This window comes from Mustela nivalis, assembly GCF_964662115.1.
Source record: "Mustela nivalis genome assembly, chromosome: 11".
Taxonomy (NCBI): Eukaryota; Metazoa; Chordata; class Mammalia; order Carnivora; family Mustelidae; genus Mustela; species Mustela nivalis.
In genome coordinates, this window is record NC_139030.1 from 113,403,116 (window position 1) to 113,520,444 (window position 117,329).

The 117,329-nt window shown below is 40.2% G+C and overlaps 1 protein-coding gene and 1 long non-coding RNA gene across 9 annotated transcripts; one reads left to right on the top strand and one right to left on the bottom strand.

The window, feature by feature from the left end:
• Positions 1 to 6,544: 6,544 nt before the first annotated feature.
• On the top strand, positions 6,545 to 106,308 carry TFPI (tissue factor pathway inhibitor). Of its 8 annotated transcripts, XM_082691076.1 has the most exons (12): positions 6,545 to 6,633; positions 16,747 to 16,835; positions 19,480 to 19,524; positions 28,996 to 29,126; positions 63,136 to 63,231; positions 67,282 to 67,401; positions 73,781 to 73,978; positions 80,735 to 80,773; positions 84,695 to 84,871; positions 85,997 to 86,182; positions 102,796 to 102,975; positions 103,891 to 106,308. In XM_082691076.1, the coding sequence occupies exons 6-12, from the start codon at positions 67,284 to 67,286 to the stop codon at positions 103,995 to 103,997; spliced, it is 1,005 nt and encodes a 334-aa protein (XP_082547202.1). In that variant the 5' UTR covers positions 6,545 to 6,633; positions 16,747 to 16,835; positions 19,480 to 19,524; positions 28,996 to 29,126; positions 63,136 to 63,231; positions 67,282 to 67,283; the 3' UTR covers positions 103,998 to 106,308. The 8 variants fall into 8 exon arrangements, 7 of the variants coding, with proteins under 7 accessions (XP_082547202.1, XP_082547201.1, XP_082547205.1 ...); XR_014300643.1 differs by lacking the exons at positions 6,545 to 6,633; positions 16,747 to 16,835; positions 19,480 to 19,524; positions 28,996 to 29,126 and adding exons at positions 41,318 to 41,588; positions 99,425 to 99,449; XM_082691075.1 differs by lacking the exons at positions 6,545 to 6,633; positions 16,747 to 16,835; positions 19,480 to 19,524; positions 28,996 to 29,126 and adding an exon at positions 41,318 to 41,588.
• Positions 104,916 to 109,762, bottom strand: LOC309844367. The gene is made up of 3 exons (XR_014300644.1): positions 109,268 to 109,762; positions 107,355 to 107,442; positions 104,916 to 106,380 (listed from the first exon to the last, which is right to left on the bottom strand). It is a non-coding gene; the product is annotated as an uncharacterized lncRNA (long non-coding RNA).
• Positions 109,763 to 117,329: the final 7,567 nt, after the last annotated feature.

Sequence of the window (117,329 nt, forward strand, 5' to 3'; positions counted from 1 at the left end):
ATTATTATTAAAACTGTGTTTACATGAACACCTATTTTGATCCAGGCACAAACCATAATGCCTTCTAACCCTGAAGATAATGATAATTATGAAAAATAATAATATCAAAACTTTCCAAGGAAGCAGGCAGAAGAGGATATAGATTTTCTGGAGCCTGAAAATTTTAATATGAGAGGTTAAAGATAATAAAAATGTTGAATATATATAATTAGGTACAGGATCTGGGAAGGATTTGGTTAGTCTGCCTCTGGAGGGAGGTCCTATTGTCATCGTGACTTTACAGACACAGAGTGTGAGCCATAGAGCTCGACATGGCACGGTGACGTCACACAGCCAGTGAGTGTCAGCAACGACATCAAAGCTGGTGCTTTCATTTCACAGACCAGAAATCTCAATCTCAGTGAGTTTACGTAGTGTGCCACAGGTCCCGGAATTAGTGGGTGGGAGAGGCAAGATTAAAACCCAGATCTGTCAAATTCTGAAGTTCATACTCTCTACACTAAGCTTTTGATGCCAGCTCATGAAGAATTCTAGCACAGGATATTGAATTTTTTTTCATATTTTCATTGCTTTTGATCAAAGAGTCGAAAGAATAAGAGTTAGCCCAGACCCTGAAGGAAATAAGGCTGAGTTCAAAGATGGACGGTGACCTCCGGAAGGCACGCAAGCAGAGGTTGCTTTGATATGTTCTACCTTAGGTATCGCGACATTTCTAATTTGCAACAGTTTCACATATGCCAGTCATCTAAGATGTCACACAGTATTTGAAATTTCTAAACAAAAAATTCTGTATTTTTATCCTAAGGTTTTCCAAGTTTTATAAATAAAAAACCCACCATAACATAAATATTCTGTTTTGGGGGGATATAGAAAGCTTTGTTCTAACTTTGGAATTTAAGAAATCGTTTCATTACTGTAACTCTCCATAGAACCGCCTTTCCGTGGCATGTACCGCATATGTAAATTAAGTAAATTGACGGTCTTCCCTTAAGGACATAAATGAAAAAGTGAATTCATGCCCGATGTATCTTGATATAATGTTGAGACCAGAATAAAGTTGGTGGGAAATATGGATATTTCCATCAAACTTATTTCTTATGGTGTGTATAGGCATTTAAAATTTTATGTAACTTGACAGGCTAGAGAAGGCATGGTAGTAGTCTGGAGTTCCTTATATTCTTATACATCAAGTAAACAGGAGGTTTTAGAATTTGTCAATTATCCAGCAATTGGATTGATAGGAAACAGTAGCCATAACACTTGAAGTTCTTTAATAGGTCTTAGTAACCCTTTAAACAATTATTTTTCTCTCACATCACTTACTACAAGTGTATGGTGCATTATCGGTATAATGGTAATCGGTAACATTCTTGCACTGTTAGTTCCCAAGAAGGCAGTTTTATGATAAACAAAGGGTAGCAATGAGCTCCTGCCCACGGAATTCACGGTTCTACCTGATTCCATGCTGGAGTTGTGATGGCATGTTAGGACGATATAACGGTCTTAAATAATGTTACGGGTCAGTTGTTCTAATATTTGTCAGGTAGTGGTCTGTGATTTTAAAAATATTCACAGAAAAATAAGAAAAGTAATGATGCTACAGGAAGTTTTTCATTATTTCTTTCAAATAATCACTTTTTATTCTGATATTATGTTTTTCCTTCTTTTTAGATGTTAAAATGTTCTTTCTTTCATGTGGCTAAAGTAAACAGAAGGGTTACTTTTCAGTTGCCTTAAAAAAATTAAAAATTAGTATTCTCTGTAAAGCACCTATTTTCTGAATAAAATGTTGCTTGACTACAAAAATCTAAAAATACAAGAACCAGTATTACAAAGTAATTAGTATGACATGTATTTTTGCTTAAAGGAATATGTATGTATCTTTTTTTAAATAATATGTATGTATCCTAAAACCTCTCTCAATTAAAATAACTAATGCCAGATATCTCCTGTTTTCTCTTTCTCTCTCTCTCTCTCTTTTTTTTTCTTTTTAATCTTCCTATTGATTCTCACCCACATGGATATGGACTTGCCTTCTCGGACTGTAGCCCCCCTGCAAGCACCACCCATTGGTAGATTTATAGAATCCCTTGTTTATGGTTATGTTATGCTGCACAAAGTCTTCATAGGCCAGGGGCATAATTTTTGACAAAGGAGATGTAGCCGTGAGCTCATGCCCATGAAATTGACTGGGCCGTGTGTCACATATCCTGGGGACAACATGCTTAATAGGGAATGGTGAGCTCAAGACTCAATTACAATGATTCCTGAGTGATTAAACCCTGTGCCACCAGGATCTATCTTACCTATTGCCAAATATGCCATAAACAAGGGGCCAACATATTGGGCCAAATTCTCCACTGGCAGTATGCACAGGTCTGTGATTCCAAGGCAAAGACCTTCTCTTTGAGACACTACTAAAATTCACGTGTCTTCCATCTCTGCTTCCGTAGATTGAGCCGTACCATTTCCCAATGAAAGAATATTTCACTGCACTTGGTCATGTTTCCAAAGAACTAGGAATTGAGACTATCCCTGGCCATTTCGATGTCCTATGCCACTGACCCCATAAGAAGAGAAGAGGTCACAATATTGTACAAGGTGCTTCATGCTAATGACTAGGGGGAAATTGGGTTGCTCCTCCCCTGTGAGGTCAGTGAGGACTATGTTCATGAGATACCCTTGACTTGGGAGCCTGTTAGTGTTTCCCTGCGCAGTAGTGTTCCTTCTTAGGAAACTCTAAGAACACAGTGTTCGTAAGACCAGTTAGGACTCAGTTCAAGCAGAAGTAAAGGTTTGGCTTATCCACTGGTAAATAGTCTCATTTGGTAGAGGCAAGGGTAAGAGAATCATTGGATAATGGCAGAAAGTAGTTACAGTTGTCAACTTTGGCCTCATTGATGATGACAGAGAAAAGGACTCTAGTAGCTGTATTTTATATTACTTAATAGGTTGTTTTCTACAACACCCTTCCCCCCCAACCACTTTATATGAAGAACACAAGAGTATTTAAATTTGTAGATTTTAAGTTAATGGTACCTCATTAATGGTACCCTTTTATGATAAGGTAGCTGATCAGACTTCATGCTTTCTTATGCAGAGACGAACCTTAGTAGAAACACGAGTGGACACCGAAAGGCAAGAAGAGCAGACTGTCCTGGGACTCTGCGCTCCTTCAGATTCGATTCCCCCTTTCCCCACCGGTCCCATCGCTTCAGGAGGCTGATCCCTGTGGACTGTATCAATAAGATCACCATTCATACTGGTGTGGGGTTAAATTCAGTCTCTTGGGAGTCCTGGCAGGAAGTGAGAGAGACAGACAGAGACAGAAATTCAGAGAGAGACTAGGAGACATGGAGAGAGAGGAGAGGAGGAAGTAGGAGGGTAGGTATCCCTGTGGCTCTCTCTGGGAAATTCCCTTGAGCTGTCAATGTCCTTCCTGGGACATCAAGGTGGCTCCCCTAGAGGGGTCCGCGCTATCACGACTTTCTTTTTTCTTCTGGATTCTAGTTTCCTCCCTCCTTTTGCCACGTTAGGACCCGGGGTGCTGATAGCAAGCTGTGTTAGGCCTCGATCCCACGTTATTCTTGTGTTCCCCCCCAGATTTGTGATTAGTACTTCTGGGAATAAACTCTTTTTGAATTATGTAAATGTCTGTGAGCCATCCGTTTCCTGAGGAACTCTGACCATCTATTTTCATTTCACCCTAAGAGTCGAAGACACTCAAGAGAGAGCAGATTCGGGTCACAAAGCAATCAGCAAGCACAGTGTGCACGAAGAAACAGGGAAACCGGGCAGAGAGACAAACCCACTAAGGGTGTTACTTTCCCTGTAGAAACACAACTTGTCATACGTGTATGTGGTAGAACATAGAATTTGCACCAGACACTTCATACAATGTATTGGAACAATAGACGAACAAACATTTTTTTTTTAATAGACAGATAGCACATAGACTTATAGGAAGAACTTTCTGCTGAAAGTAACTGTTCTTGTAAGAGAGACAACGCAGCTCGGATCAGCGTGTGTCGAGAACAGCACCTGACGAGAAGGGAAGCAGCCGCATCTGATAACGTCGAAGCAAAGGGCATCCCAGCAGGACAGGACAAGACTACGCGTGTTTACGCCTGTCTGCGGGGACTTCGGTCTCTTAACGTGCACAAAACTGTAAATACATGATATTATATTCTTGTGTACGACATGAAATTTCTATTAAACATTAGCTACTGTATTGTGATTTACACCTGACTTCAGTGTAAATCACAGTATACACAATACACTGTGTTGTGATTAACAAACCTGTTTAAGTGTGTGTTCACAAGGTTCTAAATTTAAAAAAAAAAACAAACTTAGAAAAAGCCCAGATATTGTGACAGGTAGAGTGAGTAGATGCAAATAGTATAACTAGTACACTATTAACAGGTTGACAGGTTTCCCTACTGAATAGTGTGTTCCTGACCGTACTGTATTTTAAGATACTGTGTTCTAGAGTTAAGTTGCAGAGGAAACCATACCACCATTATGAAGAATATATTTTCTTAAAAACTTTTACAAATATATAGGTATGCTGCAAGTTATTCATAAATAAAAAATATTTATGGAAAAAAAAAGCTAATTTTCCATTAAATGACAAGAATTTTCCTCTAATATTGAAAATGCATATTTCTCCAAGGGTTCCTGATCATATTAATTTCCCATTGCACGTCAGTTTTTATCTTTCTGTATATATGAATCAAGATTAAACAAGTTATATAATTTTACTAATTAGTGTGAGGTTTTGTAGTTTTTAGACAAAGCATATTTTCTTTCCCTTTAATATACCCCCATGAAACTAGTGATTGTGAATTTTTTATCTTGAACCAAATGTCTTCTATCAGACCTCTGAAACGGTCACAGACTTACTTCTCTTAAAGCAAGAAGTTTTGAAGTCAGTTATATTATGTGACAGATTTCTTTTTAAAATATTGAACAAACTCTAAAAAAATGGGTAAGCTGTACAATATCTCCATCTATTATGCTGTGTTCTGGATAGACCTAATTTATAATCATAATTATGGCATTAAAAACACAGAGTATGCTGTGAACTGAAGTTATTAGTGAAACTGGTGATAGAAAAATATATATGAATTTGGACGTAGATACGAATTTTATGGAGATGGAGATATAGAAAGAAAATTTTAATTTCAGTCACTACTTGATGTAAAATAAAAGTACAACTTTATGTTACGCTCGTATTCTAAATTTCTAAAAACAAATAATTCTGGCTTCTTCAAAAGTCAAACTAAAATAGACAATATCAATTTTATCCACAAGTTAATAAAAAAAAATTAACCACAAGTTAACCTCACCTTCTAATCAATAATCTTTTTAAAGATTTATTCACTTATTTGAGAGAGAGCAGGGGCGGGTGGAGGAATGGCACGGGGGAGGGAGAGAGGAGCTCTAGGCACACGCGGGCTGAGCACAGCGCCGCACCGGGGCCTGACCCCGCGACCCGGAGAGCACGACCTGAGCGAAAAGCAAGAGTCAGAGCCTTCACCGGCTGTGCTGCCCAGATGCCCCCAGTCAATAATTTTTACAGACGCATTGATAAATTATTGTTACTAAGTAAAATGCACAATTCAGGTTTCCAAGTCGAAATTATAATTTAATATTTGAATTGAAGTTACTTTGAGAGGCTACTCGAGGGAGCAGACAGCGAGTTAGAGGCTCCGTGCTTCAGACGGCTCTCTCAGAAGAGTCTGAGGGGAGTCCTGGGGGGGTTTCATTACTAGGAAACAGTGAGGTAGCCTCTACTAAGATTATTTTCTAAAATCTCATCTTCCCAATATTTTAAAATCTAAGTAGCTTATGCATACCTGCTGTGATTTATTGCCGCATTTTAGGAACCTGGGACATTACCGATGTTGCCCAGTCAAGGCAGTAGAGGTTACATTATCAGCTTCACATTAGTTAATCGTCTACTTATGAAGAACGGAAATTCTGTTATCTGATAACTTCTCTCCTCTCTTAGAAAACTGGTGGTTTGCACTGAAGTTTTCTCCCATTGCAAACAGTTCCTTGTGACAGTTACTATAATTAGAACCTATGTTTAACTTGCAAACCATTAGTTAAATGTGTAGCCTTGACAAGTGACTTAACTCGTCCATGTGGGACTTCTGCATCAGCACACAGTCCAGCCCATCGGATGTCCTGTCTGTCTAGGCAGGAAACTAAAAAGTTACGTTTCCCAGATTCCCCGCAACTATGGCTCTGGGTGTGATTTAGATTTTTCCAAAGAGATGCATTTGTTTGAGACTTAGAGTCAAGAAGAAAATCACTAGAGAAGAGAGGCTAAGCGTAAGGCTTCTCTTTTCCTTAAACGGATCAAGGAGGGCCAACCACTGGACAGCAATTTTCTGTTTCCTAGTCTCTAGCCAAGGCCGTGGGTTCCTAGAGTCGTTACTTCTGCTGGTTGTTACCTTGCTCCAAGACTGACAAAGGCCGTGTGATTCTGATTCTAGAATCAGTGGCCAGATTCCTCAGATGGTCTGTCATAGATGAACCTCGGTGGGCTTGTTCTGTGGCGTTCTGCTGGAACTGATTCTTAGGAGTCCGGCTTATTGACGGGTCCCCAGCCTCTTCCATGATAGTGTAAGTACCGTCCCTTCAATTAGAACTTCGGTTAGACTGGAGCACCACCACTAACCCCGTGGGAAACCGGGCCAATCTTCCATGCTGGGGCTATCCAGGGGATAACATGTGGGTGATGAATAGAAAGCAATTCAGAGTTCAGTGCTCGGCCATCAGTAAATGTTAGAAAAATTAGTGGAGACGTCTCTTAGCAAACATATTTGATGTGTATCTCTTCTATTACTGAAGGAAAATCAAAGATTCTCTCTATGTTTTGTCAGAATTTTGAATTAATTTTCCAGTGTCAATAACTTATTTTTACTTTTGACTTGTGTGATTTTGCTTCTCTTTATTATGCTCTTTGCTTCCACAAAAGCCTAATGCAAACGTGGTTGAGCCAACTGAAATCTGAAGAATCGGTCTGGATGTCGTTGCTGGAGGTGTCAGTAACTGATTTAGTACTGATTTCATCAGTAACTGATTTAGTACTGATTTCATCAGTAACTGATTTAGTACTGATTTAGCACTAATTTCGTCAGTAACTGATCTAGATTGCCAAAGATACACGGAAAAGGGTTTGCAAGTGATCTTGTAACTGATCAATGTTGCCACACTCTACTTCATTGTCTCACCGCGTTATATATATACTATATTTATCTTTAAAATCTGGAATTGTTTCAAACAGATATTTAAAGTAATTTTGTTCGGCTCTTCCTTGCATCCAACAAAGAATTATAGACTATGAAAATACTTCCACTAATTGAAGGAAAATAAACAAATCCATGGTTGGTTATGTAGTCTCATTTCTTAGACATAAAGGCTCAAGAAAACAAAAATAAAAGCCACTTGCTAAGTTATGTAGGAAGTAAATGAATGAATAACAAATTACTTTAGATAGTGTAACAGGGCACAGTATAAACACGCGCACACACACATATACGTATACACACTATGTGACACGCGTGATCACGTAAGGGGCAGAGCTGAGTCAATTGTATCCCCATCCAATGCAATGATATTATCAGCTACATAAGGACTCTTCTTCAATTTTTAAGAAAGATTTTATTGATTTATGTAGAGCGAGCGGGGGAGGAGGAGGAGAGGGAGAAAGAGGATCTCAAGCCGACTTTGCCCAACGCCAGGCTCAGTCTCACGACCCCAAGGTCATGGCCTGAACTGAAATCAAGAGTTGGACGCTTCGCTGACGGAGCCCCCCAGGAGCCTCTTCCGCACACTTCCTGCTTTTCTCTTCGCCATTGCTTTTTGCCCCCTCGCCTCTTCCCGTTGCTGTCCACTCTACCGTACTTGCCAGAGGGCTTTCATATGTCCACACCCTTACTTTTTCTAATGATGCTATTTGATGAATGTGTTTTTAATTTGGACTAATGGTCTTATCTACCATATGATTTCTCCAGTCTTTTCATTTAATAGTATAGTTGAAGATCTTTGCCTCATGTTCATCTAGTTCCAAGTCCTCAAGTCTACACAGCGTTCCCCTCGAATCATTTTTAATGTTTCTGTTCATGGATACATAAGAGTTCCCAATTTCCTGCTACCACAGTCATGCAGTAATGGGTAACGCCAGTGGCCCTGGGCAAACCCTCAGTCGTGGGACTTCAGTGTCGCAGGAAACACACAGTCACAATTCCAATGAGACTTGGCAGTCAGGTTTCCAAACAGTTCTTCCCGTTTACACACTCATCAGCACGATGAACCTGCTCTCAAATTTCTGTATTCATTTCAAAACTTAGTATTAACTGACTTGTTACTTATCTCATTCCCAATGCTTGTAACCTGATAGCTAGTAAGAAAATACATAATTGTATCTCTCCAAACCAAGGCATTTTTAATAGTTAACTGTGAAGATAAAAATGATGTTACTATTATAGTTACTATGTAACTATTATAAAAATAGTTAAGGTAATGGCCAAGTTAACTGCAAAGATATAAATCATAAAGAGGTTATGCTAAGCAAGCCAGGACACTCGCCCTATAACACTGATGTTTTAAATATTTGTTTAATTATTTGATTATTTGTATTTAATTATTCAATTATTTGAATAATTTGAATATTTAAAGTTGAACATCTTCCCATAAACACATTAGCCAGCAGATTAGTTCTCTGATAAGTACTTGTCTCCTCTGTCTTTCTCCTAGTGTCCTGTCTCCCTTATTAGTGTGGAGAGTTGACTCCGTATTTGAGGCTCTCGTCCCGTGGTACTCGCTGTCCCTCCCAGTCTGTAAGGCACCTTCTTGCGTTCTCTATCATTTCCTTCACTGAAGAGAAATACGAGTAAATATATTTCCATTTTGGGGGACTTTAACAATACTTCATCATGTCACAGTCATAAAAGTCTCTATTATTTTCGGTATGAGCCTACGTCTTGCCTTTCACATTGAGGTTTTTGATCTGCCTGGCACACACCTTCATATTGCTTTGATTCCCACAGATATAATAAGCCAGTTTCTCAGTCCCCCTCCTCTGCAATCTGTCCTGGCCCCACGGAGCTCCCTTGTCCTCGAGGAACACTGGCTTCTGGACTGCTTAGTCACGTTGTTCCAGTGTTTCGTTCGTTTGTTTTTTGTCACAGACACACATGTGAGGTTTTCCTTGTCACAGCTTTCCATGGTCCTTAATATCCATAAGAGAAATATCCTTTGTTTTTAGAACTCTCTTTGCTCTCGGTGGGCAATAACTCTTTTATGAAAAATTTTAAGTCAAACTAATCAAATTCGACAAACATTTTTCTGGAAGGTTCATTTTAATATTGAATTTATACATTAGTTTGAATGCCAGAAGCTTCATAAGGGTGTGTATAAGAACACCATCACCATGGTGCTCAGAAGATAAGCTAATATTGGGGCACCTGGGTGGCTCAGTGGGTTAAAGCCTCTGCCTTTAACTCAGGTCATGGTCTCAGGGTCCTGGGATCGAGTCCCGCATCGGGCTCTCTGCTCAGCGGGGAGTCTGCTTCCCTCTCTCTCTCTGCCTGCCTCTCTGCCTGCTTGTGATCTCTGTCTGTCAAATAAATAAATAAACATCTTTAAAAAATTGAGTTTCCAGATCTTAAAATAATGGGATACAGTGCTTGTAAAGATAAGCTGCTCTAATTACTTCTGTCGACGTCTGCACACTCCTTTCCTGTGGTTTTACACGGTCTCATTGCCAGGGGATGTTTGTTTCCCACTCCTCTGAGTCAGTGCTCGCCTTTCTAGCTTCCAGCAGGATCTTAGAAACCTCAGGTACTTACTTCGAGAAGCTGGGGCAGGACTCCTGCAGGATGAGAGAGAGGACAGCACGGCCTGTGGTCAGCCCCACTCGCAGGCATGGGAGTCGGGGCATCTTAGGCCGTTCAGCTCCAGCTGAGTTCTTAGATGACCAAAACCGTGGTCCTGGTGAGAACAGAAGGAGACCATCTAGCAAAACCCATCCGAACTTCTGATCCACGGAATTAGAGTAAATAAAGTGGTTGTTAAGCCAGGCTTGGAAAACCATGACTGGCAGGCCAAACCCACCTTTCGAGTTAATTTGTGTATGGGACTTCCACCCAAGAACCATTTTGATACACTCTATTACGATATTATTTATTTATTTGACAGAGAGACAGATCAGAGAGGCAGGTAGAGAGAGAAAGAGGAGGAAGCAGGCTCCCCGCTGAGCCGAGAGCCCGATGCGGGACTCGATCCCAGGACCCTGAGACCATGACCTGAGCCGAAGGCAGAGGCTTTAACCCACTGAGCTGCCCACGCACCCCTCATTTTGATATTTTTAAGAGATGATAATAACATGCAAAAGCGACTAATGGCATGTGTCAAATAGTTACTATCCTGCCTTTTACACCTGTTATAAGACTATGTTTAGGTTGTTTGTATGCAGAAATATACAATATCCATGTCAAGGCTTGAAACCTGCTTGTCAAAGGAAGCAAAGTGATCCTTTGGTAAAACTAAATTTAAAAGAAAACCTGCACACATCGAAGGGAATTTTATTCCTTCTCACTCAAATTTTATCTATAAATATCATATATATCACTTATAATGAAACTATCAAGATCATATGTAGATACAAAAACATTGGATAAATTATAAGATACTATAAAATATAAGGTGTGATGATTGATTGTGAGACTACAGAAGACAGACGATGACTAGCTTTTGGACAATAAAGGTAGTTTTCAAAGTAACTTAGCATTAACCTTATCCAAACATGGGAAAACTCGGGCTCCTGCACGGCCCAGTCGGTGATGTCTGCCTTCAGCTCGGGTCATGACCCCAGGCTCTTGGGATCGAGCCTGGGCTGTCTGCTCAGCGGGGACCTCCCTCTCCCTCTCCCTCTGCCTGGCTCTCCCCACATGTATATGCTCTCTTTTTCTTTGTCAATTAAATAAATAATCTAAAAAAAAACCCCAAAACCCCAAAACAAAACGTGAGAAAATAAATCTGCCGAGAGAAACGTAATCTTCATTTCAAGACATATTTTAATGCTTTACTATTTTTCCACCGATTTCTTCCTTTTTAATGGGTGGTCAAGAAGTAATTAAAGCAGTAATTGCTTATATCAGTTACGCAGACATACATGCTGAATCATATTAATTTTGCTTAGTTTAGTCTAGCTAATGTTGGGTGAGTATGCAACTTTTCTTTAACAGCATTTTAGTCATGTACTTTTTTAAAAGATAGATGATGATGGATAGATAGATAAATTTGGTTGCTTTTTGGTTACTGCCATTTTCATAAAACTAATATACTCCTTAAGTTGTTATTAACTAGTTATTATTAACTGCTTGGATTACCAGGAATAAGCTTTCTAATTATGTTGTCCCGAGTTGTGACCCAAAGATCTTAATCATCATTTATCTGAAGAAATGCATATTATATAAGTATTTCCAATATTAACAAATGCACATTTTTACTATGCACTCTTTGCTCTACAAATTCTGCTTTGGACATTAATATGTGCTAGTGTCTTTGTTCCATAAAACTTAGGAGAGCAGCTGTGAGGTCATGTCAGGGCAGGAGGTTCCTCCCAACCTCCGTGGTGCTTAGCTGATGCCCTTATCTCGTGCCATCAGGTGGTTCCCCGTCACTGGCATTCTCAAAAGTAGCTTCAAGGGAGGTTAGAAAAAAATGACCTTTATTTGAGAGGCTGTAAGTTTACTTTTAAAATGTTATTGTTGTAAGAGAAGGAGAGAACAGATCTGCAGTAGGCTGAACGCAGTTCGCTGTGTAAGTTCAGGTAAAAACGCCCCCGTTCCTGAATCCCTTCAGATCTAAGGCCCTTCACTGTCGGAACACTTCCGTGTTGGGAAATAATTTCTACAGTCACCCTAATATTGGAGGAAAAGTAGCAATCTCCCGCTACAGACAGTCTTATATTTAAAAATGCTCTCCTTAGTACCAATATCAATACACCTTCGACTGACTTCTACTTGCCCCGGTGAGCAGGTGCAATTGTCAATTGTCTTTCTTCTTCACTTGTATTTCTACATCCCTTGTTTCTCACACGTAAAGTCAGCCCCCTCTCTTGGTCCACTGTTAGAATTCAGATTTGACGCTGTTTGTTCCACATGACGATCAGTTAATTTATACTGATGGGAATATTCTTCCAGTTGATAATGAACGAATTATGGATAGCTGCAGGACAAACACTCTCATTACCGTGGCTCTCATCAACCACTGAAACGTGTCCATCCCCATGTTACTACGGCAAATGAGGTTCTGGGACGTGGTGCTTTAGAAATCGGCAGAGTATGTGGTGGATGGTTGCCTTCGTCACTCCGTATGCATATTAACCACAACCTACCCTTTAAAAAGCCACAGATTTTATGAGTGTGTAAAAAAGATTTTTATGTGGAGGTTTTTATTTTTTTAAAGATTTTATTTATTTATTTGACAGAGATCACAAGTAGGCAGAGAAGCAGGCAGAGAGAGAGGAAGAAGGCTCCCTGCTGAGCAGAGAGCCCGATGCGGGGCTCGATCCCAGGACACTGGGATCATGACCTGAGCCGAAGGCAGAGGCTTTAAACCCACTGAGCCACCCAGGTGCCCCTTTTATTACAAGAAGAAATCTTCTGTTTTTGAATACATATTGCTTAAGTGACCAACATTGTAATTCACATGATTTTTATTTTCTTTTTTCTTTCTTCCAAAATATTTATTCTTTGAAGTGAAGCCCAACTTTTCATACACCTCTGTCACTTGAAGTTGATCATGTACTGTGAGATTCAAGTGTTTGCCAGCAAACAGCTGTCTCACCAGAACATCCTGGGTCATAAGATTTCTGATTCGCTGTGCATAAATACACTGCTTCATGTAAGCTTTTCTACTACCTATGATGTAAGAATATCATTTTTGCCAGTCTGTATTTTTGAAGCCTTTTATTCAAAAATCATCTTCCAAGGACCAACAATGAATGCTGCTGGTGGATCTTACTGTACAGATAGGACGATGTCTCTTCAGTCCGCGTAACCTCTACAGAACAATCAACAAACCAGGCTAATAGCTAGATAATCGCTTGTTATATGAAGTATCTTTTAAATGATAAAGGATAATACATAATATACCCCATTTGTGGTATATTAAAAGAGTGTATTGACTCTTGGTGGTTTTGTCTGTCTACTTTTTCTGATTCTGTGTTCTTTTCATTATGTTATGTTTGGGTGTTCAGAAACCCTATATCCTAATTCTGAGCTGGAAATCTCAGAATATTTTGTCTTGTTGCATTTCCATTCAATGCAGAGTTCTAAAGTTGTATTCCAGTTCCAAAACGAATATGCAAATACCTAAAACAATTGTGTTTCCCTTGGAAAGTTCCACGCAACCCCAGAATTAATTGTATTCTGAGAGTCTTGTAGCCTGGCACAGACTTACTGCGTCACCTCAATAACCATAAGATCCACCACCCTGGGGTCTGTTTCTTCTGTTATGCCTACAAGTGTATGAAGCTGAAAAAAACTAGCATGGAGAAAATGGGGGGGTGTCATTGTTATATAAATCTAATCAGGTACCTAGCAAAATAACTTGCATAAACAATCAACAAGACTCAGAAATACTATGTTACGTGACTGATATAACACACTGGAAGTGCCATCCATTTCAGACTTAGGGGTAGAGATTTAAAAGAATAATTAGTTATGTCCTTCAGTCCAGGGATTAAGTAAGTAAAATATTTATCAATTATAATTTATTTTTAAATTTAAAGCTCTATCCCTATCTCTCAAATAAATTTTTGATAATATTCCTTATGGTTTGAACCTTTAGTAGTAAACAGTTTACAGTGTTAGTCTTTGACTAACCAAAGTTTCATATTTAAACACATTTTTATGAATAATTTTATATGTGCTATTGGACATTAGCAATCAATAAGGTAGATACTATGCTGCTTTCAGAAAGTTTATAGCTCTATAGGGCAGATCTAAAATAATGTAAAATAAGAAGTTCTAACTGAGTGTTGGAGTCCTTGAAAAAATGCTTAAGGTAGAATAGTTCAGCCTGACGATGGGGTCGTGTGTGGGCCAGGTTCCAAGCACGGAAGGACAGGTGTAGAGACTATTTCAGCATAAGGCACATTTTGCAAAAGAAACTAATCTGTATAGGCAGTTTTAACTGGTGGCTATTGCATCTGGTGCAGGTTGTGATAAAACTACTTTCTTTCAAACATTTTTTTCCAAAGGGAAAAAAATTGAAAAGTAACATTTTTGGCATATATCAGATTGCAATGGAAAAGTGTCTGTAGGATGAATTTAGCTCATAGAGATTAGCATAGAGATTTTTAGTATTTGAGCATACATAAATATATAGTTATATGCATGATTTAAAATGTTTTATAAATAAATAAGATACTTCCAGATTTTTAAATGTGCTACTTATTAGCCATGTTCCATACATAGACTAAATCCTCTATCTTGGGAAAAAACTATTGTTCAAAAAACTTTTTTAGTTCTGTGTAGTCTTCCTAATGAATTATTTGTACTATTTGAAACATGTCTGTAAGTTTAGCAAGAAACTTATTATATCTTATAAACAAATGTTTTCCTAATTCTTGATAGCCTATGTAGCTTGGATCTAAACCTAACTGACAATTCCTTAACAATGTGGATTTTCTTCTTTCAATGAAGTGCTTATTTAGAAAATGTTCTAAATCATTGTCTTTATGAACAAAATGGTCACATTTGGTAAAGCAACAGTGACATCCAGTGACAACTAAGGTTTATCCAGGCATAGTGTTTAAGTTTGGCATACAAACAAAAGAAAAAATGTTTTAAATATTAAACTGAACACTTTTTAAAATTTGTTTTAAATGTTCCAATATGTATCCGTATGCAGGACTTATTAATAAATAATCGATCAATCAATCATTGGGTGAGAATAAAAACCAGTTGGCCATTTAGAGAGTGAAAAAAAATAAGCCATGAACTGGGAGAAAATATTTGCAAAGCACGGCTGATCAAGAATTTGCACCCAAGATAATCAAAGAACTCTTAAAATGCAGTATCCTGTGTCACAAGGAAATTGCAAATTAAAACAACACTCTATCACTGCACACCCATTAGAATGGCTAAAATACCAGACGGATTATACCAAGGGCCATAGAACAATGGGGATTCTCACTCATTGCTGCTGGGAATACGCAATGTTACAGCCACCTGCCTGCAGAGCACTTTCTCACAAAGCTAGAAACAGTCTCATCATTCTATCCTGCAACTGTGCTCCTTGGTATTCACTGATGTACACAGAAAACTTAGTATTCACTGATGTACACCAAAAACTTAGTATTTACTGATGTACACCGAAAACTTAGGTCCACACACAAACCTGCACGCAAATACTTACAGCAGCTCTGGTCCTAATCACTCCGAACTGGAAGCAACCAAAATATCTTTCTGTAGATGAGCAGAGAAGCAATTGTGGTCCCCTGACACACCAGAGCGGTACCTGGCCACGAAAGTAAAGCAGCTGTCCAGCCACGAAAAGGCCTGGAGGGAAGTTAAATGTCTGTTTCCAAGAAAAGGAAGCAAGTCTAAGACGACTACGTACCATACAACTCTCTTTATGTGGCATTCTGGGAAAGACAGTAGTGTAGAGAGATTAAACTATTTAGTGGTCATCAAAGAGCAGGATGAATACACGAAGCAGAGACAATTTTTAGGGCAGTGACACTCTTCCGTATGACACTGTAAAGGTGCAATACGTGACGTTATGCCTTGGTAAAACCCATGGAACGTTATGGACACTGGGGAGGGCATGTGCTGTGGTGAGTGCTGTGGACTGTGTAAATCTGGTGATTCACAGACCTGTACCCCTGGGGCTAATAATACATTATATGTTAATAAAAAAATCAAAAAAATTTAAAAAATCCATAGAGCCGTACAATACAATTCTCAGCCTCAATGTAAACTTTAGTTAATAACAATGTATCAATTTCGGTTCATCCATTGTAACAAACGTACCACAGTAAGGCATGAAGTTAATAATGATGGAAGCTGTTTGTGTGGGGTAATATGGAACTCTGTACTATCTTCCATTTTTAATGTAAATCTAAACTCTCCTAAAAAGTAGTCTGTTAATTAAAAAAATAGTCAAACAACAATCATTTATAATATTCATCTCTTTCACAAATTGAATTAATGTCTTTCAATGAGTGGGGTCATTCATCACCAAGCTATTTCATGGCATTATTCATAATTCTGATTGTATATTACAAAAATTAAATTGGGTATTGCATAGGCTTGGGATGTGGAGGACTTCACAAGCTTGCTACTTTGTTCAGTCCGTGTCCTTGAGGAATTCAATATTTTTATCATAATTTACCATTTCTAAAAGCATTGTGGGAAAAGTTAATACAAGGGATTAAAAAATCATAATTTAATGCAATCATGATGGATAAAAAAAATAGAATGACCTACTATGAAACTAACAGGGGTACATACAAAATGCCATATCAATTACAAAAATATATTATAAGGGAGATACAATCTGATAATGGTTCACACTGAAAAGTCAATGTTAAGAGATTCTTAGCAGACCACAGGTCTAATATAGCTTATTCATAATGAGGGTTTTTTATTTAATCTGCCTTACTTGTTTGATTTCTATTTTTCTTCTCTTTTTATTATTTATTTTTTCGAAACAAAGGAGAAAATAAGCCAACTGTGGAGCACTGTGTTCAGTTCCTATTGCCGCGTTTTAAGAGCCACTGACGAGTGAACGCATCTTAAGAAGAGGTATGGAGTTGGAATTTATGAGAGCTGAAGAAATGAATGTTTAAGCCAAGAAAGAAAAGCATGAGTAATCAGCAGTAGTTACCTTTGAATACATGAAGTCTACCTGTGAAATAGCTTTTTTTTTTTTTTTTTTTTTTTGCCTTATAGGGAAACTATGAGCAGTGGGTGAAAATTACAGGGAAAATACATTTTATTTCAATGATTGTCACTTATGATCACATAAGTTGTTCACACAGAATTTGAGTATATTAACATAACACTAAGAGACTTATTGGTGTATTTTATTTTCAACATAATTGGACCCTATCTGTTTTTATGAACATATGTAAAATAGAATGATAGAAATCTTGAGAGAAGAATACACAGTATTTGCTGCTAATTATCTATTATGAAATTATAAATCATGTCAATGGCTCTCCACATAAAAGGCTAGAAGTGCATAAAATTCTCTTGTAATATTTAAGAATAACTTTTTTTAAAATTTTTTATTTTTTATAAACATATATTTTTATCCCCAGGGGTACAGGTCTGTGAATCACCAGGTTTACACACTTCACAGCACTCACCAAAGCACATACCCTCCCCAATGTCCATAATCCCACCCCCTTCTCCCAACCCCTGCCCCCCCCCCCAGCAACCCTCAGTTTGTTTTGTGAGATTAAGAGTCACTTATGGTTTGTCTCCCTCCCAATCCCATCTTGTTTCATTGATATGAGGAAGTGGTGATGCAACATGGGGGCTTAAGTGGGTAGAAGAAGAATGACTTCTTTTATCATGAAATCAGTATTGCATATTGTGTCAAGTGAAAAATGCAAAAATGTAAAGAAAACTTTAATCATCTCAACTCATACATACCCTTTCCTACAATGCTGACTTAATTTTAAAAGTCTTTTGTATATTCTTCTATCCTTTCTCTATATCCACATGAACATATTAAATATATTTTACATGTTCCTTTACTAAAATATGGATTACAAACAGTAAACTTTAACTTTGGCCAAATTCCCTTAACATGTTGCCCATTCCTCGGATCACAAGCATTATTCAACCTTTCTTCTGTCTCTGGATGACTCATTGTTCCAGTTTTTTAGATTTATATTGAAATCATGCTACCTGCACCAAACCACTTTGTATGTGCATTTAATTACATTGCTTTTAATTTTACATTATATTCTGCAGAAACATTCATTGAGATGGAAATGCTGGGTTAAAGACTATATTTTGTTTAACAGATATTACAAATTATTTTGTACTTGTAGACAATCATGCTGGAAAATGAAAGGGAGTCTCATTTTCCCTATTGTGTCATCATACTAGATATTATCAAGTTTGGTAAAGCTGAAGACAAAAGAATTATTTAATTATTGCTTTAACTTGCAATCTTATGAGGTTGAAGATACTCCTAGAGGTTTTGTCATTGTTTTATTTGTTTGATGACTTGCCTACTGTATTAGGGTGATCTAGGCTATGCTTGGTAACCCATTAACGCAGAAGCTTTGCTGACTTACCACAAGAGAATTCTATTTCTCAATCATGGTGCATGAGTGGATGAGCAGCAACCCTAGACCCACAGTCGCTCAGGGAGCGGGACTGAAAAAGGCTCTTCAGTCTGTATGTGAACCACCAACAGCTCCTTGTTCCAAGAAAGTTTCCAAAAACTCAAAGAATTGTGGAGGAAACATATCAGCTCTTCCAGCCTCAGCTTTCACATAGTATCTATGACTTTTTACGCTAACTCGTTTTGTGGTGTCAATCTATTTATTAGTAAGTCTGGGAAATACAATTGAGCTATATTTGGTAAATATTTGATAATGTTAACCATGCCTGCAATGGGTGCTGTGTTTCTAGCTTGATGTATGCCTTTTCTTCAATCAATTTATCAGAAATATTTGTAGGGGATATATTGTATAATTTATATTATAAAGATATATTTGTTTACTCTTTCTTCTTATTTTTCATCAGCTTTTTTGTGGTACGTTTTGCCATGCAATGAAAATGTCTACCTAAATATATCCCTTTTATACCTTTATCCTTTTCATATTTCCTGAATACCTCCTTTGCTCAGTAAGACATGTAGCGCTTCATTTTTCTATTATTTTTGTAGAATATTTATTCATTTTCTTTACATTTAAATATTTACTTCATTGACATTGATTTTTAAACAATGAAGTAAGAATCTGGCTTTTCTTCTACCAGATGATTAATTAATGCCTGGCAATATGTTAAATAAGCAATTTCTCACTGAATTAAAATAGTTCCTTTATAATACTCTATGGGATTCCTTTACAGGCTTTTTATATATTCTTCTAGCTAAAATCAAATTATTATGAGATTGCTTGAAATTATTCATTAATTTTGCAATCCCTTCTATTTAGCTACATGTTTCTCCCTTTTGAAAGGGTCTTATTTAACGTCCATCAATAATACACTGAAAACAAATTATACAGATTTTCCATTTTTGCCATTAAATTTCTTTATTGGTATTCTGTCATTTGCTATTCATGTGTTTATTATTTACTACCATAATAGGGTATTTTTACTTTCATCTCCCAACGGTAATTGTTGATAGAGATAAAATGCTGCACCAGATTTTTTGTGTATTAACCCAAACAATCAGCAAATCTCCTCTTTGGTGTGCTTGCAGGCTCTTCAGTTTGCCGGTATGCAGTCCAGTCGCCTACATCTACGAGTAAGTTTCTCTCTCTGTTTTATCGCATATACAATTTTTTTTTTTTACTGTCTTGTTACATTATCTAGAAGAACAGCACTCTCCAACAGCACATTCTGTGCTAATGAAAATGTTTTACATCTTCACTAACCAAAGGGTCGGTAGTAGGCGCTCATGGCTAGTGCAACTGTGGAATTGACTTTTAAATTTCATTTAAGTGTAAATGATTTAAGTTAAATTTTCACATATCAACAATGACTACTGTGTTGGACAGTGCAGATCTAAAGTACCAAAAATAATAGTGAAATATATCATGATAGGGGACATCCTTGTCTTTTTATTAATTTTAATCATCTTAGCATTTCACTGTTTTGTGTGTTTGCTGGTTATCTGTGTATGTGTGTGTGAATATTAATCATTGTTTTTAAACAGTTTCTGTACATTCCTCTTTCCTTACTAATGTCTAGAAATTTAATTCAGATTGGATTTAGAACTTAGGCAAGTATATTTTGGCATATGGTTTGTCTTTTTTAATGTGTATGTGTAATTGCTTAAGATTGGTGTCCTAGTTCTGAACAAAACTTATATTTCTGTCCAAATCCTTTCTCTTTCTGGTGTTATTCTTTTCACACTATGAGAAATTATATTTCTAATCATGTATTTAGAAAAATAATAGTGCTAGTGAATTATCCTAGAGCTTCCTAATGTGTTATAATATTAAGGTTGTGATAAATGTGTAAAATGACGTGTGAAACATTCCAGTTTTCTCTGATCTAGAATATTTCTTATTACATAAAGCTTTGAGGTTTTTTTCATAAAGCTTTAATGTTGAAACAGAGCTCAGTCCGTAAACAACCAGATGTTTTTGCATGTGTAATTAAAAATTAAAACACCGAAATAGAGTATGAACTGGGAAGAATATTTTTTAGCGAGCAATAATTTTATTCCATGCATGAAAGTTTTTACTAAATTTAAGTCATGGGGCAACTGGGTGCTGACTTGGTTTTGGCTCCAGGTGTGATCTCGGGGACCCGGCGTCCAGCCTGTGTCGGGCTCCACACTCAGCCCGGCGTCTGCTCGAGACTCTCTGTCGCCCTTCCTCTGCTCATGCTCTCTCTCTCTTTCTCTAAAACAAACAAATATTAAAAAAATAAATGTGAATACTATCCTTAAAACCAAAATATATTCCTATTTTTGACTTTTAATTGATTATTTGGAAATTAAAGAACAGATCAAGAAAATAAAAAAACACTACATCAGCAGTACAGTGTGGTAGTTACTTAAATTCTTTTGCCACGCTCGCTCCCAGTTGTGTTAAAACTCACTTGTTATCGGACGTTTGTTTCCCTAGAACTTGAGAAGACCGTAACAGTGTCACAAAGGATGACAGAACAAACCCCAGTGAATATAAAAGCTATTGTAAAAAATACTGTTATTTTCTTCGACAAAATCTAGAGAAGCCTGTAATCATTTGCAATATTTTTTGTGACCAGCAACTGGTTCATAATTACTCTGAATTTCAGAAAGAAAATTGAATGTGACACCTGTACCAATAGGAAATGATTAAAATGGGTTTTTACTTGAAATGTTTCATTTCTAACCACTGTGTTACCTAAGAGAAGCCGAAAAGCTCTTATTGTAGGTAAAATAAACATTTGAAAGTCAGTGAGTGAGCTGAAATTTCCTTTTTTTTTTGTTCTCCATAGATTAAGTCGTAGGAGTCAAAGTCCTCCTTTTCCAGTCCTCTCATCCCTGGGCAAGGTTGAGTCCACTCTAAATAAAAATAGATTTATATATATTGTATACAATTAATTCCGTCACTTCCCCACCAGACTTCTCTAAGCAATCCAATAGAGCTCAACAAGGAGACATTTAAGGCAAACACATAAAGCTCACACTGGGAAGCAATTGTGACGTCTGAATCTGTTTCTTATGGATAATTCAGCTTCATGGTCACCTAAAAAATAATTTTGTCATATTTTTCCTATGAACCTAAACTGCTCTAGAAAAATGATTAGCAAAAACATTTATCATACAGAGAGGCAGATGTTAAAAAATAATCTACTCCAGGTGTCACAGACCAGGTAGACCCCCGGAATGCTTGTTTTCGATTATGACGTGTGAGATTATGAGATCTTGCACTACACTTAGAGCATAGTGTGTCGTCGACATTTGTAAAGTCACTGCACCAACTATCTATGGAAGGAGTGACACGGTCAGAGCTTCGTTTGTAAAGGATCACGTTGACACCAATCTGGAAACTAAATTCCTGGAAGCTGACCCTGTCATCAGGAAGACCACTCTGGCCACTGTGGAGTAAGAAAGGGAGAACCAAGGTGGTAGGTCCGGGGATGCAAGAGACGGAGAAGACCAGGATGCTGTCCAGGAGGTGCCGCCCAGGAGGTGCCGTCCGCAGGATGTAAGGGAGAAGGAGGAGTTAAGAATCTTCTAGGGTATCAAGAAGGCTAGATTTAGAAAATCAGCGAAGCAGTCCAGTTTATACATGGTCCTCTTTCTCTGGGCATCCACTGATTGCTGAGTCTTCCCTAGTTTCTACACATTTCTTTCTTCTAATCTAGAGGCTGCACGTCAGGCACCCCCCATCCTCGCTGCCGGATACACCACACACATATGAATCCCAAGGATTCTTCTGTTTCTAATACTTCTCTTCTGAACACAAATGTCATCTATCCAATCATCTACTGGATATACCTGCTTGGATACTGCAGGGATGTTTCTCTAACAACTTGCCAGCAATACTAGTAAATCATGTTGTCCCACTAAAGCCAATGCATTATGACAATTTATGAAATAAAATGCCTTTATAAAATAAAAAGTGACGGAAAGTTTGTCATCTGGAATACCAGGCAAATGCAAATGTACACACTCTGAAAAGATATGTAACCCAAGACAGAATTCGCACAAATAATATCGCTGTGAGGTGGAAACATTTCAAAATTATTAGCATCATAAGGAACCCCTAGTGGATGTAGCCAACAGGATGATTAGAGTCCCCTAAACTTCAAAAAATAGGGGAAAAATGCAAAAGAAATAAAAAGGCCAGAAAATAGTATGCATAAAATCATTAAATAAAAAAGAAACTAAAAGCATAGAACAAAAAACAACAAATCATGAGAAAAGGCAGAGTTAAAAGAAAATCAAATCGAACCTCTGAGATTAAAATGTAAGCACCGCCATTAAAAATTGATTGGATTAGCCAAACAGTGTATCAGGCACAGGAGGAATCAATGATTTGAACACGTGACCTGGAGATATACCCAGAAACGCAGCACAGGCAGAGAAACGAATGTAGCTTCCTGCTTCACCGAGAAAATAAAAGCTGATAGAAGAGAACTTCCCAATACACCACCACCCTGTCTGCCCATATTTTGCCCCTGTACCAGCCGTATAATTTGGGGCCCTAGTGCCAAAGGAAAATGTGACCCACTTGATCAGAACATAGGCACATTGAACTGAGCACAGGCCCTTCTTCGCGCGATGCCCTGCATGGTTGCGTCCCGGAAGCCAGACTCGGACTCTGCCAGTCCTTCTACTTTTATGGATAAGCTGCAGGTCCCTGAGCTAAGGTCAGGACCTCAACAGGTCACCAGATCCCAACTCCTCTTGGTTATTCAAGCTTATTCTCCCCCAATTAACTGATTGATTCAACGCCCAACCAGTCACTATTCGTTGTCTCTGAAGAAGTTGGTGTACCAGTATGAAACCTCACACTGAAGATGTGAAGCATAAAAATAGAGTCAAAGGACTTTGAAATGTTCGAGATAGAAGGTGTAAATGACCTCAAAGCTAAAGATTTTAAAGTAAATTTTTAGAAGAAAATGTAGAATAATATATCTATCATGTTGTGGTAGGTAGAATTTTTTTAATTAAGATTTTAAAAGCATAAACCATTAAAGAAAAAAATTGATCTATTTACCTGCCTCTATCTTAATCCTTATATGACAGAAAGAAAAAACAAAAATAAAAAACAAGCCACTCTAAACAAACTCAAAAGACAAAGATATCTATTTGAAGAAGTTTCTCTGACTCATATAACCAATAGGAAATTTTCCCAAAATACATATGAAACATCTATTTATGTTTATATATTTGTACTTATATAATATACTTATATAATATTTTCATTTATTGTATTAATATAAATAATATTTATATATTAATTAATACAAATAACATAATATTTATTTGCATTATAAATATATATATATGTTTTATTTAAATAAGAACAAGGTAGGACAGAAAACCAAATATTCTGAAGTGTCAAAGGACATGAACAGCCATTTTTCAGACAAGTAAACCAATAAACACCAACATTTCCTTACAAGAAAGTCTAAGAAAGGTAAAATCAACAACAAGATAACATTTCTTAAATATCAGTCTATCAGAAACCTAAAATTCTGACAACACTTTTGGCACATGTGTGGAGAAATAAGCAGTCTTGTGTAGTGCTGTGATGAGATGATTTTGTGGATCAATTAGCAAGACCTTGGATAACGGGAAAACTGCTCATCCAGCAAGGTAGCGAGTCCACTTACGTATCTGCCCGGGGCGTGCACTCACGTTCGTACAAGTGTCACGTGTGAGAATGTCCACTGACGCACACGCAAGTGCAAGCAGACCCAGCAACAAACCGCCCCTAAGTGCAAGGGCGGAGGAGTGAGCTGTGCTTTGTAAGTCCGCAGGACACACACGGCTGCCCCGGCCGAGAACTACAGCAGCGTGTGAGCACGTGTGCGTTCAGAAGCGTCGTGGCGTGCCAGAAAGGAAAGCTGTGCACGGGTGAGCAGAGGACAAACTGTTCACAGGTCACAGCGACAACCACCACGGCGGGCCCCGGAGAGCTCTTGGCCGGCCCAGTCCGAAGGGCCTGAGGCTCTTGATCTTGGGGTTGTGAGCTGGAACCTCGTGTGGGATGTACATATTCCTCAAAACATACAATGTTAAAAAAAAATAAAATGAAAAGCAACTGGATAAATTATTTGTGTAAAAATCATACACAGCACGGCACGACACCATGAATGAAGGGGGGCCTGGGTGGCTCAGTGGGTTAAGCCTCTGCCTTCCCCTCAGTCCACGATCCCAGGGTCCTGGGATCGAGCCCCGCGTCAGGCTCCCTGCTTGGTGGGGAGGATGCATCCTTCTCTCTCTGTCCCTCCCCCTGCTTGTGCTCGCTCTCTCTATCTCTCAAATAAATAAATAAAATCTTAAATAAGTAAACAAATAAATAGGAGAAGTTCGCCCCAGCTTTGGGCCGTTGACTACTAAATGGGAAGAGAGACAGTGGACTGGACTGGAGTTCGGGTCATGTCAGGCCGCAGAATGGATTCGGGCCCTCCTTGCGAGCGTGAGATAAACGTTCTCCACAAGCATGAATAAAACAAGGGTCCGAGGATGTGTTTCAAGATGGAAAACAGCCCCTCACGCATGCGGCCTAAAGAAATGTTCAACTCACCGAAGGTTATTTCCATACTTAGGGACACGTAGGTAATGAAGCCGGAATGTCACACGAAGTAAATGCGGGCCAGTGTCATCTGTGTTCGTGAACGGAAGGTTTGCTCCCTGATTTAAGATAAACATGAAAAATCCACCTCACTCTTGTGATTTATCATTTCATTACTTACATTTGTGCGAGAGAGAGAGAACCAAGTGTCGTCACGCTTTCATGGTTTGGTCTGACTGCGGTTTGAATGGATGTCGCCTGGGTTCCGAGTGACTTCCACTCAAAGGGAGAAAAATGACTGTGGTCCAAACAGTGGAAATCCTCTTCCCAGTGCAGGTGAGTCTTGGGCAGGCGCCGCACTTCCCAAGCTCTCTAATGAGTCGCTGCTGCATGGATCCGACACGATCCTAATAGAACGCAGGAACCAAATGCCTTGAAAATACCATCTTCTGAACTGGCTTCGCTGTGAGGGGAGCGGAATTCGCACGCACAGCACTCTCAGTCAGCCCCGCTTCTCTGTGTGTGCAAACCCCTGTTGATCACCGCGTTTCCACGGGGATGTGCAGGAGGCGGTTCTGTGACTGCTCTTTACATATTGAGGTACGAACTGATCTACCTTATTCTGCTTACTTTCCAGAATGTCTGTCTGTCCTGTAACAAAACTCTGTTTAAATTTGTATTTTCCTTGGTTCTTCTTTTAATTCTACTCAGTAATATTGGCATACTGTTGGCTGCGTTGACATTTTCCTATCATTCTTCTGCTTCCTTTTGCCCCTAAAATCTCCCCCAAGGCCAGACCCTTTCTTCAAGTCTTCTGATACATCTCTCTGCAAGTACGACCTTGTCCTACCAAACCACATGTTAATTCAGCCCAAATCTGTCATGTCATTGAAGAAAATTGAGAGAGTCTGTGCGTGCTATCACATGACCGAAAGCCGTGTCATATGCCTGAATACGTCCCCTGAACCCTTTGATGAAAAATACACTAAAACGGGAAGTTCTAAGAAAGCAGGGATGGTTGTCTGGTTTGCTTACTGCTACAGTTCCAGTAGCGGCATGCAGTAGGTGGTCAATAAATGCTTGGTAAATGGGTTATTCAGGAAATACCTCTGTCTGTATTATGGTGAAGGGGGAAGCAGCAAAGCATAATGATGACCATTTGTTAAATATTGAAAGTTGTTAATCAAGTTAGCGCATTATTGCATAAAATATTTTCTGTCTTAGACAAATACAATTCATAAAGATGAAGTTGTATTATATGTTGTGAAGCTACAATTTTTGTATGGCAGAAAGACACATAAGACCTCTCAAGTGGATTTTATTCTGCGTATCTAGTTGTTTAGTTAATTGGCCAGTGATGCTTTGGAGGAACAACAAACTGAATACATGCGTAGCTCGTAAGTGTTTATATGTCCGGCCCACACCGTTGATCTGTCTCGCCTACATTTCAGCACCATTAATAATTATGGCATCATCAAGATATTGGCATAATTTTGTTCTACTTCAAGTGCATACAATTTGAAACATTTTGTCAAATGAAAATTAAATTAAATCTGAACATTTAAAAATTTCACGTTTTCAAAAAGCTTTTGTCCAAGAGGCACTTAAAAGTATTTTTTAAAATATATGTGCAAACTGAAAAATTTTACCAAATAACAAAATTTAAAATAACGATTTACAGGACTAAAATTTTAATATGATTTTTAAAAATATGACAATCTTACTAAATGTTTTAAGAAAAAGTGTCAGCCTTTCTGGATCGTCTAGTTGCCAATGAAAATATCATTATTATGCTTCACATGTCACCTTTGGACCTACTTACTGACAAATTTCAGACTTATCCTAATTATTTAACTCACCAGACCCCTCCTCACCGTCCCTCTGCACCTGTGCAAAGACCCCCGGACCTGTGTGTCCCTCCAGAAATGGGAGCTGGAGTCAAACGAGAGGCCAGGAGACCAACACTCCCATCCGGAGATCTATCCTGTTCCCTCCTTGTGAGATGAAGGACTCGACGAAGTAATTATTTTGATTTTATATCTCAGCTGAGCACTTCTGCCACGCAAACCCCCTCTCTGCACAGAAGCAGACACAGGGGGTGGCTTAGGACGGAGAGGTCGGCCAGCGACCCCTCCAGTAAGTGACGGAAGTGATTGTTCGTCATCAGTAACGAGACAGACCAGAGTCACATGCCTCCTGACGGAAGGAAATCCGGACAGGACAGCCTCAATCCTGTCACCATCCGAGAAGAAATGCGCGACCTGAATTAATCATGAGGCAGTGTCCGCAAACCTGACCAAGGACATTCTACACTCGCCTACAGTTCTCCAAGTCCGTGGTGCTAAAAAGAGCTTATATCTTCATGTGACAATATGAAAGTAGCTCCAAGATCGGAGCTTTACATTTTTAAAAAAGTTGGAAAACAGTACTTCGATTTTGGAAAAATATAAATAACTTCCAGAACGACAGACACCTCTGCGAGTGGAATCAGGCGGACAGGAGAGAAAGATGTTTAGTTTCCTCTTCCCACTTTTCTGTACTATATGACTTGTTCTTCACCTGAACAGACATTTTACTTTTAAAATATTTGTAATAACTTAAAAAAATTTCTTTGACGATGGTGAATTTTGTTTTGGAGTCTCAGAAAATGAAAATATTGTCAGGGAAAAATATTGTTTTAAATTTAGTCAACGCATGACTGATCTCAATACTGATCGTGATATCGAGGGGTCATTCTGTCCTGAATCATTAACTAGGTCTGGCGATGAGGCAAGGCACTTCAATTCTTTTAGATTTAATTACACGTCTTTGGAGATGAGATTTATAGGTGAAATTTCTTGTATTTCTAATAACCTTAAACACTCTGAAGACCAGATGAAGACATTTAACATGTTGTCAGCAGAGGGCACTAATTGACCACAAACAGCCCCACATGAGTCTCCCGGAGCCAGAGATCATCATTTTCATAGAATTTGAAGGATGATAGTATTCCGAGTAACACAGTTTTCTCACTATTTTTGAAAAATTTTGATTCTACTCCAATTTTCTCCCATTCGAATAAACACCCCAACCGAACACTCCTTTTTCCTCAACAACATCGGTCTTTGCATAAGGAGACGAGGCAGAAAAGATGGGAGGAAGTGAAGTGAGTTTTGTGATGACCAGACACAGCCCTGTTGGCGGGATCATGGCCTCTGCCTTGGCAATACCACTTCCCAGGGAAGGGCCACGGTGAGGCGTCACTGCAGATCTGGTCTGCGACTGTGCTTGGCTACTTGTTGCCTTAAGCGCTAAACTCTCGTCAGTTGACGTCAGCTCTCCGAGGTTCACATTTCTTCAAATTCAAAGTAGTAACAAAGGCTACTTTAGAGGATTGCTTAAGGATTAAGATAATTTTGTAAAAGGTATAGCAGAATACTAGGTATGTATATATTGGGAGCTCAACAATTTTTATTAATATATATATTTATATACATTTATGTAAATGTACATGTTTAAGGATAAGGTAATTATTAGACTAAGTTGTACTAAAACAAAGAGATCTATATGATGATATGAGAATATGATATGAGAATAACAGTAATAATAATGATGATGGTTTAATGAAAATAAGCATCAGTTTACCTTTTACCTCAGTTTTAAGTTTTTTAAAAGGGAAAATCTGGGATACTAAGTTTGAACTCTCATAAATCAACAACAAATATGCGCACCAAAAATGTAAAATGAACAAGGAATATAAATAACACTTCACAAAAGAAAAGGTGAAAATGTTTAATAAGAAAATGAACATTCAATGTCAGTGTTAGTCAATGAATTGCAAATTAAAATTTTTATATGTTTTGCCTATAAAACTGAGAAAAAAAACCTTGGAAGTATGTTTGAGGGAGCTGGGATACCGGTACTATCGTAAGCGGTGACGTTCAGCTGGTTAAAGACTGAATTAAATCTTTTAACCATAAAATTCCATTCTAAAAGTTTTAAGAAATTAATCAAGATGTGAAATGAATAAAATTTTGTTTTTTACATTTCAGATGTTGAAATTAGTGAAAACCTCTACAAGATAAACTAACACAGTTTTATATAAATTAAAGAAATAGAATTTTACATGAAGCTCTTGAAATAACTTTTTTCTAAGCAGCTTTAAAAGGAGATATTTTATAAGGTAAGACATTCTTTTGTTTGCTGTAATCATCATTACGTCATTAGTGACATTCAGTTTATTGTTAGAACAAAGATTTCAAGAAGACAAGGGTTTTACTGTCTCATTCTTTAGTGTTTCCTTAGATCCTAGAACAGAGCGTATCATACGGTTAATACTCAGGAAATATGTCCATGTTGTTTATTTACATGTTGTTTTATTTTACACTTAGAAATTTTTCCTAGGAAATTTGTAAGTGAATATATTTTAATAAAAATAATAAATTTATGAAAAGAACTATTTAACTTTCTAAAATAAGGTTTATCTGTTAGCAATATTTTTAAGATTCTTTCAGAAAATCTCATCAAATTCTGCCTGCCAACCATTCTTGCTTTTGTGGCTGTGTCTTACACCAGTAGACAAAGGGAGATCATCACAAATCCCCATCAGAGCCATTTTTCTTCAGAATTCCAAGTGACACCAAGCAGTATGGTTTTTTTGGTTTCTTTTAGAAAAGATTAGTGAAAGCACAAATATACACTTAACAACAAAGAGGTAAAAAAATTTTTTTTGTTTTAAATAAGATACATATTTTGAATGAAGAATTATTACCCATACAGTTATTTCCTATAAGATACTTGGTAATTTAAGTGATCAGAGTAAAATTCAAAAAACTAAGTATCCTTAATTTATTTTTAACCCATTACCTGGTACCACTTGAAACTTTTTTGAGATATGTTGTCATAAACATAATTTTAGGCATTCTAATGCACCTATGTACACACTACATATAGCAGTTAGACGGACTGTTACTTAGATGAACCTGAACTCCGGTCTAAGTCTCCTTTTTAAACAGACTTACCGAACGTGTGTACATTTTCTCCTCTACCTAAAGCTCAACAACCTTATGCTGCCTTTGCAACTTTTTCTGATACTGTAAGATACGGCCATTTGCCTAAGAAAACACAGAGATCATTGGATCTACGGCAGCAACCTGGCTGACTTCATGGAGAAAACAGGTCTAATTCCTTTGACATAAAATACATAATTGATATCAATACGGTGTCAGGGACTACAGGCTCTCTGGGATCTATTTCCTGTGGAATTTAGATCTTTTACATTAGTTTAAAGGTTGAAGCTTTCTGACAACAGGACATTCATTAACTAAATAATGAAACATCTGTAATTAAATAGCATTAAACCATGAAAATAATGTATTAGAAGAGTATATACTGTGAAAAAAAAAGTTAAATGATTAGAAATAGAGTAGCTATGGGTAGACATGATGTAATCTCAGTTCAAAAGCAGAAACGCATAATGTACACGCACCTGTATAGGAACATCTATGAGAATATGCAGAATGATTTTTGTGATGCGTGTAGTTGGGCAATGTATATGAGAAATGTTTTACTCGAGTTTGGGCTTTTCTAGACTTTTCCTACTTTTTATAATTAACAGATACTTTTATTTGATCAGTTATTTTATTTTACTGATATTTCATTTTGTTTGGAATGAAAATCAATGGAAAGAGAGCTCACTTTCTACAACTGGATGAACTCGGCAAAGAAGCCATCTAACCAAAGGCCCAAAGCTTGCGGAGGAGAATTTCGGAGGAAGAATGTAGGGCATGGCGTCAGTCAGTGTAGGACCCGGCCGCTGGGCAGAACACCCAAATGCCGTCAGGTCTGGCAGAACTGAGCTCACGGCAGCACCGTGGTTCTAGCTCGAAGCAGATTTTGCCATCTAGGGGATGAGGTTAGATACGTCTGGAGAGGCGCCTGGGTGCCTCAGTGGGTTTAACATCCAGTTCTTGATTTCAGCTCAGGTCATGAGATCAAGCCCTGCTTTGGGCTTCAGACTCTCTGTCTCCCTCTCCCCGCCCTGCCCCCTCTCACGGTCTCAGAAAAAAATGTCCGAAAACATCTTTAGTTGTCACTGTTGAGTGGGAACTGGCTACTGGCGTCTGACAGACAAAAGCCAGTGATGTTGCTGCAGCGCACAGGAGAGCCGACTGCGACAACTGTCCCCAAATGTCAACCGTAGAAGGACTTAGAAATCCGGGATAAATACACAGTTTAACTGCCAAGCAGGACAATAAACTGGAAAACGTAGTCATCAGCTAAGTCAGCTGCGCTCTTGCCTGCTTTGCGGAAACCCAGCCCTTCTCAAAGTGAACTTCTGTTCCTCGATGAAGGAACGAGCGAAAGTCCAAGGACCTGGGTCCCCTCGGGGGGTCTTGGGGGAGAGCGGCGGCTGGGTACAACACAGGGAGGACGGCAGGCTGTCCTCGGGGGCTCTGGGGTCAGGGCAGGTCACAGAACCTCATCAGCCAGGCTCTCCGGGGCAGGGCCGATGCAGAGATTATGTGCTGCTCCTTGTGTGGCATCATATTTGTCCCAAGAGTCATACGTGACATTGCAAGACTGAAAGGGGCATCAGGACTTCGGATCAAGAACGACTTTCGAGCCTTCAGCTCATAGTCCGCAGTTCACATCCTACTAAGTAGACGCTCCTGTCTATAGAGCAGCCATACCCCAAGGAACTTTACTTATTCATTTTCCTCATAATAAAGGCAAAACGGAGGCAGAAAAGAAATCCCCTTTGAGGACAAAATTCCGAAGGCACCTGCTGTGCCACGCGCGTGGGGCAGGCCGGAGACTTGTGCCCCGGGTCACTCGTCCTGCCAAGGCTGGTCACTACCTCGGCCAGAAAGGCCACTGAAGAGAAAAAGCAGCACGTTCAGAAGAGGGTGATGGTGTTCGTCCCGCGTAGTTACTCCGTGAGCCCCGCCGGCCGTCGGATCTGTGCCGCTGTAGTGCAGTCAGCCTGGAAACGCTCCTGCCCGTCGTGCACTGGACTGGAAGTCACATCAGAGAACAGCCTCACGTTATGACAGTAAAAACTCCCGACTCCCACAGTCACGTTGGGATAAAAATGGCCAAACAGAATAATGTTTCAAGAAGTTATTCTTCTTTTAACATTGCCTTGATGCCATACTTTTTGCTTTTATTTAGGAAGATTTTAGAATTTCAAAAATTAAACATTTCGGAGACAATGAACAGTGGAAACCTTCTCTCTCCAGTGCTGTGCGGGTACATGCTCCGCTTGATTTTTCACTTAAATATTCATCATCAAGGAAAAGTACAAGAAATAAAACATCAAAAATCCAAGTAATGATCATTTACAGTTAATAAATGTTAACATTTTTATATTTTCTATGTATTTACATGAACTTAGTTACATTTTACTGCATAGTGTTTTATATGAAATACAGAATTATGCAGTATTCTTATATAAAAGTATAAAATATTACAAATACAACTGAAAGCTCCACTATTTTAGCCTTTCCCGGTCGCGCTCCTCTCTCCTTCCCGTTTCCTTTCCTCCGGGACAACCGGCTGCGGCAGGTGCGTCTTTCAGTGCACACACCTCTGTCCTTAATATGCACTGTTACGTTCGTGGGCTTCCAAAGTGATGTGATTTTTAAAAAAAATACTTTATGTATTTATTTGTCATAAGCAGGGGAGCGGCAGGTGGAGACAGAGCAGGCTCCCTGCTGAGCAAGGAGCCTGATGTGGGACTCGACCCCAGAGCCCTGGGATCATGACCTGAGCCAAAGGCAGATGCTTAACCCACTGAGCCACCCAGGATTCCAATAAATGATGATCTTGATTTTTGAGTTTTTTTTTTTTTTTAAGATTTTTAAAGTAATCTTTACACCCAGTATGGAACTCAAACTTAGAACATCTAAACCAGGACTTACATGCTCTACTGACTGAGCCACCGGGCACCCATGTTTTTCACTTACTGATTGATTTTTGAGTTCCGGCATGTTCACAGATATTCATGACACCTACTTCTCCAATAAGATTCTACCAAATGATCACCACAATGTGTTTACCTATTCCATGTTGATTGATTTTTTGCTTTTAATGTTATATTTTTATAAAAATAGTGCACTTGATATCACTGTAAATATCTACTGATGCACAAAGCAGTGTGTAATTTTTTTGTGTAATAGAGATAGAATTTCTCTATTTCTGACTATATTTTATTTAGAAATTACTAGACGTGGGTTTATGAAACTTTTTTTCTAGTTTATGAAGGACATTAAGTAGTTATTATGGAAACATATAAGAAAGGTGACATAAGGCCTAAAACAGGGAGGAAGTGTGACCTAATACTTAAGTTGTATGCTCCGAATTCAAACTATTTGGATTCATACCCCACTGTCATTCATTAGCTCTTCCAGTTTGCGCAAGTGAATGGACCATTTATCTTAATCTCCAAATAGAAAAATAGAATGACCCATTTCACAATGGTTCCTTAAGTAGAACACATGGAGAGTAACGTCTGGCAACAAATAAGCCTTAAGCAAGCACTGATTATTGTTGTTGTGTTATTTATTTATTTTTATATGCGTAGCTGTATTACCATTTCCACTAATCAAGGAGTAAAGCGCGCAAGGGTTTTGAATACTGGAGGCAGCTCTCCGGGTCTGTTGGTCCAGTTCCCTCACCCAGTGCCAGGACGTCTTTAGAACAATGTCCGCATATCCCGGGGCCTCCTCCACCCCTGCAAGGAGCAGACACACTCCTCACCACTGCGCGGCTCATCCTCTCTCCTTAAACTACAGTAGTCACGGGCCCCCAGTAACTTCTTCCATCTAATTACTCTCTGTGGAGTGATACAGAACAGAGGTACTGTTGTTTCTACACAATCACCTCCTAAATACTTCAAGAGAATATAGACTATAACTCTCCACAGCTTGAGTTCTCCTCTTAAAATTAAATATCCCAGGTTGCATCAATATTTTTAGACATATGTATTTATAAGATATATAAATGTGTTTGCCTTAAGAAAACTAGGTCTTATCTTGCTACTGTGAGCACACTCTGCTTTGACAATTGTTCTCTACAATTTTGTCCAGATAGGAGAGCAAAATACCCCAAAGTGAAGTGGGCATGTTACTTTCTTTTCGCTCGATGATACAGATCAATTACTGTGACCTAAGATTGCATGGTGCTTTTTTAACAGGCGTGTCACTTCCTTGGGACTTACTTCGCAGAGGTAGAAGCATAACAAATCCCATCTCATCAGGGAAAAGCAAAAGCATTTACCTCTTTATTAATGTCTTAGAGATACAGAGAAACATTCCAGATTCTCACAGAGGAGTTAGACAAACTAAGTAAGATTTGGGGGAAAAAGCACATTAATGAAAGCAAAGGTTCTAAGTAATCTCACCGTGCTAGCTAATAGAATATCTGATTCTAGATACCTAGAAAGAAGAAGTTAGGAATTCAACTTGTTTTATTTTTCCTCTGAGACATTACATTTTAAAAAATCAATAAGTAGCTCTAATTATGAAATACAATGCCTAAGCACAGATGATACAAAAATGTAGCTTTTCCTGTTTTCTTAGTTAATATGTTTTGTCCGATAAGGAAAATCATTTGCTCAAGATGTCTGCCTGTTAGTAACGTGAGTTACGACCGCAGGTCTGAGAAGGCCACACCACCCTCATCCATGACTAGACCTTCAAGGTCCCAGTGTTACCACTACTTCCCAACAATCATTCGTACAACAAAGAAAGAATTGTCTTATTAATAAAAATATGAACTACAGAAAACAAAAGTAACATAATGATTCTAGTGTAAGTTTGTATGTAGGCTCTCATTTTGATTTCCATGCGAAAATTCAACCAAATTAGAGAAGCACTAGTTTTCTATAACTAGTTCTCTACAACTTTGTCCAGATAGGAGAGTCAGTTTGTGACCATAAATTCCTAAATACCCTTTTGTTATTATGATTTGCTACACAAGAATTTACTTCAGGCTGCAACATATTTCAGATCGATCGGTGTTTGATTCTGTTTGTGCTGCAGCTCAACATCAGTAAGTCTCCAGAGCGCATTCCCCTCAGATTACTTCATATCCGGCAATGAAGTGCGCAGGGGAAAAGAAAGAAAGAAAGAAAAAACAAAAAAGGAAAATGGCTCCAGAGAGACAGAAGGAATTCAGTTCAAGGGTCCAGTTTAGCTCAGTCCCCGGGGTTATACAATCTAGTAATATGGGTGCGGTGAGGATAATAGATCTTCGAGGGGAGAACATCTGTAAGCGGAGAGTGTAGTATTCATTTCTGCCTAAGTTATGCTGGAGAGAGAAGCTCCCCCCAACACCGCAGGGCTTTTACCAAGAGAGGGTTTATTTTCAGTGACCTCGGTGGGTCATCTGTGCTGGTGCCCCATTTCTTCTTTAAGTGAAACCACAGTAAAGTGTTCAAAAGAATAACCCTCATGTGGGGGACATGAGAGTCATCTGTCAGAGAAAATGAAGAAAATAAGTATACAACTACAAAATTCATAAACTTCCCATAAAGCTCATAAAGATCTGTTTAGCTGTTGCTGATGTGTTTTTTATCAGCTCATTCTATTAGCCGAAGCTAGCAATAGAGCAAAACTTGATGCCGATGTGGAGGGAATATATGCTCTTGTCCCTGGTTATCAAAGAGGGACCCCAAGGGAGGAGCAGAGAATGTATAAACAAATAACATCATCTGCCACAGAGAACAATTTAAAAAGAAGCTAAGTATTCCCTTTCTTCCCAGAATATATCTAATTCCCTTCTTCCCTATGAGAAGAGTTGCTTTTGGAATTGCTTTTTTGGAAGTCTCTTTTTGGAAATTAAGAAAATTGAGATACTTAATGGTTAAAACAGAACAAATTTTTCACATTAGTAAAAATAGGGACTTTAGGGGCACCTGGGTGGCTCAGTCATTAAGCTTCTGCCTTTGGCTCAGGTCAGGATCCCGGGGTCCTGGGATCGAGCCCCACATCGGGCTCTCTGCTCAGTGGGGACCTGCTTCTCCCTCTCTCTGCCTGTCTCTCTGCCTGCTTGTGATCTCTGTCTGTCAAATAAATAAATATAGACAAAAATCTTTAAAAAAGAAGAAGATGTTTATAAAATCTTCTGTAGACGTTGGTTTGGAACATCCTGTCGAATTTGGTGGTTCTCTATGTTGCAACATTGTGTGCTCTTCTCACAATTCCTTTAAGGAACTAAGTTCCTTCCAGATTCGTCTCACTCCTACAGACTTACCTGAACTTGTTGAAACATTCGATTTATTTTAATGGACAAGATTCTTAATGAATAAAATTAGGAAATGTTTCCTGATACATTGGACTAATAAAGAAAAAAAAAAAAAGACTGTTTTATAGCTTGGATAAGATACGGACCAGCTCATAGTGAAGAGCCTGGAGTGTATTTGAGTCCTGTGAGCGCTGGAAGTAGAGCGTTCAGAGAGTGGTAAGGAATGAAAAGGAAAAGTCCCCAGGATTAGATGGGGTTTGAAACAACCAGATCCCGAGAGATAAAAAGAGCTTTAAGATCAATGGCAAATAGTCGAATTGTTGGTGAGAACATTTTTTTTTAATCCAACTAATTTCGACTCAGACTTGTGCAGAGCGGACTGCAAACTGGGGGTAAACCCGCAAGAACGGGCACAGGCAGAGCTCAGGGAAGGGAGAAGCTGAGTCCACAGAGCAGGTAGCGACAGTGACCGTCTCATCTCAACAGTCTCTTTCCATCGTGTCCCCAGGCTCGCTCTGGGACAAGAATATGCCAGTTTGGGTCAGCTACACGGACACTAAACGGTGAAAGGTCTTCATCGAAGCTGAGTGCTACGTAAATGTGCAATGGGCAGTCTCTGCGGGATTCATTTCGGCTCCACAGTTGCTCGCTCTTCCAAATAGAGTTCTTCACCTCACAGAAAGCAGATTTCTTCAACGACTTTAGGGTGTTAAAGAACAAAAATCCAACCAACTAGACATGAAGGTCAAATGGGCTTTATTAAGCAAGTCATGACTTTGATCATCCCATCTAGAAAATAGAGGAGAGCTCCAAGGAATTGTACAAATGAAGGTTTTCCGAAGCAGGGTGTGGAACGAGGAGGTCGTTAGCAAATGAAAAGACAAGACTGTCCCAGGTCAGGTCATCTTGCGTAGGGCTAAGGGCCAGAGGTCTTACTAGCTGAGAACCTTGGGGAACGTGGAGGCCCTGGGCCGCAGACCACCCGCTTGTGCTGATCAGGAAGTTCCTGAATAATCAGTTAGGGTTGACCTTTTGGGGGAAGGTCGAAATTGCAATAGTTAAGCCCCAGTTTAGTGACTTGGCCTACCCGGTGCCATGTGGGGCCTGTGTTTTTCTTGTTAACGAGGGAAAAGGGAGTGGTAGAAGGATGTGTGTCTCCGAGGGCTAGAAGACCTTGAAGGGCGCCTGGAGAGGCCGTGGCTGGGGAGCTGCGCGGCCTCCTGTCCTGTCCCGCTCCCAGCCCTGCTCCTGCTTTCCCTCTTTCCTTGTCTCCCGGGGCTGCGCATTCTCTCCCCTTGATTCTTTGTTTGTTTTGTTTTTATTATTTGAAGAGAGAGACACAGCGAGCGAGGGAGCACAAGCAGGGGGAGCGGGAGCGGGAGAGCAGCCGTCCCGGGGAGCAGGGGCCCGTGCAGGGCTGGAACCCAGACCCTGCGATCACGACCCGAGCTGAAGGCAGAGGCTCACGACAGAGCCGCCCAGGCGCCCGCGTTTATTCGGACCCCCACTGCCTCCCCCCGGCTCTCTCGAGTGGCCGGAGAGGAGGAGGTAGGGATGATTATGCAGCAACGTTTCCTTGTTGAAAGTGAAGTTTTAACACAGCCAAGCTTTGTTCCGGTGTGAGTTACCGAATGTGCGTGAGCAAGGAGCACAGTGTTAACACGGCCAAGCTTTGTTCCGGTGTGAGTTACCGAATGTGTGTGAGCAAGGAGCACAGTGTTAACACGGCCAAGCTTTGTTCCGGTGTGAGTTACCGAATGTGCGTGAGCAAGGAGCACAGTGTTAACACGGCCAAGCTTTGTTCCGGTGTGAGTTACCGAATGTGTGTGAGCAAGGAGCACAGTGTTAACACGGCCAAGCTTTGTTCCGGTGTGAGTTACCGAATGTGTGTGAGCAAGGAGCACAGTGTTAACACGGCCAAGCTTTGTTCCGGTGTGAGTTACCGAATGTGTGTGAGCAAGGAGCACAGTGTTAACACGGCCAAGCTTTGTTCCGGTGTGAGTTACCGAATGTGTGTGAGCAAGGAGCACAGTGTTAACACGGCCAGGCTTTGTTCCGGTGTGAGTTACCGAATGTGCGTGAGCAAGGAGCACAGAAGAACGTTTCAACACCCGCACGTTGAAGTCGGACCACAGATTTGAATCCGCAGATCATAATCCTCCTTCCTTAACCTGTGACGTGTGGCCCCTGACAGGGAGTGGAGGGGCGCCTGGGGACTCGGTGGCTAAGGTCCGTGTGTGGCTCAGGTCCTGATCCCAGCGTCCTGAGATCAAGCCCCCCCCCCCCCATGGGGCTCCTAGCTCAGCAGGGAGCCTGGTTCTCCCTCTGCCTCTGCCCCCCCCCCCCGCTTGCGTTCCTCCTCTCACTGTCTCTCTGTCAAATAAATAAATGAAATATTAAAAAAAAAAAAAGAAAGGGAGTGGAGTTTATCACCCCAAAATATTCTTCTTTGGTATAAGGGTAATTGTAGGCTGCTTTTGGTTTGTTTATTTTTCCAAGTTAGAAAAATAGAACATACTTACTATTTCGTTGACTTGATTTATAACTTTTATTTATTTATTTGAATTTCTTTAATTGATGTATCGCTTATGATGTTACCTTAGTTTCAGGTACACAAGACGGTGCTTGGTCATCACGCTCACCACAGTGTAGCCACTTCCCATGCGTCACCATCCAACACCATGAACTGTCTTCCCTGTGTTGCACCTTTTATCTCTGCGACTTACTCATTCCATAACTGGAAGTCTGTAGCTGCTACTTAGGGTGAATACTTCTTGAAAAACGCCAGATACAGGAAAAGCTTTGAAAATGGAGAAGTTACCTTTTTTTAAGGGACAAGTACATTTATAAGAGAAGTCTCCATCTATACAGGGTCTCCCTCCCCTTCCTCTAGCTGGGATTTATCAGTGGAGAAGGCAAAGACTTAAATTCGCAGAGCAACTGCATCCTCGGTTACTGTCTTTTCCCAGTAGCTTCCATAACTGCTCACCCACACCCCAACATTGTCTTCTGTCTTTAGAGATGTTTAAGGTGGTGGCTTGGGCCACTTCAAGGAGTTACTCAGTTTTCCTAGGTATCGCCCTTGTATACAGTAGGCATACATGTGATTACACTTGTGTTTGTTTTTTCCTGTTGATCTTTTTATTACAGAGTGGTCAGCCAAGAACCTAGCACGGTAGAGGGAAATCATTTCTTCTCTCCTACACTACTGCAGGGAAGGAAACATTTTATTGGTCTTTCAAGGTCCTTCTAGCTGGAATAAGAACTAAATTGACAGGCGATGGATTAATAGGAGAAAATAATACTAATTTTTTACGTATGCGTAATCCACAGGTGTAGAAATTCCAAAGATAGGCAAAATGAGGTCTATGTGTCATTTGAACTAAGGAGAAGGGCGTAGGGGTCTAGGACATCAAAAGGAAAGAAAGCAATTCACTGGAAGATAAAAAAGAACAAATGTGTCTACCATGCCTAGTTCAAGTTGTATTGTAGTTATCTCTGGCAACAGCTCTATTCCTGGAGCAAGTATTCTATCTAAATTCTTTTAGGCTAGGGGTGCCTGGATGGCTCAGTGGGTTAAAGCCTCTGCCTCTGGCTTAAGTTATGATCCCAGGACCCTGGGATCGAGCCCTGCATGGGGAGGGGGGTGTCCTGGTCAGCGGGGAGCCTGCTTCCCCCTTTCTCTCTGCCTGCCTCTCTGCCTGCTTGTGATCTCTCTCTGTCAAATAAATAAATGAAATCTTTAAAAATAAATACATAAATTATTTTAGGCTATTGGGGGGGAAGTAAATAGACTTTTCCGAATCTGCTGTGTTTTGATTGCTTTTTTTTAAAGATTTTATTTATTTATTTGACACAGAGAGATCACAAATAGGCAGAGAGGCAGGCAGAGAGAGAGAGGGGAAGCAGGTTCCCCATGGAGAGCCTAATGTGGGGCTTAATCCCAGGACCCTGAGAGCATGACCTGAGCTGAAGCCAGAGGCCCAATCCACTGAGCCACCCATGTGCCCTGTTCTCATTGCTTTTAATGAAAAAGTAAACTTCATGCCAAAGTGGGTCATCTTGGGGTGGCCTGCCCTGGGCACCTACATCATAAAGAGAAGATCCTCTTCATAAGCTAGTTGTGAGAATTAAATGTGGTGGTTTATGAGCTAGACACCTAATAGTTATTCAATAAATATGAAAAACACAGAAGAAAAGTTACCCCTTACCCAGAGATCAAAGGAATGAATCAAAAAAAAGTTGAAGGCATAAAGACAATCTGAAACGGAGAAGACAAGAAACTGGTGGATTTTCTCATCAAATGACCTAAGGTTTCAGGGCATAGTGGATTCTGATGTCTTAGGGAAGCTCTCGTGATCTTAGTCTGATATGACCGTAATTCCATTGGGAAAATCCTAAAGGTTAACCTCAATGACAGCAGCCTACAGCAGAGCAAAGGGACAGAGTTAAGTACTTACAAATCATGTAAAATGTTAATATCATCATCATCAAATGATAAACAGTAACAAACACAATAGTTAACATTTATCGAAGGTTTGCTCTGTGTGGGAGCCTATCTCAAGTACTTTATATATGCTAGATGTGCATATACATTTATATGTTTCAATACATTTACTCTTATATCAAACCTGGGAAATTTTATTATCATTATTTTAGGGAAAAAGAAACAGAGGCACAAGAGAATTTACATAATTGACCAAAGTTGCAACAGCAGCAACTAGCTGAGCTGCAGGGCTGTGAGCCCTGACGTGCTGCAACAGAGAAGGCAGCGTATTCCCTCTAATCATAGGAAACTGGAGTAGCCGCCAGATTTTTGCACAAGTATACTGATATTATGGACAAAATAATTTGAAGCAAAAGCAAACTGGAAAAATGTTCATTTTATTAAGTAACAATGTAATACTACATATAGACTGCTTTAAAAATATGTAACTCTGGGCGGGGGGGAAGTGCTCTGTTTTTTCAACTGATGCAAAAGGAATCCTAGAAAGTAGAAGAAAGGGTTATTTAAGACCAGTAATCGTGAATTCTTAGTGTAAGCTGTTTCCTTTGTTTCGTCCACAAAAGAAAAGCCTTTCAAAGAGTTTTGGCAAAATTAGCCTAAATACTGTTGCAGTGACCTAAACAGGAAGCCTGGGTCGTCCCAACCAGGCTCCATCTCTGCTCCAGCAGGCAGGAGCTTTGGGCCGTGGGATCCTCAACTCCCTCCTCGCCCTCTGCGGCGCAGGATCAGATTACATCCCGCGCAATTCTCCACTCCGCAGTTTCTTGATCTGTTTAAAAGACGACGCAGAAGAGATAAGTCGCCTCTTCACTGCCTGGAAGGAAGGACAAAGTGCCCTCGACTCCGCGCGGAGAAAAATCTTTCAAAGAACTTTCGTCAGAGATTTTACTCGTGAGTATTTGGCAAGATACTTTCTAGCCCTTGAGAAATAGTTTTTCTTTTTGGGGGGAAAAAGAGCAGGATCCTACTGAGAGGCAAAGCCGGGTAGGGGAGGACCGTTGTCGTTCAACCGGCCAGGGGTATTGACCCTTCTCTAAACAAAGTAAACTCCCCAAATTCAGCTCTCTGCACTTTGCCTTCTTAAGGGAATGTATGTGCAGCATATCTTTATGCTTTTTCTTTCAGACGTTGGTGAGATGTAGCCTTTCTTATAATTTTCCACTTGTAGTGGCAATTCTTACTAATTGTGTGTTTAACTAGAATTTTCTGAATATTTGGTTTACTTTTAAATATTATTTATTAACACAAAGAAATATGATAATGAGACTCTCTGGCATGTTTAAAGAAATTTTTTTTTCATTCCTTTTAATTGTTGACAGTTAAAATGAAGTATACACATTAGAATTCTTGTAATCTAAAATATTTTATGCCTACAGTAACTAAGCCTCTCTGAGGAAATGCTTTACAAGTCTTTAAAGACCAAAGCTCGTATTCTAAGATACTTAAATAAGAATATTTAAGTATAAGTATAAGGATGAGAATTGCACTACAGATAATGTAATTATGTTAATTAGAGCAATAGATCTCCTTAGATCTCCATGATGTACTATCATGTCGTGATGGTTATGAAAAGACATTAGTAAATAAAAGCACATACTATAGAAGCACACCACCACAGAACTACAATGAGACCAAGTTATTTAATGATGGAGAAAGCTCTTTTATGTAAGTATTACCAAAAAATGAAGGCCAAGAGCAGAGCCATGTAGGAGAAAAAGAAAAGATAAGCAACAGCCACCCTGAGTCACAGTGCTCTGGAAATTAGTCACAAATGACTCTGTAAACTGTGTGATAAACACAAAGAGCAGAACCCAGGCAGGAAGCATACAGCCCAGAGAGCCGTATTTTATGTGTAAAGGCCTAATATTTAGGTCAGAAGGGAAACATGTCAATTTTGAGATACTGAAAAGTTTTTAAACCTAACACAACCCTTTCCTAAAACATGTTTAGATTTTTGTGATTCATCATTCTAGTGATGATTATTTCAAGACGTACTATCTGTATCTCATCTGATCTTTAAGCTAAAAAGTGAGTAATGTCTTTGAAAATGTGTTGGAGTATGAAATTTGATTCAGAGACTGCGGGTTAATAAAATGATATTAGATACTCAGAGATCATCGGAGATTACATTAAAAATAATGTAAATACAGATAATTAACATTATAGATTTAAAACCAAAACTTTAAAATACTTTAACAATTTGAATCGTTACACTGGGAAACCAAATGTGTCTTGAGGTGCCCGACCTTAGAATCCTCCTGGAGAACTTCAGTGACATCCCGTTACCATTTGGTTCCTCTTTCTATTAGATGTGCTGAATGGCACAAATTTTGTTTTGTTTTTGTTTTTTTAAAGGTCTAGTCTGATACCTTTAAGAATTTGTTTCACCTCCAATGACTGGATCAAAATCCTCCTGGGAAACGCGGCTCCTGTCCACATGAATTACGCTCTCGGTGCTTACTGGTCTGATTGCTTGTCTGTCACCCAAGGCTTCACTTACGTGTTGGTCACACAACTATTTTGACTAGAAGCTTCTATAATAAACATTTTTGCTAAATTGAGAGATAATCTATGAAGTGGAAAACTATTTTGTGTTAAATTGTAGTTTTCATAACATTAATTTACTCTTTTCTTCACAATGAATTCCCTGATCTTGGTTATCTGTATTACTCAAATTCAAAAGATAACTGGACAGGATGACTAACTACTGGAAGAAAAGGCCAAGTTCAAAAGGCTTTACTTATTCCCAGAATACATAACAGCTGACCAAATAGCAGATGTGCTATATATTCTTTAGAAATGGTTGGCTTGAATTCAGTGTCTGGAATTTTTAAGACAGATTATACCTCATATCACCACGTAATTAGCAGGAAAAAAAAGCAAAGTAAAAAAGTAAAAGGCAGGAAAGACAATCTGGAAAGGGAAGGAAGTTCTTAGAATGGGGTTTTCAAACTATTTGTTAGTATACATTAGCTAAGTTGAATAATAATAGTATTGGTTAAAATAGGTTAATTGTATTGCCAATTCATTTTTGGTCTGTAGACACCATCAGGGAACTGTCCTGTAATCTAATTCCACTGTTTCAGTAAAGACGGTCTCCGACCACTCGCTTTTCTGTTTTCCATCTAAAATATTTAACTTGGGAAATTAATTTATAGAGCTGCCTTTTTTAAAACAAATATTCTTAAATGCATTAGTTTTTATAGAAATATATCATTACTATAATTCCTTCTGATTGTTTTGTGGTTTGGAGAAATCTGAATTCAAGAAATTGAGTAACTTGGGTGCCTGGGTGGCTCAGTTGGTTAAGCAACTGCCTTTGGCTCAGGTCATGATCTTGGAGTCATAGGATTGAGACCCACATCCTGCTCCCTGCTTGGCAGGGGGTCTGCTTCTCCCTCTGACCCTCCCCTATCATGCTCTCTCTCTCCAATAAATAATTAACATCTTAACAAAAAATAAAAAGAAGTTGAGCTACTAATGAAGTCCTCGTTTCTGAATATTAAATCTAACCCAAACGAAGAAAGGGTACAATTTATTCCAGAAAATTCTTTCATGCTAGACCATCTCTCTTGGGTCTCTGAGATCCTCAGTAACTGGTTTCTTGGCAGGATACACCGTTTCCAGGAGCCCAGTCTTCCCCTTACTCTTCTTTCCTTGTTTCCACTTCTTCTCCAAGTGGTAGGTGTAGAACAAGAGCTTAGACTCAACTACTGAGGGGCGCCTGGGTGGCTCAGTCTGTTGGGTGTCTGCGTTCAGCTCAGGTCATGGTGTCAGGGTCCTGTGACTGAGCCCCTCATTCCACACTCTGCTCAGTCAACAGTGGGTCTGCTGCTCCCTCTTTCTCTGTTCTCTTTCTCTCAAATAAATAGATAAAATCTTTGGGGAACAAAAAGATTCAACTAACAAAAGGTTGAGGGTGACCTAGTCTTTTCCACATTTCTTTTTTCCAGAAGCAATAGCCAAAAGTGCTGGGCCCATGTCAAACCTCCTCTATTCATCTCTCTTCAGGCCTTCCCTTGGGGGTTTATGTTCTCTCTCGGTTGGAATAAACACGCTTTAATTTTATTTTAAAAACAAAAGAGTAAAAGGACACCATGGCCCGCAGTGGAAGTTCCAATGATGCAATATTTCTATCCCAGTTTTTCCATCTGGTGGGCGAGTTTCCCGAGGTGACATGGACTTATTGGAAGGAATCCCCAAATCAAAATGTACTGGTAGCATTCTCTCCACACTGAGTAGGTATTATGTTGTTGATTAGGCCATTTCAACATCAGAAGTGTGAAGGCATCAATCCCTATGGCCCTAATAAAATGTAGGGTTTTGATCACCAAACGTAATGTGCCACGGATCCCTTCAGCTGTATCACACCCTCAGCACCAGCACCACTCTGCCGTCAGTCTGTCTGTCTCCGTGTCTGACTGTCCATAATGACCCATCTGGAGACATCCCCTCATTTTTCATTCCACAAGGCTTAGAAATGGAGTAAATCTTAGTAATGGGTTGAGTCTTCAGAAAAATAGTGTTTGTTGCAAATTCTGATAATATTTTTAGGGTTCACTTAGGAAACTATAGTATCTAAGGAAATGAATCAAAACAATTATATCAAAATTTCATATGCCTACTCTTGCTTATTTTTGGGCCAACTATTTTCAAATATACATGAAAACAAATGAATGAATTTCTGACTCATGCTACATGAATGAACCCTGAAAACGTTCTGCCAAGTGAAATAAGCCAGACACAGAAGAACATAATTCCATGTGTCTATCCAGAGTAGACAAGTTCACACAGCCCGAGAGTGTACTGGAGTCTGCCAGCATCAGGGAAAGGGCTGAATGGTGAGTTATTGCTTACTGCATACAGAGATCTGGTTGGGGTGACAAGGATCTCAGAAGTAGATAGTGGCGATGATTGTACAGCATTGTGAGAGGAATTAACGCTACTGCCCTGTACACTTAAAATGGTTACAATGGCATATTTTATGGTGTATCTACTACAATAGAGAATACTAAAAGAAAACTGTTAACAACAATTCAGTTTGAAGAATTCTAGACTCCTAATAACATTCCCTTTTCATTTTCTCAAATAATAGAATAAAAGTACAAATATTATGGTGTTGGATACCTGAATTTTTAAAAATCAAAGCAAATTCTTCCTATTTTGTTTCCTGATGAAAACAGGAACATATTTTTACCTAATATTGCTGTACTGGAGGCTGTTTTTTTTTTTTTTGTCATATTTTTTTTTTGGTTTTGGTACCAGAGTAATTTGGGACTCACAGATTGGGTTGGCAAGTATTCCCTCCCTTCTGTTAAATTTTCTGGAGTAGTTGATGTAAAATTCATATTATTTCTACTTTAAATGTTTGGTGCAATTCGCCAGTGAAACCATCTGGGACTGAAGTTTTCTTTGTAGAAAGGTTTATAATTACAAAATTTGATTTTTTAAAAAAAATAATTATAAGGATATACAAGTTATCTATTTCTTCTTCAGTGAGCTTTGTTAGTTTGTGTCTTTTGAGAAATTGGTGCTTTTATCTAAGATGTCAAATTTATAGGCATAAATTTGTTTATAATATTAACATACTAGAATCGATAATGATGTGAAACCTCTATTTTTTGACATGAGTGATTTGTACCTTCTCTATTTTATCAGTCTATATCAAGGTCTTTGAACTTGTAACTTCTGTGTTCGTATATAAAATGGGCTTTTAGGCAACATATCGTTTGGTCTTGATGTTTTATTCAATCAGTCAAAATTTGCCTTTATTTAATTTTTGAAGATTTTATTTATTTGAGAAAGTGTGTGTGTCTATATGTGCGCATGCTTTAGCCGGGGAAGGAACAGAGGGAGAGAGAAAGAGAGAGAAGCCAACTTCCCTGAGCAAAGAGCCCAAGACAGGTCTTGATTCCATGACCCTGAGGTCACGATCTCAGCCAAAATCAAGAGTGGGACGCTTAACTGATGACCCACCCAGGTGCCCCAGACAATATCTGCCTTTAAATTAGAACATTTACATTTGATGTGATAATTGATATGTTTGGATTTTAGTCTTTCATTAAGCTATTGTTCTATTGGTCCTATTTTTGTTTTCTTTTTTACTTACTTGGGGTCTTCTTTTGAATTTAGTATTATGTATGATAATATTTAATTCCTCTGTTGGTTTATTTGCTCTCAATATTTTTATTTTAACAGTTGTTTGGGGCTTTGATATATCTCAGTCTACTTTCAAGAGATTTTAAGCCACTTCTCTCACAGCATAAGAAACTTCAAACAGTAAACTTCTACTTTTCCTTCCTTGGCCTTTGTGCTACTGTAGTCATACATCTTGGTTCCATATATGTTATTAGTAACACACTACAATGTCATTATTCTGGTTTCAGTGACTTATCTTTTAAAAAATTTTTTAATTAAATATATTTAGATTTACAGAAAATTTATGAAGCTAGAAAGACTAGCCATTGGTTCCAAATGCCTTTTATTAACATAGTACTATGATACATTTGTCAAAATTGGGGGCTAATTATCTTTTGAACAGATTTACACGTTAAGAAAGTCGTTTATGTTGCCCACGTCGGAGGCCGTTGTCCTTCTCAGGACGCTCCTCTCTCTCCGCGAGTCCGGTGACGTGGGTATCTATGAGGATGCTTAACAGTACCTCAGAGTGCAATCATCTCTGCCAGGCGAAGCAAGCATGATCCCAAATAATAAATACTGTCGACAAAATTTATATTCAACATTAGAATTTGACTTCATAGCCATGGATGAGAGCATGTGCATTATTCGAGTCTCTGCACATCCTGTTTGAGTTCCGTGGTTTTAATCTCATTTAGCGTAGTCCTTCAGTCTACGAGGCAAGGAAGCAGTTACACAACGAGAAATCATTATACATCCACATCCTGATGTTAATGTGGTTTATCAAAAAATTGTGAAATAAGCAGTTTTTCCTAGAAATGCCTAGGCCCTTCTTTCGGTGCCAATAATTTTATTACATCCGGTTCCAGACCTCCCAGGATTAACCTCTCTTGGTATGTTTTCTCTTAAGGAAATCCTGAGGAAAGACGTTTAATCAGGAGAATTTAGATTAGCTTCAATTCACATGGCAGGAGAGATTTTTTTCTATAGTGGTCATCTCCTTTAAAGCCGTTCTAGGATTGCATTCATTAATTAAAGCCCTGAAAAAGGTTAGAGGTTCCTGAAATGACTATTTGCCACTTCACTGTTCTACCAACATTAGTCTTCCCACTATCACTTGCTGCACACCATACCGTCATCTCCATGTTGAGGAGCCAGAGAGATACAAGGGGCCATCCGTCCTTGTCATAGGTACTGGACGCCTCACTTAAAAAGACAGGAATGAGTGGGCATCCACGCGTGGTCTTCAGAAATGTGTGTGAAAAAGTGTCTGTGCGTATGCGTATCTGCATTTTAGAGAGGAGTGTGTCGTTTGCCGCAGGAGCTTACATGTCGCCATGAAGGCTTTATCTGGGCGTGATTAAACAGCTAAAGAAAACAATGTATAGACTTAGGGTTAAAAAGAGAAACAGGTAGTAATATGTCCTGCAGATGGCAAAGTAAAGAAGTTATCTTTATAAAGTTTTTTTTTTTTTTTAAGATTTTTGTTTTTAAGCAATCTCTCTGCCCAGCATGGGGCTCAAACTCAGCCCTGACATCAAGAGTGGCATGCACTGCCAACTGAGACAGCCAGGTGCCCCTCTTTGTAAGGTTTTTGGTGTGAGATAAGCCATAAAGTTATCCCATGAAAAAGAAATCTTTGAGAAAAGATCTTTTTGAGAACCAAAGAGGAGATTAAATCATTTCAAGACCACTTTCAGTTCTGTCGTTACCCTTGAATAAGCAGATTCAATTTTTAGTATCTTCAAAGTTAAGCATTAACTATATGCTTTTTATTTATTTATTTATTTATTTAAAGAGTTTATTTGTTTATTTGTCAGAGAAAGAGATAAAGCACCTGCACAAGCAGGGGGAGCAGCAGGCAGAAGGAGAAGCAGGCTCCCTGCTGACCAAGACGCCTGATGCAGGCTCCTTCCCAGAACCCTGGGATCATGATCTGAGCCAAGGGCAGATGCGTAACCCACTGAGCCACCCAGACTTTCCCAGTATATACTTTTTATATATTATATTCTTTGCATGATACAAAAAGTATGCAATGTCATACATTTTAATAATATATATATTAATTTAGTCATTAAGATTTAAAGTAGCTTACCAAAAAAATCAACACTCTGTTCCCAATTCTCAGAAAATCACAATCAAAGGAATTAAGTAGGGCATTTAGAAGAAGATGTTACCCAATTCCTGATTAAATGAGTATGTATTAGGTTGAATTTGGACAAGAAAGAAAGAAATGATTACTTGGATAAACTAACTCATCTTTATAAAACTGTAAAATAATGAGCATTAGTTGTAAGGAACCAGAGGAAAAGAGAACTATTTGTAGGATGCTCTGAGTCAGAAAGGAAGTGGCATCATTGTCTTTCATTCTCTGGGCCCATAGCTCTCATTCTTCCACGGGTCTGACATTTTGCATCTGGAACGGAAGTAGCCAAAGGTGAGCACACTCACGGTTCCTACAAGTGCTTGACTCAGCTCCCCGGGGCTGCCTATTCCTTTATAACGATGACTCCGGGAAGCTGAACTCAGGATGGGTACGTCACCGACAGTCGCAATCTATTGTGCTTAAGGATGAAAACTTTAGATAATATTTGGAAGTAATAACCCTTTTCCAGCCAGAACAAAGTTACCTGCTTCGTGGCCTCTTCAGAAGCCCTTCTGGCTGGACGTAGACTAAACTGACGCGAGGCAGATTGACAGGAGAAATCAAATTCGTTATCATACATATGGGAATCCACACAGGCAGACAAATTCCAGAGACAGCCCGGCAGGACGAGGTAGTTTTGTCATCCTGAGCTAAGAAGAAGTGGGTGGAGGTCTCGCACTCGGAGGAAAGGGTGGGGTTCACAGAGATGTCCGGTGAACAGACGTTGGGTGATTAGATATTCGTACCGTCCTACAGCTAGGTCACTCAAGCTAAAATTTATCTCCGCTAATAACCTGTATTCTGGGAAAGATCCCCCGGTTTAGGTTCTTCTGTGTAATTAGGGGAGGGGCAAGAGTTTTCTTGAGCTTTTCTCAAATAAATTGAGATAATCAGAAGCAGAACATTGAGAAGACTCTAATATATTTGTCTAAACAGACACAAAATTTGGGACTGCAACAGACTTTGAGGGGAAATAAGAAATTTGACCTGACTTCAGTTATTGATTCTTGAACTAGGAAAAGGTAGTGTCAGCTTGAACTCCACTAGCTATCACTCACAGTTCTGATTTGAACGGTCTCAACTGTCTTCCTACGTCTTTCCAAAGTTCGTATACCTCCTGCCCATAGATGTCACAGTCAGTGTGAGTTAATAGAGTCATTAGAATTAATAAATTATTGGGGCGCCTGGCTGGCTCCATTGGTTAAGGGTCTGATTCTTGATTTGAGGCTCAGGTCATGCTCTCAGGGTGGTGAGGTGGAGCCCCATGCCAGGCTCCGAGCTCAGCACAGAGTCTGTTTGAAATTCTCTCTCTCTTTCCCTCCGCCCCTCCCCACTCATGTTCTCTCTGTCTCTCTCTAAAAATCAAAATCTTTTTTTTTTTATGCATGTTTAATTTTTTATTTTTTTAAATTAATTATTTATTTTTTATAAACATATATTTTTATCCCCAGGGGTACAGGTCAGTGAATCACCAGGTTTACACACTTCACAGCACTCACCCAAGCACATACCCTCCCCAATGTCCGTAATCCCACCCCCTTCTCCCAAACCCCCTCCCCCCAGCAACCCTCAGTTTGTTTTGTGAGATTAAGAGTCACTTATGGTTTGTCTCCCTCCCAATCCCATCTTGTTTCATTGATTCTTCTCCTACCCACTTAAGCCCCCATGTTGCATCACCACTTCCTCATATCAGGGAGATCATATGATAGTTGTCTTTCTCCGCTTGACTTATTTCGCTAAGCATGATTTGCTCTAGTTCCATCCATGTTGTCGCAAATGGCAAGATTTCATTTCTTTTGATGGCTGCATAGTATTCCATTGTGTATATATACCACATCTTCTTGATCCATTCATCTGTGGATGGACATCTAGGTTCTTTCCATAGTTTGGCTATTGTGGACATTGCTGCTATAAACATTCGGGTGCACGTGCCCCTTTGGATCACTACGTTTGTATCTTTAGGGTAAATACCCAATAGTGCAATTGCTGGAAGAATTAATACACTTGTATAACCAAAAGATTCATTAGAGTCATTAGAATCAACGAGTGAGTTATATAACCAGAAGAGAGACATGAGAGACAGAGGGCTAGCTAGGCAGACAGCAGACAGAGAGAGAGCCGCTCAGGCGCCCCCGATTCTTCTGCATTGTTCTCTGTTTAAGGCGGAACTGCCAGTGACAGAGAAAGCCACACTGAATGTATCCAGCTCTTTTCTTTCTCCTCACACCTAAATTTACTGCACTCATGTGTGTGTTTTCTATTTACTTCTGTTTGTTAGCATTAGTAGTTGAAGAGAATTGAATTCTCAGAAAACTCAGGTTCGGTTTAGATATAGAATACCAACTTTATCTGCTTCTTCCCCCTTAAAGAAAAGAAATGGAAGCAGTGGGCACCCAGGTGGCTCAGTGGGTGAAGCCTCTGCCTTCGGCTCGGGTCATGATCTCAGGGTCCTGGGATCAAGCCCCGCGTTGGGCTCTCTGCTCAGCAGGGAGCCTTCTTCCCCCTCTTCTGCCTGCCTCTCTGCCTGCTTGTGATCTCTCTCTCTCTGTCCAATAAATAAATAAAAATTTTTTAAAAAAGAAATGAAAACAGTACCTCTGACAAGATTTCCTTTAACTAAACTGGGTTAGTATGGGAATCAGAGTCACCGTGATGAGGAAAGATGAACTCAAATAAATTAAAGCTGCCTTCTTTTACTTTTTACTTTCATTTCTTATATTCTACATGACAAGAAGTTAAGCCTCATGGTGAGCAACTTTTAATGTATTATTCTTAGAAGAAACTTTATAAAATCATATCTGAGCGCTGCTTCTGAAAGTAAAAGAAAGAGTAACAAAGCTTTTTATCACAATCTACTCTACAAATCAGTGTTAGGATTTGACCAATGAACTAACATTAGGGAATTTTACATTACACAATTCTCCGGAAATGTCACTTCCTGTAATAAGAACCAGACCCAGGAGATGTTTTCCTGGGGAATTGGCCAATCTTTAGGTAAACATGAGTGGAGTGAATAGTCTGCAATTATTTCAGGAGGGTTTTTTGGTTGTTGTTTTGATTTTGTTTTCTTTTTGAACCACTCTGTGTTTCTAATATTATTTACTTACCAAAGCATTGCATTTTGCTTCATTGTTTCCCATATTCTACCTTTCCTCTACATGTACTTCTGAAACATAATCTAAGAATTCACTGTGCAGGGGTTCCCGGTTGGCTCAGTCAGTAGACGGAGGAGACCAGGCAGGTCTTGATTTCAGGGTGGTGAGTTTCAGTCCATGTTGGGTTAATTAAAGAGATTAATTAAAAAAAAGACACTAAAGCTGTTTTAAAAAGACTTTAAAAATTTGACTCTTTTATAAGAAAACATCAGGCATTATTTTACTTTTTTTTAAATTTTTAAGATTTTATTTATTTACTTGAGAGGGCATGAGGGTCAGAGGGAGAAGCAGCCTCCCTTCTGAGCAGGGAGCCGGGCGCGGACTCGATTCCAGGACCCCAGGATCACCATCTGAGCCGAAGGCAGTTGTCCAACCAACTGAGCCACCCAGACACCCCCATCAGGCATTATTTTAATGTCAAACAGTTTTAATGATACGGAACGGGGATTCTGACCTGGGCTGTGTAGTACTGGTGTTATCTCATCTCCTCAACATCCTCCAAGTAAGAGCAGTTGAAACAAATTGATTCATAACCAGTTTGTAGAAGCAAAAATGGCACAATAACTACCAGTTAGGTCACATCGGGCTGGTGGCAGGACAGAGCCGCAGCACCGCTAGCTTAGACATTGAGGCTACGTACCTGGTTACATGGTCTTATCACACAAAGCAGAGGGGTAACGGGCTTCAAGACTGGTTAGCGAACCAGGATCTGTCCTTTTCTCTCTATCACTTAGAGCAGCTAGTTTTCTTTTTAAGGCTTTATTTATTTATTTGGGACAGAGAGAGCACAAGCAGAGGGAGCAGCAGGCGGTGGAGGGGAAGCAGGTCCCCGCTGAGCAGAGAGCCCCATGAGGGGTCAACCCCAGGACCCTGGGACCACAACCCGAGCTGAAGGCAGAGGCTTCACTGACTGAGCCCCCCAGGCACCCCTGACATGCAGTTTTATTTCAGGTAATTCTCAGTCGTACATGATGGTTGCTTCAGCCAAAGGCACCGCATCGAGGCCAGTGAACAGGGACATCATGTGGCCTTTCCCGTGTGGCTCCATTAGAAAAAGGATTTTGTTCAAAAGTGCCCATCCTGGGAACATGGCGCATATTCTATCTCGTGCTGTTGGCTAGCGATTTATCATGTAGAGACAATTAAATACCAATCCCTGTGAGAGGAGTGGAGTCACCCATGAATGCGGACTACTGACCAGTTGATTTATTTATTTAAAAGATTTTATTTATTACTTGACAGACAGAGATCACAAGTAGGCAGAGAGAGAGGAAGAGATGCAGGCTTCCCACTGAGAGGAGAGCCCTATGCGGGGCTTGATGCCAGGACCTGGGATCATCACCTGAGCTGTAGGCAGAGGCTTTAACCCACTGAGCCACCCAGGCGCCCCTGACCAGTTTATTATTAATAAATGTACCCCTGGGGCAGTTCTAGGTTATCTCTCCCTGAGAACTAGACTCTGAACAGACTGCTGATTCCCGTGAAAGTGATAAAGAATGTGGTTAAATGCGCAGCAAGTAAGATAACGGAGACAGTGGTGCCGGGCGTCCCAGATACGGGGCAACTGGGGGGCTCGGGCGGCTGAGCAGCCCCCTGTAGACTTCGACTCAGGTCCTGATCTCAGGGTTGTGAGGTCCAGCCCCGAGCCCGCGGGCACTGGCTCGGCAGGAGTCTGCTTCTCTCCCTCTCCCATCGACCCTCCCCTGATCCTGTGCATGAGCTCTGTCGCTCTCTCTAAAATAAAGAAGTAAATCATTAAAAACAGTTCAAAATATGTCCATAATCTCAGTGGCGTAATCCGTGTCCCTTACTAGAGCGTATTTTTCTGCACGAACAATTTCTCTTGTGTATTTGCTCAGGCCAACACTCCTCAAAGTCTTTTATGTCTGTCCAGTTCACAAAATCCAACGCTGAATCCTTCCAAAGTTTAATTTTTATATCCGGAGAGAGAAAAGGAGCACTGACTTTTGAGGCATAAATTATTATGCATTGATAATTTTGGATTCCAGAAACCCATAAATCCTTTTTTTTTTTTAAAGATTTTATTTATTTATTTATTTGACAGAGAGAGATCACAAGTAGGCAGAGAGGCAGGCAGAGAGAGAGGGAGAAGCAGGCTCCCCACTGAGCAGAGAGCCCGATGCAGGACTCGATCCCAGGACCCTGAGATCATGACCTGAGCCGAAGGCAGAGGCCTAACCCACTGAGCCACCCAGGCGCCCCCCCCCCATAAATCCTTTAATAGAAATTTTCAATATGCCCTTTTATTGCATCGAGAGAGGATCAAACCCTCACGTTTTTAAAGCCCACTACGTCTTGACTTTTTGAACGATCTCAACCTCTCAGTCACCTAGAAAATTGAGTCACAGCAAGAAAATCTACTTTCTACTTGTCCTTTAACAACTCTCACACACACGTGCGTGCGCACACTTGGACGTGCATCGCGTCCCTCTATCTCCCTGGCCCCAGAGAAAAAGAGAACGTGTTGTTTTAACGGAATATACTCTCTCCTTCAGGCCAAAGACCCTCTTCGCCTGCTGCCCAGGACCCTCTATTCATTTTATTTTTTCAAAGATTCACTTATTTATTTCAGAAAGACGGAGAGCATGTGTGGGAGCGGGGGGAGGGGCGGGCTCCCTGCTGAGTGTGGAGCCTGCAGGGCTCAGTCTCGGGACCCTGAGATCACGACCTGAGCTGGAATCAAGAGTTGGGAGCGTAACCAATGGAGCCCCCCAGGGCCCCTCTGTTCATTTTACTTTTGTTTTAGCTTTTGCCTCCCTCTCTCTAGTGGCAGAAACGAACTCTACCCCCCACAAGTGTCCCTGACTCCTGGTTCTTCAGGGTCCGCTCATAAAATGGTACCCTAACTTGCTGTTTTCACAGCCTCTGCTCAGTCCCTTCGATAGCTCACCTGCTGCTGCCCATGAAACCGAACCAAATCCTCTGTAATTTTGCAAGGGCGATGACAATGTCACGGTCACAAAACCCCACGCATGTGTTTTTAGCTCTTGCCTTACTTCGAACCCTTTGTGCTTTAGACAGTGTCGACTCCAAGTGCCCATGTCCCCTCACGTTCCTGCCGCTGTAGCTCGCCGGGTCTCCTCCTGCTTCCCTGGCGAGTTCTTCGCTCGACTCAGATCTTTTCCTCTTCCTCATTCTGCGGACTTTCGCTCTCGGGTATCTGTTTCCAGTCTTCACACTGACCTCGTAGAGTCACAGGTCACACAGACTGAAGTTTGTAAAACCACCTGAAGAAGAAGAGTGCCTGGTCCAGAGCAAACGCTGTACAAAGTCCGTTTCTCACACACCAGTCCGTGGAAGCGATGAACCTTTACGCTTCGACTGTCACGTTTCTGTCTCCAGCAGAGACATCGGCCTTGAGCCCCACGTCTACATACTGGGCTGCCTGGTTCATGGCTCCTGTTCTCAGCGTCCGTTATCAAAGAGCGAGACTGAGACAAGGTGCACGTTTTTTAACGAGTATTAGAAGTCAGACTGACCGGCCAGCGCGGCCTCCGAAGTGAGCGACGCCTCCCAGCCTCACAGACTAACTCTTCTAGAGCGAAGGCCCGGCCACACATCGGTGGCCAGTGGGATTGTAACATTGCATAGTCGTGTCGGGCCGCATGCAGGCAAGTGGCCACTTGAATTCCAGTTTACCCTGCAGTGGCTGTTGGAACGAACCCATCACTCCGGTCAGAACTGGCGCTCAAGCTTGGCGCCCCGAAGGTGGGGGTTACATTCTCCCGTGGTTAGAGAGACAGAATGTGCGCTTCACTGATTCCATGTCCCCACCTGGCCTGACTCGTCCGCGCATTCTGGGCTCTGTACCAGGGACCGGCCGACCATATTTTACCGGTTTCCCAGACTTGCTTCTAAGTAAGTTTCTCTGGGGGTGGGGGGGCAGGGTCAATTTAAGTTCACCGCACAAACAACAAAACGGCTATTTAACGGAGATGGAGTCGCTCTGGCTAAATAGGTCCTTACACCGGGAATGTCTCACACACATTTCACACTCAAACTGCCTCACACGGACGTCATCACTTTCCTGAAGCAACAAGTTCCTCGTCTTTGGCTTCTCGACTCGTGCCTGGAACGATGCATCGACACATTGTTAAATCAGGAAATGTAGCTGCGCTGGATTCTTTTCTCTTCCTCATCTTCCCTGTAATTTTAACCATCCAATTACCTTGAATTTACCTTGTATTTTACTGACCGATCAGCCCACGTCTCACCATTTCCACTTGCAATAATATTATATATCATATGAACCTCTCTCGCGGTCTCTCTCTCTTTTTTAAGGTTTTATTTGTTTTTTTTTTTCAGGGAGAGAGAGGAGGGGCAGATGGATGGAGGGACAAGTAGCCTCTTTGCTGAGTGGTAGAGCCTGACACGGGGCTTACCCCCAGGACCCTGAGTTTGTGACCTGAGCCAAAACCAAGAGTCAGATGCTCGGCTGACGGAGCCAGCCACGTGCTCCTTCAGATTTGGTCTTTAGTCAAAAAAAAAATTTTTTTTTAATGTTTGTAGATGTAGCTTCTATTTCCTCTAAAGTTTGGAGAAAAAAAGAAAATATGATACTTTACAGATTTTCAGGCACCTCTTTTAGGTGTTCCTTTTGGAGACTCGTTCTGTCCACTGGGTCTGTAACTGCTGAGTGAACTTCTGGTCCTCGTCTCAAGTGTAAGGGGCAACCCCCCCCCCCCCCAGGTCTTTTAAGGCCTTGACCTATGCCCTCAGTGAATGTGCTTAGGTAGGTTGAGTCAAAAACCAACTTCCCATATATATGGATAGAATGATGTAGAAATATTTATGCTGTATTAAATATAATCACTATGAAGTATATATTTTAAACCAGGAATAGAAACATTTAGGCAACTCAATAAATCAAAAATAGTAATAATAACCACAGTAAAAATTAGTTTTAGTTAATGAATTGGACTTATAGGATTAGCAAACCAGAGAAACTGATTTTTATCCTGTCGTTCCTTTGGTGATATTACCTACTCATTGTCTCTGATTCACAATGAAGATCAATATTTCAAAGACAAATAAATACAGAGAGATATAAGTAGTTAATATACTGAATTATATTTTCCTGAGTCGGATTTCATCTTTGTCCCCTGAGTCTTGCTTATTTTAAGGAAATCTCTGGGCAAGTCCGGGATTGAGTCCTGCCTCTGTCACTTACCAGCCAGCTGGGCATAGGACGTCGGGGAACAAATCACGAACTGCTAACATAAATCCAGTGTATCTGTCCCATTGGCTACACAGCATTATTGTCAAGATACAGAAGCCGAACGATAAGAAACCACTCAAAAAAAGATCAAATATTACCAAAAAATGATGTCTTATAATGATATCTTTGTACTTTCAGTATTTCTTAAAATAAATGTGGTATGTATTTCCATATACTCAGAACCTCATGACATTGTATCTTTATTTTAATCTTATTTCATAGGTAAATAATCCCAATGCCAAAACAGTATTTATAATGATGACTCGGTGTCCCAAGAATGTGGGGCCTGGGGAAAGTTAACACAGCGATAGAGACGGCCCTGACCTGACTCGTCAGAGTTTGGTGTGTGGCGGATGTGCGCTCACACAGCCTCAGACCTCTCTTGGAGAACTGCCGGCACATTTGCATTCCCACAATGTATTTATTCAAAAAATACTCTTTTCCTGAGAAAAGTCTGACTCTCAAACCTCTCCCTGAGATGGTACAAGTTCAGAAACTCTGCCTTCAGGAACAGGAGTGGGAAGTCTATTAAAAATAGTTTTTAACAAAAATGTATTTTTGGAACCTAGTCATTATGGATATTTGAAAATTTTCCATTGAAAATACTACTTGTAAAAAATGAATTTCAAAACATAAAGAGAAAATTATTATAATCCTTATAGGGTTTTTAATCTTTCTGCTTTCCCACCATAAGTTTTATCCTAATTTTTTCTTTCTTCAGTCATTATTCTTGGTGTTTGGGTACTGCAAATTGACACAAAATGAAAAAAAAAGCCAAGGAAGCACACAGGTTAAAGATAAAAACAGGCTTCAGATGTTAGTGGACAGAAGGGTAGCTCCCCCGGGACCAGCCAGATTGAGTGGACGGCGGTGAGAAGCACCAGGGTAACAGTATCAGCCCCTGCTGAGCAGAAAATTGGAATTATTCTTCAAGCTATTTTTTTCTCTTTTCTGGTTGTCACATTTTGTCTCCCCTGTCTTTCACTGGTGCACTACAAAGACGCAGCCAAAATGGAATTTCTTCTTTTCAACATGGCAAAGTATGCATTGATCTCGAGATTACTAGTTAGACTTCAAAAAAGTTCAATATATGAAAAAGAAAATTTGAGCTAGGAAGTCTAAATTACATAAGCACCATGCCAATGATATACAAATGAACATAGTATATAACTTTTCCAGATTAATTTAAAGATGATGGAATAAGGGGCACCTTGCTGGCTCCGTCGGTTAAGCGACTGCCTTTGGCTTGGGTCATGACCTCCGGTCCTGCGATCGAGCCCCGTTTTGGGGTCCCCAGTCTGTGGAGAGTCTGCTTCTCCCTCTGCCTCTCCCCCTGTGTGCTCTCTCTCTCTCTCTCTCTCAGATAAAGAAATAAGTCTTAAAAAACGAGAGGATAAAACAGCAGAAGTTGGGAATGATGGCCAGTGACTGTCCGCAGGTAGTTGCACGCCTTTCCTGAAACGATGTTCTAGAACCTGGCGCTGCCCCCAGCTCTGGGTCCCTTCCGTTCTCTGGGAGCTTTTGCTCTTTGAATCCCACGTTCCCAGCCTCATGCACCCCCGCGGCCGTGCCCTTCCAGTCCGCTCCCCGCCCGGCCGGCCGCAGCCCGACAAGACTCGCTTTGCCTGAAGGTCTGTGCGGCCGTGTGTCCACACGCAGCCCAGCCGCTCCACAGTAACCATGAGACCTGAAATGTCTCCGTTGGTCCCTGAACTCTTCCCAATCAGAGCTCTATTTTCAGGTATTTTTTAGACCTTCAAAGAGTCTGAGAGAACGTTCTCAAGGAAGGACACGCGCCGCGAACAGGACTGCGTTTCACTCTGTGCCCGGCCGTCGTCAGGAATTACTGACCTGGATTGTGACCGCGGCGGTTTGCTGAGCTGGTCACCACCCCGGTGCCTTTGAAATCGACCCCCCTCCCCCGACTCCTTTTAATCCTCACACCCCTGAGAGCGGTTCTAGTAAAACACCCATTTTAGAAACGAGTAAACAGAGGCAAAGAGGGGATGGATGAACTATCAAATTCGATAACTGGTCACTGAACTGGAATTTGAGGTTTTACCGTCTGTACCATTGAGTCAGGGCTGCCGTGAAAATGTGCTGCTGACTGGGTAGCTTCAACAACGGAGACTTATTTCCTCACAGCTCTGAGACCTGCACGTTGGAGACCAAGGTGTCAACACAGACTAATTTCTTTTGAGGTCTCTCTTCTGGGCTAATAGGTAGTAAGTCTTTACTCTGTATGTATCTGAACCATAATTTTTCTTTTTCTTTTTCTTTTTTTTTATGAGGACACCAGTAATATTGGATTAGGACTCACCTCAAACTCATTTGTCCCCAGTTACCTCCTTAAAGGTCTTATCTCGGGGCGCCTGGGTGGGTTAAAGCTTCTGCCTTCGGCTCAGGTCATGATCCTGGGGTCCTGGGATCAAGCCCTACATCAGGCTCTCTGCTTAGCAGGGAGCCTGCTTCCCCCTTTCTCTCTGCCTGCCTCTCTGCCTACTTGTGATCTCTGTCTGTCAAATAAATAAATAAAATCTTTAAAAAATAAATAAAAAATAAAGGCCTTATCTCCAAATAGGACACAGTCTGAGGTATTGGGGTTAAGACTTCAACATGGAATCTATAGGGACACAACTGAGCCCATGACAGAGTCTCATTCCACACTCTTCTGTTAACCGTAAACCAATCTAAATCGAGTAAAGAAGGAGGGGCAGCACTGGAGAGCACAAGGAGGGAGGGAAGGACAAACAAGAGAAAAAGGAGCAAGGGAAGAAGGAAAGATCTTTGGGACGATAGCATGGGACATTACTTGGATTGATTCGATGGTTCTTGGTTTCCCTAAGGAATGCAGCCACCTGTATACAGTGTTATACTTGCCAAGCAAACCAGAGCAACCTTACAGGCAGAGTGCTTTGTAGATGTTGTTGAAGACTGACCGGTTGTTGGGAAGGCATCCTGGTCTGCCGAGATGACCAGAGCTCGGAGTTACAGGGGTACGGGTGCAAGCTTAGCTCCGTCTCATTCTACTTGGAAAAGTTATGCCCTTTTTCTGGGCCTCACTTTTCTTAAGATGGGCACAATAGTACATATAGGTAAGATTTTTAAGAGGATTATAGTTGATTTGAAGTCCATAGATAAGCTTATGTCCTCAATAAGTGAAAATCTCAAGGTTCTTCTCTTTTCCTTTCCATTTCTGGCTCCGCACTTCCTAGAGTCACACAAACCACCTCCCTTTCTTTCACACTTTCTCCTACACGCTGCCGTTTATCTCGATTGGATTTAAGCAATCATTCTTATTCCTCTTTTGATTTGGAAAATACCTACCACTTAAGCAAAATTTTATGAACACAAAATCTACTCTATTTACCTTCTCTTTTAAAAAAAAATAAGCACATTTATCAATTGAAGTATTTCGTACTTCCAGAACAGGAGAATAAGCAACATGAAAAACAGTGTTACAAAGAGAAATATGGATGGACGACTCCTCGTCACATTTGCTTTTAATCTCTTTATTTTTTGGTAGGACTGAGAGAAATAAATAAAACTGCATTGATATATCCAAAGATCCATATTGTAACCTAATTTTAGTCACAAAGTATATCCCAGTTATTTTTTTTTTTAAGATTTTATTTATTTATCAGAGAGAGAGGGGGAGAGCGCGAGCACAGGCAGACAGAATGGCAGCAGAGGCAGAGGGAGAAGCAGGCTCCCCGCCGAGCAAGGAGCCCGATGCGGGACTCGATCCCAGGACGCTGGGATCATGACCTGAGCCGAAGGCAGCTGCTCAACCCACTGAGCCACCCAGGCGTCCCCCCAGTTAATTTGCTTTTCACCCAGTGTTCCTCAGTCATTATTTCCGGTACTAAACATGGAACTGTGAATGTTACATAAAGGGTCTATGCTTGAATGGAAAATGCTTAGTGATGGAGACAGTGAACATGTACAAAAATACATATATAAGTGGTGATAAGTGCTATTCAGAAAACAAAGCAGAACATTCCTAGTAGGAATGGGAAATGGTAGAGCTGCTTTGAAAAATAATCTGAAAGTTCCTTAAAATATTAAGAAGAATTACTATATGATACAGTAATTTCCCTCTTAGTCATATACCCCAAAGAAAGGAAAACATATGTCTGCATAAAAACTTGTGCACAAATGTTCATAACATTATTCATAGTCCCCCAAAAGTAGAAAAAGCACAAATGCTCACTAACTAATAAATGGATAAATTATGGTATCTCTGTACAATAGGATATTTTCAGCAATAAAAAGAAATGGCATACTGGTATATGCTATACATGGACGAACCTTGAAGACATGGATGAAAGAAGCTCGACACAAAAGGCCATATAGTGCGTTATTTCATTTCTGTGAACTGTCCAGAATGAGGAGATATGTGGGGACAGAAACTGGGAAGCAAGGAGGTGATGGCTAATGGGTGGGGAATTTTCCTAGAGGATGATGAAGTATTCTAACAGTGACTGGGGCAATGTTTGTTCAACTTGTAGATAAACTAATAGCTACTGAACGATTTATTTTTTAAAAATCGAATTTACTAAAAATAAAAATTTCTGCTCATCAAGACCCGTATATGAAAAAGTAGAGATAAGACATAAACCAAGATAAAATATATATGTTTTCATTTGGCACGGAATTTATATCTATAACAGATAAAGAACTTCTACAGTTTGGTACTGAAAAGGCAAAGAAACTTAAAAAAGAAAACCCAGGTTACTGGGGTAGAAAATGATAAGGAACCCGTGGTGTTTACTTTTTAAATCTGGTGCTCGAAGAAAATCTTCTGGGGAGAAAGTCTCTGGAAAGGCTCCTCAAGGAGGAGTCTGCAGTTCCAGGGTCTTGGAGGACAGCATTCCTGTCTCAAGAAACAGGAGTTTCAGTGTAGAACATCTAGAATGAGTATGGTTTGCTTAAAAATAAGCAGTTTCTTTGAAGCCAGGGGATTAGTAGGCAGCGTCCACAGACCCGAGCGGGTAGGAAATAAAGTTGAAGGGGGAGCTGGGAATGACCTACTGGCACCGCTTGCTTCCCTTGGGGAAATGACCCTGCCTCGCAGTGATGGTGATTCAGCGAAACACTTCCCAGCTCCCGTCCGACGTCTTTAACTGCCTTTATACAGGTCCACTTAGAACACAATCTCTCCAGACTGAATTCAGCCCTACTACGCACGCCAATCAATACTTATGTTAATTTACCTATTTGTGTGCCCAGCACAGTAAATCACCCAGGATATACTTGAATTCTCTGTCCTTCATATCCTGTATTTACTCAGTTACTCAGTTTCCGCAATACTCAACTCAGAACGTCTCTCAGACCTGACCTTGGCTCTGTAGCTCCACTGACGGTTCCCGTTCATAGTTTCAGTCTGAGCCTCTCTCACTTTCCAGTGGCCAGTTCCACTTAAATTTTCCCCTCTTGATGTCCTGCCATCCATGCTGGATTTTATTAAAGCACAGATCACACCATGCTTTTAAATATTTTTCTAGATCAGATAATCTACTGACTTCTCCTTAAATGTAACATTATTTGTCAAGGAATTTTCCAAAAATATTTTATGGGAAAATAGCCCCTTGTCATATAAGTTTGGAAATACATTGACTATACTCTCCCATAGACGATACAATTGCACAGTACTATAGTAAGGATCCTATAAACATCCTACAGTTGAGAAGCCTATATAAGGTTTTTTAATTCAGACTTAAATATGTATTAACCTATGAACACTTTATTTTATAACAGCTAAAAACATCTTGCTGAACTTATATCCTGAGAATACATCTTGACCTAAAAGGATAAAATTGACGCTGCAGATTACCATTAAAGTGAATGGAAAATGTAAGTTCTACAACATAACTATATATTATTCTGTGGAGTGTATAAAATATGTTAATTAAAATGCATACATTTTTAAAGCTTGAATGGAATTTAAGGACAATGTAGCCAAAGTCATGTGTTTATAAATCAGGTTAAAAAATATGGAGCACCTGGGTGGCTCAGTCATTAAGCGTCTGCCTTCGGCTCAGGTCATCATCTCAGGGTCCTGGGACCGAGCCCGGAGTATGGCTCCCCGCTCAGCCGAGAGCCTGCTTCCCTCTCCCTCTGCCTGCTCCCCTGCTATGCTCTCTCACTCTCTGTCAAGTAAATAAATAAAATCATTAAAATATATGTATAAATTTATTTCCAAAGGTTATTTAACAGGTTGCTGGCAGAGGTAAGTTTAGGAATTTTAGTTTGTTGCCCCCAAAATAAATACTAGTTTTATTCAAGAGAAATAGTTTAGGTTGGGTTCATTTCCTACTGCTACGTGCCTGGCATACAAAGATCCTTGACCCTTTCTCTAGGCATTCACGTCGCAGTTGTATGTAGCCAGTTCGCTACGTGTGAATCCCCAAGGTCGAGGCTTCCTCTAGGTTCCCTAATCTCTGGGTCTCCCGTAGGATTACGCCCATTAGTCATGACCCATTCGTACGATGTGTTCCCGCCTCGGTCGCTTCTGATAACGAACTGGACATTGAAAGGGTCAGCACGGGTCGGGCTCACAGGTCGCACCTCACGCGGGGCACGGGAGGGGTCTCGGTGGGGACCTTTTACAGGACCGCGAACCTTCCCGAGACCTGATTATCTCGGAAGGATCCGTCCCCGAACCCCGCCGCATCGGGGTCCGGATTCGGAGACTCTGGGGACCCGGCGGCTCGGGCGGACCCTGCAGCGGCGTCGAGCTTCGGCCGCGGGGCTCGTCCAGGTCCACCCGGAGGTTTCCCGACGTCCGCGTCCGCGAGTTCCCGCCCAGCGGCTCCGCACCTGTCGGCCTTGTGTGTCCGCGCGGGGTCCATCTGCGCACCTGCGGGTCCGCCGCGGGACTCGGCGCCTGCGGTGTAGCCGCGACTTCATGCCACGGCCCGCGCCGCCCCCCGCCGAGCCCCGCGCCCGACCCCCTGCCGAGCCCCGCCTTGACCCCCGCTGAGCCCCGACCCGCCCCCCGCCGAGCCCCGCCTTGACCCCCGCTGAGCCCCGACCCGTCCCCCGCCGAGCCCCGCCTTGACACCCGCCAAGCCCCGCGCCCGACCCCCCGCCGAGCCCCACCTTGACCCCAGCCGAGCCCCGCCCCGCCCCCCGCTAAGCCCTGCGGCTGCGGTTTCTCCCGCGGTCGCCGCGGTCAGCCCCTCGCTCCGGGCGGTCCCATGGCGGGAACCGGGGCTCGGGGTTGGCCGCAGCGCACGCGCGGGGCTTGGGGTTTGCTCGGCCCGATGCGCTCCGGGAGGCGAACCGCCCTGCGCGGCGTCCGGAGGCCTCACGTCCATGCTCAGGGGCGCAGGTCCGCGCGGGTCCCCCTCCCCGCAGTCAGGCCGCCGCCGCCTGCGCACTCGCCCGGTTCCCCGACGGCTTTCGGCCCGGTGGCTGGCCCAGGCCTGAGCCGGCGCTTCCTCCACCTGGAGAGCTTCGGAACTGCTCTCAGCTGTTGGACCCTAGTCCGTAAACAGCAGCTGCCACACTGTTCTGAAGACTGTATTGTTTATTGGACAGACGGAGACCACAAGCAGGCAGAGAGGCAGAGGGGGGGGGAAGCAGGCTCCCCACCGAGCAGAGAGCACGATGCGGGGCTCGATCCCAGGACTCTGGGATCATGACCCGAGCCAAAGGCAGAGGCTTTAACCCACGGAGCCCCCCAGGCGCTCCAGTCACACTGTTTTGAAGAGAGACTCTTTTAAGGTTAAAACCCTGGAACTAGGGTCCTCCTCCGTGGAGAGCCCGCGCTGACGGACACTGAACCTCGTCCCCGCCGCGCGGCTCCCAGCGACACTCAAACCTTCCCGATCTGGGATTTTCCACCTTCTCGGGTGTGAATGAGCCGACAGCCTTTTGTCCCAAACTGTCTGAACTGTTGGATCTGCTTCTGATCCTTGCAACAAGGAAAGTCTGAAATGAAACGACACTATAGGCCACTAGCTTCAGAAAGTAACTTGGTGGGTTGAGACCCCAATTTCTCATCCAGGTCGTAGGCACCCAACTTCAGCCTGTTCCCTAAGTGAAGGGACACAAACTCAGGCCATATTTTGCACTCAAAATACAACGGGGTTGTGTATCTGAAAGAAACTAATGGAGACAGGACAGTCCTTGAAAAATAAATTTTCTTTTCTTTTCTTTTTTTTTAAGATTTGATTTGTTTATTTGAAAAAAAAAAAAAAAAAAGAACATGAGCAGAGAGAGGAGCAGAAGGAGAGGGAGAGTCAGAGTCCCCACTGAGCAGGGAGCCTGACTTGGGACTGATCCCAGGATCTTGGGATCAGGGCTTGAGCCAAAGGCAGATGCTTAACTGACTGAGTCACCCAGACCTTCTGAAAACTACATTTTCTTTTCTTTTTTTAAGATTATTTATTTATTTGACACAGAGAGAGAGAGAGAGAGAGAGAGAGAGCACGCGCGCGCAAGCCCTCAAGCAGGGGGAGAGGCAGAGGGAGGAGAGAAGCAGGCTCCCTGCAGAGCAAGGGAAGCCTGATTCAGGACTCGATCCCAGGACTCCGGGATCATGACCTGAGCTGAAGGCAGTGGCTTATCCACTGAGCCACCCAGGTGCCCTGAAAACTACATTTTCAAACACAAGATAAAGACTAGAAGTTTAGCTTATTGACTCTTCAAAATCATTTACGTATGTGTATACACACCTACATATATATCACATATATTTGTGGACTCAAATAGTTCAGGTATGACATAGAAGGTATATAACGTGGCTACTGACAGAAAGTCAAATACATGCTAACACTTACAAAGTGTTGTGAAAAAATAGGTTGTACGTTTCACTACTGATTTTAATGAAGCTTAAACCCAAACGGCATTACTTTACTATTAGTATAAAGCTGCACACGCCGTAATGGTGGATATTACCACTATGATTCCCTCGAGGAGTAAATGGAGAATTCTCTGGATTATTTCAGATGGAGTATCTGTTCTTGCACTTGTGAGGTTTACTGATAAGATTTCTCTTTCCCTCCTGACTTCGATAACATCAGTGGCTGGACATGTTCCTATGCTGCCGCTTTTTCTCTTCCTGTGCTGTATGAGCACACTTCCTTCTGCCTCTGAATCCGGAGTAGAAAGACCCTAAGCCAATTTCAGTGTGGTTTCCCATTACTCTTTATTGTGGATCTTCTAAATCATTTTGAAGGACAAGTCTCATTCCTGCTGAAATCTGTTTCCTTCAGAGTGTAAATGTGTTGGTTTATCACCAGGGTCACTGTTCTGTGAGACTCTTGGAATCAGATACCTCCCTAAATCGAGGGTGAGAGCCTGGGGTAAAGGACTTGCTGGAACGCCACAGATTTCTTTTCTCCGGTTCTGTCTGCTGTCTCATAGAAAATCTGGGTTGAAAATTGGTTATGCAAACAAATATATTTTAAAGGAAACAAAGAGAAAACTTTGGAAAATGTCTTTCTTTTTGAAGAAAAGATCTGAAGCCATGGGAAAGAGAAGTCAGGAATTGAATGTTGCATTAATGAAATAATAGGAAAATGCCAGAATATTAAAATACAGTTAATTCTGACTGACAAAGAATAGATGTGAGAGAGATGTGGCAAATAGAGCTGTACATGAAAATGGGTCTTAGTGATACTTAGGCATGTTGATCAGTTGTTATTTTCATTTGCATTTTCGAGTTTGAACTATGAGCTGCTTGGCTCAATATTATTAGACGTACGCACTGCACATTGGTGCATCTACAGTGTCGAATACTATATACACGTTTTAAACAGGACTCATGGAATCTGTGGACAGTACACATTAAGGGTCATAGAAATTTAAGTTTGGAGGCATGCGTCAGATTCCTACTGGTCTACAGATGACTTGACATTAAATTTTAATTAAATATATCTGGGTTCTGTATTTCAGAGATGATTTATACAATGAAGAAAGAACAGATTTTTTGGGTGTCTGTGTATCTACTGCTTGATTGTGCCTCTGCCCCTCTTAGTGCTGTCCTTGAAACTGAAGATTATACAGATATTACAGGTAAAATATTAGAAGCATTCATATTTTTTGGCTAGTTAAAGCTCTCAATTTTGATCCCAAAATGTAATATGTTTTTCTCCATTGTGTGGGAAAATTAGCTTCTATGGAAGTGGCATCCTTCTGGAAAATGTCTTACACGTAATCTGTCAAAACAAAAAACAAAACAAAACAAAACAACTTAGACCAAAAAAAGTCACATTAGCAAGGAAGACTTCTTTTTTTTCAGAAGTATCTCTGGACAGTTGCAAGGAGCAAAGTACTATAGAAACAGCTGTCAACCTTGGTACCGTCCTGTAGCTGGGAAAAGCGTGAGAAAGGGGCGGACACTACAGACATTCACTTTTTGCCTTATTCTCAAGATAACAACTTCCGAGATAAGTCCAGTGTGAGACTCTAGTCCAACAGGACATGGGAGATCTGGCTGAATACAGTTAGTTCTAATCCTCTAAAGCTCCGTATCTAAACATAAAATATTAACAATCAGCAACAGAACAAGGAAAAATTGTATAGTGATTATTATTATATATTTCTTTCTTAGCATTTTGTGGCAAATTAGTAAATTATTGGTAGAGATCTCGAGTCATTGGTAGTAGTGAGACAGACACACCAAAGCGACAGCTCTGTCGGTATGTTGACGACGTACCCAACACTGCCACACATTTTCTTATTTCATATTTCCAACCACTCTCGAGGGGGATTTCGTTCGATGTAGTTCCCTTTGATAAAGATGGAGTAACTACATCTGATGTGCTTGAAATCAGTAGGTACTGGGGAAGCAGCGATGACTCAGACCAAGTTCTCAAGAATCTCACACTTTCACAGGGGAGACTTAACTTGTCATTGGAAATAAAATATTGTTATAAAAACTTCCTAAAGATGAGACACTATTTAACAAAGTAAACACTATAATGTGTCTTATAAAATGAGAATCTGGGCTCTAATTCTTCATTTGTCTCACTTATCAAAAGAGGTTTCTAATATTCTGGAAGCTGAGAAGAGAAGAAATGTAGAGAATAAAGTCGCAAAAGGGAAAAACAGCCGACAACCGGTCCTGAAGATGGAGGACAAAGGACCCCAGTACTCACCTAACCTGACGTCCCTCAGTTAGGCTGAGAAGACGCAAGCCGGTAACCCGAAGCTTCCTGATGTTGTTAGGCTGGTACAGTCCACCGAGAAACTGGAATAAACCATCCGTAAATTCAGCTGGAGTTTAAAATCTCTCCATAAATTCAGAACAAAACAAAACTTTCTGGCTAAGAAAACTTTTTTTATCTGAAAGCTAGATATGAAGATCACGAAACGGGCTGCACAGTCTGAACCAGTTTTGGGGTTTCTTTGCTTTTGTTTTGCCTTTAATCTTGAAATAGCATGAGCCCACATCAGAATCAATGTGGTTTTGAAGATACCATTGATCACACGGTGCCAAGGTCATGTCGTCTTTTTTACCGGTGGCCACTTCCTGGAATAGGCCAGTATCATCTTAGAGAAAAACATGCAACATTTTACCACTTCTCTCACAAGGCAATAGTAGGCTTTTTCTTAATCAGTCCAACCAGCAGGGAAGATGAAACACAATAAACTTTTTGATAATAAAAAAATTAGCGATAAGCTCTTTTTTTTTTTTTTTTTTTAAATTCCTTTAGAGCGAGAGAGAAGCTTCGCAGGGAGCCCTGGGAGGAAGACAGGTGTCTTTCGTACAGTTCACGATCAGGCGTGAGGTCTGCCACACGGTAGCTTTGCAGAATTCGATGAGTCACGTAAACGCTCTGACTCCCCGTGTCTTAGCTGATACGTTCGTGAGGCAGAAACTGTTCGTAGGGTCGTTACATAAACTGCACAGAAGCACCTGGCACGTTTTCCGGCACGTTTTCCGGCACGGAGACGGCGGAGAGCGTCTGGCTGTGTTCTTTGCTGCCAGACAAGCAGATCTTTCGTGAAAGGATCAAACAGCATGCAGACTCTTAAATAGTAAGTTACCTTAACGCTCTTGGTTTCCGCACAAGGTCCAGGAGAAGGACATGACATGTCCCCAGATATTATCATGAGCTGCTCTCCAACGTCCGGGACAGGGGAGGGGACAGTGAGACATAAAATGGAAAAAGTCAATCATAAAAATGATACACTAAAACCCACAATTCTGTTCCTGTGACTGCATCAGATTAAACCCCCATCCCACGGCCCGTACCCGTCTTCTCGTTACGTGGGCTTAGGCTGATCCTCCTCAGTGACACTTTGCTGAAGTCTCCATTTAGAGGCTCAGGAAAGCTGTCCCTGACCCTGCAGACAAGCTGAGCTCTCCGAGCACCTCGAACTTCTTGAACGTTTGTAAGTCTTCAGTGTCCACAGGCTACATGCCGGGGGGCGCCACTGCCCCCCAATGTGCTATCTTATCTGCCATGACCGCGCAGAGCCCGACCGATGGTCAACACAGGATTGTTAACTTTCTAGGAGATTTATCTAAGGTGAGAAATGAAAACTAAGACGGACTCCCATCCCTTTTGGGCGGAGCGGCACCGCACCAGAGAGGCCACACCTCATCTCTCCCCGCCGTCAGGGACACTCTGCCAAGGGCGGGTCAGGCTGACTGCTTAAAAGAGTATTCTAGTATGGGATTCATCCAAGAAATACATTAAAGTGTGAATGGTAAAGATGAATAATTAGATAATAAACTAATGAACTATAGTTCTTAGTGTTTCACTTGGGAAGTTGCTATAGAATTACCGACCTTTCATAGCGGAAACATTTTCAGTTTTAATAAGGTCAATTTGAGAAAAAATGTACTGAGTGTAAATTCTAGAATTAAATCTTATGTGCTAGACCTAAAATGCCCGTTGAGGAATCTCGGTCATGCAGATCTCTGGCGAGATCGCTTGCCTATGAGCGTGGGGGCTGTCTGGCCTAAAACGAGGTGGGGGTCGGTTCTACAGCCCATGCTCGTGGTGTGAACTGAGCAGTCAGTTTCCACGGTGCTGTTTTGTAATTTGCAAATGGAGAGAATACCTTTCGAAGGTTGGTGTGATTACTAAAGAATAAAATCGCCAAATGTCTGGGGCACAGTACTGCGGAAACATGAGCTAGTGGGACTCCCACAAGGACAGCTTTGACTTCCGTGGCGGACGACCACCACCTGGTGGCACAATCCTCAATAACAAGTTGACCTCGGTGGCCTGGGCTTAATAGAGAAAATGTGCAATACAAGTTCGGCATGACGAAAAGTACTAGCAGGTGATTCAAACGTCAGAACCAGAGGAATTATCAACGACAAAGAATCTTATATAAGTTACTATTTATAAAAACTAGTTATCGTAAATATCTAGAGCAACTCAGGAGTAGGTAAAGCCCCGCCGGGGTTCTACAGGTAGAGAATGACACTGCGGGCACCTGCCTGAGGTACTGTGTCTGTAAACATCGGAAGTCACGTTGATGTGGGAATCGGGGACCACCGTATTGTCTAAGGAGCGCTATAGGGATTTCCGAAGTCATTGTGTAGAGCCGTATCATTGAGAATACCAGATGACTATTATTCCTAGCTCATTTTTCAAAATTAAATATGTGACTTCTGAGATTCTGCGATCTGATTATAAGATCAGATATTTATAGAACTGATGATTTTTATCGGTCGCATAAAAACGTGTGTAGAGTGTAAAAACACCTCGTGCCCACACACTGATACTTGCCGGGGGTCTGCTCGCAGTAAAGTGCACTGTAGGGTCTTAGAGGCAAAGTCTTCTGGCTTCTCACAGCTCTTAACAAGTCACGATATCAGGGGCCGTGTTCTAAATCTTCAAGAAAGAGAATGTAAGCAGGATTTACAATTATTCGCAAGTGCACTACTACTCTGAAAAGGCTTTGGTTATATTTTATTTCAAACTGACAATTGTAACTTTAGTGATGAGTGGAAAGCACATATTGTTTCATTAATCACTTTTATATTTATATTCACGTATTTATCTACGGAAAGTATTTTTACCAACTCTCTAAAATGCTATTTTATATATAATGTGTATATAATTGCTATAATATATATATATATATATGATGAATTTCTATAGAGAAAAGTAGTTGTGTATATAATTTTAAAAAAAATTTCAGGGACATCCAAGAGCATTTAAGGACAATTATAATTCTGGAGTATCCACATTATTAGGTGCCAGAAACTTTCGATACGCCTGGAGAGATATTTTAAAGCCAATCATATTCTAATAAGTTCATCAGCATAAAATATTAGGCACATAATTGAAAAGAAATGAGAAAACATTGTATATGTCAATAAATGATTATTGACTCATTTTGGTAAGCTATTTATATGTATGTTATAGAGATTGACTGGCGTTAGGGATGCTATGTAACTGGTATAAAATTATTTTAAAATATCATAGAGATAAGACACAAATTTCATTTTTTTGTTTGTACCTAACCACATAGGAAGCTGAAAATGCACGAGTGCGCAGGGGCATAAAATTCAGCATTAGTTAAAGGTTTGACTAGTAATAATTAGCTAACCTGCTCATTAGCCAAACCTGCTAATTAGGCAATTCATGAAAACTGTGTTTGGTGCTGAAAATATCCGTGTCTTTAGTAGATGAAGATCTGTGTGTCATAATAAATCTCTGTTTTATGTTATTCTACCTGATCAAATTTGGGACCTGAAAATTTACTGTTTTATCATTTCTGTCAGCTCAATTTATTTCAATTGAAAAAATTATCAGTTCAGTTATCCAAGAAATCAAAATTATAAATTATAAATCAAAAGTTTATAAATTAAACTTTGATTTTTTTTTTAAGTTTAAAAGCTGGATGAGTGGTTGAGATAAAATTCACATGTTCATAAATAAATTACTGTGAAATGAATAATTATGAATAATAACTTATGTATAGAAAGCTATATTTTTAACCCTTCTAAGATTTCAGGGCTTACTTATCATTTTATGACCCATATAGAAATTAACAAAAAATTTCAATTATTTTATCACAAAGAGCTCTAACACTACCGAAATGTGGCTCACACTTGACATTAACTCGATGTAGATCATTAAGGTAACAAAAGCTGGAGGGTAGAAGATATTTAATAAAATTATCTAATCTAACTTTTATGATATCTATATCTTCTCTTTCAAAAAATTCACAAAAGTTTTAAAACTATAGGATATTCAAAATTGATTTCCTTCTAGGCGGTTATATATTCACAAACTCGTTCTTTTATTTAATTCTTTTCAAATGTTTCATATATTTTTAAATGATGGCGTCCATTCATATTTTTTCGAAGTAAATTCATAGTGCATTAAACTCCTTTTGGAAGATGCCTAGATTTCATCAGATTTATTTTAGCAGCTTACTGCTGCCCTCTAAAGGGCAAATTGGCTTAGGTCATTTTAAGGCTTCACTGTCCTTCAGAAGTGATCGTTGTGAATACTGAAAGTCTTAGAAAATATATTATAGACAATATTCAAGAAGTATAAATAATATTATTTTGTTTTTATTATTCGGATAGTACCAACCACAATTTTCAGTATCTATCTTACTGAGAGATTCGATAAGCAAATGCAACTTACTTAAAATTACTCCAATATTAATATTATTAGACTCTATAAAACTTAAAATTTTTAATTGAGTTTTCTGTATACACAAGTCCTTTCCCAAGATATGAAATTCCTCTGTGACTAAAATAAGTGGTTGGATATTGAGGGAAAAAAAATTCTAACTCAAGATAAAAAAAAAATTGCCTCATTTTATTTTAAAATATAGACAGTATTAAGGTTTTTCAACATTGTTAAAAACTAACCATGGTAAGTAAAAAAAGGGACCATGATATGTATGTATTTATAATACTAATCACCAGCGTTTTCATAATTTGGGAACGGCTTAATACAGTGTGATAATACTATATATGTATATGTATATATATACACGAACATGTGTATACTGCTGCTTTTAAAAAGTTGTTTGTATGTAAAAAATGACACAGTTGTGGATTAGGGAGAGCAAATCAAAGAGCTGCCCATTAATGTCTACCCCTAAAAACTGCTGAACTTAAAAAGATGTCTCTACTTACTTGCAATGTCAACACAGTGGTGACCTTACGATGACTATGCGTTTCCATGCTGGTTGACTGTGTACGTTTAAACCAAATTCCCAACACTAGTCTAGAAAATTATTCTACTCTTAAAGTTTAATTGTTGATAGAATATTTTTCATTTGGCATGTTTATAAATGTTATTTACCTTTTTGATAATTTTAAATAACCTGTCCTGGTTTCTTCAGCCTGTGTTGTTGTTTCTGTTGTGCTTTTTAAGAAAAATCAGGACAGATGGAAAAGGAAATAAAACACATTATCACTGTGTGGATGAAGGGCTCCATATCTTTTATTTTTACCTTGTAGATGTCGAGTTGCCGCCCCTGAAACTTCTACATTCATTTTGTGCTTTGAAACCAGATAACGGCCCATGCAGAGCCATGATTAAGCAATTTTTTTTCAACATCCACACTCAGCAGTGTGAGGAGTTTATGTATGGGGGATGTGAAGGAAATCAGAATCGATTTGCAACTCTGGAGGACTGCGAAGAAAAATGTACAGAAGGTAGGTTTCTGGAGCCTCGAAGCTCCTTTAACTTTAAAAAAAGTTTAGGGTTATTGGATCTAATTACAGATTTGGTAATTTTAGGAAAAGAAGTTAGAACTATTTGAACATTCCAAGGAATTTTTTTTTCACATTTTTGGCATTCATGTTCAACTACTGCTTTTCATTTTCCATATCCATTATTACAAATTATATTAAGCCTCATTTGTCATCCTATATTTTTCTCCATAACAAAGAAAGAAGAAAAACCTTTAAGTTCACTGGTTTTATATCTGCAGTGAATTGGGTATAATTCCGCCTCCTGCGTAGCTGTGAGTTGTCAGGAAGGAAATCGTTAGTCACACTGACTTAGTCTTTCCCTTCATTGGCACAGGGACCCGATAGCTACCGCCTGTCAAAGCCGCTCCGAGCCTCTAAAATTCTAAACTACATCACAGAGCAGACATATATATATGTTTCATATACATATATGAAAATTAAGTCATTCTCTACCTAAAGAGAATGGAAGAGTGTGGAAAAGAAAATATGAACCTTACTGACCCATGTAGACTTTACGAAGCCCAACTTTTCATAGTTTTACGATTCAAAGTATATCATATTATATTATTTTTCAAAGTATATCATATATTATTTTTTTTCAAAGTATATCATATTACATTGCTGGTAAGCTTTATGGAACACTTTTATTTTGCTTTAATCTTACTAAAACATTTGCCCCTGAATTTTACAAACTATAATATGGTTTTATCTCATCTCACTGAGATAAATTCCAGATAATTGCTGGCCAAAATTTGGAATGCTTTTCCGTCTGTTTAGTTCTTCTGAATTGTGAGCTACTTACGGGATAGAGGAATCTGGATTGTCTTTATCTCTGCAGTGTCTCACCCCAGTTTCCCCAGAGCGCGTTATCAGAGCTAGTTGAATTAAATGGCAGCACTATGGAGTGGGCGTCTTTAGTAACACGAGGTGTCTTGCTTTTTGCAAAACAGACAGTTCCGCATTCTCACTTGGATAATGCTTTCCCAAGCAGCTTTTACAAAATAGCCTTGGCTTCATGATGCTCCTGGCGTGTGGGAAAGTCTCACTGTGTTGAAAAGAGAGAACGTGTCCCGTGTGTGGCTCCATGAGGTTCTGGAGCCGAAGGAGCCGACAGCGAATACATTTCTTTGCCCTTGAGCAGTTCTTCCTTCCTTCTCCTCCGTACAAGTGCGGAAACGTTACTAACAGATTGAGCATTCGGGGCTCTTCTGTGGGGCCTCCGGTTTTGGTGATCGCCAGGCCATTTCCCATTCACTGGGCCTTGTTCTCATCCATGTGGGGCCAAGCGTCCGTCCGTGCGGGGCTGACCAGCAGGTTCAGCACCTCGGCTAGAGGCCCATTCGCCTCATTCTTTCTGATTCTCATCTTTCCCTTGAGCAGCCTGAACGTTTTCGTCTTTCCCGTAATGCATACCTGTTTCTTTTATTTCACCAATGTATAAAAGTTACCCTTTTCTTTAGAATTTGATCAAATATAATTATTTGGCCTTTCAGTGACCACCTTGCCTACGGTCTTCTACAACGTCACTCCTACCTACCACATAGAGACGAGGCTCTGGCTTCCATCTCCTTACATCTTCCGAAGCCGCTCGCTGCTTGAGGGAGGGCTGTTTTGTGTAGTGAACCACTGTGAGGACGGAACTAGCAGATAGAGAAGGGGCTGCCAGGCTTTAGAAAACCACCTAAAGAGAAAATCCTATCTTCAGCTAAATGGAGTAGCTGAAACTGAACTTTCTCTCATAATACGAATGACTAGAAAAATTGGACAAAATATATGAAGCAACTGTTGGCAGGCTCAAAAGGGAGTGCGGGACGTGACCTCCGAGAGAAGGGAGCCGTGAGGAGAGTCCAGGCCCCCAGCTTTCTGCATGAAGGCACTTCAGAACCACAGCTATGGTGGTCTCCGTGGTAGAGAATATGGAGATGGGACATTAGGAGACTGAGGTCACTGGGTTTGGGGGCATAATAAGTGGGAGAGAATGGACATATGTAGAGAAAAAGCTAAAAAGTCAGAACAAGAGTCCCTTTGAGCTTGTCACTGAACAACAAAACTGCATTTGGCGAAAGTCCCTAAGTTTGAGGAAACAATGACAGGGATTTGTCAATGGAACTCCCACAGGACTGAGAGAAAACCCGCTTATATATGTGACGGATTTTAGGAGCTGGCAGATTATTTTAGAAATCTCATTGGATAAAAGGACAGTGTAAATATTTACACACACACACACATACTGGCAGTGAACAAATAGAAAATTAGACAAAATTAAAAAAAATCAATTTAAAATAATGGAACATAAAGTTATTATTATTTTTTTAAAGATTTCACTTATTTATTTGACACAGATCATAAATAGGGAGAGAGGCAGGCGGGGGGTGGGAAGCAGACTCCCCGCTGAGCAGAGAGCCTGATGCGGGACTCGATCCCAGGACCTGAGATCATGACCTGAGCCGGAGGCAAAGGCTTCACCCACTGAGCCACCCAGGTGCCCAGGAACATAAAATTCTTAATGATGGGTTTAAATTAAAAAGTGCAAAACATTCACAAAGAAATGTATAAAACATCATTAAAAAGCCATTGGTAATAAAGAAGACTTCAGTGAACACAGATATAAAGCAATAGACTGAAAGGCTCTCTTCAGTTGAGACGCAAATTCTCCACAAATGGATCTGAAAATTTTATCCTATGACAATCAAATTCTAGCACATTTTTGTTTCTATATTAATCAGTCAATTCTGAAACTGATACACAATACAAAGGACCTAGGGTGGCTAAAATAATTCTGAATAAAAGAGCAAATTTGGAGGACTTTATCTGATTTCCATTTTCTAAAAAAGACTTTGTTTGTCTTAGAAAGGGCGGGAGAGGGAGCAGAGAAAGCACCTCGAGCAGACTCTGCGCTTAGCTCAGAGCCAGCGTGGGCCGGGGCCTCACACCCCTGAGACAGTGACCTGAGCCCAGACCGAGAGACAGTCTGAGCCACTCAGGGCTCCCGACTTTATCTGATTTCAGCAGTTATAGCACAGCTGCCAAAATTGAGCAGAATCATGTGAGTATAAGGACAGACAGAAATCAATGGAATAGAATAATCCAGAAAGAGACAACACTATCAGAGTTAACTCTCAATGAGGACGGACACATCATGTTATGAGTAGATTAACAGTTTAGTAAAAAGTAATAAATGGGATAAATGCTCATTTTGTTTTAGTCCTGAATGTTGTTACTCTCTGAAGCTCGTTTCTTCCTGGGCACATTGAGGATGTGGTGATCACACAGACCGCAGTCACTAATGCTTTTATCCTAATATTTATATCACTTGTTCATGGGAAAGATCCTTTCAAGCAAATAATGTGACTGTAGGCTTGAAAGCACTTAAAAACATTAGAAAATAACGACATCAGCATGCTGTCCCCTTATCTTGCCGTGCCTGTAAATGACTCTATCTGCTAAATTACACATTTTTTTTCATTATGCTCATAGTGGCTTAAATTCTGTGCACATGTAAAGCATGCTGCTTAGTTACTGTGATAAGGTATAAATATTATGGAAACAGACAGGGAAATCTCTCAAAAGTGGCCCTCTTTTTGCTGAGAACCTAATTATTTTATAGTTAATCAAGATCAATGTGATTATTTTGAGAGATTTTGGGTTGTTTTTTATTTAATATGTGTTAATCATTTTTAATTAGTTAACATTCTGTTGACAGGATGTTATTAAGTATTTCATTCTAGAAATGCGTATCACTTTTTTTTTAAAGACAGAGAGAGAGTATGCCTGACCAAGCGGGAGAGGAAGGGCAGAGGGAGAGGGAGGCACAGTCCCAAGCAGGCTCTGTGCCCACCGGGAGCCCGACAAGGGGCTCCATCTCAGGAGCCTGAGATCGCGACCTTAGCCAGAATCAAGAGTTGGATGTTTAACTGACTGAGCCACCCAGGCGCCCCCCAAATTCATACACTGCTTTAAGTGTTTTTCCTAGGTAAAGGGAAGATGGGATAAGTACAGGAAACATAAAATCAAAATATGATTTATATTTTATATTAAGGTTTGAAAGGTGAAGTTTGGTATTATTTGGGAAGACCAGTGAGAACTCTGTCTCGTAAACTGCATGTTTGAGAATAAAAGCAAGCGACGTATCTCAGAGAAGAGGGACCACGACTGTGTTTAGTCTGCTGTGTAAGCACAGCTCTCCTTCTGCACATAAAGTTGTTTTATTAATTTTTTCCAAATATGTATAATTTTTGGTGTATTTTCCTATCTAATAATAGAGACATGGAATTAAGGTTAATAATTTTTTTAAAAGAAAAGTTAAGTTTGTAAAATGGCTTCAAATACATGGCTTTTAAAATGATTATCTTTTGGGTTAGTTGCTTTCTTCCTATAGCCTAAACAGTATTATCTTTGAGTGTTAATTTTGGAAAAATAGCTGTAATGTAGCATGGGTAATTAGAGAATTAGATGTAAAGATCAAATTATCAAATTCTCGTTCAGTTTTCTAGCCAACCAGCCTCTCCACGTGGCTAAAAGTGTATTTAGTTTCACCGGACTTCATTGACTCAGGACCCAGGCATAAAGGCTTACACTGCTTGCTGTTTTACGGGCTGGACTGGTTGGGACTTGTGGCTTTTCGTGGGGGGTTTAGATGGGAATTTGCCCCACAGGGAATGAAAGAGCATGTTAATACTCCTCCTTTCTCTTTAACTTTATTATTTAACGTTTTGTTTGGAACCATGAAGACCTATTCAGTCATAATGAGAATCTTCTGACCCTACAGTCCTTTTCCCCACGAGCTTACAATAGTTTCTAGGCTGACTTCAACAAATAAGGATCATTAAAAGTTAGTCTTAAGCTCTTACCCTTTGGCCCCCAATATAAGAGAAAAAGATGAAGAAAGAATAGGGGGTAAGTAAAATTACTAAAATGTGTTATGTAATTACCAATTAATTTGTTAGATATTAATTATATTATAATCATAATAAGATATTTAAAATGTGAATTCACATGTGTTATGCTCTAAATAAATCTAGGAAAAGATAATTTGGATAATTTTCTGTAAAACTTACCTATTTCTTCAGACTGGCATAATATTAATTAAATAAAGCTGGTTGGCATAAATACCAATTAAATAGGGTATCCATGTTATTTTCAGAATCCTCAAAGATAATCACTGGTATTACAAATATATTTAAATTCCAGCATGCCAAAACAGATATTTGAGTTAGTTCACATGACGCCAGCTAAATTAATCCAACTTGGAATAGAATCAGAAAACAACCAAGTTATCTCTTTTAATATTGCATGAACACTGAAATCCAGCATTTCTCTGTTCCTATCCAATGGCTACTGTCAGTAGGCAAAACAGTAAAAATGATTATTTAGCACTCTAGTCTTTTATAATATTTATCTGTATATATTCATTCTTTGCCCTCATAAATTAAAACTGTAACAAGTTAATTGTGCATTAAAATATTTCAGTATAAGCTAATTATGACAATTCACTATCTAATGGAAACATTTTTACAGTTGGTTATTTACAATGAGAAAGACCCTGAGGTTTCCTTGATATCTAAAATACTGTATATATATATGTTTTTTTAAAGACTATTTAATAAAGCATAGGAAAATTTTAAAAAGAGGCTTATTACCTTCTCTTTCAAAGATGTTTTATTCTGCAAAGAATAATCTGTTGGTTTTTTTAAAAAAAGATTTTATTTATTTATTTGACAGAGAGAGATCACAAGTAGGCAGAGAGGCAGGCAGAGAGAGGAGGAAGCAGGCTCCCCGCAGAGCAGAGAGCCCGATGCGGGACTTGATCCCAGGACCCTGAGATCATGACCTGAGCCGAAGGCAGTGGCTTAACCCACTGAGCCCCCCAGGCGCCCCCTAACTATTGATTTTTGGCTGAAAGGGAATATAAACCAACTTATTCCCCCAACCCCTATCTCTCTGGCTATACAACTAATTATAAACTGCCTTGACCAAAGCTTTTCTCTGCAAAACAAACGACTGTACAACAAACATCACTCAGCCTTCCTAACGTCCACTTGAGCAAATTAAAACTTCACAAATTGTGCTGATTTGCATTTCATTACTCTTCATTTAAATTAGAACATAGAATCTATACTTGAATACAGTGGGTTAAAGACAAGCGGCGTTCTAGTCTTGAGAGAAGTAATTCCATTAATTCTTTGCAGTTAAACTGAAAAAGATGTCACAGATATTTTTTGCTTCATTTCTCTTCTGTATTTAGAAATCATAATAAAATTTGTGATTGGGTTGAAGAAATGCAGCGGGAAAGGAACCAGGAAAGGAGGCGATTCTGGTTTCTGCTTCCCCCACTGCCACTTCTCGGTAGAAATGATCTGTTCTGATATGCCAAGTGCGCCGCAGAAATTCACATTTCACATTACCTTAATGATTTTCAATCATTTCTTTTGAAGAGCAGCTGTAGTTCACCAGGAATTCTTACTTTTGTCAGTGTGTTAGAAACTTTCAACCCTGGTTTTAAGACATTATTATGTTAAAATGTAGAGAGCCTCATATTTATTTAAAAATTATTTAATCTTTAGAGAAAATAAGAAATTTAAGCTACTTGTTGACGTTTTGTGTGAGAATAATTTTAATGGCAATAAATACATCATCCTAGTTTGTTAAATTGAAATTTATATATAATTTATTTATATATATTGTTGTAACTGATGCACATACTGTTTTTTCTTCCAGTTTATCCAAAGACTAGGACACAGATAAAATTGGACAAAGGTAAACATTCATTTATATGCTAATTAGCATTTATGTAAGACACTTAGAAATTGGATTCTTAGCATTTTTTGATATGGAGTTCATCATAAATCCATATGATCTTTGAAATTGTGTTTTATTTTGTATCGATATAAGGAAGCATTTAAGATAGCGTACATGGTATTTGGTAGGGAAGTCTTGGAGCACTGACACAGCATGGTATTTAGCATTAGATCGGCCAAATCCCACAGCCGCGCACATGGTATTTTACCATCTCCTGAGCAGTAACTTAGATGCTGCTGACCTCACTTTAGTTCTCAGATCCTAGTCCCTTGATAATCTCAGCACTGTGCGTCTTCCACGAGTTACACGCAGCAGTTCCCCGAACTGGTCCGTGTCTCCGAGCCGTGCCAGTCCTTACACAGCAGTGACCGCAGACACGTGGCAGGAGTGGTTGCTCTCACCAACATTATGCACCGTGTGTGCACACTTTTATCTTGTGATTTAAATTAATTGGTTTTAAATTTAGATTTATACTAAATAATTTTCTGATTAATGGATTATATTAGCACATGAAAAAGTATCAGTAGATTAAGAAATACATTCCTTTTAGTAAGGGTCTAGAAACTGACTTGGTCCCACAGCCTTTATGTCATTTTCTTTTGAATGAGAAGAATGGAGCAAAGATCAAATTATTTAACTTGGGAAATGAGGCACAAAATTCAAAGTGCATTTTAATTTTTCTGACTTCGATTAAAATGTGTGAGAAAAAGTTGAAAGCTTTTGAGGCTGATAAACATAAGACTTACTAGACTTTGAAATCAAAATTTATAAAATAAATTCAGTGGCAAGGTTTGTACAAACACTATCAGTGGATGTATTTATTTATAAATTTTAAAATAACTTTCTATAAATATTGTATTAATCTTTACAGAAATGTTCCATGTCCCAATTAAATGAAATTGGTTATCTGCGGTATCAAAGAATGCAGGATATTTACAAATAGCGGGTTTCATCCACCAAGTAAAAGATGATATCTTCGTGAAAAGAAATACCAACATTTAAATTTTAGGGTATTTTTTTTTTAAATGTGAAATTAAGAAAAAAATGTATGCAGATAAAACTAATTATAAAATTATGCTATTTAATGTATATGTAATGATTTGGAATTCAATCATTCTTTTTCTTCTACTAATTCAATTAATTTATATTTTTCCAAAAATGCAGTATTTTATTTTTACCAAAGTTATGGGCTCCATACAGTCAAAAATTGGCAGCACATAAAACATAACCGTATACTTTACAAAGCACAGTATAAATTAGTAGGTATGAGGAAGACCTCTATGGTAGACGAAGGGGTGCACCTCTGCGACCAACTAGAAGAATCACTTCTGCCATTGGAACTCCTACTTCCCTGACTATAAAATGAGCACATTAAAGAAATAGAGCCCTTTTACCTTTAACAAGTTCTAAATCAGCATTTTTAGGAGCTTTGTCAGATTGGCATTAACTTGATTAAGACAAAAAATAGAACATTTCCTCAGACACAAGGTAAGAATGCTCTCCGCTGCGTGTACGTGTATGGGTTTCTTAAGCATCCTAGAATAGCGGCGATATTTAGGAGCACACCGAGGTGTCCTCAATTTTGCTCATGACCTGCTCGGTTCATTACATTGGTTTGCTCAGCGAGATCACCACGCCTCCAGAATCCCCACTCAGGAGCTCGACTTCAGCATTTGTAGGAGATGCCCCAGAAGCAGGAGAGCCCAGGATGGGAGACGGCTGTGTCAGAGCAAGAGAAAGATCAAGGGGCGACTTGAATGAACACATTCATCAAGAGTCAGGGAGGTGGGCCGGGAAGTCGCTGGGCTTAGCAGGTGGTCACAGGGCCATCAGGGAGACGTGTAGATAGTGTCCCAGTTAGGAGCTCCTCTTCTCTCATTATTCACTGGTGTTCTATATGGATATGAGAGAACAAAGACCTCGAATGACCTCTAAGCATACCTACTTCAGGCGAACTTCATGATAGACTTCCCAGTGTCAACACGGGGACAGTTACAGGACAGCCTCTTCGAAATAGTTTGGTTTAGGACAGTTGTCAAGTGTCCAGCCTCAAACAGAACTTAATAGTAAAACTTAATGTGGCCAGTGGAAGTTTGTTTCTCGCTAAAAATCTGTATTCTGTGCTTTAGCTGAGACTCAGCCTAGAGTAAAGATTGTGTTTCAGATTTAGTACGAGTGCTACTTTACCTGGGAAATATGGGGCATGAATTTCCTGATTTGTAACCTATTTCAAACAGTAGGCCTAAGTATAATTATTTTACAAGTATACAATTTCAAGTTCGTCTTAAAATAAATTTATGTCCTTAGAATGGGGCCTCATAAATAATAGCAACTTCCAATTTCTTAATTATACTTCTCAGCATAATTTCCTATTGTTTTGTATTCTTTATATGCAATGTATTTTACCTACTCTTTTTTGTTAAACATAGAATTCTTATATTCTCTGTTAGGATGATTTAAAATTTCCTACAAAGTACATACTAAGGCCAAAACAAATAAAAATGATAGCAACTGAATGTATCTTTTCCTCAATCTCTTGTAAAAAAAAGTATTACAAAAATTTAAAGAATTTGTTTTTTTCCTTGTCCCATAAATTACACTTAACCACAAATGGCCAATATGGTGATTAATAATAACTGTCACCTTGAGGAACAAGAGGCAATAAACAATAAACAAAGTAATTTTCACACTGGCAATTTGAGAAGTTATAGAAGATAGATATTTTATACTACATGAAAATAGGATGTTTATTTAATAAAACAACTCTCCTAGGAGATCAGCCTTCCTGAAGTTTTGCAATCACTGCAGAAATCACTATTAAATATACACTTTTTATAGTAAAACCCTCCTGAGTATTGCTTCCTTGAGATAGAACAAGTTGCTTTAAAATGTAAAAGGACACAACAGTTCGTTTTTGCCACTCGGATAATATAGTTGCAGGGAAAAGTGGGGGAGAGGGGTCCTCGCCCAACTCAAGCTCTGTATATCTTGCCATCACCATTTTGAAAATAGGTTTAATTCTCCTCTTTACAGAGTGTGCATGTAGACAAGGCTTGTAATGTAGATCACAGTGGCACAGCTTCTGTGACAGCTGTGTTTAATCTGGTTTGGACCACTATCAAAGAAGGGGCACTAGAGTCTTTTCAAAAGCCTCTCCAATCCCTGAGCATGTATTTCCTTTCTGCCTTTGCTCTGTTGGAGTCACTCCAATGCTGGGAAGAAGATAAACAGGAGACACAGAGGCAGAGGATGTCATGCCTCACCTAAAACAGACTCTGGCTTAAGAATTCAGGAACTTCTAAGAATAGCCATGAAAGCTTCCATAAGCCTCAAAGCTCTGCTCCAATATTTTTAAAAAATTGAAACCATTGTAATGAAGCAACGCATTACACTTCTTTCCCTAATGAGAATCTACACCTGAAAAATATGAAATATTCCTAGATCTTTCCTAAATGTCAATGCATGTAGGCCCAAAAAGAAAATTGAACCAAAATTTTGCCATGATATTATGTAATATTATGAATTTTTGAATATTTCTTCCAAACCAAGGGTAAAATAACAATATCTTTTACTCTTTTAACTCATGAAATAGTTGATAGTTGGTGCCCTATTAATTTATGTTGAGAAATTTAGAACTTGAAATTCCAGTAGCAACAATGTGTGCAATAGATACATCTTCCTTATTCTAAAGGTCCCAGTAGACGTAGTGGACAATTTTACTATTGTGGCGGTGGATAAAGTTTCGTTTTACCTTGTACCTTTAACTGTTCATGTTTACTCTTTAAATAACTTCAACTTAGTTGTTTTGTACAGTCACCCAGCATAATTCAATTATTCACAAAAAAGCATATTGCTTTCTGACATTTTGGTAATTTCCAGATAAGCCAGATTACTGCTTTTTGGATGAAGATAGTGGGCTCTGTCGAGGTTATCTAACTAGGTATTTTTATAACAATGAGACAAAGAAATGTGAAGAATTCAAGTATGGTGGTTGCCTTGGCAATCAGAACAACTTCATGACCCTGGAACAATGCAAGAGCGCCTGTGAGGACATAGGTAAGTCGCCCCATCTCATTTTACTTCATTTACAGGCATTCTTTCAAGAATGACGGGTCTTAAAGGATGTGCAAGCTTACCTAGACTTTCACTTCAGCCGTGCAGATGAAGATACATGACCACCCACGAAATCTGATTAAAAAATTAGTCACTGTGTTAACTTAGTAAAAAGGAACAGAAAAGTAAGAAATGTATAGAGGAACTTATTTCCATATATTTATTTTAGGTTACATTATTTACTTTTCTTTCCTGAGACTATTGTAGTACAACATAAGCATAAGACTAGGACTGCTGAAATCCCTTAGATTTATAATAGTTTGAAGACAAGTCATTCTTTGGGACCTACCTCCTAAAATCAATCCGTTTTACCTGAGCGTGAAATTTATTAAAGGATTGGCTTAGACTTTGACTGTTACCTCTTTTAAACCAAGAACTACAATGTTACTCACAGAAATATGATCTTATTAAATGATACGGATAAATAGGAAAATTTATTGTTTACTAATTTAACATAGCAATGTGCATAAAATTTCTAGAAGTCCACTCTTTTTTTTTTTTTTTAAGATTTATTTATTTATTTGAGTGAGAGTGTGCGTGCGCGCCCCTGTGCACATGACCTGGGGGGACAGAGGGAGAGAACCGTGAAGCGGACTCCCCACCTAGCACAGAACCCAGCGGGGCTCCCCTTCAAGACTCATGAGATCTGACCTAAACCGACACCAAGAGTCTTGGGGGACTAAGGGGCGGTGTCTGTAGAGGTCCACCCTCCCTCCTGTTCCTGCCTCTCCTCTTCCTCCTCCCACTCCTCCCTTTGTTTCTCCTTCTTCTTCTCCTTCTTCTTCTTCTTCTCCTTCTCCTCCTCCTCCTCCTTCTTCTTCTTCTTCTTTTTAAGATTTTATTTATTTAACAAGAAACAGCACAAGCAGGGGGAGCAGGAGAAGGGAAGCAGGCTCCCCACTGAGCAGGGAGCCCAAAACAGGGCTTGACCCCAGGACCCTGGGATCATGACTGAGCCACCCAGGTGCCCTGATGTCTCCTCTTCTTAACACACCTGCTGAGCCTTGCTCTGTGTGTGTAATCGTGGACTTGCAACAATGTTGCATTTTCATGGTGTGTTTTTCGCAGCGCAAGATCTTCAGTTGGAAGAATCGGTGCATAATACAGTCATATCTGACTCTACGGATAACACACTGCCCATTAATTCTGGGGGCAGCATGACGCCGCTCGATTTGACGAATAACGTAACCCCGGTTGATTCTGTGAATAATGACTCCGTCGCTCCCCAGCCTACCGAGGCTCCCAGCTTTTTGGGTAAGAACTCCTTTTTTTTTAATTGCTCCCACCAAAATATTATGGTAACAATAGAAGTAGAATGTATATTAGAAGTTTGTTTTTGTTTTTGTTTTTTTAAATATGCTCTTGTTATAATAGGTGTGTTGAGATACTGAAATTCAAAATGTTTGTCTTCGATCCTGAAAGGGGGATCATTTTCCTCTCTTTTAAAGTATGCTTTGAGGGAGGCTTTTGATTATATATCCCATGAAAGCTTCCCTATGATGTTTAACTCTGCCAAATTTATCTTATAAAGTAATGTTGAGAACTCTCAGCATCAGCGTCTGGTGATAAATGATTATGAAGGCCGTGTTGTGTCAGAGGCAGCGCAGGGCTCTTTGAGCCTGGCGCTGGGCAAGGTCTCAGGTGTCCAGTCACAGGACACATTAGGAATTTGTTGAATAACCGTCACCAAAGGTTATGTCACTCGGAAGGGAATTGTCCTTTGGATTTCTACAAGATTCTTTTCTGGGCTATCCCCTATCAATGTATTTTTCAAATTTAAGTAGACATAGAGGAAATATGCCCGCAATAAATGCAGAGCAGGAAAATAGTAAAAATATTGGAATACAGAACTGGAAACCACAAATATGTAGGCAGTTAAAAATAACCAAGAGAGCTTGAGGTTAACAGGATAATTATAAGGTCCCACCTAAATTTTAAAAAATCACATGTGCTCTTTCACACACTGGAGATTTCGCTTCGACACAGTCCGCGAGCAAGTTTTAAATGTCAAGTTGAGGAGAGTTGAGAGAGTTCTGTAGCTTGTACAACTGTGGCCCTCGGGTAAGAGAGACAGTGTGTGCAGCAGGGTTCCCACGGCAGGTGTGTCAGAATCGGTGGGGACAGTCTCCAGCGTCCCCCATTACAACCAGCACATCAGCAGGCAGGGGGGAGTGGCTGTGCCGGACAGATGGAGAGGAGTGGAGGCTGCGCCCTGTCCCTGTCCCTGCCCCTGTCCCTGTCCCGAGGGAGGGATGTAAATGCCACGCTCGGGGCCACAGGGACCCTGTCACGTCTGTGGGCTTTGCTTCTGCCCTGAATGGCAGCCCTGAGAGGCCCCAGGGAGAACTGGAAGGGTGTGTGCAGGAGGACCGGGCGGTGTGAGTGGGAGAGGCCGAGAGGGAACTCGCACCTGTTCTCCGCGCGTGGCGCTGCCCTGCAAGGGAACATCAGGTGTCCATCCTCGCCCCTGTCCCTGCAGCGCAGACCCTCCTGCCCATGTCCCTGCCCTTCCGTACTGCCTCAACTCAGCCTCAGAAGCAGGATTAGTTTGTGAAATCTGGAGTATAAGGTTTCTTTGGTAAAGTGATTTTTTTTAATGTGAGGTCTTAAGAAACCAGTGGGTTCCATAGGAATTAAATTCCCGAAATTGCAGGCATTCAAGCCGTGTCCAGCAGCCTGTGAGGTGTCCTAAGGGCCCTGCAGAACTTCAGAGGGAGTTTGAAAACTGTGTGTTCAAAGGCCTTCGGGGCCTCAGATGAGAGTCTGTAACCAGGGCAGCGAGTCCGATGCCTGATGAGTTACGTCTAGTTTTCAAACGCTACTTTGTTTGTAATAATGATAATAGTAAATATCTTGGTAGTTCTGATTTATTATCTGTGAAATTAAGTAATTTCATTGCATTGTTTCTTTGTGTCCTTCCAGCCCTGTGTCTTTCAGTGACATTATTTTTATCCGGCTAAGTGTGCCATGTTGAAAAGCGTGCTAAATCTTACTGTGTGAAAGATGGGAAAGTTTAGAGTAACAAACTTAATGCATTTAAAGAGACATGTGATACGATATGTCTACTAATAAAATCATGCATGAAATCAGTTTTCAATATGTTTCAATATTTTTTGTTTGGAATGCTTCACTAATTCAAATAGAGGTCTGTATTGATTTATCATAATGAATCAGTTATGAGATGGAATAAGTTATGAGAAAGTTTTGCCTTAAAGTTTTATCAAGTATAAAAATCATGATTTTGGCATGCACATGGCTGAAATAGAAAGGAGGAGACAAAATAAGTGTGAGACGATAAATCTGTTTTAAATACTGTCTGATAAATATCCTAGGTTTTTATGTAGTTGTACAATGAAAAGTGTAAAAAAAAAAACCCAAATTAATGGTTATAACAGAAAATTACTAAGGAAACAGTAAAAATTCACAACATGAATTTAAAAGAAAATAAGATTAAGAGGATTTTTATTTAAAACAACAGACATTTAATTCTTTCATACTAAGTGCATTTAAAATTAGGGAAACCTTCCTCCTTTCTTTGTCTAGAGAATTATTTCATTTTCTATTACATGTAAATGCCTCAAGGCTTCAATTCCTCTAGCCAATCTGACTCCTTTTCTTCCTCTTCTAGAGTATTCATTTCTCATTCTTTTGTTTTGTAACATTCCTGAGCTAAAGCGTGAAACAATATTGCAATAGTGACTAGAAGCAGTTTGAGGCTAACGGGAAAGGGGACAATGCAGCCGTGCCCTCAGGCTTCCTAAGATCCACTCAATCCCGTGTCCCTCCCGTCCGAGGTGGGGAAGGTGGAAATGCAGCTGTCGCTCTTCACCAAGACCCAGAAGAGCCCTCCTCCACCTCATCCAAGGCCAGAGGGAAGGTGTGCCCCCACTTTGCCTGTACGCAGACTAGCCCTTTCCTACTCCACCAAAGGCTTTTGCTGAGGTCTATGAAGACACTGTTGATATTCCAGCTCAAAAATAATTACATCTGTCAGTGCTTGCGATTATATTAGCATAATTTAAGAACTATGTTTTAAGAAATATGTTTCTATGTTTCTGTAAAACCTTGTTGTTCAAGGTTTTGGCAAATGTATAAGGTTCTCCGTATTACTTTCTTTTGAAAAGACGTAAGTTGTTTTAATTGTGATTCCATGTGTAGGAATAATAACATACCCCACAACAAAAATAGGATAGCATTCATTTAAAATTCTTTCCATTAAAATCCTTAGGCAGAGTATTTGAATATTCCAAAAACGTAGCTAGACTGTGCTATCATTATGAAGGAGAACATTTGTAAACATAATTTTAATGTTTCTCTTCACGATGATAGTAGGAAAACCTTTTAGAAGTTTTGTTTGCTGTTTATCCTTAACTACCAGGAAATTGCACGTAAGCTTGAGAATGTTTTTCCCAGTGAGCCTCCTTGACTGGAGATATTGGAATGCCAAGTCCAACTGAGCTTTAATTTTCTCCTTTTATTTCCAGATTTTGTTATTGGTAGGCTATATAGGGGATCTCAAAGATTGAGTCTTGCTGTTCCTTAAGGAGATTTTTATAACATCTTTTGTAAACTCATCCTTATGTGCAAGTATTTGAGTTTGGATGGGCTAAACTAATGAGTATATCAACTTAGGTAAAACAAATGCTTGTTCTCACCATGTGTGTGAGAGAAACCCATGTAAAGCCCCCCCACTCTAAACATGTGTACGTCTGTACTTCATCTTCAGAAAGAAAAACTACCGCAGTTAGTTTTCTTGACTCTTCCTTTGGGACTAGCACGATAGTCCAGTAGGTCGAAGACTCTGAGCCTGAAGAGTTGGGCTCGAATCCCCGTTCTTCCACTTGTTGCTGTGCAACCTTGAGTTACGTCTTAGCCTCTCCAAACCAGAGTTTCCCACTCTCCAGTGAGGATGGCAGTAATGCAGTTCTCTCTTTCTAAGTTTTGCTGTGAGGTGAAATCAGCCCGTATACAAGGTACACTAAGCACAGAGCGGTACCCACTCCACTTACGGTAGCCACGTAAGTGTCTCTCACTGCTATTACCTGGGGACCCAGAGCAACACCCACAACATCCTTGGATTTTGTTTCTCACCTGCAAAGCAACGGTCTCTAAGTTCCTCTTTGCAGAAGTTGGTATTTCAGACACTCGTAAGATCTCTACTTCCTCAGCTAAGCGGATCGGTACACATAAGGTCACAAAACTACAATTAACCTTCAGAAAAGAAAAGACAAGAGGCCTAAATTCATACAGAGATCGAAACTTACACAGTTCAGATACGTTTAGTGGAAACAAGTTAAGATTATTGTCATACACAAGTATGACGGGGCTTTGAAGCCAAAAGAACTTCGTGTAGCTTTGCTTTGTCTTCTGAAAACTTGCAGCTTTCAGAACTTTCAGAGTTCTGCCCTCATTTCTGGCTGTTTCAGTTCGAGCACTTGGTACTCTCCTCTGATCACCCTCTCCTTCTAGTCCGTCCTTCTGTTGTTTTTCTAATGAAATGTTCACTCCTGTCTTCTCCGTTTTCAGTCTACCTGTTTTGTTTGTTCAGAATGTCAGTCTTGTGGGTTTTGATGGTTTCCATCTGATGTCATCAAATAGGGACACTGATGAAAATGAAAGGGAATGCCAAAAATATATATATCTATTTGGAATAAATATATATATTGACAGAAAACTAGGTCTGTCATTTTGGTGGATAGATAAAATAGATTTATTTTTAAAGTATTTCTGTTTTCAAAAAATCACATATGTGTTGGGATATGATCTACCAAAAAAAAAAAAAAAAAAAAAACCCTGAGTTTGGACCAATACTGGCTCAGGTAACCCAGATGTCATCAACCTCAGACAGGTACCAAGGAGATCAGATATACCATATATATTAATACGTATTCATATATCACACGTGTTCAATACGACATTTCCTATAGGTTTGCATATAGACACATGCACATGTATGTATATGTGCACAGTACGTGTGTACACATGCCTATGTCCACGGAGGGACAGAAAAGACAGAGAACAAGGGGTCATGCAGCGTTCCTGACGTCGCTGTTCTACTCACTCTCATCCATTATGTTAGGGTCAGAGTATCTTAGTCGAGCAAGTTCACATTTCTTTTCCATTAGAGAAAAATAAAACCTTTCCAGATAAACTCTTTCTGTGGTAATTTAGCCTCATTCCCTTGTCTTAAATTTTTCTGCATTATCTGCTACCCCTCTAACTGTCCCAGATTTTTGTCTCACTAAATACAAAGTATTTTTGTCCCTTCTGAACAGACACTGTCATTAAGTAGAACTCATTCACTCTGTTATCAGTAAACCGAGTTATCCATCCTTAGGGCTCCTGGTGTTTTGTTCGGCTTCTCCTTCCTGAAAGCCACGGCCCTCCGCATGGAGGCTGTGTTCTGCCCCCGAGGAAGCCTTCTTCTCTCCTTTTCTCCTGGCCTCCTGTGCTGGTTCCCCTCATGCTGCGATGACTGGATGTTGTCTTAGCTCGCCTCACTGGCTACATTACAAGTCTTTTGAGGGAAGAGACCATGTGTTATACGCTTTGCAGATCTTCCCTCCTTAGTATTCAGGTCAGCGTTACACTAGGACAGGAGGCTCACGATTTTTATCTGTGACTTGTCACCCCCAGTTACAGAACAGACAGTGGTGGGAAGCACGTCTTTCCGCCCACCTTCTGCGTCCATGCGTCCATGTCCGTTTTAGGAGAAGTCAGAATTTTGTGCACATTTTAATATTTCTGCTTTATATCGTATATGTGATGCCTTTGATAACATGCCATTAATAAAGTTTTAATATTTATGTGAACATAGTAATACAGTCCTCTCAATAGAGCTCATTGGTAAATGTCTATCAAAGAAAAGCTAATGTTCTCAACGGTTCATACTGATTCTGGGCTCTTTTTTTGTTTAAAGGAATTATTTGTTTATTTTTCTGCGATTTTTAAATTTAAAGGCAATGTAGTTAACATATAGTATATTATTAATTTCAGGGGTTAATTTTGTGATTCATCAGTTGCATGTGATTCTGGGCTTTTTGAATGGACCTGACCCGTTGATTAAAAAAGTGATTCGGGGCACCTGGGTGCTCAGTCGGTTAAGCATCCGACTCCCGATTTCAGCTCAGGTCGTGACCTCAGAGTCCTGAGACCGAGCCCTGCATCAGGCTCTGCACTCAGCGGGCTCTGCTTAAGACTCTGTCTCCTTTCCACCTGCCCCTCCCCCATGCTGGCTTCCTCTCCCTAAAATAAATCTTTTTTAAAAAGTGATTTCTTTTCCTGGTTCTCATCGTGTCTTTACTTCTCTGCGTCAACTCGTCATAGCTGCTTTGGGACTACATCAGCTATAGATTTTGAAAAAAAAAAAAAAAAAACAAAGTCTTGTGATAGACTTCAAAAACCCGGCCAGTCAATCTCCCACCTGGTCTCTGACAGAAAAAAAATATCACCTAAATATTGGACCTAGTCCGTATTTCTTCCGGCAGCCACCAAGTCAAGGGAAAATGATTGTGTATCATTCTGCAAGCCACTTGGGTACCTGAGGTGCTCTCGCTCCTGCCTGTACTCAAGGTATAACCTACAGGCCAGATTCCACATACATGTGGGAAAAATGGAGAGAAAAGAAAACATAATCACAAAACAGACGTAGATACACATGCATATACATACACATGTATCTTTTTAAAAAGTTCTGGTTATCATTGGCCTTTTGGAAGAGACGTTATAGAAACTGACTGAAGGAAAGTAAAATGAAAGCTGTCGCTGAAACAGTTACTTTATAGATTTTCGAGAAAACAGTCACCTGTTGTGTCTCTGACAGCCACCGGAAGTGTCTGCAAAGAAAATACCCCTTCGTCCAGCTACGCAGTTCGCTGCTAGCCTGTCAACAATTCTGAAAATCCCCTTCATCAAAAACTCACTTCAACGTCCTCCCAAAGCACCCTCTTTCTCCTGTGCTTCCCTCATGGAGATACGCCTGCTTGGCGACACGGGTGCCTCCCACGAGTACTGGCAAGCTGGCTTTCTAAAATAGGTCCCTTGTGGAGACGAGCCGTGAGACCCGTAAGACCGTCTACTTCCTGGCAGCAGAGCCGGTGAGAAACAAACCCGCAGCACCTTCTCTCTGCCGGCACTGCTGCCAGCCGGACACAGTCACCCTGGGTGACCACTGGCCGCTTTGGCTAATCCTTTTCTTCCTGGGCCGTCTCTGCTTTCAACAAGGACGCGCTCTCTTGCCCAGGTCATGGGAGTCCTCCAGAGCAGTGTTCCTGAACTTTCCTTAAAAGGAAAAAACAGACTTCTAATTGATGAATTAAATTCTTTTGTATGACACTAATCGTATACGGGCGAGTAAAATACTGTGTCTCATTAAGCATCTGACCATTATAAACTGTCGGTCAAAACTCGCAAATGAACACACGCTGCAAACTAACAAATTAACAAGTCTAACCGGACGGTACTTTCTAATTGAGATAAGGTGACCTACAGCACTGTTCGCTCACAGCGACCTGACATCCATATTTGTCATAGCGACCACCTGCCCCCACGCAGAGTCACTCCAGTACCCCTCATCCTCCCCGTGCTGCACACGCACGACCCACCGTAGGACGGAGACTTCCCGCGGCTCGAGCGCGCCCACACTTGTGGACTCCTCCGTCCCCGTGCTCTCCCAGAGCCATAAGTTTGTCTTCTGTATTTGTGTTTTGTTTTGTTTTGTTTAGATTCCAATATAGTGAAATCATATGCAATTTGACTTTTCAGACTTATTTGGCATAGTAGCCTCTAGGTTCAAGCGTGGTCTCACCGATGGCAACAGCTCATTCCTTTTGTGGCTGAGCGATATTCTGTGGGGTGTACGTGTGTGCTGTCCGTCTGTCCACCGAAGGACGTCTGTGCCGCTGCATAGCTCGCTGCCCTCAGTAACACTGCCGTGAATGCAGGGCACACGTATCTTTTCTTTAAATTAGTGTGTTTGCTTTCTTTGAATATTCAGCAGCAGAATTATTGGATCATATGGTAGTTCTATTCTTAATTTTTTGAGGAGCCTTTATAATTTTTTCCGAAGTGCCTGCATCAATACACACTCCCATTGGGAGCACTTGCGGGTTCCTTTTCCACCACATTCTTGCCAACACTTGTTGTTTCTTGTCTCCCGATACTCGCTATTCTGACAGGTGTAAGGTGGTATCACTGTGGCTGTGATTTGCATTTCCCTGAGGACTAGTAACGTTGAGCCTCTTTTCATGTATTTGTTCGACATCTGTAGGTCTTCTTAGGAAAAATGTCTATCAGGTTATCTCATTTTTTAATGGAATTGCTAATTGGGTGTTGAACTGTACAAGTTCTTTACACATTTTGGATAGTCCTACTTTTCAGATGCCTCATTTGCACATGGAATCTCCCATCCCACAGGATGCCTCTCTGTCTTGCTAGTTGTCTTGTTCACTGTTCAGAAGCTTTTTAGTTTGATGTGATCCCACTTGTTTATTTTTGCTTTCGTTGCTTTTGCCTGAGGAGACAGACTCCTACATATTGCTAAGACCAATGCCCAAGAATTCACAGCCTGCTTTCTTTCAGGAATTTATGGTTCCAGGTCTTACATTGAGATTAACCCATTTTGAGTTTTAGATATGGTGAAGAAAGGGTCCAGTTTTATTATTTTGCATGAGCTGACCAGTTGCCCCAAAACCATTTATTGCAAAAACAGTCTTTTCCCCATTGTATGTGCTTCCCTCCTTTGTCGTCGACAAACTGACCAGATACGTTTGGGTTTATCACTGGGCTCTTTCGTTCCATGGACCTGTGTGGCACAGCCCTATTATCACAGGAATTTGGTATTAACTTCTCCAGAGCAGGTTAGGAATGAGGAACAGGTTAGAAAAGCCTGTGCTACTCTATATTGTAATTCTCTGACTGCCCTACTTCTATTTGAATAATGACCAATCTGTGCAGGAGTAAGTTTAAAAAGCACTTTTATAAAACATATCAATTAGGAAAATCTGACCTCTATCTTTTCTTGAGACACGGCGGGACGTGGTTTCTAGTCTTCTCTTCTTCCCGCTATTAAAAGGAGAGCCGGCTGGCCAGTGCACATGGGTTCACAGGGCGCACAAACACCGGGAACTTCGGTCTCTTTCCAGAATCGGTCCAGGTTACTATGCAAATGCAGTAATTCCTGCCTTTCATATCTGAGCTCTTTGAATACTGTTCGGCTCAGCACTCCTACGCCCAAGACTTGTTTCCAGTTTCTTCATTTGATGACTTATTTGGATGAGGTATCTTTTTCCTGTTCAAACTTGATAAACTCCGACTTCATGCATGTAACTTAGGGTAAGAAATACAGAAGACATTCTGAGCCTGAGTGGCAAAGGAGACAGAATCTGGAAACTGGATATAAAAGGGAAGTTACGACAGCTTTCTCTTTATCTGATAATTATTAAGTTGTCTTTGCTCGGTTATTTTTATTTTCTAGGTAGTTTTCGGAGGACACCTTATGGTGGTTAAGAGCATTGGCTTATGGATGGAAAGAAATGGGTTTAAATTCCTCCTACTCGCCAGGTCTTTTTGTGGACTTGAAAGAAACACACAACTCTTGGCCAAGTTCCTCATTTGTTATATATGGAGAGTAATAGCTCACAAAGTTGCTGATGATTATGGCAAATATAAAATTCTTATCCCCATGTTTCACGTGCAATAAGGACTCAGAACTATTAATATTTGAAGGTTTTGATCATGATTACCCAGTGTCAGTGGAGATTTATAACAGGAAGAAATGATCAGGGGTTTTATTTTATACATTTTATTAGTGATAATTATTACATGTAACTAAAGCTTGTAACCTTGACCTGAAGTATCTTCATTCAATAGTCATAATACTATGACTATCTGAAGTAAAATTAAGCCCTTCTAAAATTCAGATGTAATTATAAAACACCAATGCACATTTCGTGTCTTTGGACTGGATACCCCGATCGGAGGTCTTGAAAACCTGTGTTGTTTGTTTTTTTTTTTTCATTTTATTTTATTTTTACTTTTTATAAACATATAATATATTTTTATCCCCAGGGGTACAGGTCTGTCAATCGCTGGGTTAACACACTTCACAGCACTCACCAGAGCACATGCCCTCCCCGATGTCCGTAACCCCACCCCCTTCTCCGGTGTTTCTGATCGTATCCTATGACCCGAGGCATAAATCTGTTATACTTCTTAATGTCAGTTCAGTCCAACAAATCCTGAGTGACTCTCCAGGATGGGGATCGTCACAGGAACGGGGAGTCTGAATAAAACATAAGAAAGCTGGTGTTGTTCCTTACAGGCCCACCTGTGAAGTGGGGTGAGGGACAGGTGTGAAGATGACGTCAGTGCCTACGCCCCGTGCTAAGACGCAGAGCTGCACGGGCGGTGTGGGGCACAGAGCGTGGTATAGCACTTCCATTGAAGGGTGTCAGAATTAAAACTTCATCTTTTCCTAAACCTGTGTTCTATCTTTATCTAACTTCTTGGGTTTATTCTTTTAGATGCTGGCTAATGCACAAGCACAGTTCACAATTCTGTCTTCTCAGGGATTTTTCTAGGTAAAGCTACAATGAAAGAAAGCCAGGATGAAACTGTAAATCATAAAACCGCTATGACTACGTTTCATACTATAATTTATTTCATAACATACTTAAAGTATTCCACCTTCTTAGTCTAAAAATACCAGAACGGTCGTCTTTCCGGCTCCCTCCCTGCCAGAGGCCGTGCAGCGCCTGGTTTCCTACACTTCCTCTGCACCTGCCTCGGCTGGGGTCCCCAGGTCTCCTGCAGGACTCAGCCTCCACAGGCCTGGTGGAGCTTGCTTCACATATCAAGAAAGAACACAGCTGTGTTTTTCATCCTTCAATACTTTAAGTTGTTCATTCATGTCTATATCATAAACCCAAGTCTATAGTAATCAGAAACCTTCCGAATTTGGCCCAGATCTACTCTCCCAGCCCGGCACCCTACTACACCCTCTCCAGATAGCCTGGGCTTTGCAAAGTGCCCCACACTAGGAATATTCTGACTTTTGTCCTTTCCTTTTCTCATGTTCCTCTCTATCTCTTCCACTTATTAAAATTTCTTTCTTCCTTGAAAGCTGCTCAAGGGACTAAGTAAATGTTAATTTTCACCTTTACTAAAGTCTTACAGGGTCTTCAATTGTACAGCTGTCTAAGGAAGAATTTTTCTGATTATAAGACAATTATCTCAGGATAAATTATACTCATATAGCAGCATCATAGTTTGTAATTTTACCATGGATTAGTTGCTTGATGGCTTTATTTAGAAAAACCCTTGGATAAAGATAACTTTGTGAGCTCTGTCCACAGAGTAGGCAGTATTCGGGCACAGAAGTCCAACACAGTGGACACCAGCACAGCTTCTCTTTCTTTTTAACCTTGGAGCTTCCTGTTGGGACAAGGCGTCTGTCTCACAGTCTATTCCCCCATGACCTTTCAGTTTTGAATGTCCTAGAAGCCCGCTTCTTACATTTCAATCTCAGCTGGTTACTGTGCACAGGGACAGAAAGGAAAAAAGTTCACAGTACTCCTGTTCCCGTGCCCCGCTGGCTTTCCCTGCGATACAGAACGTCAGTCTCTGCCCATTTCACACCAGCTTTCCCATGTGAGTGAACGGAGATACTGCTTTTCCCGCAGGACAGAATCACTGTCTGTAAGTGGAGTCTTCACAGGTGACGGGGATACGCTCTATTCCTCACCACAGCAGATTCCCAAGCCAGCCTTTTCCTATGACCCCAGGACTCTGGGGTGAATATAAAAATATTTTGCTTATATAATCCTATTTCTAACATGTGTTATTTTATAATTTTAATATTATAATAGACAAATTGAAAAAATAGAAAAGAAAAAGACAACTGGACATATTTGCATTTCACAAACAAAATCACTGTCAACATTCTAGCATATTTCCTTTTCGCATTTCTTTGCGGTTTTTGTTCCCTACCACATCATGAAGTAAATAAAATATAGACTGAAGGTAGCGTCTGGAGAATCCCTAACAGTATAGAATAAACAGCGTAGTAGTGTCTGTTCTGGGGAGTTGCAACCTTGAGCACTGCTAAGGTCCCTATGTAATAAAAACGTCTCTCCAGGAATCATCTGCTCTTGTGGGTATGAGAAGAGAAGAGTGAATGTAATTAAATGCATTGCCCACGTTTTATTTAGCAGTTGTTCAGGCACCTTTAAACATCATCGTGGAAGTATAAATTTATATAAACTTTTAGTGGAAAATTTGGCAGCATCTACAAAATTATCAATCGTGTATGGCTTTTGCACAATTCTTTTTTTAAAGTTATTTTTAGAAGACTTTATTGATCTAGTTGACAGAGAGAGCACGAGCAGGGGGGCGGCAGGCAGAGGGAGAGGGAGAAGCAGGCCCCCTGCTGAGTGGGGAGCCCGATGTGGAGCTTGATTACAGGACCCCAGGGTCAGGACCTCAGCCGAAGGCAGACGCTTCAGGACTGAGTCACCCAGCCACCCCACAATTCTGATTTTAGAAAGATCTTTAGAAATGTCTGAACCTGTGTACAAGAATGCTCACGAGCCATCAATAGGAGCTGAAAACAAGAATCCACATGAGTCGTGGTTGACTAGACACACTGGACTCAGTTCAAGAGACGAGCACTGCGCTTATTAACAAGAAGGTGGATATGAGCAAATACTGAAACAGTCACAAAATACTAGTAAGTACAGGACGACACAGAGTGGTACGCTCGTATCCGTTTGCCTGGGAAAGCAATTTGAAACATTGACAACAGTTAAGGGACAAGGGTCAAATTAGAGAGAACTTTTGTTTTATATTTGTTATACTTTTGCATTAATTCAGTGTCTTACAATGATAAATTATAATTAGAAAGTTAAAGTCTTTATATTTTTCTTTACTAGAAAATTATGGGGGAAAAGAACATATTATTCAAAGGAAAGATTTGTTATTCAATTCCTTAAAACAATCTCAGAAGACAAAACATTTCTCAGCAAGTCATGGGGTGATTCATAGATCCTAAATTGGTTGGTAAAATAAAAGCCTAAATGTTAGGGATGTAAAATGGGAACAGGAAGACAGCACGGTAGGACCCAGAGTGACTACAAAATTTGAAGTTTCAGTATAAGTTTTGGAGAAAACTTACATAAACCACTGTGAATAGAAGACTGATTTTGTAGTGCGCCCTCCAGTTTAGCAGAGACACTAGATCATGGCAGTTCCTGGCAGCATGTAGTGGAGCCTGAACTCTGAAAACTGTCCTAGAGCCTCTAAGTGGAAGCCATCCAAGTTGTTATTAATGGCAAGATCAAGACAGATGCATTTGGTTATTAAATTACCTTTGGAAAATGAACAGAAGTCAGGTTAGTATCTTTTTATTCTATCTTAAATACCTGTGAATAATTATAATCTAGACCAAAAAAACTACATTGTGTAACTACTTCAAAACCTTTATATTTTCTTTCATTATAGATATCCTTGTCTGGATTTTGAATAGGTGAGTGCTTATGTTTCTCTAGAGTATGTGTTACTTGAAAACAGCCAAGCTTACCTCCCCACGGGGGCAAGAACTCCTGTTTCCTCACCTTTGGAGATGATAATCAAGGACTCAAAAAATCGTTAGAACTACAATGTCCTTGAGAAGCCGTCTGCTTCATTATTCTAGTCATAGGTTGTTGTCTATGCCAGCGTAATCTGATGATAGTCTTCTTTTTTTTTTTTTTTAAGAGAGGGAGAGGGAGGGGATGGGGGAGGGTCGAGGGGGAGGAAGAGAGGGAATCCCAAGAGGCTCCTGCCCAGTGCAGAGCCCAACGTGGGGCTCGATCTCACAACCCTGAGATCATGACCTGAGCTGAAATCCAGAGTCGAATGCTTAACTGACGGAGCCGCCAGGGGCACCAATCCAATGATAGTCTTAACTACTTGGAGTTCAAATGATTTTAGGAGAATTGTATTAAAAACTTTTAAAAGTTAACTGTAATACAACATTCTTACTAATTAATTTCAAATTTTAACGCACTATCAAAGTACTTGTATTTTTAGGGCTACAAATCATAATAATTATCTGAGTCAACACTGAGTTATATTTGATAATCTGTGTAGACAGTGATTAAAATCAAGGCAAAAAAAGTGAAACAAGTGAACAACCATGAGACTCCAATGGCATCCGTGTGGGCCAACTGCCTGTTTGCCTTCAAGCTAATCTCACTGCCGCCTTCTTGCCCTGTCTCATACATACATCGTGCTCTTTCCCATGGCTTCTGAGTAGATTTGGTGAGTGGCAGACATTGTTGGAAGACTCAGTGACCAAAGGAAGACAGAAGCTAGGGTACCTCTCCCCACCAAACCCATAGTATATGCCCCACGGTTCCAGAGCCGCCTCCATTGCTAACTTCAGTCTAGGTCTGGAGCCCCAGATGTACCAATCAAGCTTGTTCTTACTTTGAAATAGCCTTGATTTTGTTATGGGGCTAAGTTTGCTGCAGATCACGGGAACAGAAGGATGGATTTACTTCATGTTATCAGAAAACTCTCTCTGTCCTGGAATAAGAACTTTAGGTAGAACATTGCTGTGTAGAACATTGCTGTTAACACATAATAATTAGCATCTGTAAAGAAGTGTAACAGTTACAGAAATGTCTGTATTTATTATCTTCAAATTACTGTGAACTACTCAGTCCTGTTTCCAACATGCAGAAGTGAAACTAAGGAATAAGTCATACTGTCGTATTTCTACATCAGCTGTGAAGCATCTGTGGGTGCTTGCTGAAAATGAAAAAAAAAATAGCAATTTTCTGTTTCTCAAATTAGGCTAATTGCCTGAGGAATATTTCTTTTGTTTCTGAACACAGGTGATGACCTGGGAAGCTCATGGAGATAGAAGTGGGAGCAGGAGAGAGCCACCTCGTGTTCTAGGTTCTGGGTTACTGAGAACCCAGAGCATAAAGAGCTGGAAAAGTCGCACAATAGTAGGCTCAATAACAGTGTTTCTCTACTGTCCTGTTAGAGAATTCCTCTGGCATAAGCCATAGTGGAGGCAGGAGACTTCAACCGTTTCTAGAGACTTAAGCGTACATTCTCACCAAGTAACATTTTAATTTTGATTTATGCTGGCAGTAATCATGCACTATAACCCCCACATAGGAGGACATAAAAGATGACTTAGGCTGCATGACTTAGTTTTTCAGATCTGAAGGTCTTCCTTTAAAAATCAGTGTTCATAGACCTAATCAAGGACCTAAATAATACAGTATTCTTTAGGTGACTACAGTTCTTCAATTTTGACACAGAATTTTCATCTTCCTAAAATGTCTTATATATTTTCTGTAGTATTCTGACTCTTGCTTTCCAGGATTTCTCTAGTATATGAGCCGTTATATCAAGACACTCTCATCTTCATTCACATTATCAAGAAGGCAGGAGGAAATGTAGATGCTTGTGTTTTTTATGTCTAATTAGAATTCTTTTCTTTTTTTTTAAGATTTTATTTATTTATTTGACAGATCACAAGGAGGCAGAGAGGCAGGCAGAGAGAGAGGAGGAAGCAGGCTCCCTGCTGAGCAGAGAGCCCGATGTGGGGCTCGATCCCAGGACCCTGAGATCATGACCTGAGCCGAAGGCAGAGGCTCACCCCACTGAGCCACCCAGACACCCCTCTAATTAGGATTATTGTTCATTAATTCAGATCAGAGCAAATAATTTCTGCATCTTTCCCCTCAAAGTGTTTCATTTTCTTTCTTTTATAGTCTCATCAGGGGTTCGCTTGTCATCATCAAACCACTTAGCTTTCTGGCCAACCTATTTGCCTTCATTGGCTGGATTCCTCAAAGATCTATTTTCTGCCAGTTTTGTATATTTGGTATACCCTCTTTGTCTGCATCCGCTGTCCCACATCTCACTATTTGGCAAAGCCCCTAAAGTTTTATTATTTGGATTCCATCTACCAACTTGCCTGCAGTGTTGGTTTACTAATGTGAAGCCTCGTAAGTCTGTGGCTAGAGCACCAGCTTCTCCTCACTGACAGGAATTCTCAAAAGAGCTAAAATCTAGCATTGAACTGAAACTATTTCTCTGCTTTGCCTTAAGAAAACGAGTGATCCTCATATAACCCTGGTTGCATTTTCTTTCTTGGTTTCTAAAGTGGTTTGTCCGCCGACAGACCAGTTTGTATGCTTGGTTTAAACCCGCACGTGTCCTAGCTCACCGGCTTTAACAATACGCCTGCCTTTGCAAAAACGTCTAATTCATCAAGAACTGATGCCTCAGGTCACAAGAGAACTTGATCACCACATCAGTCATCTCTTCAGGGATCCTCCTCTGAAGCTCGAACACCTGAATTCCTGTGCCTTAAACTGTGGTTCACTACCCCACCTAGAACTGGAGCCACAGGGCGGCAGCAGCCGCGCCTCCTCAGTGCCAGTGCCTGTGTCGCTCAGAGGGAGGCCTGCTCATCCGACGCTTCTCCCCGAGTCGAACATCCACAAACAAAAGGATGTGTAAACACTGATAATCTGCTAAAGGGAACACGGTTAACAAATTTTTATAAATTTTTGAATAGCGGTTTCCATCATGTGCAACTAGTTTTTCCCCTCTAGAGAGTTACCAGAGCACTTCACTTTAACAAATAGATCTACTTTATTTCCCGGAGGTCCTACTGCGGTGAACACTTGGAGATTACTAAAGCATTTTCCTGGAGTTGAAATACATGAATTTCACTGAGTACTACTTTTATTCAATCAGATTACTGTTTTGAATATACTATAAGAAAATAGATGAACAATAAGCAATGTGAAATTTTCATATTACCTGTCATGTGATTTACTATGTTTTCTTGATGTTCTTAGAATTTCACGGTCCTTCCTGGTGTCTGACTCCAGCAGACAGAGGATTGTGTCACGCCAATGAGAGCCGATTCTACTACGATTCCATCATTGGGAAATGCCGCCCATTTACGTACAGTGGGTGTGGAGGGAATGAAAATAATTTCACTTCTAAAAAAGCATGTTTTAGGGCTTGTAAGAAAGGTAAGAGGACATTTTTCCCATTAATTCACTAGTGTTTAAGATAATAATTGCATTGAAATTATGAACAAATTTTAATATAAGAAAAATATTATGATATTAGTTCTACTTATAATAAACAAAATATTGTAATTTAGGTAATATATGTCCCCTTTTCAATGACATTTAGATGATATTGCTGGAGATATTAACTACAATTCCTCATAATGTGTCTTTCACAGAAAAAATAATCTTCTTGAAACAAAACATTCTATTCTTTAATATTTACATACTAAGGTTTCATTGTAAATTATACCAAAATATTTTTAAGCTGTCTTACAATGAACAACATTTAAATGTAGCTACTGATTTTCTTCTGAATATTAAAATGATGCAGGTTTATAGAGTATTAACATATAAGTAAAAAAATCACACGTAAGTCCACCAGTCATATTCAGCCACATGTTTGCTTTAATAAAATGAGCATGAATTTCTGACCGAAGATGAGAAATAAAAGTCAGAAACATGCTTATCCGTTTTTGCTCATTCTTATATATGTGAAATGACTTCCTTAGAAATAGCTTGTTCGGGGCGCCTGGGTGGCTCAGTGGGTTAAGCCGCTGCCTTCGGCTCAGGTCATGATCTCAGGGTCCTGGGATCGAGCCCCGCATCGGGCTCTCTGCTCAGCAGGGAGCCTGCTTCCTCCTCTCTCTCTGCCTGCCTCTCTGCCTGCTTGTGATCTCTCTCTGTCAAATAAATAAATAAAATCTTAAAAAAAAAAAAAGAGAAATAGCTTGTTCTGCATAAAGACTAATTAAAGCTTTTAAGCCAATTTTTTTGGTTTTATATATTTAAAGATAATTTGAGAAAAATGTAAATAAAATGTTTTATTATATTACTCTGTTTTGCACAATAAATTTGTTTCTCTTCCTTATGTAGGTTTCATCCAAAGAATATCAAAAGGAGGATTAATTAAAACCAAAAGAAAAAGAAAGAAGCAGAGAGTGAAAATAGTGTATGAAAAAATTTTTGTTAAAAAAACATAAATTTTGTTACATTATTGTATCGGTTCTAAATATTCTGGATGAAACTTTTCACTATATTTTCTTTCCCAAAATCCTTTTAATGAATATTTCCATGAATTTTCTATGTACATATTAACCACTATTAATACTTTGTATCAGAATTAACTTCTTTATGTAATCGAAGTGCATATTCAGGGCTGGCTACTATGAATTTACTTACTCTCTCAATCCCTCTCTATTTCCTTTGACCACAAGTTATCATATAACAGACCACATCCAATCGGTCCACTTTTACATTTGGTAATCAGTTGTTTGAAAATATGTTGTCATTTATTTGTTTTGATCATGTAGATGATAATCTCCTTTATTGCCTATGCACAGATTAAAAAATATAGCTATTAAAGATCAAACCCCCTTTGGATTTCACATCTAAAATGGTGACAAGCACTTTTTTCTGCAAGGATCGATCGGCCAACCGTGCATTGAGGGGAGCTGGGAATAGTACAATCCGTCGTGTGCCTTCCTCCCTGGACCTTACTCTTCTCCTTGTTCATAAGCCCGTGCCTCAGATCAATCTCGAGCCAAACCATTATCAGAACAAAAAGAATCAACTCTATTATGTGCCTGATTTTATTTAACTATTTTTTGTTGGTTTATGACCCATTATATTAGTAAATATGGTTGAATAGTTGTGTGTTAAGATCATGGTCATGGTGGTGCGAAGAGGCTTGGTGGAAAGGGAAATTTTTAATGGTAATCAAAAGGAAATTGTTCATGTGTGTCCCAAATTCATTGTTTAACAAAGTTTTCTCTTACCCAGAATTGTAAGAATATTTAAACCCGCTGAAACCTACTTATTTATCCTTGGGATCTGCATGTAGTACAACCCAGTAAGTCACGTTAAGGTGGGGGAAAAGAAAGTCATGTTATTTCCGTCGAAGAGGAAGATTCTACTAGAAAATCTAAGTGATATTCCCTCTCAGTGACCTACCCTTTCCTTGGGGCTCATTCTGTTCCTCCAGATCTAGACCCTTCCTTCCCGGCTCAGCTGTTGCCGGATGGACTCCACAGCCTTCCGGACATTCCGGTCTCTGTAGCCTCATCTCTAGCTTTGCCTTTAAATGGGAACTTGCCATCGAGAAGCAAGGAACCATTTCACCTACTTAGTTCAGCTTTATGACTTTCCTCTAGAAGTAGGGTTCTAATTTTGCCTGTTCCTCAGTCTTAAAAGTTTGAAGCCAATTTTGACTTACGTTTCTTCATATATATATGTCTGAGGAAAAAAAATATATATCATCGGTCTCTGAACACGATTGCTTCCTGTTTCATAACCTTCAGCTCCAGGTCCCTATTGCACTCTTCACGTCAGTCCTGGTTTAATTCCTAAGAATTAATTCAATATATTTCCCCACCACTCAGAATCCATCAAGGACTCACTAGTTGGTACTTAACCCCACCCCATTCCCCACATTTATTTTGATATGTATTTTTTGGGATTTAACTACTGCTCTCTTTCTTAACTTTCAATTTAGCTAAAAGGGTATACACTATTCACTGACTACATCTTTAATTACTCAACTTATTCATGCTGATTTCCTACCTAAAAATGTGATCTTTTCTCAACTTTCCACATGAATTCAGGGTCCAGCTCATGTGCGCTATAAAATCCACATACTTTTGAGGCTGAATATGAAGTCCTAAGATATAATTATAAATCATTTTCATCCTATGGCATAAAAATTATATCATTATAAAATAGTTTCAACTTGTCCACTTAACTTTATATCTTGATTTCAAATAGAATACATACACACAATATATACGTAAGTAATAGTCTTAAACTGAATGTTTGCTGTGGAATTTGAGACTTTGGGAAACCAAAATCCCTGTGCAGTATGCTTTCTTGTCATTTATACATGGATAGCAACACCCTTAAATAAAGGGTGACGTCTCCTTAGGTCAAGTTATTAGCTGCCACCAACACTGTATAAATAATACAGTAGTGAGTTGGACATTTTCTCCAAAAACCACCCATGGGTTCATTACATAATCAAGACAGACTCACACTGAGACAGTTTGCCATGTTTAATTCACAAGAATATTATTTTTGCTGTAATTTTAGATAAGAAGCTCTCTGGTGGTACTGTCTTACTTTGTTTTACATAATCAAATACATCTAACTGTGAATTTTATATAGAATTACATTATACAGCATTTATATATATTTACCAACTTTGTTTATTGTGTTCAAAATTAACAAATATGCTGAAAACTGCTCAAATGATTTTAGTTTTTACATTACAAGAAATAAAATATTATCTTGAATAATGAAGTGTAACTGTTACGAAGTTTTTTTATACTTCAAAAAAGTTTAGTGTTCTTCAGTTATTACTAAGACTGAGACCTAAGAGACAGAAAAACATTGTTCCATAAGCTTCAGTTGACTTTTACCTCCCTTATTGGAATTTGCTAATAATCTTCTTTCATTTACAAATGTGCATTCAAATACTAGGACTTCTTAATTGTTAAACAAATTAATTACTATGCCTTACAATGCATACTCTGTTCCATACGTATTTCTACAATCGTCTCCTACAGTTATATAAATATGACATGCATATTTAAATATATATCATTAATATACATATTTATTTAATATACATATTTATTTAATATACATATACAGATTTTATAAGGATTTCCAATCTTGACTAATAAAGGTGTCATGGCCCATTTCCATGCCAGAAGGAGGAAGAAAATGACATTAATCAACTATTTAGGAGAAATCTTGAGTGATTTTATAAAATGTTCCTGTTTGTCTCCTTTTTATGAAGTTATTATTTGAATTTAGTTTCCAACTTTTGACTTTCAGTTCTTTCTCAAGAACTTTAGCGTGAACACACCTGAATTACTCTTCTTGCACTCCGCCTCACAGAACATCATTCCCTTGGGGCCAGTCCCTGAATTACAACCACGTAGCTGGTGTCTGGGCTAGAATTACACAGAGCACTTTTTAAGGGAGTCGTGGTACACGGTAATTCATTTCTCCAAAGAAAGAGGAGAGATGTGAACACATTTGGTCATCTACTGTAATAAAATAGAGCATGAGGACAATGAATAGGATTTCCTCATCCAAAAATTTGGATCCCCAAAGTTTGAAACAAAATGGGGTTATATTTGGTCACAAAATTTGAAAGGGCAAAGTTATTTTACTTCAGTATAGATGGACTCAGGTGCAGTCTATCTTTATTCCTGATTCTTCTGCCCAGCATTTTTTGCCTTTACTTTTTAATCTTACAGGGTTACAAGATGACTTCTAGGATTTAAGGCTCACATCCTCTCAGATAAATTTTTCTAGAAAAGTTTATACTCTCTTACCTCAAAGAATTGAAGTCCTGGCCTCAGGCATGGTCCATGAAAGAAATCCCCAGCAAGCTGGACTTCATTAAAACTAGAATCTTCTGCTCTGCAAAGGATAATAAAAGATATTAGAAAACAAGCCATGAACTGGGAGAAAAATTTCAGAAGACACATCTGATAAGGGACTGTTAGCCAAAATAGATAAAGAACATTTAAAACTAAAAAATAACAATGCTATTAAAAAAAAATGGTCAAAGACCTTAGCAGACACCTCACCAAAGAAGAGCTACAAATGACGTAAGTGTATGAAAAGACGCTCCGCATCATAGGTCATCAGTGAAATACAAATGACAACAATGAGCTGCTACCACACATCCACTGGAATGGCTAAAACCAGGTACATGGACACGACCAGACTCCAGCAAACACACGGACGGAGCAGGCGCAGCCCTTACTTGTTACTGGTATGAACGCAGAATGGTTAGTCACTTTGGAAACCAACTGGGCAGTTAATAACAAAAGTAAACATGCTCTTACTATACCATTCAGCAGTCAAGCCCCTTGTATTTACCCAAATAAGATAAAAATGTTTGTCCACACAAAAGCCTACACAGATATTTGCGGCAACTTAATCCATAATGGCCATAACCTGGAAGCAACCAAGATGTCCTTCAGCAGATGAACGGATAAACGGTGTTAGGTCCCAACAGCGGAATATTATTCAGTGTCAAAAAGAAAAGCGCTACAAAATCCTGAGAAGACATGGAAGAATTTTAGTGAATATTATTAAGCAAAAGAAGCCAAACTGGGAAGTCTACGTGCTGCAGGAGCCCCGATACGTGGCGGTGTGGGAAAGGGAAACGGGAAATGGTAAAAAGACCCTGGTTCCGAGGGGTAAGTAGGGAAGGGAGAAGGATAGAGCACAGGATTTTCAAACCAGTAAAATCCTCTGTGTGTTGCCGTAATGATGGAAATTGGTCATTACAGGTCATTATTTCTCCAAACCCATGGACTGTACACCAGGAGTGAGTCAATATAAGCTATGGGCTTTGGGTGACTATCACAGGTCAGTGGAGGTTCATCCACTGGCACAAATGTACTGCTCTGCTGGGGAATTGGCTGTAATGGGGGAGGCCATGCCCGTGTCATGGTAGGACATATGTGGGAAAGCTCTGTATCTTTCCTTCAATTTGCTGTGGACACAAAAACTCTAAGGAATTTTTCTTCGGCTCGGGTTGTGATCTCAGGGTCCTGGGATCGAGTCCCGCATCGGGCTCTCTGCTCAGCGGGGAGCCTGCTTCCTCCTCTCTCTCTGCCTGCCTCTCTGCCTACTTGTGATGTCTCTCTGTCAAATAAATAAATAAATAATCTTAAAAAAAAAAATCCTGGCTGTCCTCTTTTTGACCCAAATATCTAATGGCCAGCCTTGACCCAAATATCATGCTTAGAGAAATGTGACTTTCTGATTAACCGGGTGTGAGTCACAAGTCCACTCTGAACATCCTGTTGGCATAAGCACTACCTGAAATTCGTGATCTGACTGCCAGGGTTGGGCCTAGAGTGAGGCTTCAGGCACAAAATTTGAGAAGACAATAAAAAAGCCAATAACCAAGATCAATAATAGTGCAATGCAGCATTTTTTAAAAATTAAGCAATTCATGAAGAAAATATCGAAATTATTAAGACAGGAGCAGTAATAGCCATATTAGAATCTGAGGCAAAAGAAAAAAAAATCAGTAATACCAATGACTGTTAAGTATATAAAGATGGGTCACCTTTGGTCATTATTTAGGATAATAGAAAGTATTAACAGAAAAAAATAACCTAAATAATCATTTAATAGATAAAGTTCATTTGGTCAAATTCAACACTTGTTTCAGGATTTAAAACTTTGAGCAAAATAAAGATCTTTTTTATCTAAGGAAGCATACCTGCCAAAAACATTCAACATGATGTGTAGTGATAAAATCTCAGAAATAGCCCCTGAGACTCAGGAACAGGACCGACGTGTGCTCCACTAACATCACTACTCAACATATCCAGGTAGTCTTCATTTTAAACCCAAACAAAAAGAAACAGAAATTAAGCATAATTATGTCAAAGTTATTTTCATACAATATGCTTAGCAGAAGTGAAAACCCAGGGGCTCCTGGGAGGCTCCGTCTTTAGCCTCTGCCCTCGGCTCAGGCCATGACCCCAGGGTCCTGGGGTCCAGGCCTACATCAAGCCCCTGCTCCGTGGGGAGCCTGCTTCCCTCCCCACTCCTCCTGCTTGTGCTCCCTCTCTCACTGTGTGTGTCTCTGTCAAACAAATAAAAAAAAAAAAACACTTTAAAAAAATAAGTGAAAATCTAGGAAAATAAAAAACAAATAACCCAAGTATGACAAGATTGCTACATGCAAGTTCAATACATGCAATCAAGAGCATTTTTGTACACGACACAGAAAAACGGAAAATACGTACATAACAGAGCAAAACCCCAAATGTACGTAGCACTAAATCCCATGAAAGATGTACACCAAAAAAATTTTTTTAATCCTTTAGAGAAAATTGAAATTTTCTCTAAATTCATATGTTGAGAGACATAGAAAGAGCTAAATATTCTATTTATTGTAGCCCTTAGTGTTTGCAAAAAAAGGGACACAAGATCCTTTGAGATTGTGAAGGAGGAATATGTAAAATACATAATCATCTTTTTTTTTTTTTTTTGAGAGAGAGCGAGCGAGCCCCTGCGCGGAGGGTGGTGGAAGGTTGGGGTCATGGGGCAAGGGGGAGGCAGAGGGAGAGAACCCCAAGCAGACTCGCGCTGGGAGTGGAGCCGGATGCTGGGTTGGATCTCACAACCCTGAGATCATGACCTGAGCTGCAATCCAGAGTCAGTCACCTAACCCACTGAGCCCCCAGGAACCCCAATACATAAGCTTTATCAAATTAAGAAATGGAGAAAAAAATCTCTATTATAAAGAGAAAGCGGCATATGAATGGAAATTGGAGAGTAAGAGGGGTGCCTGAGTCTTGTGGCTTAAACATCTGCCTTTGGCTCAGATCACAATCCTAGGGTCCTGGGATCGGGCCCCACATCGTGTCCTTGGTCAGCAGGGAGTCGACTTCTCCCTCTCCCTCTGCCCCTCCTTCTGCTCGTGCTCTCTCTCTGTCAAATAAATAAAAAAAATCCTTTTCAAAAATTGGATTGTATGGGGCACCTGGGTGGCTCAGTGGGTTAAGCCTCTTCCCTCAGCTCAGGTCATGATCTCAGGGTTCTGGGATCGAGCCCCGCATCGGGCTCTCTGCTCAGCGGGGAGCCTGCTTCCTCCTCTCTCTCTGCCTGCCTCTCTGCCTGCTTGTGATCTCTGTCTGTCAAATAAATAAATAAAATCTTTAAGAAAAAATTGGATTGTAAAAAATGAGAAAACTAGGAAATCAATCCAGGAGCCTAATCTTGAAGCAACAGAAAGTCCAGAAAACTAGAGCAGCTAAGAGAGGGGAGAGAGATCTTGAAGACAGAAGCAGGGTAGGTCTCCTCTATGGAGACGCTGCGTCATAACCGACAACGGAAACCCCAGCATCCCTCCTCCACACACAGGAAATGTCAAATACTAGCGAGGAAGAGAAGATTCCTAAAGCACAGAGAAGGGTGTGGGGGAACCGTCCTGGAGAAACTGAAACAAAGTGGGATTGTTCCTCCCATGGCCAGCATGAAGTCGGATATGAAGCTCCGAGGTTCACTGGCAGGGAAGGCTTCGTGCTGACCGATCTTTCAAAGGGATGCCTGCAGTACTTTTCTGGGAAAACAAAAGTTAATTAAAATAGACTCATTTAATGCTTTCACCTTCCACCAGACGCTTTGGGGAAAAGTTCCTGAGTGTGACCTAAGACACTATTTTTGGCTCCAATACTGACCCTACTGGGTGGTGATTTGTCACCCAGTTTCTTTAGCCGCACGTTTACTCATACTTGAACGACTGCGCTAGACTGCCTGTAAGAATTCTCCCGATTTTGGCATTTTAGGGTTTTATGGTAATGTTCTCTATTTAAAAGCATTCAACGCCAATACATAGTATTCCAGAAAGTGTATGTGACCAAGAAGACCGTCCCAAATCCACTCCGGCCAGGCTGTTCCCTCGGTGATGATGTCTCCTCTAGCATCTCGTGGTCATCTTCAATGTTTGGCTATTTTCCCTCAAAACTGGCCTATGTTGATGCACCTTGCCTTATCGAAATGGTCCATGTCCGAATCACATTTTCTTCCTCAGTGCCTTGTTGATTCCCAGACACCAGAAGATTTTACGAGAAGCTTCCAGTTTATTACTTAGTGGGGGTTCCACTCACTCTGGGAGGTTCCGAGGGCCTTAGCAGTTTGGTTTTGCTTATGATTTAAAAACATTTCTGAAACATTAACTGTTTTCCCTCTCAAGATTATATGCATTCTGGAGAAAGCAATTCATGTGCTTCTGATTCACATGAGGTCATCAAGGCATTTTATGATCATGAAAGTTTTGAAATAAACATAAAAGCATTTAATCTTTCTTAAATCATTCTTTTTTAAAACTTATTGTAGACAGAGAAATAGGGAGGGAGCCAGTGCATGAGCTGGGGGAGGGCAGAGAGAGACTCTCCGAGCAGACTGCCAGCCGGGCTCCACGGGGTCCGTCCTAGGGCCCATGAGATCATGACCCGAACCAAACCCAAAAATCAGCTGCTTGACCGACTGAGCCACGCAGGCACCCCGTGTTTTAAAAATCATTCATAAAGGAACTAGCAAAATTCAATGAAAATAAATTATCTCTAGAACCCCAAACTTGTATTTCAATATAAAATTTATTTTAACAAGGTTTAGTTATATCTAACTGTGGCCAAAATTAACCCATTCCTGTCAGCATTACTGATGATTTGCTCTTCTTCTCATTATGAGATAACATCAGCGAAATCAATTATGAACCTATTTGGAGGGTTTTAATGTCTATTTAATCTGTATTTTTACAGAGGTTATAATTTAAGCTGCAGGTGTTCTCAAGTTAGAAGCCAGAGGAAAATGCTACTACTGCCTTCTTCATCAATTTTTGGAATCAGAAAGCAAGAATGTTTACTTTCCAATAGTCTATTTTTTAAACATACTCCCTACTCTCAACAAATGTTCAACAAAATTTGCAAATCACTCTAGGGGAATTTCCAGAGTTTCTAAATGTGAACATCTGTGAGCTTCCTAATGATCCACCTCGCCAAGAGATCGCTCCTCCAGAGAAGAAATAAACAATTACCATGTTTTTACTCAAAATATCTGACATTATTCAATGAGAAAGTCTTCAAACTGTAATGTTAAGTATGATAGGAAACTTTTTATTTAACTCTGCGTATTCTCTCTTCCGCCCTCACAAATTACAGACACACACAATCCATCAGGGAGGAGAATCTTTAAAGCGTAGTTTATCTCAGAGCTTCAGTAGTAAAATAGAACTTTTACTCACACAAATGCGTACTGTTTTAAAGGCTGTGGAAGGAAAAACAAATCAAATAATGGACAGCATAGAATCTGGGTTCAAATCAGCCTAGATTCGAGCTTTTTAAGCCTTCGTATCCCTAATGGCCTCTGTTGTGTCATGGGAGATGGTAAGTAGAAGTCCTCAGTGTCCTGTTTGCTACACCGTAAGCCTCTACGTTTCTAACTAGTCATACTACAATTTGTTAAATATTTCATATTTTAAGGCTTCAGAATATAGTCTCTGAGCTCTAACAGTTACTCAAGTAAGTCAGGCAGTAAAAGTTAAAGCAGGAACTTTTAGGTGAAATTTGTTTGCTAATGTAATAAAAGAAATGGAATTGACATAAGTGGTTTTAAGATTAACTGAGAAAAATGTAAAAATTATGTATTTGAGAATTTTAAATCTTTTCATAATTTGTTTTTGAGAAAATTGCCTAAGGGGTGCTAAAAATATTTTTAATATGGAAAGTTCCATAACAAGGGTAAAAGGGGGGGGGTTAAAAAATCAGTGAATGTTTTTATTTCTCTGTAAAATGTACCTTTTACAGAGATAAAATTTACCTTATAAAGTTTAAATGTCTTGTTTCTAAGGAATCTTGAGTATCAGAAATGACCATCTTTATTCCTTACGTCATCCTCTTAAATATTCAAAAACTTATACGAGCATTCAGATATGAGTAGCATTGAAAAGTGCATGATCCGGGTAGAACCCCAAATACAAATATTTTAAATAGAAAAATAGCCAAGCCAGTGGGGAAGCTTTAATGAAAACTTGCTGAACACTGTGCTATCTTGCTCATACTCATTTTTCTCCTGTGTGGGATTATCTCACTGAAGCCTCAGTAATCACCATCACTTGACTTATATGCCATACAATTTTCCTCCAGAAGCATCTTCAGTAGCTTGTCAGGTAAATATCCTGCCAACAGCATAAAGAAGGACAGGTTTCAAGACGAAACCACTTGGGTTTCGAGTTCCAGTTCTACCAGTTTCCAGCTGTGTAAACTTACGAGGATTCCCTTCCCTCCTCTGAAGAATGAGACTAAAATCCTCGCTTTATGCTTTAAATATCTAAAGCATAGAGCAGATATCTGGAAAAATGTCTGTTATCAACATTATTTTACTTCCTCAACTTCTGAAACAGAGCAGAGACCCAGCAGCACGACGAGAGGGTAAGCACTTAAAGATACACTAATCACTACAAATCGCTATTGAACTTGTTTTTATGTTTTACAATTAATACAAGAAGAGTTTCCTTCCATTGTAGTATTTTTATTCTCTGAGTACCCACGCATGCCACGAGAAGGGGGCTGTAAGGGTCCCATACAGAAGGAGCCATGGCTAACGCTGTGAACATTATCTTCATTAACAACGGCAGAAAGACATGGAAACATTTCACAGGAAAAGCTTTGGCACTCACCTCCTCAGAGCAGCCCCACCACCCCGGCCAGACCCAACCACACCAAAACAGAGCCTAAACCTTGGTTTGGGTCGCAGGAGCACCACACGTAGAGTGGATGCAAATTCCTTCCCCTCATCCTCGAGGTCCTACACCCTGCATCCTGGTCCTGACGCACTCCCGCCGCACTCTCTTCTCACGGACCGGCCTCCAGCCTCTACCGATAACCTAGTGCAGCCCTGGGATGGGCTTTGTTGGCCTGTGACGGATTTCCAGCAAACTCGACTTGGTGCCCCTCCCACACATCTTCTGCTGAGCCAGGGTCGGGTCCTGCAGCTGCTGGGAGAATCGGTTCCTCGTAGCCCTCGGCGCATCCTTCTCCAAACTGTCCTCCCCCGATGGTGGCTGACGGCAGTTCCTTCTCTAGAAGTGATGCTCCCCACGCCCAGAGTGGCTCCCACAGTGACTAATGAGGAGCCGGTAAAGACAGGTTCCTTTGCATTTGGGAGGCCAACTCTGTCCTGCTAATGCTTTTCCAGAGCCTGACCCTGATCGAGCAATTGCCTTCGTGGGTCAAATCCAGATTTTACTTGAGACAACAGGTTTGCTCACCTCAGCCTTTTTCCAAACCTGCTTCATTCCCTTCATGCTTTTGCCTCAAGTCTACTGAGCACCTGAGCACTCTTTCAGTGAATTGTTGCGACCGAACCCTTCTTTCTAATCTAGGCAATGTCTCCTACTTTTTCCCTTCTAGGTTCCAGAATAATTCTCATCTTCAGAGAAAATGCTTTTCTACAGGAAATCTGTTTTCCTCCATCCTATCTTGCTATCTACATAGCCTGATTTGTTCCAGTCACTGGACACACTGCTTTTAGCAATCTGAGTTATTTAACCAATATAAGCAAAAATAAATGTCTTTTTCTAAATGTCTACCTGGGGATAGAAAATCAATTCCTTGAGATCAAGGACCATGTCTCTTGTACATGACGATGTACGAAGAACCACTTTGTACTTCTAATATCTGTCCACTGTTTGGCACACGATAGATGATCAATTAATATGTGTTTGATGGCTGTTGTCAAGAAACCTTGTTTACTTAAGATACAGATGTTTATAGAGAGAGATCTTGGAGGTAATAATTATGCCCCTAAATAATGTCTCTCTCAAATGTCAGCTGTATTTAGCCAGAACAGGAATATAGCCAATTAATGACTGTTTTTTTTTTTTCTAACACATAGTGATGGAATATATAGTTTTTAAGCTTGGATACAGTGAGGGACTGATTTGATAGACATCAGAGAAAACTCTGTTGTAAGCTTTTGAAGATTTAGGTTAGTTTTATTGTTATTATTATTATTTTATTTATTTATTTGACAGAGAGAGAGAGAGCACAAGGAGGAGGTGTAGCAAGCAGAGGGAGAGGGAAAAGCAGGCTTCCTGTTGAGTAAGGAGCCTGACATGGCGCTCGATCCAGGACCCTGGGATCATGGCCTGAGCCAAAGGCAGTTGCTTCACCCACTGAGCCACCCAGGTGCCCCAAGCTTTTGAAGATCTGATTTGTATTCCTGGTCAGACACACAGGAGTAAGTCCACTCCAGCCTAGCCGTGGACGTCAGAGTTGTCTAGCTTTAGATCGTTTCCAATACTTAAATACGTGTATGTATGTAATGTATATATTTATTGGAAGACAAAAGATGGTAAGTCTTTTTAGTTTGTATTTTTAACTTATATTGTGTTTTTAACATCTAATTATTGGTTCGCCTTTATCTAAATATTTTATGATGTATTTTTTCCGTTATATATAAGTTGATCCTTCACTTGTTTAGGCTAGAGCAAGTACGTGCCCATTGTAACTCCAGTTAACATGTGGATCAGAACATTTTCTTCGTAATCTTCCCTAGTTATTGGGATTTTCTTTTTCTTTTTCTTTCCATTTTCTGTCAAAGAAAGAATTTCATGATTCGGGTAGAGCAACCTCCGGCGATTTGGGAATTCTTGACACTAGGTGGCGGCAGGAGACCGAGGGACCCGCTTCCTCGCCAGCGAGCTGTCGAAGGCTCTGCTGCTTCTCTCCAAACTGTTGAGAATCCTTCCCAAATATACTGTATTTTTTAATATATACACTACATATAGTTCCACGTTCCCTTCTGTTTAAAAACGTTCACTGATGTTAACACCAGTAACAGAGTGATGTTAAATATGAGTAAATTATTGAAGAGAAAAATGTGGATAATTATTAACCTTACAAGCTGTATCAACATGACAGCTCAATAGAGAAGTTTCTGGTGGGAAAACATTCATGCCATCCGGCATCTTTAGAACTTAAGACATGGGCATTTAAACATGTGCTACCTACGTCACCATGCATAAACTCAAATAAACCATTTATTCTAGTAATCAAGATTGACATTCTCAAGAAGCACATGGGCAGAAATTCACAATGAATGCATATTCAGGGACAAAAAGGGCATCTCTTCCAAGGCCAACTAAAACTATCCTAGAAATAGGAGGAACTATTTTAAACTCTTCTGGGAAACAGACTCAGGTTTCCCAAAGGCATTAATCACTGTCAATATTTAGGTTACCACTGGTCAGTGCAGTATGGATAGCGCGGCAGGGTGACCGTATATATTCTTCCCATTCAAATCATGACATTTTGAGTGTGGAAATATAAACTGGGACTGCCCTAGCAAACGTGGCATACGGTCCCCAAGTGAACAGTGTGCACTCCCTGGAAGCTCGCATAGTGCCCTCATTTCGCGGAGTGTTAATAATCTTGTGATTTTAGCTTTCATTCTGAATTCGCCCATGGTGGATCTCATTTGCCTCTGTGAGCCCTTGTGCTAGCCAGGGTTATCCCTTCGGGAGGAGGAGACGCTCCAAGGGTCCTGGGTATCTATAAAACACACCGATTTTCTTGGAAGATGCATCAGAACTTGATGAGAACAATGAAAAGAACAGGCAGACTCTTCGCTAATTGTTTCTGATAAGTTGTTTGACTCTCTTGGGGAAATGCATTATAAAACACTGAAAGAAATACTAGCTGCCGATGAGTACAATCGTTTTACTTACCTAATATGGATGTAATGTTACTCCTTTCAAATTTAGTTTTCTG

Coding starts and splice junctions, on each gene's coding strand:
- TFPI (XM_082691076.1), top strand. CDS start 67,284: ATGATTTATACAATGAAGAAAGAACAGATTTTTTGGGTGTCTGTGTAT. Junction 67,402..73,780: donor AGATTATACAGATATTACAG/GTAAAATATTAG, acceptor TTTACCTTGTAG/ATGTCGAGTTGCCGCCCCTG. Junction 84,872..85,996: donor GAGCGCCTGTGAGGACATAG/GTAAGTCGCCCC, acceptor TGTTTTTCGCAG/CGCAAGATCTTCAGTTGGAA.